The sequence below is a fragment of the Colossoma macropomum genome, unplaced genomic scaffold (assembly GCF_904425465.1).
Source record: "Colossoma macropomum unplaced genomic scaffold, Colossoma_macropomum, whole genome shotgun sequence".
In the NCBI taxonomy this organism is placed as follows: Eukaryota; Metazoa; Chordata; class Actinopteri; order Characiformes; family Serrasalmidae; genus Colossoma; species Colossoma macropomum.
In genome coordinates, this window is record NW_023494800.1 from 27,361,638 (window position 1) to 27,505,816 (window position 144,179).

At 39.3% G+C, this 144,179-nt stretch overlaps 6 protein-coding genes across 9 annotated transcripts in view; 2 read left to right on the plus strand and 4 right to left on the minus strand.

The window, feature by feature from the left end:
* Positions 1-2,676: 2,676 nt before the first annotated feature.
* Positions 2,677-10,011, plus strand: stc2b (stanniocalcin 2b). The gene is made up of 4 exons (XM_036588059.1): positions 2,677-3,016; positions 4,009-4,151; positions 5,878-6,089; positions 8,736-10,011. The coding sequence occupies exons 1-4, from the start codon at positions 2,869-2,871 to the stop codon at positions 9,118-9,120; spliced, it is 888 nt and encodes a 295-aa protein (XP_036443952.1). The 5' UTR covers positions 2,677-2,868; the 3' UTR covers positions 9,121-10,011.
* A 1,405-nt stretch (positions 10,012-11,416) lies between these two features.
* On the minus strand, positions 11,417-24,580 carry bnip1b (BCL2 interacting protein 1b). Of its 2 annotated transcripts, none has more exons than XM_036588290.1 (6): positions 24,475-24,580; positions 24,069-24,161; positions 22,122-22,213; positions 21,917-22,021; positions 14,067-14,185; positions 11,417-13,619 (listed from the first exon to the last, which is right to left on the minus strand). In XM_036588290.1, the coding sequence occupies exons 1-6, from the start codon at positions 24,556-24,558 to the stop codon at positions 13,423-13,425; spliced, it is 690 nt and encodes a 229-aa protein (XP_036444183.1). In that variant the 5' UTR covers positions 24,559-24,580; the 3' UTR covers positions 11,417-13,422. The 2 variants fall into 2 exon arrangements, with proteins under 2 accessions (XP_036444183.1, XP_036444182.1); XM_036588289.1 differs by having other exon boundaries at positions 24,069-24,188; positions 24,475-24,559.
* Positions 24,581-28,306: 3,726 nt separating this feature from the next.
* Positions 28,307-52,807, minus strand: crebrf (creb3 regulatory factor). The gene is made up of 9 exons (XM_036587454.1): positions 52,673-52,807; positions 46,812-47,012; positions 46,485-46,610; positions 45,103-46,324; positions 44,517-44,711; positions 37,786-37,975; positions 37,406-37,479; positions 37,059-37,181; positions 28,307-36,543 (listed from the first exon to the last, which is right to left on the minus strand). Exons 2-9 carry the CDS (start codon positions 46,818-46,820, stop codon positions 36,425-36,427), a joined length of 2,058 nt encoding a protein of 685 aa, XP_036443347.1. The 5' UTR covers positions 46,821-47,012; positions 52,673-52,807; the 3' UTR covers positions 28,307-36,424.
* A 760-nt stretch (positions 52,808-53,567) lies between these two features.
* LOC118820433 (V-type proton ATPase subunit e 1-like) lies at positions 53,568-58,505 on the minus strand. The gene is made up of 3 exons (XM_036588780.1): positions 58,291-58,505; positions 58,032-58,079; positions 53,568-54,455 (listed from the first exon to the last, which is right to left on the minus strand). Exons 1-3 carry the CDS (start codon positions 58,392-58,394, stop codon positions 54,362-54,364), a joined length of 246 nt encoding a protein of 81 aa, XP_036444673.1. The 5' UTR covers positions 58,395-58,505; the 3' UTR covers positions 53,568-54,361.
* Positions 58,506-59,177: 672 nt separating this feature from the next.
* On the minus strand, positions 59,178-67,664 carry LOC118820326 (prenylcysteine oxidase-like). The gene is made up of 6 exons (XM_036588622.1): positions 66,482-67,664; positions 65,732-65,938; positions 64,298-64,472; positions 63,463-63,674; positions 61,941-62,081; positions 59,178-61,079 (listed from the first exon to the last, which is right to left on the minus strand). Exons 1-6 carry the CDS (start codon positions 66,585-66,587, stop codon positions 60,418-60,420), a joined length of 1,503 nt encoding a protein of 500 aa, XP_036444515.1. The 5' UTR covers positions 66,588-67,664; the 3' UTR covers positions 59,178-60,417.
* A 12,642-nt stretch (positions 67,665-80,306) lies between these two features.
* Positions 80,307-144,179, plus strand: part of ppp2r2bb (protein phosphatase 2, regulatory subunit B, beta b) — an 88,916-nt gene continuing 25,043 nt past the window's right edge. Inside the window, exons 1-2 of one of the 3 annotated variants that reach the window (XM_036587617.1) lie at positions 80,307-80,564; positions 143,879-143,976. In XM_036587617.1, coding sequence (XP_036443510.1) covers positions 80,486-80,564; positions 143,879-143,976 — 177 coding nt within the window. In that variant the 5' untranslated portion in view covers positions 80,307-80,485. Of the gene's footprint in view, positions 80,565-116,128; positions 117,059-140,235; positions 140,592-143,878; positions 143,977-144,179 lie in introns of those variants that run through there. The other 2 variants (XM_036587618.1, XM_036587619.1) reach the window with 2 other exon arrangements.

Below are 144,179 nucleotides of genomic sequence, written 5' to 3' on the forward strand. Positions count from 1 at the left end.
TCGCCTTGAGGAACCTCAAGTTTACTTGATTTTCTGATTTATTCATAATCATTATCGTTCTTGCCGTGTTGGGCTAAACAAGGATCATATTTAGTTTGGCTATAGATCACTTTCCGCGCCAGGTAAAATCATCAACTGTTTTATTTCCTGAGCATTTTGAATAGCCTGTTGAATAGCCTTTTAAACATCTGCATGAATTAATTTCTTTTTATAAGGCTTGAAGTGTTCTACTCCTTGGCAAGTTATGTGGAATTTTGAAGTAGTTTCCAAATAATGGAGCAGAATCTGAGTACCTTTATCACTAAGATAGAACACTTCTAGGAAAGCAAAAGAATATTCAAGGCACAAGCTTCAGCTGTGGGCACAGAATAAATGTTAGTGCAGTAAAAAGGCACTGAGCCCAGAACTGTTACCAGAATTAGGTAATTAGGTTACATATCACTAATGATAATACTTACACAGTAATTTGTGTTTATGACTCGATTCTAAAACTTAACTGAGTCATTTAAATGGGTCATTAAAATAACTGTTGATAAATAATCTGTATTACTATTTGGACTATTTCAATGAATACAGCTTTGTGCCAAACTAGGTTAACAATACGTTTGCTGTTCGCTCCTAAAATAGCAAGTCTCAACTGCATTTCCAAAGCTGCTGCATTAACATAATATGGATATAGGCCACTGACAGAGCTAATATAAGTATACCAGGGGATATGTTTAGGGATATGTTTGGTTTGGCCTGGGGCCCTCACGAAAGCATTCGACTACCTCTCACCTCATGTTCCTTCACTACTCGAGCAGACTGAATAAATAGTCCTTGGTAAACATATCATCTGTTATTCCCTCCAAGCAAAACAGTGTGGTGAGTCCCATTAAATCCCACTGTCAAAGAGGAAGATGAGTTTGACCTGCAGTACAAACCTGTATTCACCAGCCCTCTCCAGCTTACTCACAGCCATGCTTCATTCCTGCTGATGTATTGCTCATAGTGTTTCAGTGAGATTTGACCTAAGGATGTTTCTGGTAAACACCAACATGGACCTATTTAACCAAACCTTTATCAGTCAGGCTTCTTTTAGGAAAGCAGCACTGAACATAAAACTCTATTACTTTAAAAATACTTTTACATGAAATCACTGCTGGGAGGTTTTCCTACTGTAAACCATTCTGGTGACAGCAGTCAACAGCAGTCATTCACTGCTATATTCATGTGGTTGCCAGAATTTTGACTGGCTGCAAACTAGTTAATAAAAAAAGTGACAGTGCTTCTGACTGACCTTGCGCCTGCTTAGCCAGCGTTCGTACCGAGCTTCCAGTCTAATTGAGGTCTGAACATGATAATCCCACTGGTTCTGTGTGATACATTTGCCGTGTGTTCTCTTTAAGCATTAGCCACCTGACAGACAAGCGCCTGCATTGCTGCAGTATCATATGACCACCAATATATGCTCTCTCACAGAAAAATCATGAATTTCACATGTATATACATAACATGACACATTTGTAGCAACTTCACGTTATTTTTCACAATTTTCTTTTTATTTTTCATATTTACTTTTCACATAATACCTGAAGTGATCAGATGCAATGTCAAGGTATAACGTTTTGGCATGTATAATCACATATTATTGACATGATGTCATGCGTATTTGTAAACACTTGACATCGCGTATTTTGTAGGCACTTCATAAACACTCACTGGCCACTTTATTAGGTACCTTGTATCTGTGTTCATTGTCCATTGTATCAGGTCTGCTTACCATATAGGTGCACTTTATAGATCTACGATTACAGATTGTAGGGCTGAAACATTAATAGTTTTTACCTCGGAATCACAATATGAGAGCTGCAATTCTAATTATAGCCTACATTATCATCAAGATTGTCTTAACAAGGAGAAATTTAACATGATAACAGAGAGCTCTTGAACTACCTGTAGATAAGTTAGCCCTACCAGAAGTAACCAAACACACATATACTGTGTACACAACATAAACACAACTAACTCTCAGTCTGGGACCGACCAATTTTCGGCCCTAGTAATGTGTTGCACAGAGAGGATCACGCACAGCGGTGTCGCTGAAGTTTTTAAACAACTCTGGGCTGAGAACAGACCACCAACTAAAATATTCAGCCACCAGCACCCTGTGGACAGAAACTGCAACAGAAATGCCGTAGTCTCTAACTTTAGATCTACAATGTGTCTAACAGAGTGGACAATAAGTCTAAACAGTGTTGACAAATTCCTGTAATGCTGCTGTGTCTGATCCACACCCGCTAACATTACCATGTCAGTGTCACTGCAGTGCCAAGAAATGATCCACCACCCAAATAATACCTGCTCTGTGGGGGTCCTGACCAATGATGAACAATCTGTCACTGAAGAACTACAAAGTGCACCTATATGGTAAGTGGACCTAATAAAATGGACAGTGAGTGTAAATACAAGGTGGACAGAGAGTGTGTGATCAAACGTGAAATGTATGTGAGCTTTCTATAAGAGCTTGGACGCAATACTCTGCGTCTCTGCCTACGCCCTTTTTCGTAAACTCTGATGTAAACTTGTTTCTCATGCAGCCCTATATATCGACTTTGGACGGGCGCGCGCTACATCGACCTCGGCCGCGCGCTCTTGGCGCCCTCTGATTGGCGGAACGGGCGCGAGTGACAGCACCTGCTCGCCTCCTTCATCAAAAGTGACACGCGCGGTTTGGGAAATATAACCGAGCAGAGCATCCGTCCTCCCCGGCTCTCCGCCGCCGCTGCTCCTCCGCGGTTATGCTACACGAATCCGGAGGCGAGCAGCTCTCTGGTTTACACTGCGTTATTTGAGCGTGCGGGTGTGTGTGTTTTATCGCGACGAGACATGTGTGTGAAACTGACCATAGGAGTGTTGCTCTTGTTGACCGTAACGCAGCACGGAGACGCAACGGAGTCAACGGGAGACGTTCATGAGACATCGCAGGAGAGGCTGCTTAACGTCCAGAAAAGACGCCTGTCCCTGCAGAACACAGGTAAATGAAAACTCCTGTATTTTAAACTCTTGGCGAGTCTAACAGGTACATTTGTTCGCTGCTTGTATCTCTTAGCGTGTCTAAGAGCCAGCGGGCTTTCACCCCCTATTTATGTATAACTCAATAATTGAGACGTAAACAGGGTCATTCAGAGTGGTTTGGTGTAAAATGTTGCACCGAAGAGAAAGTTATCGACTTATATTTCTTTACAGTGGTGGTGATAGGAAGCCGGACTGTGATGTCTGCAGCGCTAATAGCCATTTTATTTACTATCCGAAGGCGCCAGCGAACACACACGTGTCTTCTGAGTTTTTATAGGCTGTAATGTCATTAATGGTAAAATAGTGGTAAATCTGGAAAAAAAAAAGTGTTTGTGGGTATTGTTTTACCACACCCTGCATATATCTCTCAATCATGAATGGAATTTGAAAAAAAAATCTTTTAGGGCAAAACTCAGTCTCAAAAGCATCATAAAACAATGTCTCTGGCATCAGGCACCGTAACTGTTCATGTTATAGTCTAGCTTTCTGTAAGGTAGCTTTTTAGAGGCATTAAGCTCCTCAGATGTTCCTGTGAACCACCACTGTGAACAATTCTGTAAGTTTCTCTAGAACTGAGCTTTTTACATCCAACCACTATCAGTTTATTTACTCGTTCAGAGAAGCGACATTTATATTTTGCCTGGAAACTTGAATGTTGTTTAGCAGTCCCGCCCTTTGTGTTTCACAGAAACACGTCTCTTAAAATAATTTCGCAAACGTTGAAGTTAATTCTGAACATATTAACCCACGGTTTCTTCGCAATACTGCTTACTAACGCCTCTCTGAGGTGATCTGATAGCCTGTTGGCTAACGCGCGAGGCACAACTTTTAGGCGCTAAGCAGGCCCGGCTGACGGAGAACGACTATCATAATAGTGTTTTTTCTTAATTAGCTGTAAAATGCAGCTCACGCGTTCCGTTTGTGAACCAAAGCCTCCCCCTCTCGTTTCAGCGGAGATCCAGCACTGCCTGGTGAATGCCGGTGATGTGGGCTGCGGGATGTTCGAGTGCTTCAACAACAACTCCTGCGAGATCCGCGGGCTGCACGAGATCTGCATGACGTTCCTGCACCACGCGGGCAAATTCGACTCTCAGGTAACTGTGCGCGCTCATCAGCGCTGTAACTAACAACGGCGGTGATGCGTTTTACAATCAACGTTTGTGTTACACATTATTTACCGTGTCTCATATGCAGTGGCCCCAAAAAGTACATGGACATTTGTGCTGTATTTAAAAATGTAATACGTCCATTGTGTCAGATAAAGCTGCACTATGTAAGATTTTTTGTTAAGATTAATAGAAGTAGCATTAGCGGAAAAGAAAACAAGCTAAAATATGGTGTGCGTTGCTGCATGTCACCTTGTAAAGCCTGAATTAGTTATTTAAAAGTCAGAGTTGTCAGGTTGGAGTTCTTGGTTTTTTTTGACCACGTCGTACATTTTTGTTTATTAACGTAACAGTCGATCTGGTTCAATAATTGGGTTTCAAATGCAAAATCAATGTTGCACCAATGATGACAATATGATGATAGAAGATAATTCACTTACATCTACTTACATGTCATTTACCAAGGTTTGACTGAGTTTGCTTTGCGTACTCTCACAATACACTTGCAATCAGAGAAAGTATCCAAAGCACAAGCCACGTTACAAAATATTCTTCTGCACATTGCATGCTATTACACATATCCACCAGAGAGGTCTCCAAATCCCTGAAAACGTACATAGGGTAGCTTTAACAAAAGTGGTATTTATTTTAAAAGGATTATTCTTTATATTTTCCCTGTCATTTTCTTTTCAGCAGAATATTCTTTAAAATAGTGGCTGTTTTTTTTTAGGTCTTTCTTGTTTGAGCAATTCCTTTGCAGACTCACACAAGTTTGATTCCAAAATGCCTTTGTACACTTCTGAAATCATGATCCCACCAATGAACACAAGCTCACTGACACATTGTGAGAAAAATGGCCCCAAACTTTGAGGTTTGCTCCTCCGTGCTTCACGGTACCATTAATGCAGTCTGGTTGGAATTCCTCTCAGGGCTTTCTCCACACAAAGATTCTGCCATTAGTTTAATAGAAATGTGTTTTTCTCTGAAACAGATTTTATGTAGTAAACTAAAGAACGTCATTAAAGTTTATTGATTGTTAAATGGTTAGTGTCCAGATACTTTTTGGAGCCACTGTACACTTAACTAAAACAAATCTGTCTAGTCTGTACCTATCTGGGTATTTTTAGTTGATGAAGGTGCTACACAAGAAGGCCTATATTTATCTACATTGAATGTATGTTTCCTTTTATAGCTCCATTTTAGTCATTCACATTTAGCTTCTAATTCCTTTTTTGTGTTTAATTACATTCTGTTGTGTTAGTGACAGGATTTGGGCTGCTTTATTGTTGTTCACTTCTCTCACTTTGGAGCTTTAAACCAAAAGGATCCCAAAAGTGATGAATTCCTATGTGCATAGATGCTGAATGTACTGAGAAGTTTCAGTGCCGGTCTACAGAGAACTCACTAGCCTAGCTGAAGAGTTATTTCAACCGGATATTTATCTTTTGTAGTAGTTAGTCGTACTTCTGCGTTTCTGCAGTCATTCCATTAAAGTAACAACACTTTTACCTGAGTATAGTGTAAGCTGCCTTATGCACCTCTAAAAATAAACAGCACAATAAATCACTCTTATCCCACTAGTTAGGAACAGCAGCTCCAGATAATTATGAATCTGGGGTAGACCCACATAACCGTTAGATCAGATGTCCCAGAGTTGCAAATGTCACTGTTTCAGCATGTATGTGGTTGATGAATGACTTATGCAACGCCACAGGGGAAATCATTCATCAAGGACGCGCTGAAGTGCATGGCCCATGGGCTGCGCCACAAGTTCAGCTGTGTGAGCCGCAAGTGCCTGGCCGTGAAGGAGATGGTGTTTCAGCTTCAGCGCGAGTGCTACGTCAAACACAACCTCTGCTCAGCGGTCAGGGAGAATGTGAACGTCATGGTGGAGATGATCCACTTTCAAGACCTGTTCCCCAAAGGGTAGGTAGTCTATTAAACCTAAGTGAAAAAAAAACATGCCACAGTCCTGCAGAATTAAGTACTGTTTGTGCTCTGACTCAGCATGTCTTTTCCTCTCCAAAGCTGGAGTATGACAGCCATGATGCAGGATTCAAAGCTTTCAACCTATTGGGAAGCTCTAAAAGCTTTATTCATGTGTGCTGATATATTAATACTGTGGTTTACCAAGCAACACCCTTTTGCTGTTCTTTATGCAATACAATCCCAATCAAAATCCTGTCCTGTGAACCTGCATAAGTTAGCAGAATTCAAAATAATTAAGACAAGTTCATAAAATCAAAACAAGTTTGATATAGAACAAATTGGGTTAGACCCAATTGATCCAACTCAAAATTCCATCCTTAAGTCATTGTCATTAAGTCATTAACATGTAATTAAACCTTTAAAGCAATACAACTCACAATTACACAAAATACTTATTTGTAGCAACTGATTGCTTGATCATCACCTCACCATTTCTTTCACTGAGGTGGAGCAAGATCAGACAAATATGGGCCGTCCTGATGTGATGTGGTTTTGCAGGTAATGTATAGTGTAGGGAATGGCTAACATTACTAGTTAACTAGTTTTTTTTTCAGAATGTAGATACCATAGCTGGCCCCTTTCTGTTTTTTACTGGATCATGCTTCCAAGGTTTGTAAAATCGCAAGGTTAAAGATCATCTACATGAACTTAACGCAAAACGAAATGAACCGCTACCAGAAGAAAATTCCTTTTTGTGTTCCTTTCCCATTTAAGTGAATTGGCTTTTTCGCTTGGCAAATTTTACTCGCGTTTGGTGTGACCATGGCTTTAAATGCACAGAGTACCACTGACTTAAAAGATATATGCCATGAATGGGCTCACAACTGCTTATTCAAAACAATTAAGCTATATTAACTTCTGTGCTGAAAAATGAATAACGAATAATTGGCTTAAAAATCAGGAGTTTCAGGGGATTCCACTGGTTTTGTGTGTAGTTGTGCCACTCTAATCAAAAGCCAATCATATATTGGCTACAACCAAATGTTTGTCTTCCTATTTGCAGTACAGGTAAACTTGACCAAAAACACCATCATGGTTGAATAAATATATGAATACCATATACTATAACATGTTACAGCTCAAAAATAACTGTTGTTGGAGGTAACTGATAAAATAAGTAAACAGTTTATTAACAGAAACCAACAAACCCGTTAAGAAGGCTTCACCTTGCAGCTGATATAACATCAGACATAATACTGTTCAAACTTATGTCACTCAAGGGAGAGTAAATTCATCAGGGATAGCCCTTTTACTTGGAACTGCAAATAGGGCTCTACTAAATCAAACGTTAGCAGTTTCACATTAAAGAAGAAGTTGTTGAACACACTCCATACCTTTACTTTAGTATAACTGTTGAATATTTTAGGTTTTCTTTAGTGAGTCCAATTAATGAATTGCAACATTGGGCTTCACAGTGCACTAACACTAACATTAAAAGAAAAACAAATAAATAACACACTGCAGTTTGAAGTGTTTCAGTGTGCTGGTTTAACCATTTCCAAAGCTTTCCTTGAGGAAGCTCAGTATTTACAGTTACAACCTAATCTCTGCTTCAGTTTATCAGTCCTTCATTAAATTAAATCAAGTGCTGCTGATGGAATTTAACAAATCCATACAATGGCAGGAGTTTACAGAAAAGCCAGCAAACAAATCTGTTTTTCTAACTATATTTTAAGTAAGATATGAATAACTTCAAACACAATACAAAACATTCTCATTACTTTTTACTTAAATTATTTGTATGTATTATATGTATTAAGGTCTTAAGATTTTTCTGATGATCACTATTTTTGTTATTATTGTAGTATTTGTAACTTTATAAATGTTTTGTAACTATTTAGTTATAAATTGTAACTATATAAATATGTTGTCCTGAAGCACTGTTTGCAGGGAAACTATAGCAGTAGGCTATTCCAGGCTGTTTTTCTAAAACATTGTAACTGTACATGGTTATCAGGATTATTAAAATCTGAAACAATATAAACATCATTGGTTTTATATGACAGTTAGTTCTGATTGGACAATCTGATTTGTTGAGAAGAGTTCTAGCTGTGCTGTTTTTAGTGACAACAGCATGTTTTTTTTTCATCCTGCTGAACACCTGTTGCTAAGTAACGACTGCTGTACAGCTATCTGTTAGTGTGTTTCTTCGTACTTTACAGCATACAGATACAGAAAATTAATACATTAGATGACTAGATAATAAATATTTGGACATGTTGGATGTTTATTTCATAAAAAATCGTGGAATTGCAAATCCAGCAATTTACAACCAACTTTACAGCACTATTTGTAATGGACTGGGATGCTACTTTTTGTGGCGGAAGGAACTGCCAATACTAAATCACATTTTGCTAATATTTGGGGCCTTCATCCTTCGCTTTTTATTTTATTATACATAACTAGCTGTATAAAAGCAATAGAAGCGTAAGGTCCTGTGTTATCACGAATAACATTACAAGCCGAAGGCGAGTGCCGTAGCTCACAGCCGCGATAACACACTCCCTCTCGTGTTCTGTTGCTTATTTATACCACAGTATGTCATTAAATGAAGTAACAGTCCCAATTTCTCTCTGCCACCAGGCCTCATGTGGAGCTGGTGAACATCCTCCTGGGCTGCGGAGAGGAGGTGCGTGCAGCCATTGCCCAACGGATCCGTGATCAGTGCGAGCAGAACTGGGGTGCTCTGTGTGCCAGCCTGAGCCTCTGTCCTCTGGGCCACGCAGAGCGGCAGGGTGTGTCCACCCTTGCCCCCGTCTTCACCACCCCACACGGGGGCAGTGCCAACACCTTGCCCCCTGCTAGCCGACCACGCTCAGAGGCAGATGTGGAGCAGGTTCGGACTCATGGGGATGGAGATAAAGATGAAGGCCACCTTCAACCTTCAGGGCCTCGGTCTCAGGACAACAGCACACAGTCTGAGACCACACCGCTTAGGAAGTCTTTAAACGCCACTCGAAGAAGGTGAAAGGCAGAGGAAACTCACTGGTTCTGAAATTTGTGTGTACAGAAAGTAAGCTTGTCTGCTAGGCTACGTTCACATTACTTTGCTGAAGTGGAACAAATCAGATTTTTTGCCTTAATGTAACATAGATCTGATTTTTTCAGAGCTGTGTGGACACACAAATGTGATCTTTTCACATCAGATCTGAGCCACTTCCATATGTGGTCCTAGATTGGATATATACCTGATTCGTGGCCTTGTGACCCTAATGAGAATGCTCAGAGCAGAATTCATGTGTTCATGCAGCGCCAAACCTAAGGTTAGTGGTAGTAAACTGTACAAAAGCAATGCATCTGATTCCTTTTTCACCTTTAGAAAGATCGGATCTGAGCAAAAAATCGGAATTGGGTAACAAAGACTGTAATGTGGACATAGCCTTAGTTATTACACAACGACTACTTTCCTTGCAGCCTCAAAGACATACAAGTGTGACAAAAGATGCAATGAGCCAAGACCTCCAGCAAATCCAGGTGTACCAGTCTTTTCAAAACTATTAGGGAGTTTTATGGCACAAAAACATCTACGGGGAGTCCTTTCTTTGAGAGTACTGTAGTACCATGGTAAGCACAGGCTGAATTCCTGAGATTGCATAATCTGCATCTCAAAACATTAGCATAATGACAGCCCAGGGCAGTAGGGTTCCTATTGCATTTAAAACAAAATCAGAGCTTTCCATGCTTTCATGAAGACAAAATATCGCAAACCTGCATGAAAATGCACCTCCCTGCCGTCGGTGGCGTACTCTTACGGCCAGATAACACTAGTGACACGCCTTTGATTCACTTCAACGCAGTACACACAGCTAACACAGTTCTCAGTAAGTCATGGTAGTGAATAAAACGTCATGTTGCTGTTTCTCAGGAGCAGTTTGTTCTTGCTCGGTTCCATATTTTGTTTCTAAACAAACCTGTCTCTCTTTCATGCGCTAAATGCTGTTGCAATGTTGTCTATGTCACAGTGTGACTTGGTACATCAATTTAAAGGTGCATTCACAAGTGATTTTATGGAAATAAAGTGGGGACTCCGTATCTGTTTTGTTATAAAAACTGAGGCAAGACATCCAGTGACCTCCTCTTTTGAAGCTCTAATGGGCTTTTTTTTTACACTACCACTGTATACAACTGAATCAGAATTCTTTTGACTGGGCCTCTGAAAATGTTTGTGAGTCATTAAACAGGAAAACATCTATGAATGGATGCATACTGTAAAGTTGGTTGAAACAGAAAGGTTTTAAAATCACTGCGCGGCTTTAAATACAAAGAAGGAGCAAAGTCACCTTACACAAGATTGCTGAAAAGGTATATTCAGAATACCAATGCAAATATCAGGGTTTAAAAATCTATTAAGTGTTTATTTTACTTTTTAAGTAATGTCTTTAAAGGGAATTCCACCCAAATCAGACTTATATTTGTTGTGTCTATCATATATATGTATACTGAAAAACATGTGGACTACTCTATACATAGTTCATGTATCCCTATATAGAATGACCATATCTGGATTGAAAAGAAAAGAAGCTTCATTTTAGGCCAGAAAGACAGTTTAAGGTACAGTATTACTTGGGACCTACCTCATCCATGTGACATGCACCTATATTAACATACTGTATAATATATTGTGTGAAAGGCATGTTAATGTATTTGTCCCTACATTATTACCAAATGTACAGAGGCCTACTGCCCTTTGTTTATGTACCATTTTTTAATTTATTTCTATTTTTTTTATGTTATGCATGATCTTTTTGGATTGTACCTCATGTGTAAAGGTCAGGTACAACACAGTCTATTATTGTGCTATTAAATTTATTTTATATAAATAATTTTTTATTTATACATTTTTTGTATTTTTTTTATCAAATACTTAAGTTTTTTTTTCATTAATTGTGGGTGTCTTCACAGTAATATGCTGTATTCATCTAAAACTGTTTTTTTTTCCACATAATAAATTATATTTTCAAAGACGTACAGGACATTTTGTGAAGGCAAACACGAGGAGGCTGATTTTTCTTTTTACAAATACTACTGAGCATTCAAGTTTCCCTATCATTCTTGCCTTGTTTATTTATTGTTTATATTATTCCAGCCCTGTCCTGATTATTTATTATTGATTTAGATTTGCCAAAGGCAAAGTTTAGCCCTCAAGTAAAAAAACAAAATTCCCACTGAAAACATAATTAAGTTGAAGACTACAATTTATTTGCATCTAGAAAACTGATAATCACCAAGTGATCACTTCATGACATAATACTAAAGCAACTTTTAAAAGTTCTTTCTTTATTTGATAGTCAACAGGAATTCAAAATTACATCACAATGTAAAATAAGGCAGTTCAAAAGGAGTGTACTGGCTGACATCCCTACTGTTAGCCAGTACTAGGCCAATACGAGCGCATTGCAGCTCTGTATCACAGTGAAGCCAATGAATACTATAACCAAACACAAGAAAACAGTCTTTCCCTTAAGGAACACAGGAACAAATAAACATGCTAATAGATATATTTAAAGTGTTAACACAGTTTGGAAAGGTTCTGAACTCAAACAAGACAGTCACAATCACATCTTGAGCAGGCAGTAATTCCTGAGCAAACGCGGCCTTTGCTGACCAGTTGTATTAAGATGCTGTCTGCTGGGTCAAAGAAACAAAAGGGTTAAAAGGAAAAGAAGTGCTACTGCACCACCCAGTGGTATCACCCTGTAGAACATAGAAAGGCTAGCAGCACAGCTAACATTGGCACTGGAGCTGATTTCACACCTAGTATTAAGAGAACTACTGGGTATAGTGCAACCCATTCCCTTTCAAAGTTAGGTACATTACTCAATGAACAAAATGAACACTGTAAACAGTCTAAAGGTCAACAACTGATGTGTCAAGTAAATTTCAAGCAAACTCTTGTACCTTGGTTTCACAAGGCTGTAAGATCTTGTCTTCTGTTTGGAAGAAGAGACAAACATACACAGTTCACACAGAGTTGCTTGTGTGGCGCAAGAGAGAGCACTTAAGTACTGGAGTTCAAAGGCACACAAACAAGAAGCTTTGGGCTTTATCAAGAATTGTATCCAGAGCAGGGGGGTCAGACTGGGTTCCTTCCTGGCAACAGTTCTGTAGAGCTCAGCGTTTTCCCTCTTCAGACATTCAACTCATGAAGGTCTTGCTAATTAGGTCTGTTTAATGAGGACCACTAAATTCTACAGAGCTGTGGCTACAAACAAGCCAAGTTTGACACCCTGATCTAGAAATATCTTCACATTAAACCACATATGGATATCCTGGGATAAGTACACTCACTACTGTTCTTCTGAGGTACCAATCATGATCACAAAAAGTGAAAAAACAGTTTGTACTGGGTTACACAGCAAATTGTCAATGCTTCAATAATGCCCTAATACGAATCAACCCTTCTAAATAGTCTACAACTCATACTAGGGCTGCACAATACTATGATCATTTGTAAATCTTTATGCAAATATAACCCTTGTGCAGGCTGCAGTATGCAAATGTGGAAGGCTACAATACACAAATGAGACCTACAATGAATCACAATGTTATGCATTACGAGTATCTTGACCAAGTCACAGTTGTTCCAGAGTGTTTCTGTGGGTGATCAATCAAGATAGTCATGTAATCCAACAAAAGTCAATATTCTGATGGAAATAATGCAGGAAAATCTTCATTCATGTACCATTATTGATTCACAGATGTGTTTATAATATGTTCAGTTGCATTATGTAGCAATATAATTGCACTCAAGTATTTTCATATTGTCACCATATTATGCAGCCTTACCCCATACTCATCAATTTTCATATTTATAATGTTTATAACGTTTAACATTTAATACCGTTAATGTTTAATGTTATTTATAACATTTATATTTAGAATTAGAAAACTCATGACACCATCCAGCAGAAGTACTAAATATAATTCATGAGTGTCATATTGCCTATTAAATACAAATGACAGCACAACTTACAGCTGACACCATCAATGCAGCACAGGAAATGCTTAAGATGTCAGGCATGAGGTCGACCTCACACTGCTATTGGCTGCTTCTGCAGTTGCAGCTGAAAGCCCATACTAACGGTGTCACTAGCACATGTCCCAGATACATACAAATACTCCTTCCTCCCTGGTTCCGGATTCAGTTTTGGAGTGGGAAAAAAAAAAATCCCAGGTCATGTGAAAGTCCATGCCAACTCTGTCTGCAGAGCTATACAGCCAATTTAGGAAGAATTTGAATGTGGCAGGAAATAGACAGCTCCATTTACCTCTAAATGAAAGGAAAGAGCCTCTTTTTCAGGATGTAGAGGACTGTGGCGAAAAACAGAGCCAGCGCTAGGAAGATCAGCAGTTTGTCTGTCAGTTCACGACGGTTGTATTTCAGGATGAGTTTTCTCCCCAAGTGGACAGTCGACGTCATCGCCTTAAACTCTTCATTTGTTTCCAGTACTGTCCTTGACGAGGTAGCTATAAATAGAGTGAACAAGATGTACTATATTTAATCAGGTTTATATGAGCTAGTCATTTGCCTATGAATAGGTATCAGTGTTTTGCATTTTTCCACTGTATAGCTGTGAGAGTTCTCTTTTGACATCCATTTGAGATTTGATTCCATATGTGACATTAAAGGATTAAATAAATAAAGGTCACAGATCTGGGAGAAACTGCTTAAAAAGATATAAAGTTAGTTCGAGTGGTCTTGGTCAGAAAATCCAAAATAAACAAAACCTGTAGAATTTGTTTTGAAATGTTTCTACTAGCCTCTTAAACCTTAGGCCCCGCTCTCATAACTACATATCCTACATACCAGTATGTTCATTTGAGATCGGAATCTATGTAATTCACTGTAGTTACAGAATAACAAGCTCAAATTTGTGGCTTGAAATCTGTGATTTGAAATGGAATGACTCTTACCCAGAGTGCCAATGGTCTCCTCACTCTGCTTTACCTGTTGGGCCATCATGCGGCTTATGCTCATCAAACTCTCGGTGATTTCACTGGATGTCTGTACTAGGTTCTCCTTGGTGACTTTCCTACAAGCAAGAAACAAAAGCTCAAATTGAACAGTATTTCCTATATAAAGCTAACCCTTGTGTGTGCTCAAATACAGAAAGCATTGCCACATTCTCCACAGTCCACACTGCCCCCTACAGGACTACGGCCCTGTGTGTATAATGACCAGGCAGTCTGGTCTCATTTGTACTATAACTTTACTTCCTTGGTTTTATACCCTGGAAAAATTTTCAGAGCAAGTATTCTGACATTATGGTCAGTCAATGATGACAATAATCCTGAGGACATTCTGCAGCCAAGCAAAGTAAAATGGTGTCTTAAATGTTTAATTATGTACGAAATTTGGAAACCAAGCCTATAGCAATATGTTTCCATACCAGCAGCACTAATAAACTTGCTAGTACTTATTAGTCTCACAGACAAAGGCACAGTTTTAGCACACTGTCTTCCTCAGTGTGCTAATGACATTAATGCCACCAAGCCACGAAACAGTATCACTAATTACATAAACACACCCACTTGTTATGTCACTGATGTGAGTCACAATTACCAATGAGACCAATCAGGAAAAACCAACCATCTACAATATAAATGTCAAAAATATTCAGTCAAACATTTACATAAGATTCTAATAATTTAAAAAGTGAGAAAATAAGCTAAGGACAAATCTTTATTCATGCCATGTGGCGTCACTGTATTGAAAGTAAGAGACTTTTCTCACAATCTCCACCCCTTGGTGTCTGATACACCATTCCCAAGAATTTAATAGGGATAGGCATTTCAGCCAAATTTGCTATCTGAATTTGGCATTATTAGAAAAAAATATGAGAATAATAGCCCAACCCCTCCAAAAAAGGAGCAGAGGACTCTTAAGGACTCTTAACACATCAGGGGGACAACACCAGAGACAGTGACACATTCTACAGTACAGCATTACTGTAGGATATTAAACCCAGACCATAAATCCATAGTAAGGGACATAGAGCTTGAAGTTTACCTTGAGCAAGGTGTCCATCTAAAGTCTTCAGATAAACAAACGCTAATCGTCTTCCTTCACATAACATCATGTTACAAGCCTAGTCACATCATATTTCACCTTGGCTGTCAGTTGACACAAAACACAACAAATTCACTAAAATATGCTGAAAGTTCAATTCCGTGAAATGTTTAGATGATAAAAATGAGCTTGAGCTTGTTGCATTTACACTGCTTCCTACTTGCTATAGCTGCACTTTGTACACTTTGTACCTCTGGCGGTGTGGCGCTGAGCTCCTTGCCCAGTATGTGGTAGCCTTTAGCAGGCTGGAGTAGTTTTTCTATGCTCCCTCTTTACACTAAATAGATAACAAGCTCTAAGACACAGGATCTACACTGCCCTCTAGTGGAGTAAAAGGATCAGATATCTCCTGGTTCTTTCAAAAGACAAGGTAAAACGTTAGAGAGAAGCCGGCAGCCATCCTGCACTGCTCCAAACCCCATGCAAAAAAAATGTTATACTGTAAAGAATTTTACTGCACCACCTTCTCATGTTCCTCCTACCAGACATTTCTAACAGCTTTCCATTCTGGGGACTGCCAGGAGGAGAGTCCTGAATCAACCAGAGAATGAAGAAGCAGAAAAAGTACCAGAGTTTACAGAAAGAATGAAACTTTATGGCTTACACTTTCACTTGTTAAAACCAAAACCAAAAGCAAACCAACCCATAAGCTGCCTACAGCACTATATCATCACACTACTTACCTATATCATTGCTCAAATTTTCAGAAATGCTGCTCTGCCTGATGCACTCATACAGAATTTGACTTGTGGTCTTAGTTCACTATTAATCCTGCCAGAAAATGAGGTGACCTACACTCTATGGTCAAAATTAAGTGGACACCTGACCATCACACCTATATGTGCTTGTTGGACATCCCATTCCAAAATCATGGGCAATAATATGGAGCCGTCAGCCTCCCCCAGCTTTGCAGCTAAGACAGCCTCCACTCTTGTGGAAAGCCCTCCCAGAAGAGTGTGCCTGTGGGAATTTGTGCCCATTCAGTACAAATTTTGTGAGCTCAGGCACTGATTTTGGACAAGAAGGCGTGGCTCTCAAGCAACATTCCAGGGGTGGAGGTCAGGGCTCTGTGCAGGCCACTATAGTTCCTCAACAACAAACATCACGTCTTTTTGTACTTTGCTTTGTGCACAGGGGCACAGTCTTGCTGGAAAAAAGGGCCTTCCCCTGTTGCCACAAAATTGTATGCACATACTCGCCTAAAATACCCTTTTATGCAGTAGCATTAACATTATCCTTCTAACTAAACCCTGAAAAACAGCCGCAGACCATTATCCCTCCTCCACCAAACTTAACTGTTGGGACTATGCATTGGTTCATCCATCAGACTGCCAGATAGTGGATAGGTGATTTTTATGTGTTATGTGCTTCAGCACTTCATGGCCTTGCTTTGTGAATTTGCATAGTCTACGCTTTGCACTAGGGGTGCGGGAAAAACTCAATTCTTAGATGCATCGCGATGCGGACGTGAACGACCGATTCACAAATGTCAAAAATCGTTTTTCTAAATATTTCATTTATAATGTAATGTTGACGGAACTCAAAAGGCGGAACTGGAAGTGCGGAAGTGCAGCGACAGTCTGTGGCGGCACATAACAAAAACACAACTGGATGAGTGAGAAATCCGACCGGCTCCCTCTGCATTAAAGCCAGGTTAGATCAGGAGTCACAGCACAAATGATAAGAAAAGACATTTTGCCTTTCAACAAAGTCAAACCACCTTGGGAGCCACAACATTTAATGTCCAGTATGTGTTAATGTCGTAGTATGGGCTAAAAATGTAAACGACAGCGCAGATTTACTTTGCTCTGCTTTAAGCTTCAGCTATAGCCGCTTTCCTCCCATCTCCGCCAGAAAACTTTTCTTCAAAACTAGAAGAGTTTCTTGTAAAATGTCTCAGCATCCGGCTGTTTTATGAGGCTGAAGTCGCTTCTCATTCGCCAGCTTCTCGTTCTAATTTTCCCGTTTCACCTTAAATTCTGCCTTAGGCGCCAAATGTAACTGCTGCACTATTTAAAGTGGAACGGGAAAATTCGAAAGAGAAGCGACTTCATTTTCGCAACTTTTTTTTAACTCTCGTTGCAGATTTAACCAACCGCGCTGCTTATAAATGCGAATAAGTCCTCCATATGTTCATCTTAATCTCTGTTTTTTGTTCGCTACTGGCGAGGCCAGACCTCGGTGCTAGGTGATCTACTGTCTGTTCTCGGTCGTTGAGAACCAGGGCTGCCGCGCTATGCTGCACACTTTGGAGCCGAGATTCAGCGTCCAGTCTCGAAAATACCGCATAAAATGCATTTACATTATGGATTATTACAAATACTTTGCTTTAAAACTACCAAGTCCTCAGACAGTAGGAAGATAGAAATCCTGTATAGAGAAAAAAGATGCATCGATAATCGTTTTATAATCGCATCGCAGCCCTCTGAATCGTAATCGAATCGAATCGTGAGGTGCCTAGTTATGATTTGGTCACTTGAACATACATGTCAATGTAAGGTCAGTATACATACTACATGTCAGCGTCACTGCTGTGCTGAGAATAGTGCATCACTCAAATAATACCTGATCAGTGGTGGTCCTAAGGTGGTCCCTTTCCATTAATGGACAAGGTATAAAGGGCTGATAAATCATGCAGGCTACAATCTGTAACTGTTTACATATAAAGACCATCTGTACGGCAGTTATATTTTAAATGCTTTTCTTGGTGGATGGAGCTTGAATAATAAGCTTTGGCCATGAATCTCAGCAGCATGCTAAACCAAAAGATAAAATGTACCTCATATCTTCTCTCCTGTCACTGATAAAAGTAATTCCACCGCTTCACTCCTGAGGTAGTTAGAAACCTAATGCTATCTTCTAAATATGGCAGTCTTAGGTGTCAAATTAGAAAAGGACCTTGCCAGTTGGATCTCAGGCTGAATAACGGCATCTGCACTTTGACTTGAGGCTAAAACTTATGTGCTTTAACATGTCATAGATTTTCAGGAAAGGCTTCTTTAAACAGTGGCCATGCTACAACTCTCCATGGTCTCAAAGGTTTCATGGAGCGATTCTTGAGAAAACTGTGAGGTAAACTGTGTGGACGACATTATTGTGTTCATCCTCTCCCAGACAGTATCTGAAAGTGTTTAACATGAGCTTTAATGGAATACTCAAGCATTTCTCCACCTAACCTCTATCTGAGTACAATGGACAATAATTTTGACAAATGTCCCTATTGAAAACCTGTTGAATCTATTTATAATATAATCCAAAGGGTAGTTGCTGAGTTCCATGAATGAAATGACTGAAATGCATGACATAATGTGAATCTGGAAACATGGTACTGTGTAAAAATCAGAGACCAACCATTTGTTTACTTCATTTCCAGTCAAAACAGCCAGTAAGTACAAGTTATTAATTTTTCAGTGTCAGAAAAAAGCAAGAAACATACATTTCTCATATCTTCCTATACTGATTTTGATTGCATCTGTAGTGGGTGAGCTTTTCCTCTTTTGCTAAGTTGTAATCATCAGTTTATTAGCTGCTTCCATGCACTTAATCTGCCTGGTAGGTGTGGTAAATTGGTGTTTAGTTAACATGGCTTGGTTTGGTACGTGGCTTTTCAGCAGCTGTCAACTGTTCTTGGATTTCTGCCTTTGAATTTAGATCAATAAATGCTTAGCTTCAGAGCCCTGACCTCAACCCCTCTGAACACCCAAATAAATTGGAAAGTCAACTGAGAGACACTGTTTGCACTAGTCATTGGAGTACCTAGAGCAATGACAATTCCACTCTGGAAACGAACCACAGCTTTCTTCAGCCTTTATGTAAATAAGCTGTTTATGGATATACTGCTGTTTTGCATCACACACACAGCTAGCGCTTCCGAACCCTTGCTGCATAACTAACAAGTTGTTTGTTAGGCTTATCGATGACCTGATCACTCAGAGAAAATTTGCTCCTGCTGACTGAAACCTGGCAACAGCTGGGAGACTATTTACATTTAAACCTACTGACTGTCCTGGGTACAATTGTCCAAACATTGCATAAAAGGAAAAGGGGGCTGACAGGCTGTTGTTGATCATGATAGTCTGAAAGTGAATGAAACTGTCTTCCACAATATCACGATATCTTTTGAGTACTTGCCGTTAACTGTCTTCTGTTCAACCTCTGTATTCTTGCTGTTAGCAAAACCCACCCAAAGCCACTCAATTTTTTTTTTTGTCTCAGATTTGTCTCTGTGCTCTGCTATAATTTGGTGACTTGGTAACTTGACACAACATGTAAGCATGTTGACACAAGCTGCTCTTTTTCTACTTGAATGCATATCTGTGTTGGATGGTTTCAACCTCACGAAACGTAGATTTTCTATGGATATTGAGGGTCATCCACTGAACTTGTTGTGCTCTACAGGCCTCAAGATTGATACTGTTTCTAGTTCTGTTACTGGTATTTCTGATCACAGACTAATTGAATGTAGCCTCAGTATTCCTATGTCCAAGTCTCTGTGAAAAAAGACTGTCACTTACTATGATACATTCTTTCTCTCTCTCTCTCTCTCTTCACCTCTTTCTGCTTTTTCTATGCTCTCTTGTTCTGATGTCATGGTCTCACAATATAATGATGTTGTTTCTAACATTTTCAACAATTATGCCCTCTTATAAAACTAGGTTAGCTCCAGCAATGCATTCTTCCTTGTGGTACACTCCTAAACTTAAGAGTAATGAAAATCACTGGCTGGCATCTTGAACGCCTACATAGGAAAACACTGTCCATGCACAACTTTATAGTCATCACAAGTTTAAGTATAATGATGCCCTTAATGCTGCTTGTGCTACCTACTGCTCTTCTATTGTTAATAGTAGAAGTTCTAGAACACTATTTTGGACCAAACTCCCCAAAACCCCCTTGGTTATGTATTCCTAGTACTACTGAGCAATAAAAAGCTTTCTTACGTGTTTTTCAGTGAAAAAGTCAGAAACATTTGTAGACATTTTCCCTCTGCTCCTCAATAATCCTCCTCACTAGAATCCTGTCCTGTAACTCCTCTTTGTAAGTACACTAGTTACATCAGCACAGAATCTACTTCTGTCGCTGAACTCATTACTAAGTCTAGATCTTCATCTTGTCAGCTAGTCCCTGCGGCCCTCTAGGCCTTTGTGTATACCATGTCTACTTCAATTGCTCAACTGACATATCTGTCTTTTGTTACTGTTCCCTCTGCCCTCAAAATTGCAACTGTTACAGATATTTTGAAGAAACCTGGCCTTGACCCACCTTCTTTTGCCAGCTATAGATCCATATCTACTGCCTTTTCTCAGCAAAAGTAATAAAAAAAAGTGGCAGACGTGCAACTACTTACTGAAAATAGTCTCTATGAACCTTTTCAATCTGGCTTTTTCTCATATCACATTCCACTGCCATTTCCAGTAATACTTCTACTATCAGTCCCTGGTACAGGTGTTGACAGCATGTCTCAGGCTCTGGATAAATGAGAATTTAGCCCCAAATCTCTAAACTGTTCAGCTGTTGCCATTGATATTGTGACACTTAAACCCACTCAGTTCGTTAGAAACCTTGGCATCCCTCGATTCACATTTTATCCATCACTAAATCTGTTTTCTTTCACCTCCGCAATATTGCCCGTCTTCGCCTTTTTCTGAATATCAGAAATGCTGAAACTCTGGTCCATGCTTTCTATCAGCTCTCATATTGACTACTGTAATTCCCTTTTTATCCATCATCCTGCTAAATATTTAGACATCACTTTAGACTTCAACAGATTCACAATTCTGCTGCTAGAGTACTAACACACACAAAGCGATCTGCACGTTACTTTCATTTCTCTGGCAGTAATCTAACCTGACTTTAGGCTTTCCTCTATGAGTGGCAGGGCAGTGAGTGCTGCTGCACACTGGAATGCATTTCCCCATTCTCTCCGTCACTGTTCTTCTGTTACATCCTATAAATCTCATTTGAAGACCTACTTCTTCACTCAATGCTATTCTAATTTCTTTACTTGATGGTTTCTTTGTGAAGCAACCTTGGGAATGAGAAAGGCACTGTATAAATGAAATCAATCAATCAATAACCCAAAGCTCTACAGTATCTGCAACTTACTTGAAGCCCATAGAGCAGTGGCCTCCAATCTTACCAAGGAAGAGCCTGTGTGGCTGCAGGTTTGCATTCCAATCAAGTGGAAACACACCAAATACTTTTAATCAACTGGTCTCAGTCTTCAAACAACTGATTAGTTACACTGGTTAAAATGGAACTCTGCAGCCACACCAGCCTTTTGACTAAAAACAAATGACCCCAGCCTCTAATTAGAGGCTCCTGAAGCACTTGATTATCTGGATTCATAAAGTTTCTCAAAGCAAAAGTACTAATCTAGAATCAGATTCCTCTCTTATTTATGATGACTTTACTGAAAGGAACAGATCTTAGATCAGTGCTCACACACTGAGAAACATTATGCATGCAAGCCCAGGTGTCTTAGATTAGTGCTGGAATTAAACTTTCCTAAGTGGTAGATCTTCCACAGCCCTTTCCAAGGCACCCCAGCCACCAATAGCATTTCCTTCCTCTGCATTATTGTGTGTTCAGTGAAATTCCTTACTATGGGATTGGTATTTTTCCCGTTCCCTGCAAAACCATGGGAGAATATCTGTTTACTCCAGTTAAGCAATACACAGTGAATGTGACTTACCTTTGCCTTACTGATGAGTCACCGCCATGGAGAAGTTCATCTTTTTCCCTGTTATCAATGGCCAGCTTACAGGCCAAGTTGGCTTTCCTCCATGCCGTCTGGTTACTGGTACAAAAGTATGAAAATAGCTTTTACAGAGTGAAGTTACAAAGACAGCAAATACAGACACATGTACAGAATGAAAAGAACTTTGTGGCCCTCTCACCTCAACATCTGTTTGCGATGGGCCTCTGTTTCAGTTAGAATGTCATTTTTATCAGACTCTTTGTCTTGTTCTTTAGCCATTTGCTCCATATCCTACCAACAAGAACACTTGCTCTTACAAAGGCAGAAAAGGGTACATCTATATCTATTCCTCAGTATGACACTGTGCAATAGTCAGAGACCATCCTTCATTATGTAACTTCCAGTCTAAAGTCATTAAGTACAAGTGAAGAAAGAAGATACACCGATGAGGCATAACATTATGACCACCTCCTTGTTTCTACACTCATTGTCCATTTTATCAGCTCTACTTACTATATAGGTGCACTAGAACTGTAGTTCTACAATTACAGACTGTAGTCCATCTGTTTCTCTGCATACTTTGTTAGCCCCCTTTTACCCTGTTCTTCAGTGGTCAGGACCCCCATGGACCCTCACAGAGCAGGTACTATTCGGGTTGGGGAGTTTTTAAACACTGTGTCCACTCACTGTCCACTCTATTAGACACTCCTGCCTTGTCAGTCCACCTTGTAGATGTGAAGTCGGAGACGATAGCTCATCTGCTGCTGCACAGTTTGTGTTGGTCATCCTCTAGTCTTTCATCAGCGGTCACGGGACACTGCCCACAGGACGCTGTTGGCTGGATATTTTTGGTTGGTGGACAATTCTCAGTCCAGCAGTGACACTGAGGTGTTTAAAAACTCCAGCAGCACTGCTGTATCTGATCCACTCAGACCAGCACAACACACACTAACACACCACCACCACATCAGTGTTATTGCATTGCTGAGAATGATCCACCACCCAAATAGTACCTGCTCTGTGAGGGTCCATGGGGGTCCTGACCACTGAAGAACAGGGTAAAAGGGGGCTAACAAAGTATGCAGAGAAACAGATGGACTACAGTCTGTAATTGTAGAACTACTAAGTGCACCTATATAGTAAGTGGAGCTGATAAAATGGACAATGAGCGTAGAAACAAGGAGGTGGTCATAATGTTATGCCCAATCGGTGTATGTATCCTGATCGAAAGCATAAAAACACTTTGTGTTGCTGTCGATTTGTAGCCTCTTGAAATAACTGACAATATGCATTTGTCATCCCCACTTGATATTTGGGAATGAACCCAGTACTATGATTGGTCGAACTCTTCTTCATTAGTTTTTGGAAGGCAAGATGCTGCTGCCTCTTATTAGATTACTGCTCATGCACAATTGGACTAACAGGCATCACCAGCTTTTTGTGTAATTCAAGTGAACCTTGACATCAAAGGTGTATCTTGATATCAAAATGCTTACCTGCTATGCACAATGCGTACAAGTCGGCAGGTTTGAGAGACTTTTTTCAGTTTTTCAAAGAATTCTGCAGGGATATTTTTCGACATCTCCAAAGTTCAGTCTTAAAAGTTGGTTGTATTTTCTGCTTCTCACGATCCGAGTAAACCAAAACACATTCAACAATGTTGAGGTCTGGACCATTGGGGTGGTCAGTCCATTGCTCTGAGAACACCAGTTTGTCCGTTTTCCTTCCTCAGTAATTGCTTCTTGACAGCTTCACATCCTTTAAGACCCAAAGTGATGAGATGTCCTCTCACAGTGGAAGAATGGACAGAAGCATCTGTAATTTTTTTCAGCTCTCAAGCAAGAGTGGAGCTTGATTTCCTCCTGTCTTTTAAAGATTTAAGTTCTGTTTATCTGATGGTGAGAGTTTTGGTGGTTTACTTGCAAGGATGTTAGGAGTCCGTTTGTATCTTTTAATGTTTTTTCTCCAGTTCTGGAAATTCTTGTTTTTTCGACTTTACCCTTCCTTAATGCAAGTGAATTCAACATACTGTAATATCCGTTTTCACTTGACCTTAAATTAATGAAGGATGGTCTCTTCACATAATATACAATAAGAACTCTATCACTTATTTATTTTTGGATGAAATATTAACTTGCGTTCTCACCTGAATTCTCTGTCTTAACCGACTGAACTTTTCCTTCACTGCAGCGTTCAGCTCCATTAGCACAGTCTGGGGTCCAGAACATTCTCGTATGTCCTTGTATGGAAAATAGTTGATGGGAAACTTAGAAAACATATGAAAAATACAGCCTGCTGTGTAAAACAGAAACAAGTAACACATTTTAACCGCAATTATTCATGGCTAACACTGAGTACTTTTTTACACTAGCTACGTAGCTAGTTAGCGGGCTAATTCAGTAACCAAAGAGCCATAGGAACTGCTGTGAAGCTTAGAGCTAGGCAGCTGGCTAGCTCACAAGTTACTGTTACTGTAGCTAAGCAAAATAATTCCACTGTTTAATTCTGAAGATGATGACGAACACAATATGGACGAGGTCGCTGCAGCTTACCTGAATCACAGCTTTAATTTCCAAATCATATTTGATAATTTCTTGCCCACATATTCGGACGTGGACGTCAGAGGACGACGCCATGTTTGTTGTGGTACGGTGAGCAAACGGTCCAAATGAAAACGCGTTTTTCCAGCGTTTCACACTTCATACAGAATGACTGCGAACAGCACAACACAATGCTGAAATGATTAGGTAAACTATATATATGTGCTTATAATATATATGAGCGGGGTTGGGATATAACGGAATACAAGCGTTGGGAATACGTATTCAGTCCAAGTTACATTTTGTAAAGGCAGTATTCAAAATACAGTTACTTTTTACATCATTAGGAGAATACTTACCCATCAGATAACAAAAAAGCACATATAAAGAAACACCGTCAATACTTGTTTATTATCTATTTTAGAATCAGCGCACATGCCTATGATCGTTAGACGAACTCTAAAGAGCACCTCAATTAACGGCCTCTTTGCCCACTAAAGCCTGAGCAGACTGATACATCAGTGATACATACATACATACATCATCTTAACCGCTTATCCTTCTGGGTTACATCAGTGATAAGCCAGTTATTTCAATCAGTGCATTAACATGCACTTAATAATCCGATAACTGCAGAAAACCAGATTTTGTCAGTAATCCAATCAATGCGTTTACATGCACTTGAATAATCAGATAATGGGAAACTCTGGGTCTACAAAAGTCAGGCAGTAATCAGACTTCTGCTTTGAAGCCAATAAACTCACAGAAGAAGACGTGACGTAAACATGACGTAAACATAACGTAAAACTCAAACTTAATGTCGCAGCTTTTTTTTTTTTTACATCGCGCCACTTTACCTGAAAATATGAACATACATCATCCAGAAGATGAAGAATATTTAAATCCTTCATTTCAAGCATGTATTGGTTTCACTCACTCCAAAAGTGGTTTGCTGCCATCTCGCGGCAACGCTGCTTGCTTATTTCCGGTACCACGGTCTGTTCTCACACATGCGCAGAATGAGAACTGAGAAAGAAATCCGAGTAAGAGTATACATGGACTGAGAAATCCGATTACTGAGCTAAAACCCAGCTTTCTTTATCGGATTTCTTAATGGGATTTGTAGACCTTACTCCGATCTAAGAAATCGGAGTATGCTGTTTACATGACCATTTGAATAATCAGATAACTGAAGAAATCCGATTATGATTGGATTATTGGGCGCATGTAAATACACTCATTGTTACTGAGCTCTTTTGAGGGATCGTCAAACTAATGACTTCCTCAGTAGTGGACATATTTATGAGTGATAGTTTAGCATTGGTGTAGTACTGGGCTTCTGCTTTGGGGATTGTGGGAGCAGCAGTGGATGGAAGCAGTCAGTGAGAGAGAGAAAAAGTTGAGAATTTTCAGAACTTCGTTTAAACAGAACAATTACATGAAGAAAGCTGACAGCCAGATATTCTAAATGTATTCAGAATACGTTACTCTTTTATTTACTGTAACAGAATACATTACTAAGTATATTTGTGTATTCAGTTTTCAGCCGTCATTACTTTTTCAGAGTGTTTTGCCCAACCCTGTATGTACGTTATGTTATATTTGTGAAAGGGGTGATTCAATTGTTGAGATGTAAACAAAGCCATTCAGAGTGGCTTATTGTAGAGAAACTTACTGACCCAAATTTCTTTATCGTAGTGGTTAAGACAGGAACCAGAGGTCACGATGTCCACAGCACAAATATAGCCATTTTACATGTCTTCTGAGTTTTTGTATGTAGTGTTATTGAAAGTAAAATAGTGCCAAATAAAATATTCTTTGAATACTAATTTGCATCACACCGTTAATGTCTCATGCATATGGAAATATATATAATCATTTTGTGTAATAACTTTATGTGAAGTAGCTTTTAAAGGCACTAAACACCTCGGACGTCTGGTTCCTATCACCACCACTGTGAACTGTAACTCTGTATGTTTCTCTGGAACAGAGCATTTCACATCAAACCACTCTAAATGACTTTCTTAACATTTTAAGCAATTAATTATGTAGAAATAAAAAAAAACACATTTAACTGCTTAATCCAGTGATCAGCAGCCTTCCTCCTGAAATTTTGCTTTCCTGAAGAATTTCAACCCAAGTCTCACACACCCTAACCTGCTAATAAAAAGGTCCTATTAATACAGAAACATTTATTATTGACCTAAAATAGGGTTGTTGTACAATTTTTGAAAATATAATTCAATGCTTTTTGATACCTTTTTAGGTTATCATTGCACAAACTCTTTGACATAAATTCTTATGCCTTTTCAGTGTGTTTGACTTTATCTTTTAGCCATTTACAGAGGTCAGTTTCTGACCACAGACACACTGTCAGCTGGGTATTTTTGGGTAGACTATTCTGAATTACCCCGCGACCCAGAAGGATAAGTGGCATAGATAATGTGTGTGTGTGTTCCGAATTAGATCAATGATGATCTATGATGCACTGTTTTCAGCCCAGTACTTAGGCATGATCTTAGAACTGAATACCTCTAACAGAACAAAATAAGACATTTTCAGATGTAACCTTTAAAAAATATAATTTAAGTATATATGGATCATTTCCATGACAATTTCTAAGCTTACCAGGCATGCACAGAAAGCCAAAGTCAATAAGAGACATGATAGTCCCTCAGAGACAGCACTGTGAAGGAGACCCAAGCTCATAACTATTGATTTGTTTTAATAGTGGGACAGGCTGGACTGTAGGTGAAAGTTTGCTGTGTCATGCTGACAATGAAATGCATGACTGCAAACTGAACAGAGACGGAATGAGGAAGAGAGAGGAGAACACTGGAGAATAGGAGGAAGAGAGGGAGGGTAGGGGAAGGCACAATTAGGAAGTCTGACTATAATTTACACAGAAAGTACAGGCCTATTTTCAGCCTTTTTAAAGCATGGCTTCAAGTCCCCAGTCTGTACCATTCTGGCAATAATGTAGGAGAGAGTAGGGCACAATCTAACTAACACTAACACGTTTTGCTAAATAATTTAAAGATAATTTTTTTTGTATGATTTTGTGTATAAGCCAATCAACACTGGGGAATCAGTGCACATTTTGTTGATGTGTAAAACCTCTGTTTAAGCTGTACTTTAGCCTGACTAGCTTTCACTGTGGTACTATGTTACAGCAACCAAGCAGGTGAGTAAAATATTACAGGTGACTATGCAAAGTTTGGGCGCCCTTTATATATTTGTTGCTTTACTAAGTGAAAATAAGTTAACACATCTTTTACAGACAACACACTTCTGCACATTTTAATGTACAATTACTGTTTATTTGCAGAATTTAACATATTGGGGACAAATCTAACAAAATATGGCTTTTGCAAAAGTTCTGGCACATTTGTACTGTTTGTTTTATTTATTCCAATATGTTAAACTCAGCAAATAAATAGAAATTGTGCACTAAAATTTGCAGAGAATACCATATTCAAATGTGTTCTCTGTAGAGGATGTGTGAACTGAATTTCACTTAAACAATAATCAAAACGTAATATGAGCAGGTGTGTTCAAACTTTTGCATATGACTGTACAATGAAATTTAATTAACGAAACACACTTATGATGAAAAAGATCCTTTCATGGTACAAAACATCATGTTTTAGGGTGAATTCTGAGAAATAGATTCTTGTCAAAATTTAGATAACTGTGTTATGGGAACAGGGAATGACCAAAAGGATGTACAACTTGCACAACTACATAAAATATCCGTTACATTTTACCCCCTATTAGGTTGTGCCCTGCTCTCCACTATTAATCCAAGCAACATTTATGACATAAAAAGACCTCACAGACCAAATGCTGCTGTTTCTAATGTTTATTTCCGATATTAAAATCAATAATAGAATTAGACTATCATGGTTACAAGCAAAATTGTGGTACCAACTCCGGGCTGATACGATGCAGTGACATAAGTAAGGATAATACAAAATGAGAAAGAAAGAGAGGCACAATAGCACAAGCAGACACATGTTCAAAAGTCGATCACAACTGAATTTAAGCCTACTTCACATCTGTACATTAACAAGGCTCAATTAACCAAGCTGTTTTCCAACTAATTGTGCCTCTAAAAATAATAAAACAACAAAAATAAGAGAAAGAGAGAAAGTCAAAAGTATAAACCCAGCACAACATTGAAACATAAATAGAACAACTGTCAAGATATTGTATTTGAACAGGCATATATGTGAACTACAAATATAGACATTGCTAATAGGATCAAGTAACTGTTAGTTTCAGTAGGATACACTGCAGAATTTTGCTTAAGAATATCACCAAGAGATCTATAACAGAGCACTTAGCAATGAAATACAGCCTTCCTACTGTGACAAAAAGAGAAATTTTACACTTGGGGAGTACACACACAGTACTAGCTACTTAAAGATCCCATGCTAAATTATCTAGTAGAATACCATACAACATCAGAAGCATTACATCAAGGTCATGGATTGTGTAGCTTTTTTTTTCCTTTTCAAATGGGTTTGAATTCTTTCGGTCGTCGTAAAATTGAACGTTGTATGGATTTTCCAAAACAAACAAAAACAGGTTGTTCCTCATTTTTGAGAACCACACCCAAAAAGTCGAAGGTCAATTATTAGCTCTAACTCAATGGAAATTTGGCAAAAAGTTTGGAAGGAGATGTAAATCATTGCAGTGTAATGGTGTGTGTTTGTGTGTATTTTGTGTGTGGTGCTCGGAAAAGGTACAAGGGCTGTTAGCATCATCGGGAACGCCGTGTTGTGTGGTAGTCGTCTGAACGTGTCCAGTGCACTTCAGTGCGAAGTTGAGAGATCTGGGCCCAACAGTCCAGGTGACCCTACTAGCTCTCCATGTCCTCCTCAAAGTAAAAAAACAAACAAACAAACAAACAAACAAAAAAAGCTATCACCGCTACATTTACACACCCCTTTCCCACCCGACCACAGGTTCAGTCCAAGTCCGACATGGTCGCCCTTAGTTTTTTGAGAGCGCGAGGCCTTGGCACGGCTGTTGCAGCGGCTTGAGTTGATGTCACAGTGGCCACTGTCCAAGCACAGTTCCTTGCAAGATGGGGGGCAAAGTCCATGAGCCTGACAACAGATGCTAAGTCACAGCTCTCATGCCACTGAGGGTGTTCAAGTACGTATTTTGAAATTCAGCACCATGGGCGGTGAGACGGGACTCCTACCCAATGTCCAAGTTTTGATTTAAACTCACTGAAACGAAGAGCTTTCTCCCTCCGGTGAGATGGAGGGAGCCATGCGGCAGCAACTATTGGGAGAAGACTCAATGCTTCTCGACAGAGGTGATTGGATACAAGGAAACACGCTCCCTCCAGCCCGCGCAAACGTCTGCTTTGTTTAATCTGTTGCTGGCTAGTGCAAAAAACATCAGCCCCGAAACCAGCGACAGTCCTCTGCTTCCCGCCCTCCATTGATTGAAACTCGGTCTCGGATAGATCTAGGTCAAACAATGCGCACCTCTCTGTGTGTCGTTTGTGTGTTTTCAGAAAACTTTGATTTTGTTCATTGGAGAACAACTGCTGAAGGCCATCTCTGTTTGTTGGTGAATGAATGATACTGCTCCAAGAAAAGTCATTACCCAGCAATCTGAGGAACAGCAGAACCAGAAAATTTGAGAGGCACAGTAATCTTGAACATTGGTGAGGGGACACAACGCTTACAAGGTTTGACATTGTCTTTGCAAAGCTGATCTACCAGTTCCTTAGAGGGCTCCTATGGAAGTCCCTAATCCACCAGTATGGGTCTGCTAAATGTATTTCAGCAAGGCCTTCTCTTGTATCTTTATTATTATGGAATAATGTATTTTCCACTACAAATCATTGTTGGTGAGCTGAGGACAAATAAATAAAAAAATACAGGAAATGTTATGGCAAGTAAAAGGTGAAGATCTAGAAGTACAAAGGCAGAAACAATTCAAACTTGTGTAAGAATCTACAGATTTGAGCATAAATACAAAAGAAAAAAAAAAAACTAAAAAATAAAACATACGCATATATGACAATATAAACATGTCTAAAATGAGTCTACATCATGACTGCAGCACTCTTTGGATAGTCTCTCAACCAAAATGTTCCACAAATCAAAGTGTATGAACTTAGTTTGAACTGATTCCACTGAAGGAAGACTACATTCATCTTTACATGAAAACTGTACGAGGCAAAGCAGCAACAGTTCTCATCTGCAAAAAGCTCACTGCTCGATGCTGTTCGACAACCAAAAGAAAAGATAAAACAAAATCATGTTTTAGTTCTTGGCATAATGGGCAGAAATCTTGTTTCCATAAAAAATGTCAATAGATCAAGTGGATTTTCATCTGTTTGAATAAGGCACCTGATTTTGCAGGCATCATTTCAAAAATAATGTTGACTCTCTTTTTTGTAAAACCAAGTGCAACGTGGGTCTTTTTCGGCTTGTAGGACTGGAGCACTATGGAGTTTTATCCTCACCAAAGTATGTGTGGCACCTCTTTTCACCCCTTGTGCTCATTGGTTTAGGTCAATGAATCAATCAGTAGGTATATATCCTGCAAATAATGACCTTAACACAGGCTTGTTGGATGGTCAGTTAGATATCTGTGTGTGAAAATATATCAACTGAGTTAGGTCAGCATGCACAGTAGTAATGCCTTATGTATATTCATACTTCGTCATAGTGCTCCATCAACATGTTCAAATATTACCAAAGAGGTACAGCGTAAAGCCTTCTTAACAGGACGTTTACGAGCAAAGAAGCAAAAGTTTGAGGAATGCGTCAGTTCATGCTTCTACAAAACTCTAAACCAATGACAGTCTCTAATCTGTTACTCTTGTACCTACTGAGAACGCTCAACTTTTATGAAAGGTATTACAGAGTAACCCCCACAAAAAAAAAAAGAAGCAAAAAAACAAAACAGAAAATGGCAGAGTGCTTGGTAAAGGTCCATAAGTGACAGCTCCAAACATAGAACAACCAACCAAATGGACAAAACTACAGCATCCAATAGGTTAAATACACTGGAAAGAGCATGTTTATTTTTTTAGCAACAATAAGACAGGCCGCCTCTTGAAATCTCAAATGGTCTAAACACATTTTGAATAGCAAGTTATGGCCACCTAAAAGAACAATGTTTAGACTTTATCCATTTAATCAAGATAAAATTTCTTGGTAAAAAAATAAGCACAAGCCTCTTAATTGGGAAAGCTGAAAACTAAAGCAACATCCCATCTTACTACAGGAAGTAAGACCTGCATAGTGCACCATTGAGAGCAATGTTTCTTACATACACAACACGCACATATTTACATATTTAAAAAAAAAAATATATATAGGCATGCCAAAACGATACAAAACGAAAAGGAAACACATATGAATGCACGTACGTCTCCTCTTGAATGTGTACTGTAGCCATTTTGGAAAATTTTGGAAGAAAATGTTTCAGTAATTTTCCATTGAGATCCAAGTGCGTTAGGTGAACTTGCTGTTTGTACAAATACAGTGGCAAATGCGTAATTTCTTGATGAACAATAAAAAAAATGTTTTTAGCTAGTAGCTCGAGGAGTGGGCACACACATACAAGTCGAATACAACAAGGAATGATTACTGATTTTCTATACAACATGATTAAGCAGCTTTAACCCCAACATTCATTTAATTATCAATATAGTGCAGACAAATAGAAGCAGAATTTGGATTTAATAGCTAGCTTACTCTTTTTAAGAATGTAATCTGGTAAGTTATTGTTTAAAGTGAACGGATAATAGGATAATATGCAAATAAAATAAAGAAAAAGCAAAGAAACAGATAAATCAAACAAATAAAAGGAACTGCCAGTTGGATCAGAAATAAAGCAATGTCATTTCCCTTTTGAAAAAGCAGTATCATTACATGTTGGAGTATGAAGTACAATGATGTTTGAGTACATGCTAAATAAATGTGCACTGTACTAAAAAAATATCAACTGGTATGTTAGATATATTAGAGCTTGAAATAATGTGTGAATTCATATTTTCAAATTATTTCCCCCAAACTGGAAAACTTCAATTTTTCAATTCATTTCAATTAATTTCTCTCAGATTACCCTGATTTGCAGCAGAGGCCCCTTATCAGCTCATATATCCTGAACTGAACTAAATATAAATTCACATGGTGTATAAATTGAATTTATAGCTTAGCTTAGACTTTTTTTTGCCTTTTTAATTTAAAAATAAACAACAGACAAAAAACGTTACTGGCTTTGAATAACAACCACTTCCTTAACTGTTTGAATGCCACAGAGTCTAAAACTCACAACCATAAATGTTGGATACAAGAACCTGAAACAACGCAAGAAACAAAGACAAACTCTCCCTATACAGCAGGCCACCGACAGATAAACGACATGCGTTTCCACCTAAACCCCCCGTGCTTATTGTCACTTGCCATCAAGTGCTTTTTGTTGTTTGTTTTTTTTTTTTTCTTTTTTCTTCTTTATTAAAGAACGGTCATAATTACGTATAGCCAATGCCAGGCTAAGAAGCTTTAGTTGAAAATGGCACAATTAAGGCCGGGATAAGTTGCCACAGCAACAAAGCTTTACAGCCTTGTCGTCTTTTGAGAATGGATGGGTGTTTGGAAAGGCAAAAGGAACGTAGTCCGATCAATTCCCCCATGGCAAACGGATTTGCCTTACAGTACAGCGATATATATATATTTATTTTTTCTTCTGAGTCACTAACAAGAAGTCAAAGCTTCCTTGAACACCTCAGATTTTCCCCATTAAGTACAAGTACAAAAAAAAAAAAATCAATGATAACAATATTCGCCACTGGTAACGTCCAGGGAGAATGCGTCAACACTGTACATCGACCTGAAGAAAAACCCAAAGCAGAATTTGCACTTTTCCATAGGAAATGTCTTCTGAAGGCAAATGAAGATTGTGACGCCGTAGTCATCGTCACACAGGGGGACTCAAAAGTTAGCCCATCCTTTCAAGACCTCACTGTCAACCTTTCCTGGTCAAGATGGTAAAATCAAGTACTCACTGCAGCATTCAAACGAGGCCGGTTTAGCAGCAGATGGAAGGAAAAAAATGCTTTTTTTTTTTTCTTTTTCTTTTTGTGTAGACAAAGTGCTTTCGTTTTTTACATGTAATATAGTACATGTACATAATATATATATTTATAACATTTATAAGATAAGAAGATAAATCTCTTTCCTATTTACAAAAAAACACTGACAATACAGTAGCCTCTAACATGGACGGTATATAGAGAATCTACTATGCTACCAAAACCTAAGAGGAAAATAAAAGATAATTGCTATGATGTACAAAATTCTTAAGCTTAAATATATTCAGGGTTTTCGGAGGAAAAAAATATTCTCCCTTCTTTGATTCAATCAAAAATAAGAGCTCTACAAATTTCACCAAAAACCAAAAGTGACTGTCAACGAGCCTTTTTACAAACAACAAACATCTGCAGAAAAAAACTGCAGTAGCTTTTCAGACTGAACAAGTGGGAAGGTGCAGCAGCTAGCTATCAAAGTGAGACTACAAAGCTCTCTCTCTCTATAATGCATTCTTGCCTAAAAGTCCGAGTTCTCTCTTAGCTTTTGACTGTCTACAGGTTTAAAACATCTGTGAATGTAAGACGCCTTTAAGGTCGGCCATGTCATGAGGAAGTGTCCGTTTCCCCATGTAAGGTGAGCTTTTTCTCCAAAATGTTCTAAAGTCTCCTTTGTAACAACAAACAGAAAACAAGCAAGGCAACCACTACAAAAATATAGAGAATAATTCTTTTCTTCTCTCTTATTTCAAGGATACTTGCTGAATATAAAGATACAGAAATGAGTCATGCTGATTAACATAGCAAGTCAAAAGGTGTCGTTTTAGTAATAGATCTATATAAGTGTGCATGTGCATGAATTCATGACTATACATATTATATATGCAAGATAAAGTACTCAATAGAGAATTGTTGTGTGTGGATTCTCCTCTACAATTTTTAATGATAGCAAGAACGGTAAACCTTTGGGTTGAGTGATAATGTCACATATGCAAAACAGAAGCATTTTCAGCTCTGCAACTCTTTTTTGTAATAGCGTTCAACTGACAAAACTACGATGGTGGGAAACCAAACCGCTGGAAGTGACTGGGTGCAAACGTTTCCAGAGCAACACTTCTACTTGAGAGCTGAAGAACAGTACAAGAGAGCTCTATGAGGATGCGAATGAATGCTTCTTTCTGTAGATAATTGGACCCAAGCGAATTTCACAGTTCATTGAAAATCCCTGACCCTACCTCTTTCCTACATTCAATACGGTGTCAGGTTAGCTGTGCAAAACCTTACTTAAACTGGCTAGTTGCCATTTTACGTTGCATGTGTCTTTGGTACAAAAACAAAACAATCAGAATATAGTGTGCAAATATCTTCTTTTTGTATTTAACATGAATAGTTGTCTTAAAACAACCCCTTCCCCACACGCACACACGCACACACACATGCACACACTCACACACCCATTCTCGCTTAAACGAAGTACCAAAAGAGGAGAAACTAAACACACACAAAAAACAAAGTAAAGTAAATATTTGTCAGAGCCATCTTATGATACATAGCACAGACTCTGTGGCATAAATCTGTATTCTCCATGTTCCTATGTACATTCAGAGTATCTTTGTCAAGCCGAAATACATAACAAACCCACAAGTCTGACCTCTCTCGCACTGGCTGCTGCTCTCCTTCTCGAAAATGGTCCGCTTGTTTGTTTTCTTTTTTTTCGTTTTTTGTTGTTTTCTTTTTTCGAGCAAGTTTCGTTTTCCCCCACCTCCATGTCTACAAGGCACAATGAATCTTACTTTTATTAAAGTACAAATATGAACAAGACCCAGTCTGGGAATCAACTTTTGAGCCCCTTCAGTGCGACTTCGCAAATAAACGTCAAGGGCAATTTGACATGAGGGCACTTTAAACCAAAGTGTGTAAAGGAAATGGTTTCTTGTGGGGTCACCAGTACACAATAATAATGGTTTCTGTCCATTTCAAGAATGGGATTTCAACTTGACCATCTGTCACCGGTCAATCAGTAATCTCTCACGCTCTCTCTTTACCCTGAGACAACCCCAAGACAAAGAAACAAAACATCCAAGCCCAGGCTCCTCTCTAATTGTCACTGTGCATCCCTGTCCTATTTATATACCCCTAGCATCAATTTCTTTTGCAGTACATTTTTCCAATAAGGTATTCCATGCTTCTGTATTTGCATTGACTTTGTTGTAGTTGGCGTATAAATGTGTATCTTGTTTAAGTCTGCAAATGCCTCAATACTAGAGAAGGAAAGCAGAGCTCTGGAAGAGAAGTGTTTTTGTTTGTTGTTCAATGTTTAACATGAATCAGGAAATAAAACTGTGTGCATTATTCAGTAACGTATCCTTCAATCCTCAATTCTATCACTGACCATAACATTAAATAATTTCTTTACAGAGAACACTTCTGCTTTCTGAATCTGGTAAAAGGCATTTGACAGATTTAGCTGGATGCAAGAAAAAAATGGCTACAGCAGGAACTGGTTGCTTTTTTTTCCCCCTCCCTTTAAAAAAAAAAAAAAAGACAAACTATTTCTGGAGGTATCTCGTAGATTGGCTTTTGAATTCGCGAAATGGCGGCCTGCAGATGGAAGTTTGAACCAGCCACATGCACACATGGTAAGAAACAGACTACTGAGTGCAGAGGTTAACTACTAGTTTCATTTCCATAGGTGTGCGTAAAGTGAATATATACATACGGATGCACAGACCGGCAGGTGTTCGTATGCATGTATTCAGGTTAAGCATGAGGATGCGTCTCCGGGTGAAATGGGCATGCAGAGTGTCGGGCCGTTACAGTGTGGGACAGGAATGGCGCGGATGGCTTTGAGTGTGTGCTCCAAAAAGCCCGCCAGGGCACCTCGCTGTACAGCCTCTACACTTTTGATGTGGGCACGCGTAGTCCCACCAAACCTCCAGTAGGATCCCCCTTGCCAGTGTTCTCCAGGATCTGGTTCACAAAGTCTGAAGTCTGGCCGGCCACTGGTGACTGCACTGCATGGGGGAAAATAGAAAAAAAAAAGAATTAGTTAGCTCTTAATCTCTCTTTCTTTTCCATCTCCATTCTGAAGACGCACAGAATTCATTATGAGGCTACTTGCGTCCAGAGGCTATTACTCAGTCAAGAAATACCAGATAAATGGCTTAATGTGTGTCATCCTTCTTGATAAACTTATGCAGAACATTAGCATTTTAAATGTTAAGTGACTAAGCTGAAAAATGATGAAGAGACAAGCTTCAAATATAGCTATCAGTTTGAAAGCAAAGTAGGCTATACAATGTCATGCATTAAACTTAATATAATGACACTTTTGCCATGTTTTACATGTAACACTTCAGATTCCTTACTGCTACATTACCAAATACTTGGTTACCAAAATATCTGGTTAAATCAGGTGTCATTTTCATATAATATTCCCATGGCACGGTACTAACTTTCAAGATTTAAAAGTAAAGAACTGAAAATTTCTACAAGTTTTAGATCAAATGCCTCTGCAACAACAACTTACCAAGTGTTTCCTCTATGAGCTTGTCAAGCTTGTCTGCCATGCTTGTTCCGTTGTTATCCGAGTTATCTTGAACTCTGTTCACAATCTCCTCCTTGATTGTGTTTATCACAAACAGCAATCGATCTGTAGATGAAAATTAAACATAACATTACCAACATTACGTTTCACTATGAAGATGTTCAGTGACAATAACATCACAACAACTAGCTCCATCATCAAACAAAAATGGTACAGCCCACAAACAAAAAGCTCCTGCCAAGAATTTCCCTATCAAATTCCATCACAGAAGTGAAACAATCTCAGGCATTTGCTTTCAGCTGTTTAGTTTCCATTTCAAAATGACGTACCATATTCAGTGCCAAGACCCCATAGCTTGACCTTGTTGGCTTCATACTGAGCTTTCTTTTTCAGTCTGCATGCCCTGGAAGTACAGACAACAATGTGCAGGAACATTAGTTTCTTCTTTTTAAACTGAACATACTGCAATTCTGCTTTAAAAGTACAAACTTTGAACACATGTCCAGTTCTAGCAATGTTTTTGTATAAATGGTCTGCTATATTCACACTTATATAGAAATAACATTATGATTATAAAATTGGAAGTCTTCATGGTACAACATCCTCTTGGACAAAATTTACTTTAGAGGTGAGCTTTTCAGCTTTTCACAGAGAATGAGGAAATGGGCTATACAAAACTGCAGCTCCAGGAAAAAACTGTGCACTCTACCTGGAGGCCAGCTTGTTCTTTTCTTTTCGAGAGCGAGGGCGAGCGGTCAGTGGCAGCTCGCTGACAGGCGTCAGGTCACTGATCACCTTGTTGAGCTTCCGCAGCTCGTTCCCGATCTGCAGCAGCTTCCGCGGGTTAGGAGTGAGATCCTCCACGTCCGTCCGCCGTGACTTCTTTAGCGTGTATTTTCCTGAGAAAGCCAGTCAAAATCTTTAAATATTAGAAGTACCTTATACCCTTCAAAATACGGCGTGATTCAAAAAGATTCATCCGATTTCAAATTGCCATATTTTTACAACCATGAGGCGCCTAGTAACCAATCACATACCAACTGAAAGAGGGGGTCATAGAGTTTCTTACTGTATGGAGGAGGTCATAGTTTCAATTTCAAGTTTATTTGCACATGTCAGGACATTCATTTGCACATGTCAGGACATTCATGCATTGAAATGCTTGTGGTGAGGCTCAGGTAATCACTTTACAGAAAGTAAAACAAAAAAAAAAAATCCAAGAAAATACAAAAACTCAAATATATTAATTATACGCAAAATATACACAAAATATAGAGACAGGAGGGACCTATGTAAGGAGAAAAAAAAGACAAGGGATAATCTGTGAAGAATATATATTGAGCACTTGTAAAATTACATAATACGTTTTATGTTCACAAACCATTTACAATTTACTGCATTGTGCTGTAATGGTTTACAAGTGAAATAAATCATTTTGGAATCGGATAAATCTTTGTGAATCACCCTGTAGATTAAAGTTGGTCCTAATATGCCATTCCTATCAGTCAAAGCTACACAAAAAAATGCAGCAGTCAATAAGTCAAAAACTCAGTGAAAGGAAAATCATGGAAAAATAAACTGTGTCAGCTTTCCAGACATGGATTAAGCTAAAGCCTTGACTAAGCTGGAGTACCAGTGGTGAATCATCATTGGAAATTTTTTTTAGTCTAGGTTTAAGAAATGCTCATCCAGCATTTTTTCTGAAATCAAGAGTGTTAATAGGGAGTCTGTCCTCCCTTTGCTGCAGTAACAGTCTCTACTATTTTGGGAAGGCTTTACACTAGGTGCTTGAACACTGCTGTGAGAATTTGACTGCATTCATCCACAAGATCTTTAGTGACAGGTACTGATGTTTCACTGATACAAGTTTAGAGGTTAAAGACTCAAATCCAAGCAAGTGAAGTTGAGTTGCCGGTGTTAAAATGACAGAAAGACATAATCTTTTATGTCAAAAGGTTTTGTGGTGCGTTGAGCTACGTTATTAGCCTGCTAAGCTAGTCCATTAGGCAGTTGTTGTAGTTGTAGTAGTATGTTTTACATTAATTGGGTGATGAATTGCAAATCTCACTAGTACATTTTCTGATTACTAAAAGATTACTAAGATCAGGGGCTTATTTTTGTTTGCTTGATCTTATCTGCTCAATCTATTCAAATATAGAGGGCTGCATTCCCCATTTACCATAAATAAAACCATAGCATGCAAAGTAGAGGAAGGAAGGAAGGGGTTTAGAAACTGGAAGGCAAGGGGTCATTTACAATTTACATAATCATGTACACTATATTGCCAAAAGTATTCGCTCGTCTGCCTTCATACACATATGAACTTGAGTGACATCCCATTCTTAATCCATAGGGTTTAATAAGATGTCTAACTGTTCCCACAAAGTTGGGAGCATGAAATTGTCCAAAATCTCTTGGTCTGCTGAAGCATTATGAGTTCCTTTCACTGGAACTAAGGGGCCGAGCCCAACTCCTGAAAAACAACCCCACACCATAATCCCCCCTCCAAAAACTTTACACTTTGCACAATGCAGTCAGACAAGTACCGTTCTCCTGGCAACCGCCAAACCCAGACTCGTCTATCGGATTGCCAGACGGAGAAGCGTGATTCCTCACTCCAGAGAACACGTCTCCACGGCTCTAGAGTCCAGTGGCGGCGCTTTACACCACTGCATTCGACGCTTTGCATTGCGCTTGGTGATGTAAGGCTTGGATGCAGCTGCTCGGCCATGGAAACCCACTCCATGAAGCTCTCTACGCTGTATTTGAGCTAATCTGAAGGCCACATGAAGTTTGGAGGTCTGTAGTGATTGACTCTGCAGAAAGTTGGCAACCTCTGCGCACTATGCGCCTCAGCATCCGCTGACCCTGCTCTGTCATTTTACGTGGCCTACCACTTCGTGGCTGAGTTGCTGTCATTCCCAATCGCTTCCACTTTGTTATAATGCCACTGACAGTTGACTGTGGAATATTTAGCAGTGAGGAAATTTCACGACTGAACTTGTTGCACAGGTGGCATCCTATCACGGTACCACGCTGGAATTCACTGAGCTCCTGAGAGCGACCCATTCTTTCACAAATGTTTGTAGAAGCAGACTGCATGCCTAGGTGCTTGGGTTCATACACCTGTGGCCATGGAAGTGAACACCTGAATTCAATTATTTGGATAGGTGAGTGAATACTTTTGGCAATATTCAATATTGGCACGATTCTGATTCTGATATAGTGTATATCACAAAGTTTTCTTAATAACTGTTATGAGTTAGGGATGTTCCTATAGCATTATAATAGCTTCCTGGGCATAAAAATAATACTGTTTAAATGTTTAACAATTTCTTACTTAACACAAAATATAATATTAGGTGTACTTTAAAGCAGCGGAATTCACACATTAAAGCCGATGTCTAGATAATTTTGGACATACAGAGTAACTTTATTTATTTATTATTAAGGATTACCTCCAGGCCTCAAAGGAATGATCACTGTTCCCGCAACTACTGTTGTCAAATACAGCGTAGCAATGCTCATATACTGGTCTGGATGTTTACCATCTTTTACGTTGTATTTTGCTGGCTAATGGTTAGTCACATGACTGAATTGAAAATAACAGAGCCATCCATGCTTCACCCACCGTAGCATCCTTCTGCAGCTACAATATTAAACCTTTTTTACAGGATGTTGGAATAAATTTCACATTCAATCTAAGAAGAAACTATACCACATAATTGCACAATACCAAAATTTAGAGGGATAAACATCTGACTGATAAGCTAAGCAGAACTTAAGATTGTCTGGTTTAAAGGAGGCCAAGTAAACAAACCTTCCCTGCCAGTTCACATATGCATTGCTCGTCACTGTATATTCCATTGGAGAAACTGAGAGATGTGAAGACTCTAGTGTTTTAGCGTATTTTTACAAAAAGGCAGATTCAACAGATTATTAGCATATTTTAAGCTTGCCCATAATTAGAATAACCATACCCAACAACCCAGCCTTCTAATGTGATTTCATAGCAAACACCTTTTCAGATGTAAACAAGAACAAAATGTGCCATCGTGGGATGCCAGGTTTATAGTGAGTAATGAATGTAAGCCCCGGATTAAGTACACCTAAGTTTCTGTATTTCAGTTTGAATGCTAACATGATTTGCCCTCCAGACAAATGTTTGTATCCCTTTTGTGATTGAAGATGTTAGTTCTTGGCTAAGCTCTTGAAAAAATGCAATTTGTACGCTACATGGGTGATATTTCAACTGAGTTTTCTGACCATTATCAAATTAGTGATATAAAACTGATATGTAGGAGGTGTCTAAGATAAGCACACGTTTCTTAGATGTCTCTGGCAGGTATATATTGACAGTTAACACTAAATTCCTAAGTGTTTGCTAAGTCACCAAGACAGCATTGTCAATAAACCACATACACTGTACAGTGTCATGCAGCGTCCAAAAATTCTGCTGCAGTACTTTGCGATTGACTACAAGCACTGCTCAGTTTCTCAGTGCCCCGCTCAGCATTTTGCCATTACTACATTACAATTAAAGCCATATCGAAACCTCTGAAAACCAAACAAGATCACATGGCTTGAAGGCAGGGGAAGGCAGTCAGTGTTTTAGAATAAACAGACATGCTAATGCCCTGTTACCTCCACTAATGTTACTAGCCTCGCACTAGCCTGTTCTGCTAATGTGTCTAGCCTTGTCTTTTTTCACCTCAGAGCTTGAAAACAGCAGATTTGTCAAGAGGTAGTAAACTGATTTTAAGCATGATAAATCATATTGAAAGTGAAATTGAAAACAAGCCTTTCTAGACCGTGCATCATTCTGTATTAGGAACTTCGGGTCTAAGCTCGATTTCTCTATGGCCAGAATAAATGGAGTTTTCAAAAAATCGCCTCTATCGTCCCCTTGCGTTAAATAAAAATATTCAGAACCTGATACGTTTTGTCCTGTGTACATTATTCTCCCAATTATCACTGGATCCTCTGAGTTATGAGGTCGTTAAAGAGCCTTAATACTAATAGTGCTACACGCAAGCTAAAGCTACTGCGCATCAATTTGACGTCACTAAGCTACACGAAAGTAAGGCGGGCTATGGTGATGCTCTTGCGAGCTGTGCTATCGAAATGTTGTACTGTAGCAGACTTTATAGGCATTTTATAGATGCCTGTAAATAAAACCTCTAGGTAGAACATTTTGATAGCCTACAACTCCTTATCAAAAAAATAGTACCAGTGTTAAAACTATGAGGCTTTAATTTCAAGCCTCTTGTTATTCCGTTATTCTGTTTCACCTTAAGGGGTGCAGCAGTTGTGCTTAGCTATCACAAACATTAGCTAAAAGGACAAAACAATAATGATCTTTACATGAAATTCAACTGTCAATGAAGCTGAAGTTTCTGAAGACATTTCCTCAGTATAATTGCCAAATTTTCTCGTTCCACCTTAAGTGGCACAGCAGTTCAAAATGTCTCTGCTGCACCATGTAAGATGGCACGGGAAAATTCGAACAAGGAGCTGACAATTATACTGAGGAAATGTCCTCAGAAAATGTTATCAGCATTAAAATAATAATTGGGATATTTTAATAGGCTGATTTAGGCTATCAGGCAACAGGATTATTCGTATTCTGACCCCGTAATCCAGAGGATCTTGTTATATTTGAGAGAAGAATGTTCATAGGACAAAACGTATCAACTTTGGCACATTTTTTATTGTCGCAGGATGTGACAGAGGCAGTTTTCAAGAACCCCATTCATTCTTCTCATAGAGAAATTCCTTTTAGACCCGAAGTTGCTTAGATGGGCAAAAGAGCATGGTGCCGACTACAGAACGGTGACACGACTACAGTGGTCTCTTCACAGATTAAGAAAATTCTATATTAAAACACACTATACAAAAGCTGAAATAAAGCTTGTTTTCCCCAGTCATCACAGGTGTCTTCCAAAGTGCACAAGGAAATATATTAAACTGAGAAAAAAAAAAAAAAAAGAGTTTAAACTACGTCTTTAAGGTACTTTTTGATATAACATTGTAGCAGCCTACACCACTATCTAGCATAGCAGCTCCTAAGGTAAAAGTCAACCTGAAGTCAAAATGGACCTTTTTTCCTTACTAGTTTTGCTCACTTCTAAAACATCTGATTTTTGAGTACATCACTATCCACCAGTGGACAAAAATAAATGTTTCATTTCCCTCTCCTACCACCTCCAACTATGACTGAGAGAAAACACTCAGCTGGCTCACTGATGTCACATTTCATTCAGAAATACATCAGTACATAAGAAAAAAAATACGTTTCAGATTCACACTGACTTACTGCTGAAATTAGGCAATTTGCCAACAACTTTACTTGCCATGAAAAACAAAATGTGGAAGAACATGTTGCCTTGATACAAGCTACTGAGACAGACAAAGGCTTATTACCCATCAACATTACAACAGGTGAAACTCATGGACTTTCTGCTTAGCCCAGAGGTGCCCAATCCTGGTCCAGGAGATTTACCACCTTGGAGAGTTCAGATCCAACACAAGTGGCTCAAACATTCAGATGTCTCTAGAGGCCTTGATTACCTGGATCAGCTGTGTTAGATTAGGGTTGGAGCTAAACTCTGCATGGTGTTAGATCTCCAGGACCAGGATTGGGCACCCCTGTCTTGGCCCATCATTTGGATGGATTTCTATGACAAGAAAAACACGGCTGATCAATCAATAAAATTGAATATTAAAATCAATAATGCACGATAAATACGGAGGTGTGCGTTACATAAATTTGAAAGGGGCTTTTTTCCACAGCTACCTCCCAACAGTAGCGAAGAAATAACGCATTGTGAGTGGATTGCTACAATGATCCACATCACTTTTGTAGTGTAAAGTTAAAAAGCACTGTGTACTGTTTGTTGAAAACTAAGGTAATTGTTAAGGCATAATGTACTTATATCTCACACCCAAGCCCATTACAAAAATAAATTCTATATAGCAGTTAGCATTGTAATGCAATGACATCACATTTGTGTACAATCAAACAGATGAGGAAAGCCTTTAAAATTAAGGCAACATCACAGTTTCAGCTAATGAGATTACAAACACTTTAAAAAAATTTATCAAGTGGTAGCAGTGTCAGTGGCACATTAAATAAAACTGTCAACATCATACGACTTTACTTGTGATCTAATTTTCATGTCTGGACGAGAGTTTCATTGCTTAAAGGGCAAAAAATTGATAGTTGTTTGGCATTTCAAAATCAAATTATTTCTGAAAGACAGATCTTAGACACCTCTCTAACACCCCTAAGAAATGTAATATGCGTTTCCTCACAAAAATATTGAAAAAAAAAGAAGACAAAAAAAAATAAATTATAAAAGGAGTCCTTTTCCAAACATTCTGCATATGCATGGCACTGTGACAGGAGGTAAATGTGAGTGGAATTTTGTTTAAACTTACCATGATGCAGGCCATTTTTTTGATACATGTTGCTGGGGAGGGTGTCTCTGTCCCACTCTGAAGGTTTCAGCATTCGTTCTTGCTTGGAGGGAGTGAGCTGCTCACTGTATTCCCAAAAGTATCGGCGCTTGCCCCGCTTCCTGGAAATTCCAGCAGTCAGACCTTTAACATCTTCGACCATGTCAGTGTCACATCCTGTTCAAAAGAGAGAAGAATAGTTACAGTTTTGACCACACTGAAATAGTTAAAAAGAAAGAGGGTGAAATAATATGAAAAGAAACAGCACCTTCTCAGAAACCACCAGAGCCTGGCGGACCATACATAGTTTTCAGTGTCTCATCAATAAGAGCTCACACTAGGTCTAACTGACATCCAACAGGACAAACATGACTCTAAACCCACTAGCATGCTGAATAGGAGGCTTAGCATACAACATCCTGAATTATCAAGGACACATACAAACTACAAACACATTTGTGAGTAATTAATCTCATGAGTCTCATCTGGATAATGGTACCTATAATGAAAACCTACTGAATGAACACAGCCAACGTTCATTAGGGTTTACAAAAACATGGGTTCGCACCTGGCTCTGAGAATGCATCACTGATGTCATCATCTTTGTCCCCTTCGTAGTCCTCATCCTCTTCCTCCTCTTCCTCTTCGTTCTCAGAGAGCTCATGCTCACTGCCGAAGCCTTCATCGTGGTCTTCATCATCCAGATCCACCCCTTCTACCTCTTCTTCTTCCTCTTCCTCCTCCTCTCCTTCTTCTTCCTCCTCCTCATCTTCTTCCATGTCAGTTAATGCTTTACCTGCAAGTCTGGCCCTGGTTAGGAACAGTGAGTAGTTGTGCTCCTCCTCTTTTTTCTTCTCAGCAGCAGCAGCGGCAGCAGCAGTGGCAGCGGCATCGGCTCCAAGGGAGCTCACGGTGAGCAAAGTCTCGCTGCCACCAGCCACCGGGAAATGAAGTTTTTGTGGCATTGCTCTCGATGGCCCCACCTCTGGAGGACCAGCGGGTGCTTCTCTTTTAGGAATCTCCACTCTCTTCTCACAAACCATGGGGGTTACAGTGGATGGAGTGCCAATGGTGACTGCTTGGGTATTACTGACCAATGAAGCAGCTGTCTCATGCTCTTGGACAAGTGGAGAGCTGGCAGACATGTTGACTTGCTGAGCACAACTCTCTAGCAAGGGTTTGCGTGGTATGCTGATGCGAACCTTGGCCTTACGTACATAATCTGTGCTGTCTGGCTGTGGAGACACAACCTTGCTAGTTCCTTGCATCTGGGCCTTTGCCACAGTCTCAGTGCTTGAGGGCACCGGCCAGGTGGCCTTCTGGGAACCTTCAGCAAAATCCGGCAAAGGATTGCGGTTGGAAGAGCTGCAAGCGGCAGAGGTGTTGGCCCTGCCCATCTTCTTGCCCCCCGGTTGAGGGGGGAACACAGGCTGTTTTTGACTTAGCAACAAGTCTGGATGGTACAGAGTGTCACACACAGGTTGAGAATCCTCGCTGTTCAGCTGCGCCAAAGTGGGTGTACGGCCTATCACCTCCTCATCCTGATAAGGGCTGGAGAAGTCATCCAGGCCCAGAAAGTCTACTTCCTTGGTGCCCCAGATATCGCAGCTGGTGAGGCGAGTGTACTTGGTCAGGTCCTCCCAATATGTGTCCCACTGTTCAAAGTTGGAGCTGTGAGCTGGGTCATTGTCAACCAGTTCTGGAAGATGTTCCATGCTGTCAAACTCTTTGCAGTCCCCAACTGCAAATATGTCTCCTCTAGGACTCTGGCGACAGGTCATGTCTCTGTCCTGCAGAAATGATACCATAATCAACTTAACTATGCATATGCTACAGGAAATAACAAAATAAAAAAATCTAAGTGGTCCACAAACTATGCAAAATAGTGCACATATAATGGCTGTCGGCCTTTTTATTTTTTCGCCCTCCACAGACATGAAGGTAACTCACCAGTTCATACATGAAGTCTGGATCAGAGCTGGTGGCCAACAGGTCTGTGCTGATCAGTGCCTGGTCAGCAAAAGTGTAGTTTTGAAAGGCATCCCCAAAGGGAGGATCCATTCCACTGATGCTGGGCTGCTCAATAGATCAAAATATATACCACTGAGTTATTGGAAGAAGTACTACAAATACTAGTTTACAGTTAGCTATTTTTAACATTAGGCAGATCTTTGGACAAAACACAAAGGAAAGAAGAAGCATACAGTCTAGAGAATCTTTCACATGCACCATTTTAGAATATGTTTGAGGCATTTCAATAGAGAGAAAAAGCCCTACCTGAGGCATTGCCAAGCACAGATCTCCAGTTCCTTGGCGGAAACTTTTCTGCCACCTCTCCTGCCCCAGTTGCCTTGTTCTTTTGTCAATCTTTGGCAGAAAATTGATTTGACCAATAAAACAAAAGAGCCTTTCTGTAACGTGGAGGCCTTAGCCGCACATTCAAGTATGGCCGCGTTGTCCTCCTCTGTTCACTGTTCTCTGCAGACACAGGGGACAGATGGGAATGAGGAGTTAGCTGGTGGAAATATCAAAATAACACTCATTATCTGCACGAATATCAGTGCTATATGCTTCTCTACGTCAGTGACTCCGCTCGCACAGTCCTGTAATCAAAGCTTCCATAACCAAAACGTCACTTACAAACTGCAATTCAGTGCAGACAATCAAACAGTGGCTGGAAGCAGCTGTCACAAACGGCGGTTTGCTGAAATTAGAACAGGCACTAGCAGCATCAACTGATGGGCCTCTATTCCACAGTGCAGGACGACATAAATGATGGCAGAGATGAGAATTTTTTTTTCTTCCGAGTGGCCCTGCAACAAAGTCTAGCCATGGTCGAAAAAAGTTACGGAGGCCGTCCGTAAAAGGCGATTCAGATCCATGGAGGAAGAGACAGCAGGGCTGAAGCCTGTGTATCAGTTTGGTGGGAGGCGAGAGAGCGAGAGCTCGTTGAGCGCTGGGGCTATTTTTAAAACAACCTCGGCAGCACCCTTTCCCCTCTGCTTACAGACAGAGACAAGCAGAGGGACCCGAACCACTGGACGTCCTTTGCATAATAAAATTGGTAAAAATGTGCTGAAGAGCATTAAGAGCTGTGCTGGCCAGCTGCGACGGCGAGCAAAACAACCCTGCTCTTCTTATGCTGCATGACATCATTTCCTCTTGTTGCAGTGAACAAGTCAAACAACTGTCTTATCACCCCTCAGCTCTCGCACACAGCAGGGTTTGCATGCAGCCCACAGAGAGAAAAAAAAACAAAAAAACATGACAAACACCACTTCCCTTAGCACTCTGCGTACTCCTTTGCAGGGGCTTATTCTCTCATAGCTGACAAACCAGGAATATCTGCATGCAAAACTTTCCATAACAATGGCTGCAAAGCTTCCATCAGGGCTTGTACTCTTGGTGCATTCCTGACTGTGATGGTGGACAGAGGGGAGCAACTGAGTTTGCATTAAATGGCCAACTCCACTGTGCTGACTAGGAGAGTTGTTAAATGTTACAAAAGGGAACGGAGCAGAGACAGGGTTCTCTCTATTTGCAATTAATAAATCCACCCGTTGTTGTGGCTCATGTCCGCACATGAACAGCTAAAGCAAATTCTCTCCTCATTCTATTCTAAAACTCTGATAAAGGTACAGCTATTTGTTTGCTCTTTACTTACTTAAATGATCAGGTTCAAGTTACATGTAAGAAATATTACAGCACACAGTACTGACTGAATGATGTAATAACAATGGATATTTGCTTGATACTGTGCTACATGTGTCCCGGTGAATACTACGCTCTTCCTGATCAGAATTAAAGGGCCTCAAGAGATCCTGGAGCAACTGATCATAAGTGAGAGGCAACCTGAAACCAGTTGTGTTGCAAAAGAATGCGCTGGGTGGAAAAAACTGAACAAAGAGAAAGAAAGATTATTTCACCCATGTACAATATCTTCCAGGTAATGTTAGGTTAGATCCTTAGATCCACATTAAAAGAACACATGCCAGTACTGTGATACTTTGTTTATTTTGGCTAGTCTGCAGGTTACTAATTGGACTCAATCCTGCTGGCAACACAGTAGCCTACTACTTTCTTTGAAAAGACTATTAAAAAAGATAAGACAAAAAGTTATAAGCTTCGGGTGTGCAGTAGCTCCTGAAATTACATAATGATGCTCTTCATGTTGTTTGATACAGTTTTAGATAGCAACATAATAGCTAGTCTCTTGGGGCTAGACGTAATCTTGTAATCTTATAATGAGAATACATGTCTGAGGACAACTTGTTTTAGTGTATGGTACGCCCCCTCTTAAACCCACCCATGCTGTTATAACATCAGGACTACGAGTGATAACCAAAGCAAAACAAGCTAGCTAGCATAGTCCAGTGATATCTTCTGAAGCTAAAGAATAGTCTGGTTTAACAGAATTGTTTTTCCTTGCAAGAAGTGATGTTCATTTTTACCACATGTACTGTGTTCTTTACATGTACAACACACGTCTACATGCTTACGTGGCGTTTTTGGGAGGATTTTTCAGGCATGATAACGTATGTGATATCCATGGGCTAACAGCAGGCTTGTTGTCCTTCAGACAATGTTGACAAGTGCGCCATTGCCCCCACCACCTTCACAAAGTCTGTCTACTCGCAGTTATTTCCGCTTATACAAGACCAAGCACTTATCTCTTTGAATAAGAAGAGACGTACAAATCCCAAAATAGAACCAAAATGAACAAAACATACTTAAAATCATAGGTAAAATAGGTTTTATCATTTGGCTCAACTAATGGAAAAAATGCGTTTTCCTAGCCTGTTCTAATTGCAGCAGATGAGGGGATCTTCACATGAGGGAACCATTTCCTGTTAGAAGCTTAACCAGCAAGCCAACAGGCTCATCTTATTGAAGGGCGGGACTTCCTCCCTAAATACACACCATGTTGAGAGTTACGAGCTTTTCCATTCATCTTCCAACCAGTCTCTTCCTTTATAATATCTCTGGTTTAGAAATTTTACATTCAGTTTGTTCCCACTCTAATATGTCTACGTTCCCACTCACATTTAGCCCAAAACATGGCCCCTCGTTCCTATCACATTTATGACAAATAAAATTGCTTATCAGTGTTCTCCATCACCCATCATCAGCATTCAAATCCCTAAGTAAAACCCACATCAGTGAATTTTAACATGCTAATAACTGGTCTGAAACAGTGCCCCCTAAGTCCATTAATATAAGCAAAACCAAGAAGCTCAAAATCAATCAGCCCTCCATTCTACCATACAGGCATTTCTCTGCAGTGAGCGCTTGGAGGCCACCACTTTGTTATGCATGAGCTGAAGAATCTTAAGCTAGGCGTGGGCGTGCTGTGATCAAATTGGTGGCCTTCGTTCCGAAGCTACAGACACACTGTGGCTAATACAGGAAGTATCAAAAGGCGCAGGAGTTTAGTGATTGTATTTCGTATTTAACGTTAGCTGTGCTGAACAGGTAGGAGCCATCTTATTAGTTCAGTGCCCTCATGCCTGCCAGAGCTGTAACGCTGCAAAGTAAGCGCTGGACTAATTACAGCCAGGCTCGCAATTTGCAGTCCGGGCTTCAAACACAGAAGCTACTCTGCAAATGTCAGAGGTCTCTGCTTGCTGAGACAGCACCACGGCTACCTCCCCGCGATAGCGTCGATGGTCTGTGCACTTGCTTTTAAAAACAACATCTACTGTGTGAAATTCTGTAGTTTTGGAAGGTGAAGAAGTATAACAGAATTGGAATTGTGTCCTCATGTCTGTCTTGCCAGCATACACTGAGCAGGAGGGTCCTCTGTTGTGCATTTCTAAAGCAACTTGCCTAAAGCATTATCCCCACCAGTCAGCTCCCCAGACGCTCCAAACAATAATCTCTTTTGAACCTTTGAATGACCTCCTCATAATGGATGGCCATGTCATTCAATCACAGCCTGTGATTCATTACATAACAGCATTGAAACATGTGTATCTAGCTTGTTCCAAGTAGCCTAAACTGAGCGGTAAGAACACTGAATCTGTATGTTCTAAAGTTTTGATGTAAAATCATAATAACTGCATAAATAATTCATTTACAGTAGTAAACAATAGTAAGTGTTACTCGCATAATACAGAAAAATGCACTGTGCTTTTGGGCTGTTGCTCCAATTATGGCAATTTATAAAATGTGTACTGCCAATATTTAAAGCATATAGAGATTACTCTAGATTTTACGTAGATGTTTCATGGACAGGATCTAAAGTGGGGGGAGATCAGGCATGGTATTCACAAAGCATTTCAGTGCAAGACTGTGAATCCAGGATCAGTTTCTGTAATGAGCTCACCAGCAGTGCTACTCAGAGATGCTTTGTGAAAACGAGCTCCAATGGAAAGATCAGGGCTTTGGATTGGAACAAATGTCTATCTATAATCTATATGATAATCTCACCATACTACCAATATGAATTCCAGACTACACATTCCCTCCCCATCAGAAGCTGCTCTATCGAATCACTTTTTTAATGCAAATGAACAATCTACTTCCAATGTGTTACCACCCACCCAGTGTTTACATGGGCAACAAAATGACCTACAAAAACTTCAGCTTTTAAATATGACCGTATGCAAGATCGTCGATGAAACAAGCCCTAATTAGTGATTTGCTACGATGGCAGGTTTATCATATTAGCAGTTGCAGCTACTTTTAACCGAGGGGAAGGTTCATGTCTGACTCTGACCTACTAACACTCCACAACACTGAACTCAACATGGCCCCTTTCGAAAACAAACACCAACCAAACCCTGCTGCACTGCGCCAACGCCCACGCTTTCTCGTCACCTCATTGGTCAGACACGAGGCTTCGTCCCGCCTCCGCGGAAACGCGAACGGACGAGGTGGGTGTCAATCACGGACAATATAGCCTATATATCCCTCCCCACTCATGATCGGTTGAGACAACGAGCAACAAACAATATTGAAGGCCTCCTCGGGTTACGTAAATAATGAGAATGCATACGATTATATTATCTCTAAAACTTTTACGAAGAGGCGAAAGCCGAGCCGCTTGATGTTTACATTATATATTGTGAATAGGCACCATTTTGCTCAACGTGGAAATGACAGCTGGCTGGCTGACTGAACAGTGAAAACACGAAAAGCAGATAAAACGTACTACCAGTGCAAATAAATCCCCAACGTACATACAAACATCACAACGTAGGCCAAAATGCTGCCAACGTATAAGCACAAAAACGCGAAGAAGAGTAACTTTCGGGTGTCACTACTGGCATTGTGCTCGAGGGGGGCGTGTACCCAGGCTAGTCTGCTTTAGGTGACCCTCAATTTGTTAACGTTATATATGTGTATTTTTTTTCGACATAACGCTTTCACAATAATCTATCAACACACGTTGACAGATCTATTGAAGGCTGCGCTCAATTAGAGCGACAAAAAAACTGGATGTCGGGTTTTTCCTAATGTCATCAACTTTTACATAATAAAACGCCGTAACATTAGCGTTTAGTGAATCTAGTCGGTTTACTGTCTCAAATCTAAACGGTGATCTCTTTGTTGGTTAATGTAGATCGTGTTTTAGCATGTCATGGGTGAGATGACTGAAGCAAAACTATCCACATTGCTTTTATGTCCCCATATGGAAATTCTACAACTTTATCCGAGGATACATACGCTGAAACACGGCTAGGATTAAAGCACAAATGGACTAACCTGCTATCTATTCATCCCACAGTCGACTACATTTATCTGTACGGCACAGCAAACACCTTCTAGAACAATTCAGCTGTTTAGTGAGACTGATGGCCAGCCAGCTAACGCTCCATTCAGCGCTACTCACAAAGTGTCAGCTGCTGGTACGATTTCCAAAAATAGACTTTTTTGACACATGTAAGTACGGTACTGTTCATGGCAATATTGCAGAAAACAGTTCAGCGATTCATGAGGAACTAAAACTTGCTTTGCTGTGCTGCTTGATAACTATGGCCTCCGTCCCTCCCCTTTTTCTCTCTCTCTCAGCAGCAGCTAGCTTGGTACCACAACTTTAGCATACGAGCTAACCGCAGAAGACAACGTTTTTAGTGATTTTAAACGACCAATTCGACGTTGTCCGTGGCCCTATTACAGATGGGCAGTCAACTCACCTTTAACTTTCTCTTACAGTTATCAAAAAAGGCGTTGCTCTCTCTTTTCACTCGTCTTTATGAGAACTTAAATGTCATTTCTCGCCAAATCCACGCCGTCCTCCTCTCTGGTTTGTTTTGTTTATCTTCTTCCTGACGGGGTTCCTGGAAAGCGCGTGACTCTCTCTTCACGTGGTTTTCTCCTCGGCCAATCGCAGGGCCCTTTCAGGGCTGACCCAAAACAAGATATCTCAATTTGAACAATTTTAAAACCCTTAATACGTTCATGTCGAGAGGAGAAATGTGGACCGAACTCCGACAAAGGCTGTCATCATTAGGATTCAGTCTTGGTCAAAGCTTGTGTGATTGGAGAATCACTCTAAAAGGGGGTTTAATGACCGGATTAGACAGCGATGCTGATAACCAATTAAAGGGGAATTCTACTGAGGCTTTAAAATGTCTACATAATGCAGTCGTTAAGATGTAAACATAGACATTCAGAGGGTTTTGTAGCGAAACGGTTCGTTGTAGAGAAACTTACTGACTCAGATTTCTTTACAGTGGTGGGGACTGGAACCAGGGGTCGCGGTCATAGCATGAACACTATGAATAACTTTGTTTACATCTTAATCTTTTAATGATGCAGAAAAATTCCCCCTTTAACAATTTCATATGTTCAGTCTCACACCAAATTCAAAATTTCATTCATATTTTTATAACTTAGTCTAAGACCAGAGGTCTTAGCTAAACGTTTGCACCCTCTGATACCCCGCCACGTATAAATGCAAAGTAAGATAGTGTTTATATATTCATGGCAGATGAATTTGATAGCTTAACCTTTTTTAAATTCACTTTTTTTGATGTGTTCTGTAAAAACAGGGCTTGTACCATCAATTAACAGAAATAACACTTCACATACTGTATGTCATGGCTGTTTAATGATGGGACAAACGTAGTGTCACATTCTCTGTACTTACAAAGGAAAAGGTCACACATATACAATAAAAGTGGAACAAATAACTGATCATATTTATACAGTTTATCACTTATGTTCAAATTGTGAATCGACAGTGTTAGAGCTTCCAGTGACATTCTTTAAGCATCAACCTCATACGTCTACATGTAAACTCAAAAGTCTCCCCTTGCCATCACATTTTGAATGCATGCTCAAGAAAGGGCTGAGGTGTTGAAAGAGGAACAAGCGCAGGATTCCACCGGTGGGCAGGGCCCTTGCCGCCAGTTCAGGGCTGTGTGCAAGGCCTTGGGCGGTCAGCAGCACTCTGCAATGCACCGAGCGCTTGGATCTGCCTGTGGCCCTGGGCTGCACGCCAAGTCCTTCGCTAAATAATAGCATCTATTACTCCCAAGAAGGAAACAAAACTTAAACTTAAAAGCGGCCTGAATGAGGCTTTGTCCTGCTTGAGCTCTCGCAATTACTGTGTAACCTACCAAGTTGGAGGCTTAAGGCACAACATTCCATACAGCACTTATATGGCACTTGCGGAATGTAAATGTTATTCAACCTGAATTGATCTGGATACAGACGGAGGCCATGAGCTTTGAAAATGAAAGGAAAAGTGCAAAAACTTTTTTTTTCCTTTGACATTGCCATGTCAATGTGCTTGTGAATCAGACATCCCAATTAACACTGTTTTACTCAGTAAGGCAAGGTTTGGTCCAGGTCCTTTAAGCTTTGATGAAGCCATTGTCTTAGGGCCAATGGTACTGAAGGTACCATATGGTGTCGTTGCTCAATGCCGGTCCAAACAGGGGGTTCAGCTGGGCTAGGATGGCTATCAACCAGCTGTAAAGAAACAAGAACAATGATGTCAAAGGCACAATAAGCTGTAAGGCTCTTACTCACTTTTCTGCCAAATGCTGCATTCTTCGGGATTCCAGAGAAGTGAATGATCCACTTTTGTCATGGTTACCCGTTTCACACAAACACGCAGATGAAAGGGCCAGCCACACAATGTGTTCAGTATTAGCCTTGACAGCACAAATAATGTGTGCCTTTAGGGGGGTTTATTTGAACAGAAAGAGAAAACAAAAGGAACACTTGTGTATCCTCATCATAAAATCATGCCGGGAATTAAAAGGGCAGGTGTAAAGAGGATAGGGAGGAACAAACTACAATTCCTGTGAGAGACTGTTCTGGCAAATGTTTTCCAATGATGCATGCACTAACCCCAATCTCTCTCTAATAGGCCTGTGTCAGTCCTTAGACACGGCATTATTAAAAATACAAATGCTTGTCAGAGAAATCCATTTTCCCCCTGATGGGCTTACAAAATAGACTGGAAGTTAAGGACCATTAGTCAAACATCAAGCGCGACACCCCATTTAGCCCACTTCTATTTATAAACCCCATTCTCTAAACCATCCTCCAAACAGATTCACTTCTATCTATCACTCACTGTCTGTTCTTTTGCATACTATGAGGCTGTTTTCCAGACATAATGTAAGCCTAGCAATGGGGGCCTGTATCACAGTGCAAGTTCAACTTAGACTAAGTTGCAGCTTCACAAACGGAACCGCGGATAACTTGTTTTCCAAAGGGAACTCCAGTGATTTTCCCAAATTTCACCATGATTCAATTGATGAAATGTACACAAAATCATTCTGAGTGGTTTGATGTGCAATGGTGTATTGTAGAGAAGCGTACAGGCTCAGATTTTCCTTCCAGTGGTGGTGATAGGAACCAGGGATTTTCAATCCACAGCGCAAATACAGCCATTTTATTTACTGTCTAAAACGACCAGCAGAACTACACGTCTGAGTTGTTATAGGGTTGATAATGATAAAATAGTTGTAACTCCAAAAAATATGTTTCCACTGGGGACTATCTGCCTTACAGCTTTCTGCATGTACGTCTCCACCATAAATGGTTTTTAAAAAATGTTTTAGTTTAAAATCTTAAAAAACAAAAATATCATAAAACAACGTCTCAGGCATCAGACAACGTATTTGTAAACATTTTGTGTAATAAAGTTCTGTGATGTAGCGTTAAGAGGTATTAAAATTCTTCAGACGTCTGGTTCCTATCACCACAGTTTCTAAGTTTCTCTAGAATGGAGCATTCTCATGCACATGCACATGAAAGTGTGATGTTTATGATTTCAAAAAAGGTAAAAGAAATATATGTAAATAAAGTAAAGCAGTTATAGCAAAAAAACCCATCATCACTGCCACCGGATTAATAACCGCTTTACATTCTTAATATCTATGTAATATGATTTGCTCACTCTGCTTAAAAGCAAGAACAATGTTAAAATTAGCTGGCTAAGCAAGAAATGCTGCTTTGTGAAACAGACCCCTGGACTGTGACTCTACATCTTTTTGTCCCAGGACCTGTAAACCCTGTACGGCCTTGATTTACTAAGTCCTTGTGTGGCATGCAGCTCTATTCATCCGCTGAGAGGAACAAAATGATAGAGTGACACTCAGATATGGGCTTAAAAATGGACTTGATAGTTATGAATGGGTTGCTATGTAAATAGATTCCACAAACAGTCAGAGGGAACGGAGGCTGCGCTGTTTGTTTCTGCTGTTTCCAGGATTCGCCCGTATAAGACAGACTGTTTGAGCTGGTGGTATATCTGTCTGCATGTGAAGCCTAGTGCTTATCTACTTATAACATGGAAAGAATGTCAGCATATGATAAAACAGATGAATATGAAACATCACATCATGGCACTGTGTCTTTAATTGTATAATATGGTAAAAGTATTTAATACAAAATCATCTGTGCACCTACATCCATAATAACAAAATAAGTAGTTACTACAATACTACTTTACAGACAGTGATCTCTGCAATTGCATGCAAAAGAGCTGGACGTATCCTGTATGCACAAAGGTAGCTTTTGGTGCCATCCCCAGGGTTACAAGAGGAGATTTGGGTCTTTAGCTCACAATGTGGTCATCTGAAAACTGTTGTATCTGGAGGCAAAGGTCTCCATCTTTATCCTCTTGAGAATCACATTGCTTTCTCACAGCACTTCAGCACAAAAGGCTTTTCTGTTTCTCCACAGGCTTTGGCAGCAAAACCAACAAAGGCTAGAAATATCCACATCTGCCATGTATCGCCCTCCTTTGCTTATCTTTGGTACAACAGGCAGAGTTTAGATCATTCTTACCTTCAGCGGTTTGTATTCATGGTCCCAACATTTAGGGGATTTTTCCTTCTGAGGTCCACTTATGATGTTTGTGTGCTTTTATACACCATTCATTTTTATATTACTATTTTCCAACTCTCTTTCTGTTACTGTGCCTTTTAGACATGATATACGTAAATGAGCCCTGAGCACAGACCTGGCTGAAACACTCCTTATAATTTCAGCGTGATTGGGCAGAGGTTCACTGCTACAGACTGAAAAGGCATTAGCCTGCATACAGCTAATGCATACATTAGCCTTTAAAATCACTATTCAAATGCTTGGGATCACTATTTCAATAAAATAAAAATGTTGCAGATAAATGTATGAAATTATTCTATTAAAATGCTCCTACTCCTTACAGATTTCAACAAATTAGTAGGAAGCTGTAAACAATGAAGACATTTTGGATGAGTCCGGAATGATGAACAGAGTTGCAGATGATTAAAATTAACATTTAGAATAGCTCATATTTAGAACACAGTTCTCAGATCTCAGGCTGAAAACTTTTTGGTGTTCCCAAAAAAATGAATATTCAATAAAACATCTTAAAATACTTTCTGCTGTCTAGCTTACAGTATTTCAACCTACACAAGTTAAATTTGAATAAAGTAACAGCATTTATTAATGATAAGTGATTCCAAAACTTTGAATGCTAATGTATGTAAATGCCCTGTCTCATAAAAAAACACATCAAAAACCACATAAAACCGTACTAAATTGTACGTGGTTTGGACGCAGCCACTTAATTCAAAATGGGCTATTTTTGCAGCTTATTTCCATACTTCGCCTGTTTGGACTGGGAAGCGGACTGTACGTTGTCGATTCTTTTACTGACGAAATGTGAGGAAAATTCAATGGGCCGTTTAAATAACTACAGAATTCGTACTTGTGAATTACTGTACTTGCTTCGGAGTACAGTTGTTTGTGGGAAAGTAAATTTCACGTCTTCATGCAGGTTTACTGAGGTGAAAAATTAAATTGCGACAACCTATCCAGTTTAGTGAGGAGGATGAAATTGCCTTCCTATTCTCCAGCTCCTTGGTCGAATTTTCCCGTTCCACCTTAAACGGTGCAGCAGTTCCGGCGGCTAAGGCGTAACTGATATATGTGCGGCACCGTTTAAGGTGGAACGGGACAATTCGATCAAGCAGCTGGCGTATACGAAGGCAATTGCAGCTTCGTAGTTTAGTGACCAGTGAGAGTAAACGCCGAGTTACTTACAACAAGTAGCAGCAAACCGCAGTAAGCACCAGCATGGTCACGATAACACTGGAGGAAGAAGACAGAAGTAACCCAAGTGTTAGAATAAGCTGAGCAGTTGATGACTTTTGCAAACATCGTTTTCCGTTACTACTGAGGCTCAACAAGGCATCCTAAAAAAAGACTAATAAACAAAATAGCAAAACATTCATTGTTATAATATATAATGATACTGAGGTCGAAAATAGCTAGTTTTCGTTAAGAGCACAGTGTGACCTACCCTCGGTTCGGTCCTTTGGGAACGAACAGCGGGATAACTCCGCCAACAAACAGCCAAAACAGCGTTATTACGGCCATCGTTATGGCAAACTTGTGTTCAGCCATTTTCGCCTGGTTTGGGCGGGTCTGATGTTAAAAAAAAGTTTAAAATGTTCACAATATGTATTACAGAAATCGGCGAGTGGTACTCTGAAGTACAGAACAGCAGGAAGTGAAATCACGTGTTCGGTGACGTCATACATCGAAACAACAAGAATTTCTACCTGAAACTTTTCTACCTAAATTATTTTTTTTTCCTGGCAAAAATGAATACAACATTGAAATTCCTAGAAAAAGAAAAAAAACAAATTCTTGAAACATTACGATTGTGTTTATACCCTAAAGTGTGTTTTTTTTCTATATTTATCTCCTAAGAAAAATCTTAAAATTTATTCTAACATATTACTGTTTTTCCGTTTTTATCATTTTTGTTCCATATATGTTTGTTTCTGTGCAACAACCATGTGCATTTTCAATAATACAAATAATAATACATTACATTTAAAAAGGGTATGATTCTGACACTGAGAATGTAAAATGTATCTAATATTTAGTATATAGGTTAGATATTGGCTAGATATTCTTTGTAGTCTATGCTTAGGCTCAATCTGACTTTGGGAAACTGGCTCTTAGTGTTCTGACACAAGTTCATCTCACCTCCAGCGTCGATCTAAAAGGGCTTGGCTACGTAAAAATAACAGCTGAGCAGAACTTCCTGAACAATCACACCACATAATACAGGTACCAAAAATATCATATACATTCATAGTTCATAAACACTCAGTTAGAGTGTTGTATGGGGCCTCGCATCATGACAGAAATGCAAAATGGGACCAGGCACAAAGAAAATGAGCATGACAGATATTCTACTTAGTATCAAAGCATCATCCATCAGTGCTACAACATACTTACACATTCTTTAACACAACCATAACCAGCCTTTATTCAGTAGTAGTCACAAAGCAAACACAAAGAAATTGAGGTTCAATCAAAATTTTCCTATTTTCCCCATAACACTAGTTCTGACAAAGTTGCACAAAAACATTCTTGTTAGATTTAAATTCCTTAAAACACACCATTGAAACCGGTATCAGCCATAAAATGACTGGACTTGTAACAGACTTGTTCAGTGCCATGCTCTGCAAGGCAAAAAATGTCATTCATTTCGATTTGCCCTATTTTTAATGTTTACTAGAAGTATCAAATATGTGATGTCTTCATTATAAATTAAAAATATTATAAATGACTTTAGTTAGGCAATCTAAGGCCTGTCTCACAAAACACGTTCAAATGTGTCCGCAATTGACACATAGTTATGTCATAATGACCAAGTTTTAGACACTCAGGCCACGACGAAAATGTGACATTTATGATGAACAGCCAATCATGTGAAATATGAAGAGTAGCAGAGCTGTTTGGTTTTCAATGAAGGAAAAAGAAATCATAGTAGGTAAATATGTAAAAAGTAAAGCACTTATAAGGGTAAAAAGAAACACTTTCAATGTGTTAGTGCTCATCAGAACTATAACTGTTTATGTTCTTGACATCCATGTGGTACAACTTCATTCCTTCACTGAAAACAATTATTTTCATGCAATTGATGCCACAAATGTCACTAAGAAAACAAAGTGATCCAAAAAAGACCAGAGAGGTCCACCTTAGTCAGAAGGCTATCCCTGGTTAGCCTTCCTTGCAACATAAGTTGCCATGGTGATGAAGCCCAGTAAAAAGTGATCCACTGTAATGAGACAGAAAATCCACAGTTAGATCAAACTAAGCTAAAAGTTAGCAGGGAAAGTAAGAAATCCTACTGTGTAACACAGGCCCCTGTGGCACTGTTGCTACCTGTTGAAAATGTCTGTTGCTTGCTTCAGATATATTGTGGCCAAATGTCTATCCATGAGAATGACTTTTGCCTTTGAATTTTTTCTACTGAGAAAAAAAAGTTAAATAAACAGTCATACAATGCTGTTTGAGATCAGTCTGAGACAGCAAACCATTACAGTTTATAACATAAAAATCTCCAGGTTAGTGCTGACCATAGTTTCTCACTCTTCCTAATGGCAAAAAAAGAAGAGAAGATGCGAGATCACAGTTCTGTTTTGATCTTATGCATGAGGTCCTTCTGGTCAATCATTTCCAGCTGCCTGTTCCAGCGGTGGTAGGCCAGCAGCGCAATATTCTTGGCTGCTACAGAGCTCATCTCCATGGCACTTCCAGCCCATTCAATCCCATTGAGGTAGTAGAGGCTGTCATGAAGTATCACTGGTGGAAGTTCCTGAGTACTTCCATAGTGAGGGTACGCCTGCCAGTCAGTGACCTGGACTGAGTAGTAGGACTTGAATAGGGTCTTCAGCTCGTTCTTCTCCAGAGGTTTAGGGGAGAAAACCTTATAGACTCCTGCCTCCTGGGGCTGCTTGCGGCGGAAGCCTGCAGTGATGTTAACGGGACAGGCGCTGGCAGCACTGTTAAAGAAAAGCCCTGGGGTGTCTGTGGTCAGTACACTCGCAAATGGGAAAAGCTTGGGGTCTGGAAAGCCAAAGTAACTGCAGTTCAGGTAGCCATGAACAATGGAGGCCACGGTCTGATGGTAGAATCCTGCGATGTCTGGCAGCTGTGGTTCAAAGCCTTGGAAGGAGATGCCCGAGTTGACATTTTGCTGGAGAGGGGTAGCTATTACCACTATATCATAGAAATCGGACACCTTGTCAGTCTGAGTAGTGTAACTGAGCTCATACTGGTGGGATTCACCTAGAATGAATAAAAAAAAGTCTTAAAAGGAAGTTCCATAGATTTTTCTGAATATATGTATAATTAAATCATTAAGATGTAAACAAACAAACTCATCAAGTCAGAATTGGTCACAGCACTAGAGAGGGGAACCAGATCTTTTAATGCTTTTAATGACTCCTCAAAATTCTCCCTCATAAAATGTTATCACACATAATGGTTACAAATATATTGTCCGTTGCCTGAGACACTGTTTTATTATAGTTTTGGTCTACAATGTATTTTTAAAATACAGAGAGATACATGCAGGGTATTCTAAGGCAAATTATTATCCAAAGAACTTTTTTCAGATTTACCCCTATTTTACAATTATCAACATATACATATTACCTATAAAAACTAGTGGCACGTGTTCACTGGTTGTTTTTGCTGGCTCATAATATATAGAGATACATCTGACTAGGAGACACTGCAACTACTGGTTCCTATCATCTTCATTATAAAATAAAAAGTTTCTTTGCAGTACACCATTTCATATCCAAACACAATTGATGGAATAACCCTTTAAGTTTTAAATACAATTACTTTGCACATCAACTAGTACTAAAGGATAATATTGTTACATGGAAGAGCAACAGAAACACACAGCCTGAAGAATTTTGAGATGGGTCAATCCCCTGTGATTATCTTTGCAATAACATTTGAAGAAAAAGTGTATAGCTTATTCAACACAAATAATAATCTACTAACAATGAGACAAAGTCAAATTATGATAACCCTGATGTAAATGTTATTCTGGCTTGTGTTCACCATTCGAGATCCATGTGTCCAAAAAAACCAAATTATTATTTACTTAACCAATAAACCAATTACACAAAATACCTTTTAACTGGAGGGAAATGGTAGTAACTTGCGCCTGGATGAAGTTGGCCTTTGCAAGTTTTAGAAGTCCAGAACAAACCAACTTGTTCCCTCCTTCAACTGCCCACAGGTTGGTCTGAGCGCCAGCCAGAGACACAGCTCCTGACAAACAACAACAGAAAAGAAGATAGAAGAATGTTCTATATAAGCCTGAAGTGAACTCCAGTGTCCATTCTGTGAACTGATTAAACAGATGCCAAATATGAGTTGCTTAATTTGTAACTTCACTCTCCTTTTTAACATCTCAGATACAAGCCATGTGTATATATATAAAATGTTTTTATTTTCATCAATTACATTCTTCAGCAGCATATTAACATTTGAATCCTGGCTCCACAACAGAATTCGATTTTTAGATAAAAATAAAATAATCCTTGCGCAGACAACCTCACCTAGCTAGTAGCTAACAAAAAGGCAAACAGAGAGATTTAAGACGAACATTGATAATTTGGAGACAAACTGACTTATTTGTGTTTATAAGCACTCCAGCTGGTTTCCTGATACGTTTAATGTGCAACGATAAACTGTCAAACACTAAAAAGTCGCAAAACTGAAGTCAGCTTCTCTCGTTCCACCTTAAATGGTGCAGCAGTTATATTCTGGCGCCTCAGGCAGCATTTAACGAGAATGGGAAAATTAGAACAAGAAGCTGGCGAATGAGAAGCTGACTTCAGCCTCATAAAAAATCTAACGTTGAAAGATGTTTTACAAGAAACTGTTCTACTTTTAGGCTTAGCTAAAACTTAAAGCAGAGCAAAGTAAGTCTGCATTTTTGTTTATATAATAGGTTTTTAGCCTATACTAGTACATCAGCACATAGCCAAGATGATAAAATGGACACAAAATGTTGTGGCTCCCAAGGTAGTTTGATTTTTATTGAAATGACAAAATGGCTCTTCTTAACATTTGGGTTGCCGACCCCTGAGAGTGTAATATGATGTACCACAAGGCTTTGTTTTAGGGCTCTTTCAGTTCTTCCTTTTATTCACATTCCCTAGGGATACACAATCCATAAAAAACAATGTTGCATTTCACTTTTATGCTGATGATACTCTGTTACATGTGTCCAGCCAGATTCAATGACAGAGTTACACATAATGGAGGATTGTGTTCAAGTCATAAAAGCCTAGATGACCAGGAACTTCCCTTTGCTGTCACTCCAAATAGGCTCCAACAAATTCAGAATGGTATATCATACTGATCTGCTAAAACATTTTAGCCTGTTCCGCCTACTTCGCTTAGCTGAGGCAGGCTTACTGCAAATTCCTAGCATCACTTACAGCTCAGCTGGTGGAAGATAATTTTCTAATACATCTCAATAGCATTCCAGAGAATATCAGGAATGCAAGCTCAATAGCTATGCTTATACTATTCAAAGACTATAAGACAGTTTCAAAGTGGTTGCCGAAAGATTTGCCTTGAGACTGAATAATACACTTGGAGTTCTAGGGATTAACACAAAAAAAACCTTAAATATGCCTACCAACAAATGCTGGGATGCTGATGTTCTGGCCGTAGTTGACCCGCATGATTGGAGCTATGACTTCGTCAATGAAGCGCTGGGATACTCCCAATTCCAATAGAGACTCGGACAGAGAGCGGCGGGTCATGTTGAGAAATCCTGTGCCCCCCAGCGAGTGCAGCAGCTCTTCCACTGAACTAAAGGCATAGCCGTGCGCCTGGTACTTATAGATTCTAGACAGATACACACAACATATTTTACAGACAAGTCAATTCTTTACATAAAAAGAGAAATGAACCAGAACATTAGTGTGGTAAAGTCTGTTCTGTAATTTAAGTCTACATTATCATTGCGTTAAGACCTACATCAGGGGTCACCAATCTTCTGGTATGGTGTGGCTGCAGATTTTCATTCTAGTCAAGCAAGAGCAGACCACATATAACTAATCAACTGTTAGGTGACTGAGACTAATTGATTAAATAAATAGATGCAGGTGTTCTTCTGCTTGACTGGAACGACATCCTGCAGCCACTGTAGCCCTTTGTGGCTAAGATTGATGACATCTGCCCTAGAGGAATGACAGAAACAGACAGACCTACAGAGTGGAATGGTTACATATAAAAAGAATTAATATGGTTTGTATAAATATGTGATAAACACATGGCAGGATTGTTTTTGATTTATTTATTTACGCTACTTTAGTTTTAAGTAGAACGTACATAGCTTTGCCAGTTGAACTTGTGAGAACTATTCAAGCTCCTCAACAAAGCAAAATAACTTGTTTTAGGCTATGTTTTGTGCAACAGGTTTTGTGTGGAGGAGAATGTGTGGCCTTCTCCAAACTCAGTTTAATTACCTCATGAACTTCTCCATGATCTCCTCCACCCACATCTGCAGGCGGATGAAGCTGATGCCATAACGCCACCACAGGCGGAACAGGTCTAGCAGGTACCAGTCGGTCTCTTCCAGAATAAACTCCTTGCCATTAAACACCGCTGTCTTCCCTGCCACGCTCTTACGATATTTCAGCCCTGCAGTTAAGAAGTGCAAAAAGCCCAGTGATGTCATGAGATGTGATTAATGCAATTCCTCATCCAGAGTTTCTTAGGATATCGTGAAACATATCCTGCACATTAGACAGCTCAGCAAGTATTTGGTGACCTCTACCATGCTGCAGGCCATCTAAAACCTTGCATTTTTACAGTCGTTTGGATGTATTTCATGTATGGCTTACTCGAACTGGCCATATTGTCATGTCTGAAGCACTTAACAGCACTGATAAGCATAAACCAGCTTGGCACAGCTTGAAATTCTTACTGGTTGGTTTGTGCTGGATTTTTCAGATTGTTCAAAGGTATTCAGACACTCCTTGTAAATTAATGAATTCAGCTACTTTAAGGCACACTCATTAATGACACAGGTGTTCAACTGCACACACAGCTTGTATAATCTCCATAGAAAAGCAATGACATGGAGCACTGCGATGCAATGGAGCAACCATGCCTATTGTGAAGTGTCATCTGGAGGGGTATAAAGATCCCCAGCACTGAGCTGTGGAAGAGTGGAACTATGTTTACTGGAGGAGTGACTGAGCACCCTGGAATATCACTGGGATGAGTTAGAGTGGCCTTTGTGATCCAGAACTAATCATCCAACATCAGTCCCTGACCTCACTAATGCTCTTGTGGCTGAATGAAATCAAACCCTTACAGGATTGTTCAGACAAACACTAGTGTAAAGCATTCCCAGAAGAGTAGAGTGGGGACAAACTCTCTTAATACCCTTGATTTAAGCGGAAACACTGGATGAGCAGATGTCTACAAACTTGCCATATTACCATACTGTTGTGCCAAAAGCACTTAAAAACGTAACTCCGATAATTATTTAAAAAATTCTGCATAATTAAATTGTTGAAACATAAACTGTCATTTAGAGTTGCTTGGTGTAAAATGGAGCATTGTAGGTAAACTTAACACCTGCAATTCATATAACCAGGGGTCTATAGTGCAAATACAGCCATTTTATTTGCGGTGCCAGTGACCAGTGAACCTGCACATGTCCTGTGAATTTAAAACTGATAATGGTGATGAATCCAAAACAATTTCAGTATATCATGTTTGGGTATAATGTTGCACCGCCTGCATGTATTTAAAATGTGTTTTAGGCTAAAAGTTTATGACAAACCTGCTGTAAAGTAAATTAGATTAATACCAGTCATGGTCTTACTTCCAGAAGAATCCCAAAGATTTGATTTGGGCAAAATGAGTGGGTTAAAAAGGTGAGTAAAGACCTAGCTGTTTAACGAAGTCCTGCATGTGCAGGTTGAGGGAGTGGATGATGGACCCTCCAGACTCGTAGTCCTGCTGGTTGACCGTAACTGTGGCTAGCCGGCCGCCCACCGCCTTCCTCTCAAACACATCGATCCGCACTTCCGGCCCGAAGTGCTGCCGCAGGAAGTGCGCTGTCGTGGTTCCGCCGATTCCAGCGCCTACAACAGCTAAAAAAAAAAAACAACAAACACGGATCAGACAAGAGTTAAAAACGCTTAAACAACGCTTACAGTCTACACGTTTACATGATGGAGCGTCACTCGCACAACAGGCGTGTATAAAACAAGCGCTCAGGCACTTAATTTAGATCTCGCAGCTGCCGTTAACTCCCCATGATTATCGGAACACATTCATAACGCCCACTTCTCAAACTCGAAATGTCACAAAGCAACCAGGACCACAAAATCATACACAAGACAATAAAATATTACAAGATACAGCCCTCGCATATATAAGACGGTAGAATAAAACAAGTAGAAAAGGACAACGTAGATTTATTTTCTAAAGGAGCCGGATAACGGATAAAGAGACCAAAGATAAAGGAAGCTCCTAAGAGAGACTCCTCACTTTTAACTCAAATTATCTTTGGCTTTACTGAGAAATTCTGCTTTGTGAAATAACGTATCCTCCAGAAGAAACCGTACAAAGAGAAAACTGAAAACGGTTAAACAGCACACACAGTGAAAGACAAACGGCAGCACTAACGTTACCTATCTTTGATGGCGGTGCGCCGTCCAGCGGTGCAAATCCTGAATCTCCTCGCGTTCCCCCCAAAAACACTAAACTGAGAAGGTATAAGCTGATACACAGCGGCATGGCGGCAGCAGCTCAGACAACTAAAGCGCAGAGCAAGTCTCCATCAACGAAGACAGAACCTGCCAAGGACCCGCTCTCACAGGCGACATGCCTCCACAGTCGTATCGAAGATGCGGTGCGTATCAGGCTGATCGGCCATCACTGGCGCCAGGAAATAGGCCTTTTTTTTACTACACGAAAAAACAATGAAGGCTGCGCACGCTCCGTTTCTGCAGGAGGATCAAGCACCATCCGGCAACAGGACCGCGTGACTATGCATGCGCTCTCTTGACCAATCAGATTAAAGAAAAGGGATCACTTCTCGACGGCGTTGGTTTGACCAGTAAAGATGTTGGACTGGCCTCTTAGGTCGGTATTGGCATGTCGTGAAAGTAATTTTATTTCAGCAGCGTCTGAGAAGTCTGTGTTGCCTTTTCTCTCCTGGATTGTGTTTCTGTCGTAGGTGTTGTGCCAGAAACTGCACGCTGCGTTATCTGACTTTAGCTATATTTGATCTAAACCATACATAAATACATACACAGTGGACACAGAGTGCCTTAAATATGTCATAGTTCTATGGAATGAAAAGGCTTAAAGGAATAGTCTTAAGTTTTCTTTCTGTTTTCTTGGGCTTTAAACAATTTATGGTGGTTATCTTTTTAAAATTAGTGCTTGTAAAGGAACAGGCTCACACAGGGCATAAAACTGGGTCTAGTCCCAGGTCCAAAATGGCCTTGTGTAAAAACAGTTCAGTGACATCCTTAGTGTTAGTGAGTGAATCAGTGATAACTAGGACCCCCAGTGGGCCCAAGCATAAAAAATAATGCCCCACCCCCCCCCATACAAATTACTTTTAACCAATAAAAAAGAATTTACAAAGTAATTCACTTCATTTACAAAGTAATTCACTTGCTCACTTGCTATTATGTCTCAAACAAGCTGATGCTCTCAAGGCCACATACTAGCATCTGCTGTTAGCCTACATGTTTGTTAGACTACCTGTATAAGATTTTAAAATAGTTCATCTTGAATATACACGAATCAGGCATAACATTATGACCACCTCCTTGTTTCTACACTCATTGTCCATTTTATCAGCTCCACTTACTATATAGCTGCACTTTGTAGTTCTACAATTCTCCAGCAGCCCTGCTGTTTCTGATCCACTCAGACCAGCACAACACACACTAACACACCACCACGTCAGTGTTACTGCAGTGCTAAGAATGATCCACCACCCAAATAGTACCTGCTCTGTGAGGGTCCATGAGGGTCCTGACCACTGAAGAACAGGGTAAAAGGGGGCTGACAAAGTATGCAGAGAAACAGATGGACTACAGTCTGTAATTGTAGAACTACAAAGTGTACCTATATAGTAAGTGGAGCTGATAAAATGGACAATGAGCATAGAAACATAATGTTATGCCTGATCGGTGTATCCTGCTGTAGTTTGTGAAGGATTCATTTGAAAATGGTAACCATTGAGCTGCATTATGAATAAGAAGGAGATAAACACGTCAGGCTGTCTGTGTAGTGTTGACGGAATCTAATTGGTGAGGTATGTTGTTAAGAAATTGAGTATAAATGTGTCAGTGTCTATACAAGGGGCCCAGTAAAAATTTAAGGGGATTGTTGCTGTGTGTCCCCCTATTCCATTGGCTCCAGTGCAACTGCCCCCCTTCCCTCCACAGGAGCTACACCACTGGAGTGAATTATGAATGAGTATTTTACTGTTATGAGCTTGCTGCACTAGCTTGAGTTCCCTGTGCTCTGATGCCTGAGACAGAGAAAAGTGGAAAGTGAAAATGATCAAAATGCATCACTACTCACAGTTTTCAAATAAGATTGGAGCAGTAAAATAGTGACAAGCAGGTCATAAAATCAATACATTTTGTTCTTTATCAGATTATAAGATGTCAACACAACTTCTAGAGAACAAGGCCTGTGAAAGCCAATAGGAAGCAAACTGTACACTGTACCTTACTTGTATTTGAGAACTAGGATGAAAAAATGTTTTTTTGCTGAAAACTTATTCCTTACAAACCAGTGAGTGGTGCTAGTGAGCAACTGCAGTCCACATAACCCAATAATTGCAACATAAATATTGCTGAAGATAATAATAGTCAAAAGCTTACCCTCCCACGCCTGTTTTTTCTCCAGTGATGAACAAAAACTCTATTGGGCAACCTTAGCCGTACACTGTGTTAGCCTTTTAATGTATGTTTGTTTTACTGTGTTTGGGCCTGAGGGATTTGCGTATGCAGGTGCGTGTTAAGTCATCTTTTGTATTATCTTCTTGTTCACATGTTAGGACCCTCAAAGGTCAACATTTATTTATGTACTGTATTCCCGTCATCAAGGGCCTGTGACTTCAGGTCATCTGGAGCCTGACGTGAGAACCTGACTCACTTCCTCTGTCATGTGAGTTCAGGAAAGAGAGCGAGAACATGTGGGTCAGCATGAGGCCACTTGCTGAGTGTTTGTACATGTGTATGCTGTCTGTACACAAATACAAGAACATACATGTGTGCACAGATAGGTCCCGATGGTTGATGTCACAGTGTATATAAAAGTAAATCACTCTCTGGTTTCATGAAGGTGTATTCCAAGATATGCACAGGTATTGTTTTTTTATTAAAGGGTCTATATAATAGAAAACTGCATCTGCTTCACTTTCTTGAAATACTTTGGATTCACTGTTATTGTGATGTCACAAAAACCAACACATTATATCCGCCTATTCAGCCTAGAGAAATTTAGCTCCACCATTTATTCTGCAGTTATAAAGAATGTTTCAGTATGGACTGCTTTTTTAAGGAAGCATAATACAGGTCAGCCAATCAGAACAGAAATACATATATCAGTTAAAAGCACAGTGGATAAAATGGCTTGTTTAATTCTAAGGGATAAAAGAGGTTGGAAAATGGATTATGACAGTGGCACATAAACCCCACACATACATAATAAGACAAAAGACACAAGATAAATGTAGGATATGGGACCTTTAAGCTGCTAAAGTAAAGAAAGGGAGGCCTGCCTGTGTTCAGGAATAATAGCTTTGGGATTCCAAACTTATATGTTCTGAAGAAGGAAAAATAATCATCTCTAGCTTATCTCTATATCTAGAAAAATCTCTAATCTCTTCCTTCATCTCCATGCCATTTTTGCTTTGCTTTGTATACAAAGGTTTCACTGTCCTCGAATAGTCAAAGTTTCGCATGCCAGATCAATTGCTGCATAGTGTGACCTCAATTTAAAGCCAGTGAAATTACCGATTTTAATGAGCTATTCTGTTCAGTTTCACAGTAAAGGAGCACATTTTCCATTTCTCAACCATGGAAGTCCAACACTTAACGGAGAGGACATACCGCTATTTCTGCCAGCAGTATATCAAAACCTTGACTTAGCGTGTCGAAAGAATGTGTAATTTATTCAAAACATTGACTTATTATTTGGAAAAAATGAAAAGTCATTATTTACAGACATTAAGCCAAATTTTTGAGGAAATAAGTAATCATTTAGACATACTAAAACATGTTGTCATAATGCTTCTACATACAGAAAAAAAAGCAACAGGCTATTTTTCTCTGCTGTACCTGGCGAGAATTGGCTTTCGCACTAAACTGATACGCTGAGTGAAAAAAGCTTGTGTTGTTGGAGAGTAGAAGTTTAAAAACAGCTCTAATGACGGTTGGAGAAGGAGCAGAGCGCACGGCTTCAGGATTTCCCCGTCGCAGCCCACGGAGTTTACAGAGCGGAAATGGTGAAGCGAATACTTAACCAACATTTCCTCCTCTTCTAGCGGTTGGGGTTTTCTCAACAGAGTCGGTTGATACCGCGTCGCCTTCTCACCGAGCGATCTCATTAAAGATGGAACATAAAAAAGGTTGTTATTGGAGCGCTGCGTTTCGCTCAGGCTTCGCACAAACACGACTGATTTCAAAAGCGTGTTGTTGTATGACGCGAGTCTCGGCTCTCATTGGGCTCAGCGCGCCTTGTGCAATTTTTACTATCGCGAGAGGATCGCAGGGGACTTTCCCGTACGCAGGGCTGCAGAGCGTGTGTGTGCGTGCGTGCGCGCGCGTGTGTGTGTGTGTGTGATGGAAAAAAGGCCCTATGCAAATGAGAGAAGGGCCCTGCTATATAGGCTAGGCTAGGCTATGTGAGAGGGCCACGGTGCTGCTGAGGACAGTAGGCGGCAGGACAGCTTATCACGGCCGTGTCTCAGTTATGATTCAGCATCCTCACGGAATGAGTCACCCCTCACCGACTGGAAACCGAAGGTAAGCATAACTGGGGAGAGCCAAAGAACTAAATGACACTTTTTTTGTGAACTATCTTTGATCATACTTTGTAGTCTCCAGGAACATCCTTACAGATAGACTCACTCGAGAGCAAAGAGAAACCTTTCACTACCAAGACTGGTGTCTTAACGTTCCAGCATGGCCTTAGAATGTACTAAACAGTAGAGTTAGATCTGTTAGAGCTGTTTACATAATGAATCATAAGGATACTTACTTAGTACTTTTCCTCTGTGTTCTTTTTCTCTTTTGTCTTGCTTGTTTTTTGTTTTTAATGTAGCCTTACTGTACGAAGGAACTTGAGGAATATTAACTGGAACTCATTTTTAAGCTGTTCTCTTACATAAACGTAGTTTAGACTATTTCTTCTAAGATTTTATAACTTAGGCCTACTAGAGAGAGAGAGGGGCGGCAAACAGTGTTTTTCACTTGTACCCTGTACAAGCCCCTAAGACTCGCCACAGTATATCCTTACAATATACAGTACACTAGAGTTGTTTTTCTTATAAATCTTTTTGCTGTAATTATTAATACTGTGTTCTTGTTCCCCCTTGTTCTTTTGTTTTGCGATATAAAGAAACCTTTAACCTTTATTTAAGTGGAAGTAATTTTTTTGCTCTTACGCAAACATAGTTTAGGCTATTTTTCTAACTTTCCCAGGCCTAGCGTAGATGGTGGGGTAGTATAAAGTTTTTTTTAATATATTATGAATTATTCTAATGTATTTTTTACTAAAACATTATACAATAATAAGTCAGCTCATTTTTTTCTTTACCAGCAGCCTTTTCTCACTCACAGCAAAAAGTGTAGACGGTGTTCTTTGTTCTCATATAACATTTATGAATAAGATCTATCAAAAAGAAGTAGTTTTGACATTTTCCCCTCTATAGTCTGGTAACCGTTTTCACACAACTGTTACTCATTGCTGGAAATAAAACATTTAGACTTGCAGGAAGTGTAAGGTAGATTTATGTGCAGTTATAAATGAGGAACAAGGAAATAAAGAGAAATTCCCAAACTCAGATGGGGTAATTACATACCAGACACAAATAGTGACCATTTCACCACACGCCAGTAAGACACAAATAAATAAACATGCGTTTTAATATGACACTTATTTACAGATGTTTTAACACCAGCTATCATTTCCCTTTTTTGTTTTAGGACAAAGGTCCTGTTCTGTCCTGTATGTTTTAAACTGCCATCTACTGAGGTCTTGGCTTTGAGAACTGAATTCCAAGGGTGTTAGGTTCAAATTCAGCCCACGGAGTTCAGTTCTTAAGCTTGGATGCTCCAGACTTCTGCCACACTGATAGAAAATGGCTGCCAAGAAACTGTCAGGGTCATTCAACTGATAACTGAACAGCAGGTATTGATTTGATTGATTCTGTGCTATCCTTGACCTTGTTTCTGTCTGTATAAGAAACAAATGTGTATTAATTATTCCACGTACTGTAGATACTGTAGACTGTAGATACAGTCGTATGCAAAAGTTTGATGACAAATTATAGGTTTTCTTGGTTTTGTAAGTAAAAATAAGTTAACATATCCTCTGCAGAGAACAAACTTATGGCGATTTTTATCAAATTTTGAAGTGCAATTTCTATTTATTTGCTGAATTTAACGTATTGGAAAAATAAAACTTAACATATTAAATGTGCCTACAAAAGATAAAATTGACCAGCGGTGCTCAAACGTTTGCCTATGACTGTATACAATCTAATTTGTTTTTGTTTTTTTGTACGTGGCCTTTGCAGTAGGACTGTGGTGGACCTGCATGTTTTAATAGTTTGTGAATTAGTATTTTATGTGCCCTTACAAATATGTACTAAAGTAGTGAAAAACACAACTAATACATATGCTTTTTCACTATGTCAGACATTTAGGTAATTTACTTTGAGGAACCGCAGGTTATATTCATATTTAGGTTACATTTCAAGGTATTACATAAAACAAAAATAAAATAACAGTTCATTTATTTATTTGCATTAATGCAGACCTATTTTAATGTTGTTACCAAAAAAGGTCAAATAACAATGATATATTCCCAAGGAAGCATTTACCAAGCTGTGCATGGAAATAGTGGCCCAAGCCCACTAAAGCCATGAGTACGCCTTGACATAAACCCATCATAACTGGTATGCAAGTAAATTTTTTATTACTGAATGTGATATTTTTCCATTATACATATTTACTGTTGTACTACTGTTGATACATTTTGTTTTTTTAATGATGCTGGCTAACTTAGCATCTTTACTTGTGTTTTATTTCCATTACAATTATTCCATTACCATATTGGATAATAATGTTGTCAAATACTATTTTTAGCATGTTGTTTAGAGCATGGAGCGCCAAATCTCGGACTTTGGCAAAACTTCATCAGGTGTAATTACCATTTAACCAACAGCAAAAAAAAGTTTTGTGTTTTTTTTTTTTCAGGTATCTTTTTAATTTCTTCATTCTTATTTTATTTGCTGCTCTTGTTTTTGTTAAGTTCATTAAGAGGTTTTACAGAGAAAATATAACATTTATTTCTTTATGGTTACAATTGCAGTAAAATAAATAAAATGCAGATATTTTAGCACAACCCAGCATCAACTAAACATTCTGCTCTTCTGGAGTAAAATATACAGGTCATCAAATATTAGTTTTACATATCAGCTAAATCTAAACATCTGTTCAATTTTTTAAAGCAGTTATCTGCCAACATCGTTATGATTTTGATATCATCATTCTATACCTTTTGTAACTTAAAAATATTTTGCTCAAATTCTAAGACAAACTAATTAGTGGCTCTGTTTGATTGCCCTCAAAAGTGAATGCTTGCATGTTAAATCCTTTAGCATTATGCATTATAATAATATTATAACATTATTTTTTCTATCGAACATGGTAATTGTCCATTATAAACATGTTTGCTGTTACTTCTAAGTCATTTTAGATGCTAACTAACTTCAGCATCTTTGCTGTTTTATTACCTTTTCTAACCTTGCCTATTACTGTTATAAAATACTAACAATAAAACAGCATATGCTAAATATTTCTAGTTCATGTAGTCTTAACTATTTAGTGAATCTGACATAAATAACAAAGAACAAACTGTAAAAGCAATTATGAAAACACTGAATCAATTACGTTGTATATCCAGTCACACTAACCTAAAATACATGCCTAAAACTAGGTTAAAATAGTGTAGTGCAATATCCCAAGTGCAATATTTTGCTGTATCAGAAGGAGGTGTAAAAAGGAGGGAGAGTCAGGTGTTGAGAGTGGTTTGGTGGAGTGGTTTTCTAATATATACGGCCATCTAAACTCATTAGTATTCTTTCTTATTCTATTGGGTATACAGTCGTATGCAAAAGTTTTAACACCCCCGGTCAAATGACATGTTTTGTTGATTTTCTAAGTGAAAAAAGTTAACACATACTCTACTGGGAACAAACTAAAATATGACATTTTTCTGCTAATTGTAGTGTACAGTTTCTATTTTTTGGTGAATTTAGCATAACATAAAACCTTTTGCACAGGCCAGATTTTGTTTTATTTTTCCCCAATATGTTAAATTCAGCAAATAAACAGTAATCGGGCATTAAAATGCACAGAAGTGTGTTTTCTGTAGAGGAGATGTTTTTTCACTTAGAAAATCTACCAAAATGTCATTTGACTGTGTATACGACTATATACAATATAATTTGTGTTTTCTGTTGCCGGTGCTGTAGGGCTGTGGTGGACATGCTTAGTTTTACTAGCTTGTGAATTAGTATTTTGTTATTTATTATTTTTAGAATTATTGCTATTATTATTACAAAATCAACAAAAATATGTAATATGATTGGGACACCCAAACTTTGGTATATGACTGTATATGGTTTGGAATAATAAAAAAAAAGACATTGTGTTATTTGTATATTATCTTGTCATTTGTTACTGTAAGTTTTTTACTGAGCATGTGGCACTGAACTACAGAAATATTCAAACACAAGCAGCTGATGTTGCGTCTTATGTGAAATGTGGTCATCTCTATTCATAACGATATAGCATATTTTGGAAATTGATAACATGGGACACAATATATTTAGATAGCGGTCAGTATACCCGGGGGGGACATGCCCAAGTAGAGCCTATGTGTGAGGAACACTGGAGCCTCATATTTTAAGTGTGTTTAAAGTGGTTTTATTTGTACATTTTGTGTGTACACGAGAACTATTTAATACTTTTAGGGCAACATTTTTCTGAGGTGGGGGTAGGGGGTGAACCTAGATACAATTTTTAATTTAATTTTTTTTTTTTAAGGTCATGGAGGAAGTATTATGACCCACACACATTCTCGCAATACATTTTTACATAGGATACTGCTACTTATTTACACTGTATTTGTGCAGTAGCTAAGGATGTGAATAAATAATTCCATCTATGATACATATGTGTCTGAATATGTAGAGCAGCTAAGGTAAATGGAGTGGGCTCCGAAGACACTCTAAGCACAATATCTGCCCCCAGATGGGTAAGCTATGACCTAGACACAATCACCCACACACACCCACACGCCACAAGCCAATAAATCAATCAGGCTGTAATCACAACACTGTTACTAATACGCTCTGCTTCTGATTATTAACACTGTGCTTTTCAACAGCTCAATCACCCCAACCCCCCCGGATGAGAAAAGATGTAAAAATTATGTAATAAATCCAACTGTGCTGTTCCTCCAATGCGTTGTGTTGGGTGGACTGTAACAGAACATTATAACTAGCAGTATAAATATGCATGTGTGACCGTGATTTCTATGCATCATGTACCATTTCTGTGTCTTAAAGGAATTGTGTGGCTATAAATCCAATTTACTAATTTACAATTTTGCTTATTTAGTTTATAATTGGAGCTACACACTATATTGTGGCTATTGTTGCTAACAAACACCAGAACTCAATAGTCATCAAGGTACCCCAAATAATTTCTGTAAAAATACATCACCAAAATCTCTCTCAACCTGCTCAAACTGCATCCAGGTCTTTAATGCGGTCGCACAGACTTCTCAGAGTGGTTTAGGACGCATTATGAATGACTGTGAACTATAAAAATTAACAAAACTTTGTCATGTAGTTGAAAGCAGTGGGCAGCTGCTTTAGTCAACAAGGTCTGTATTCAAAACCACCTCAGTGGAAAATTGTGCAAATTTGAATTTTTACCAAACTATTCCTTTAAGAATATTTGTCACCACACACATTCAAACCAGACACTCTTTGTGCACATATAAATCAATGTGTGTGTTCAGCTCATTACGTTATGGTGGCATAGAAGAAGAGGATGTCAGGCCATTATGCTGATCTACACCAGAGGCACAGATGGCCGCCTTCACTTAACCAACCAACACCAATGGCACCTGCTATTGATTCTGCAGTGGCAGTCAAAAGCCATAATTACATAAGGGACTTATTACAGCAAAAAGAAACCAAACATGAGGATTCAGTAGCAGATGCAGCTTATTCCTGTTTATCTACATTAGTCCAAGTGCAAATTGACCGTTAATCTGCACAAGAGCTGCGAATCGTATTTTATGCATGACTGCTGCGGTCCCCCCAGACTAGATCTCCTGCTTTATGCTCTGTCATAAAGTGGAAATAAGACAAGCGTGAATCGCTGCCCCTCAGAAATGACCTCATCAAAATGATGCTGACATCATTCTCGTCTGCGAGACAGATAGGATGAATGGTTTTGAATGATAGGCGGTGGAATTGGAAGGCATGTTTATCAACATGTACAGCGCAGTCCGTAAGTAATTAAACAGCTAGAAAATTTCTGTTGTGGCTCTGTACTACAGTACATTGGACGTAAATGAAACATAAACAACAGGGTTAATTTTTTATTCATATTGCTCAGTTCTCAAGGGCCAAATTTTATGTAATCTTAAATAAAAGCGTAGTGTTTAGTTCTTGGTTGCTAATAAGGATGTAACCTTTCCTCTATGGCATCGAAAAATCAGAACAAAACATCATGAAAATGTAAAACTATATTGCTGTTACACTCCTCACCCCTTGGGTGCATCTCATCCAAGTAAAGTAGGTGAGGAGAGGGAGGAGCTTATGCTACACACACCCACAGTCAAATGTTTTTGTTTTTTTTTGTTTATAAATTATAGCAGGGGTTCCCACCTTTTTCAGCTTGTGGCCCACATAACTGACCACAAAAGCTTTCACGGTCCATGAGGAGATTTATCCAACCCAATTGTTTCAAATTCAAGGGAATAACCCAGTAATCAATGTCAAACATCACTTGAGTGTATAATCACGCAATGTAATAAACATAAAAAACCCAAAACTTTTCAAGTAGCCATGTTTTTTTCACAATGGATGAATTCCATACTCCATATGATCAAAAAAAGAGAAATGTTTTACATTGATTTGCACTGAAAATATAAACATAGTCAGCTAGCTATGTCAGTTACATCTATACGCATTTTTTATTATTGGCTTGGTTAAATGTCTAAAAATGATGTGTACTGTATGTCTATTGTATGAATGTCTATCGTAAAGAAGTTTTGCGGTTTAAAGACAAAAGAAGACTATCAATGGTTCTCTCCACAGCAGTCCACAGGTTAAAAACCATTTAATTTTTGGGGGCTAATTTTGTTAAAATGCTAACAAACCAATCAGTGTAGCATATAATTAGAACACTGTAGAATCAACACATAAAATACTGAAAAATCTAATGTCTTTACAGCCAAAATGGATGATGGTTATTTTGTAGGCTGGTTTTTAATAGCCTTTAAAAAGGAACATTATTCTATTAGCCACGGTTGTAACACAAAAAGTGGCAATGTAAATTTATAAACAAAACATCAGTTGGCTGCATGAATCAAATAATGTGCTGCGTTGAGGGTAAAAGGCAGCTGGCTGTTTAGCACCACGAGTCATGCATAATTAGAGTACAACATGTCTATCCAGGTGTAGCAGCAGAATTCAAACACAGTGTGAGTGCACTTACCTGCCGCTTGTTATGTATTTCATAAAAGTAAAACACAGTTCTGCCAAAATAAAAATAATTAAATTTGTATGGAACAAAAACCATTTCCTTGAGTCTTGGCCAAGTCTGATCCCGCATCACAACTGAAAATCAAAAATCTTTACCTCAGAATTGAAAATTGTATCAAACCTAAAAAAACATCTGTATTGTTACTAATTGCTAATCTCTTGCATTTGATGTCAGATTCCATGATGTCACATTCCATGATGCTTTTTGGGCTTTTTTGTTTTTGCTTTCAGTCATGTTTTTAACAAACGAAATGCAGTTTTTAGGTATTTGGTTGGATCTTGGAAATGAATAAGCTTCTGTACTGTTCAGAATTTATCCAGCTACTGCTGTTGGCTGCCACATCATCGATAAAGACAAGTGAGTCACTTCCAGTGGAAGCCATAAGCTGTTTCAGGTGGATCATGACCGGTTCCTTCTGATATTTTATACTGCATCTGGTACAGCTTAGACTTCATCCCATTTGTCAACAAGGCAGTGTACAGCGTACTTATGCAATGTTTATGTTTAAACGATTAACAAACTGTAAGCTAGTCTTTCTTTTTCTAAGGTTTGTCATAGTTTTGTGGTAAGGTCGTGCTGTGTATTCATCTGTTTACTATTGTCTTTGATACAGATACATCCTATAGAGTGTTCTTAATCTTTTTAACAGCTATTCTTCATGGCTGAAATTATTATTTAATCACCCACTACTGTGGTATTTCATGGGCTGCCAGGTTGTGCTTAAAATGCTCAAAAATGTAGCAACAGTAAACTTTGACACATCAAATGCTTTGGCTATGTCTCTGTTTTATTTATTCTTGTTTTTTACTCAAGATGGTGTGCTTTACTGCCAATGTCATGCCTTTAGTACTCAAATACAGACACTACAGAGTGAGCTCCACATGCAAATTTTACATCTAGGATCAAACCTGCAGCTTAGGTCTTCCGTGTATATGCAGTCATATACAGCTGGACAAGAATCAACTAAGAGGGCAACTGTGTAACCACCTCTGGCCACCAAAAATGAGAGCACTGTGGACAAAAAATTCTTACATGATGCACCCAAGCTGACAGTCTGTACCTACCTTTGTGGTCTTTGTTTTATTTTATTTCAAATGCAATAAAGAGCCAAGGCAACAAACAAGTCACTCACAAAAAAGTGTGCCATAAAGCTGTGAGCTTAGCAGGAAATTTCCTTACGAGCTGTACAACATAATAAAAATGCTCACATTTTTAGCCTATTTGAAACTGGCTCTCGTGAGCCATTAAAAAAAATGTAGGCCCATTCTTATCAAGGTGCTTCTCTGAGACTTGTTTGAGACCTGTTCGTTTTAAATACACATTAGACAGAAATCCTGCTGTGCTATGCCCCAGTTACCCACAGGCCTGGTTTGGGTAGGCCTAAACGAAATTTAATTTAAATTATTCAGACTGTAGAGGTCTCCGTGCCCTCATAACCTACATATCAGCTGTATGTAATTTTAATGTGTCAGCATGGCCGATGTCTTCACTTAGTAGGTGTACAGTTGTCAATGACCTCAAACCTCTCACACAAACACCTAAAGCTGCTAATTTGATGTAGCAGGAGTTAAGAGTCCTCTTGAAATGGCTCCATTCGCCCTTCCCACCATTGCCAACGGGCCTCCCTCGTGCTCCCACTGGTGATGATTTTAAGGCCAATTTGTTGGCTTAAGACTTGATAAACGCCTGTGAAATTCTAATAATGTATTTTAACAATGTAACATCGTAAGATTACAATACTTACGATTAAATATCGCACTCTAACATTAGGAACAACTTCGAATTCACTTACATTTTCTCGCAACTCGACTGTAGTGAGCTCTTCTGTTGTCACACTTCGTGCATTCTGAGTATCCATTAATCAGTATCAGGCTCACTCGCTGAACTGAACTCACAGTATTTTAAAGAGATGGGAATAAAGTTGATAAATCAGTACATTATTTAATCAGACGTAAGATCAATTAAAACGGACTATCGGAAAGAACCGGTTCAGTGAACGGAACCAAACTTCCTATTTCTAAAAGCAAGGAGTTCGAAGGTATCGGTTCGCAAACTGATTCAAACCTCCCATAATTGAATGGAAGGAGATCGAAAGTGTCGGTTCACAAACTGAATGAAACTTCCCATCACTAAAAGGAACAAGTTCGAAAGAATCGGTTCGGGAGACTGAATCAATCTTATCAGTAAATGGGCGAGTTCGAAAGAATCGGTTCGGCAAACTGAATAGAACTTCCCATCACTGTTTCCCGCCCTTTCCCCCTTTCGCTTCCCGCCCTTCCCCCTCGACCCTAAGCCCCTCCCACCAGACTTCTGCAACACGACCACATCTTCGTCCTGCTGCTGGCGGCGGCGGAGGGGAGACAGCATGGTGAACCACACCGACGTGACGCGACCGTTGCCCGTGTCCCCCGGTCGAGAAAGCCCCGAGCGGAGGGTGCACGTTTCTGGCGTGAGCCGAGCCTGAGAGGGGATGCTGCCGTGCTAACGGACCACTAGACCCCGCCGCCGTTCACTTCTGCTTACACACGGCTCCGTCCGGAGAGTGCTACCGCGGACCTCAGAGTGATGCGCAGACGGTGAAGAAAGATGAAATGCTTCTCCCGGTACCTGCCTTACCTCTTCAGACCTCCGAGTACCATCCTCTCCTCGAGTTGTCACACGGAAGGTAAGCACTTAACGACTTGGCAGCTCCGTGTTTATGTGCGTAGCTAGGTGTGTTTCTGTGAGAGAAGTAGCGGACTGTTGACAGAAAAACAACACACTTTGGTGTGACAGTGACACCTCTGCGTTTCCCTTAAAGACTAACTGAGCCGCGTCTTTACTGGCACTAAAATCGCTACTCTGACATTTGAAACTCCAGCATCATGTCGGGGGCACAGATGTTTTTTTCGCCTTCTCATTACATTATTAAAGGGCCCATATTGGACACGTTTCTTGTATTTAATTTTTTTTTACAATGTTTGTGTGGTTTTATCTACCAAAAAACAACCATAAGTCATTTTGCATGACCATTTTCCACCTCTCTTTATCCTTTAGAATAAAATAGGCTTGTTTTTGTCACTGTGCTTTCAAGAGTGACATGTGTAAATGACCTCTGATCTGATTGGCTGCTCTGTACTGCTTGATTCAAAAAGCACTCAGAGGTGAAACACTCTTTATAACTTCAGCGTGAATGGGCGGGGCTAAACTGCCGTAGGCGGGATAGAAGGATATATGTCGGATATTGGGATCATATTGGTTTTGTGAGATGTTTGCTCATAAAAATGTCAACATTGAACAGATATTTAGATTTGGTATTTCAAGGCCATATTTGATGGCATACTCCGTAAAGAATGTTTATTAGACGCTGGGCAATTGACAGATGATAATGGCTATCAGCAATCTCCTGCAGTTCCCATAGTGGTGCAGCCCTGTGTATGACATTACAAGAGCAGTGAATTCAAGTGGATTTAAAATGGACTGTTTTTGCTGCTTTGTTTCTCTATGTGGGACTGTATGGTTAACTACTATATCAAATTCTCATTTCAAAAAAGCAAAATCGTTTTTCCTTGGTATAGGCCCTTTAATATTCCATCATCTGGTGCTGAACAGCATAAGAAGTCCTGCTCCTATACAGTGACTGCTGTTTTACACCGAAAGCACAAGCTTGTAAGCTGCTCACGTGGTCTAAATTTTATATTTTAGTTCTAAAAGGCTTGAAACATTATAAAAAATTGATTACACCCATTCTAACAGTCACTGCCATTTGAACTGCTCACATGTAGTTGTTTCTGCTGTGGAAAATAAACTGTTGTCACTCACCCTTTAGAGTAGAAAACTGAAGCGGAATCAGTTTGGTATCAGTTTTAATTCCTTGCATGTTGATCCAAGGCAGAAAGATTGCTGAACTGGGTTGAAAGAATGGCAAGGCCTGTGCCATAAATTTCAGCGACACCTAGGGTACTGTTTAATGTCTAGGGCTACGTTAGGTGCCTCTAGAACGAAAATGACCCCTGGCTTAACTTAAAACCTTTAAATGAAGTCTTACCATATGTATGAATTATGCAGTGGGCAGGATTGTGTGCATTATGGATGGAGAACTGGGAACTCTATGTGCAATTGATTTATGGTTACATAACTTAGACAGACAAAAAAAGAGCAAGACAGTGTTTTGAAAAGCTGTTGTGTTAAGTGTCTGCTAGTGACAAACTGACAGTAGCAAGGACTTGACAGACTGGCAAGGACTTAGATTCAAATTTGATTGATGTGTTCCCTCACGCATTCTCTTGCTTTATTCCCTTCTCTCTGTCTCTCAGCTTGGATGCACCTGTAAAGCCAAATGTGCTGCAAACATGTCATTATGGTGTATTCAAAGCAATGTTGACAAGCTCAGTGATTTTGTATAAGCTCATGTATAAAGTAGATCCTCAGTCATCCCACTTGTTCACAAAAGAATAATAAATAAACTTGACTGCTATTGGTAATAGTAATGTTTTGAGCTTGTTTATCAGTTTGGTTTAAATGAACTTGAATAAATTGCGTTGTTAAATACTTTTGCAGCAGGCCTTTGATTAACATACCGATTTGCATATTTTAATGAAATTCTAACAGCTGTAATTTACTGTAATTACTCTGTAATTGCATCCGAAAGGTTTTGGTTGGCGGATGCATCAGCTGTGAGTCCGTGGCCTGTCCTTGTCTACCATGGTGACCTGTGTGTGTCTAAGCTCAGATGTTGGCCAGAAAACACTGCAAATGTCAATGGCAAAAGGATTTGTTGTGCTCCCCCTAGTGTATCGGGGAGTGAGTAAATGCTATTACAGTAAAAGGCTAGAGGACGGGCCGCTTTGCCCAGAGTGGAATGCCACTATGTCTCTCTTGAGCATGGTTGATGTGAGTTTTTGCATTGTGTTCATGGGTCACTAGTTTATAAATGCAGCTGTGCACAGTGCACAGTGCACAGTGTGTGTGTGCATACATGTGGATGTAACACTGGTGGGGAGGGTTCTCACTGGACATGTTTTTTGATGACTGAGGTTTTTCCAGTTTTTTTAAATGGGACAGATGTGTTTGTGGTGGACTGCTCCAATTGCCGAGCACTGGTGTTCGGTGACAGGACTGGTGTTGCACAAAAACTATAGCGACATGCTAAAGAATACACTGGAAAATATGTTTGAATGGTTGAATAGCTGAGGCTGCCTCTTCAGACAAGCTAATGAACTATCATGTAACATTGGATGCTGATGAGGACTGTGTGTCTTCTATACAGTGTATTTTCTTCGCAGTGGACAATGTGCAATGTCCTTTGGATAGACAGTGTTATTTGTTAGAGAAATATGTTTTGATTGTTTCTGGACCTAGCTAACATCAGCTAGAGTAGTTAACCTAGTTAGCAATAAAGCTGCACTACATGTGCCTTGGGATGCGTTTGGGTCTAGCTGTTCTGATCCTAAGGTTGTTGAGCATGCATTGTGATTGGATCTATGTGTGCATGTAAACACGATACGCTCAGCTTGGCTACATTTGTCGTGTAATGTTACGTGCGCTTCATCCACAACTTTTAATATTGCCTCTCTTGTTAAACAAGGCATTTGCATGTACATTCAAAGGCCAGCTTATGTTCACAAAAGTTGAAAAGCCATTTGCTGCTTGTGAAGGACAGTACGCAATTCTCTCACCGCTCCTGGTTGTGATTTTATCCCATGTTTTCCTTTCAACTGTGCTCGAATTGGAGCTGCTAATGTACATAACTTGCTATCTTTTCTTTCTTTTTAGCTTAAAAGGCCTGTGCTGTGATTGCAAAATGTTTAATAAAGCATTATAATGCATTAAACACCACATTGCATTTATAGGCTCTGCCTACTCTGCTCAGGCGCCACACCAGACTGATTCAAAATTGTAAATATTGCATGAGATCCAGTCAGTATCTGGCTGCGGAAGCTATGTATGAAAAGGCCAAATGTAAACATGCTGTGTCTTGATTGGATGATGATCCGTTCACCATAACCAGATCACAGTGATCCTTTTATCCGTGCCAACCATACTTGTGCCCAACAAAACTGCCTTGAAACAAACTGCACACAATAATCAAATATGGCTAGTATCCTGAACTGTTTAGTCTAATATTTCTGTTGAAATGAGTTTGCGACAAATGTGTGGGTGGTCTTGATTGCAGTATTTAGTTTTTAAAGCGATCATGCGGAATAAAAAGGTTTCTTTGATACACAGGCCTTGATAAACCTACTAACAAAGATAATAACACTGTATGTACACTAACGGATTAGTTTAACCTCTAAAATGCTCAGGAGCCACCGCTGAGTCCAGGCTTTCTTTCCTCACTCCTGTAGCTTAAGAATAACTCAGCCAATTTACATTGTTTTCCATTACTGAATAATGATCCTTAGGGTGTAATAAGGGGATAACAGTAGAGTCATGGATACCATAACGCTCCTTCATAAAAAAGGGGTATATTGCATCTATTCCACTGTCCCTCACGCACAGCTGGAATACAGTGTTTACATGGCGCATAGCTTAGTCAGACTGTTATTTTCTGACTCTAATCAAATATTAATAGTACACACTGATTTTAGAGTAGCAAACTATTGTCACATGAATGGAAAGCCTGGAGAATGTCTTTACATGTTTGATAGAGCTAGATAAATTGCTTCCAGTAACTTGTACAAACATTGAAATGGTTTGTTTACACTGCTGTTTTTGATAGTGAAGAGGATAAGATACTCTGAGCAATCTAGAAGCAATTGTCATTTAGTACATGTTAATTTGATGTTGATGTAGGACCGGGCAATATGACAATATATGTCATTATCATGATAAATTATGTCACACTACAATACAATATACTTTTCTGAACATATTGTGGATATCATTACTACTAGTAGAACACTGACCAACTGCGTTTTTCATTTTAAAGAGAGCAAAATTATTATTTTTGATAGGATTAAAAAAAATGTAGCAGTACTGGTTCTTTTTTCTTTGTTCCAACTGATCAGGTGTCTGAAAAAATAAATATTGTGCCATATTGTGTATTGGGAAAATTTCTTGAAGTATCATGATATCGCCCACCTCTCTGTTGATGTAAAGACGGTTTTAAGTTGGCCTTTAAAAGGGAAACATTAGTATGGCTGGATGATTATAAAATCAAGTGCCAACTTGTATTAAAAATTGCAATCCCTTAAGGTAGGGCTGGGGTGAGTTTGTCAGGCACAGCTTTCCTTATGACTTAATTATATAAAATCCAATGGAATCTCTTTCATTTGTTATAAATTCTACACTTTTGTCACAACATTAGGTAGGAAACATAGCTACCCTCCATTTTTTCTCGTCCGACCTGGTTGAGTGCTAAGGATAATGATGGGCACAGATACTCCTGTAGGTCCTCGCATCAATAAGATCTGCATCTTTGCCAAGAGAAGGAGAAGGCCTCTGCCGGCCAGCCAGCTCCAATTTCCAACCCCACCCCCACTCTCACGTGGCCAACGTATTAAAGTAGTAATGCAATTAAACGCTCCCAGCTAAATGTTTTTTTCTTGCTCTCTTCCTCACTCTCTAATTCTCTGCTACATCTGATCTATTTGTTTTTTGTTTTTGTTTTTTTCAAAAGAGGCAGAAATAGCCAAGCACTTGTTCCATGGTCTGAATCCCTCCCCCCGGGCACTATGAACAATTTGGGGGTTGTTTCTCAGTGCCAACTATTTTGGATGCTTGTTTTCCTGAGCTCCTTTGGTGCTGTTGCTTTCTCCGCCTCTGTCTGCTGCTCAGGCATGATTGATCAGCTCTTAAAAGGTTTGGGTTACCCTCCTTGCCTTACTTTTGTTTTTACGCCAGATTGGTGTCTGGGAGCCTGCCTTCATGAGCAGCTGAGCCTGGGGAGAACAGGGTGTGCCGGCTTTCCCCAAGCACTAAGAGAGCACAGGAGTGGCTGCAGGAACATAATAGAAATATGAAAGCAGTGCAATCAGACTAGTGTCAGGCATTGATCTCTCTGCCAGAAGGATATTATGGGGGAAGAGAGAGAGAGAGAGCAAGAAAGAAGGACCGAGAGAGAAGGACAGGCGAGTAGACTAGTGCTTGCTTTTTGATGGGTTCAGGTGGATAAGCTTGTATAGGGTGGCATGATAAAAGAAGCAAGCTGTCCATCATAGAATCCCATGAGTACAGATGGGGAGAGAGAGAGAGAGGGAGAGATAGAGAGAGAATGAAGAAGAAGGTCGGGGTTACGAATGATATCGATACACTGCATTTTCAGAAATTTCCAGAAAATGAAGGTACAACTAAAACATTCACTGTTATTAATACTTAAGATTATTCTGAACAGGGGCATAGATGCTTTTCAGAGATACATAAAAATAATGAAATGATATTTACAATATTGTACATAGCGAATCAATTGTGGGTGAGTAGGAGTATATATGATTACGGATATATTCAGATGTCCAAACTAATCTTAAAATAAAATACATTTATTGTGTATTTTCTTACCATTTTTAAACATATTTTTACTGAGTATATCAGAAAATGTCAGGACATAAGCAAATGATATTGCGTATCATGTTTAATGAAAAATTACAAATTTGTAAGGTGTAATGCTAAGGCCTTTCACAGTTATTACATAATCACCTGATCACAATTATTTGAGCTGACCACAATTATTTCCCACAGTTTTAGCTTTCCCAATCATACACAAACAAACAGAATGTGATTAATAAGGTGCATTTTCATCTGTCATGTTGAGGCAAATGGGTGTAAATAAAGGACAGCAGGAAAAATGACAAAATAAATCATTGGTCTGACAGAAACAACAGAAGATCTGGCTTCTGATTGGCACCTTCAGAGGGCAGTGGTGAGTTATCTTTGTTTATTTGAACTGGAGGTGTATTTGTTGTCACATTTTTTTAACTTGGATTCCTGTAAGCCTTCATGCCAATTTATCTGTTTGTGACTTGGAAAAGTGTGCGTTCGCAGCAAGCTAGTACTTGTTTGGCTTCTGCATTGTGTATAAAACTCTTTACATGTGAATTAAAGTGTTGTTTGGTTAAATGTGTCCTTTATTTTAAAAGTGGATGTGAGCTATGGCAATTCATCATGACTATTGCACCAAAAAATTACATAAAAGCAGTTTGATAGAAGATCTAACACAGAAGGATATAAACTTACAATTCCAAGTATTCCTCCATATTTAGCTGTGCCACACCGAAATAGCTTATGATAAACAAAAAAGTCAATAGTTTAAAAAGATTAAAGGACGCTATAAATGGACTTCACTGAAAAGCAACTTGGAGAACTAGAAGCTCTTGAAAAACTCAGACGTTCAAATAGATTTTTCCTTCTTGAGGGTACGAAATTTCCCAGTTCCTGCTTGGTCATAAACACAGCATAAGATATGCAAGTCCAGGTTATTTATTCAGCTAAGGGCGTTAAATTGCATATACCTAAAACGTAAAGATAAATCAATCAGTGGTCAAATGATCAGGTACACATCACCTCTTATGCTAGCTACACTCAAAAAAACCAATGTTAAACCATCCATGTCTATGTTTTTTTATTTATAACAACTGTTGGGGTATTCAAATTACAAATACAATTCATTTAAAAATGTGGATGTTTAAATACCAAAAAGAGTTAAAAACAATGACGATCTCTTGTAGAGAGGTTACTGTAGAACTCTGCAGTTGGATACAAGCAGAGAGCTGTTATGTGAGGCTTAACTCTTTCATGGTCGCTCTTGAAGGTCATGTTAGTGCGTGTAGTGTGTTAATGGGATGGGAGTGCAGCGAGGTGAGGGGGATTGGGTTAATGAAAAAGGATAGGGCAGGTCATTCTTCCCGCCGGATGCACTCGAGCTGTGTCAGCAACAGTGAGAACTTGGGGCTAAGAATGGATCAAGCAGCCAAAAGGTTAGAGAGAGAGATACAAAGAGTTAAGGTATAAGATAGCAAAAGAAAAAAACAAACATGGAGGCTGGGATCAGTAGTGCAATGTACACACTAATCAAGTACACACTGAAAAGTGGTGGTTCTTTAAGGGATCTTTAACAAAAAAAATTCAATATAGAACCATGAACACACAAAGAACCCTTTGTATGATTAAAGGGTTCCTTGTATTGTGAAAGGGTTCGTCAGGTTGATTGGGAATGTGCTGTAGATGGTAGAACCTTTTTGAAAAGGGTTCCATTTTTCCATCTTCTGACATCGTAACAATAGAAGAACACAATGTCATTACAATGTCAACTTTGACACAGTAGAAGAACTCTTTTTGGTGCTATATAGAACCCTTTTCAAAAAGGTCCTATGTAGAACCATCTACAGCACATTCTCCATCAACCAGACGAGCCCTTTCACAATGCAAAGACCCCTTTAATCATGCAAAGTGTTCTTTGTGTGTTCATGGTTTTATATAAAACCATTTTCTTTGCTAAAGAACCCTTGAAGAACCATATTTTTTAAGAGTGATAGTGGAAAATTGTGATTAGCTGACCTGATTACGCTTAGCCAGACTAGATTAGCTAGCAGATAGCAACTTAAATGCTTAGCCAGTTCAATAAATATCTTAATAATAAATATTTAATTAACATTACATTTTTGGTAATTTTACCAGATATATTTCATTCAGAGTGACAATTTAGAAAGTATATTCTGTCCTGTATTTGTTACTGTTCACTTTGGGTCAAATTTAGTTCTGCCAGGCTAGTTAAAACAGGGACCAAACATACACATACATGTGCCTCACCTGGAGATTTCATTCTTGATTATCCCCTTGCTGCAGTAGAATGGGAATAGTGCTTCTTGCCCAATTTTGAGATTATAAAGGGTTGCCAACCTATTTCTGCTCTAGACAACCAGCCTGGCAACGGCGATCGTTTTAATGTTTGTGGGTGTTTTGTTTTTAATTTGTTATCCACCTTAAGGCAGGTGAGGTTAGAGTTTTATTTGCATGCCTATACACTACTGGATGATTGGATACTTTGGAACGGTGAAAATAAGAAAAATGAGAGAGAAGAGAGGCCTGAGAACCAAAGAAAAAAACAAGTCAGGTTATTGTTTTGAAAAACTAGAAACATTGCCATTAACCAGATCTCTTTTATTTTTCAGTTTCAGCCTAATCAGTCAAACTCAGGATGTACCAATACTGATACTAACTCTAAACCAATATAGCTTACATTATATTCAGGTAAAATCACCAAAAAACATGCCCAGCTTGACTGAAATCCATCTGTTGCTCTGCATACTTTGTTAGCCCTTTTTTACCCTATTGTTCAATGGTCAGGACCACCACAGCGCTGCCTTGACACTGACGTGGTGGTGGTGTGTTAAGTTTGTGTTATGCTGGTACAACTGGATCATACACAGCAGTGCTGCAGGAGATTTAAATGCTGTGTCCACTCACTGTTTTAGTTTTTTAGTTTAGTTTATTTTGCACAATTTGAGCATGAGCATGAGCAAGCCAGTGGCGACAGTGGCTTGGAAAAACTCCATAAGAGCAAGAGGAAGAAACCTTAAGAGGAACCAAGACTCAAAAGGGAAACCCAACACCGGAGAGCAAAACAAAAACACAAGAGGTATATGAATGGAGAATAAGGTTTTAACAATAGTATAAAATATTAAAATACAGAAAAGGAAAAGCAGCTGAAATAATGGCTATGATTGAATAGTTTGAGTATGTGCAGCAGCAGCATCATCAGGAGGTTCAGTTCATGCAGGTGAAGTTTGTACAGTGTTGTACAGCAGGAAGCTCCATGGTGGTCAGACTGGTCCAGGAGACAAGTGAGCAGTGTGCACCCGATCAAGGCAGATGAAGCAACAGCATCAGACCGCACAGGATGGGCAGTTGTTCAGCTTGGCAAACAAAACACACAGAGAGTTAGTTTTGTTTAGACACTCCTACCTTTTTGGCCCACTCTGTAGATGTTAAGTCAGAGGCAATAGCTCATCTGTTACTGCACAGTTTGTGTTAGTCATTGTCTAGTCCTTCTTCAGTGGTCACAGGATACTGTTGGCTGAATATTTTTCTCAGTTCAGCAGTGACACTGCTGTGTCTGATCTGGTCATACCACAAACTCGTTTAGTCGGCTGCTATGCCAAAGGTTAAAACAAACCTAAAGGCTATCATTACTCCAGGAGACCATCAATGTCTCTCTGATGTTCGCCCCCTCAATAACAACCTGGACTAACATTCTAACAACTCAGACTGTAACTGACTACACAGCAGGAGATGAGTGATTACTGAAAGAAGCTCAGCCATTCAGGTAAGTGGCTGCTGTTAGTCTGTTTTCCACTGTTTGAACATTGTTAACTGGATTATTTTTGGAGAACTGGAATACTTTAGAAAGAATTCAAGCTTGTATGTCCCCCACTACCACTGCCTTCCCAGAAAATACTTGTGCTACAAGTTTTGACATGAGCATTTTTTACTGCCTCTTGTCAACCTACACCGCCATTGTGTTCTTAAGTTCTGTCTACTGGCGCACATGCACACGTCACTCAACAGTGCATGTGCCTGTCGGAAATAGCTTCATTGTATCAGTCATAGGAAGCAGTATTCCCATCGCTAATACCAGTACTAGGTGTTAGTTTCGGCGCCAATACGTTATCGTTATCAGTGCAACACTAAGTCAAACACAGCAAACATTTGTTCTTCTTGACATCTCATTTCATTTCTTCTCCAAGCATCTTCCATTGCCTTGAGTGCTCAAGTTATTTTTGCAGAGCATTCCGGAGCATTAGAGGCAATAAACACAGATGCTCTCCCTGTGTATAAGAGGGATTTCTTGGTCTGCGTCGTGTGTATGTGTGTTGATCAGAGAACCTCTCTGGCTGAGCTATTGTTTGACAGCCTCTCCTCGGCTCGCTGTGCCGAGGCGGAGAAGTCTCGACTGGGGAACTTTAGCAGACATGGAAGTGCTGTTGGAGATGGCTTACGGCACACACTTGTTGTCAGTCAAATCCCTCAGCTCTTGTGTTATTAACTCACAGTTCCAAAGAAGAAGCTTTGTGAGTTGCTTTGTGTTATACGAGACCCTTACTATCCTGTTCATAAAACCATCCTAAGACCCAGTACTGCTGTGCTCGATGATATAAAAATAGCCTAATCACATCAGTTGCTTAATGTAATGACCTTACATTACATTATGTTGACATGGCCATGGGCTTTGATCAGATGAAGGTCAATAGTGATTTGATTGGATCATGACCGCTGGTTTGCAAACAACAGATGAAACCATAGTTTAATTTTAAATGAAATGCAGTAATGTGTCATGTTTCATTTTAAATAAAAGGTGATACATTATTGCAAGTGGAAGGTGGAGGCATAGTAACCAACCCCATTTGGTGCAATGCTTGCATGTCCTCAGGGCCACTATTGAGGTCAGTCACTTCACACTGTTGAGATCAATACCATAGCATCATAGTCAGATGCTAGTGTTTTCACTGAAGGATTGACTGGTTTTTGTGTTGTCTATTATATATGTTATAATCACAACTGATTATATGCTGAGTCTGAGTTCATTAAAAATAGAAGCACTATACAGATGTGAAGTTGACTCAACAAACCTACTGCCCAGAATGCCACATCTAGCTTTTGCCTAGAAAGCACCAAATTATCATAATTGTCTCACGCTGTAATCACAGTATGGTCCAGTTTGTTTGATTAGGCCCGTGGTCATCATGTACATTTGTCTGTCTTGTCTGAAGGATGCTCTTGGTCATTCGAGAATACTTGTCTTAGACTGAAATAGACTGGTTGTATATGGAAGGTCTCAGGGGACCAGTTCTAGGAAATAGCCAGGGCTGGCATCTGTGGACCACAGTCCTCTGGGACTACTGGCTGGCCAATCAGGGACCACTGTCTTTTCTGTACACTCCTCCCCTTCAGCTGAGCCCACTGACTCTTAACCCTTATTGGCTCTGATATGATTAAGCTTGCAAGGAGCCATATATGCAGTTATGTAAATGTATTGGGGTTGCTCTGTTGCTGATCTAGAGAAAGAACACAAGGGACCCTGGTGTGAAATCCCTGTCGGTTCAATGGGCTTCTTTGTGTCTGAGAAATTCATAAATTCTGTTCATAAATGATCTGCTGGCGAGACAGATTAAAGTGTTACGAACCTAGTTTGTTTGCTAAAGTCAAATTGTCAGTTTTAAATTCTGTGACATTTTGATGTGCTTTGGTTCATTATGCATTGTAATAGTCAAAGCACATCAAATTACAAACGAGTGTTCATAGATATTATATATTTGACAGGTATACATGCACTCAGTTATGTTCACATTTACCTCCATTAGAGCTAAAAGACAGATCAAAATGAATTGAATTTAACCAGTCAGGCTGCCAATGCCTAGCACTGCCAAACAAAAATACATTCAGCGGTCTTTGTGTCAAAATGTATTCTCAAATACATTGCCTTGCCATTCTTGTATTGGTTGTCTATCATTATTAGCAGCAGCTTGTGCTGGAAGAATAATATGAGTGTCAAGAGTCAAGTGATAAAATGTGCTGCTGTTAGCTGACTGCTAGAAGACGAAAGCATGTTGTATTCCCTCGTTTGGTGTGGGGGTATTTTAAGAATAAGTTTATTTGGTTTATTTTATTTGGCTTGTTTGGAAGCAGATCTGCAATGATTGTTCAGTTGTCTAATGCACATCGGAGTACGGCTGGAGTATTCACACCTGTCAAAATGAACTGAACCAAAAAAAAGGTTGATTTGTCTGCGCCAAACATTACCCTAAAAAATTAAAGACCTTATTTATACCAGGCCTGTAACATTTATATTACAGAATACACAGTAAAGCACGTATTTCAATGTGCCTGTATGATCACAACAAAAAATGACTGTGCTTTAGTGTGAATACTTGTGATCTAAATACAAACCAAGCACTTAGTGATCAGAACAGTATGAACTGCAATTACCAGGTCTCCAGAAAGTCCTCACTGTTAATGAAGGTCTGTGGTAAGCACGACCTTAGACTCCAGCAGAAAAGGGTTAGCTAAGCTGTTTAATAAAGAATGACATTTCCCTCAGGTGATGGAGCAGACACATTTAGGTTCCCCATGCATGGCGCCCCTTTTATTTTTTTCATAAAGCCGCTTGTGTCTGTTGTGACTTTGATGGAATGGAAAACAGAGGCAGTTACTTGTGCTTTGTACTCAGCCAGCAATGTGATGCAATTATTCATGGGGGCTGGGGGGAAGAGACTTAAAAAATATGATTTATAAGTAAAAGATATGTATGTTTATTTTTGTTCTCCCTGTTGCTGCAAGATTTAGTCATAACAAACAAAAGGGTGGCAGAGAGAGAGTGAGAGACAGAGAGATGGAGTGAAAGAAAGAGAGAGAGAGTGAGTAAGTTTGCTAGTTTTTGACTCACTGCTGTACCAGTATTTGTTTGGCAGCTGGAGATTACAGGCATCCTAGTGATTAGCAGGAAGCTCTCATTTTCTTTCTTAGTGGGAGTTCTCTACCCAAGAACTGTCTCAGAGAATAGACCCGTCATAGCAATGATAAACAAAACAATCACCAACACTTACAGAATGAAAATGACCAATGCAAAAGTTAGCCACTGTTAGTATTCAGTTTATGGGGCCTTGTGGTGATAAAGCACTAGTTCCTAAGAAAGGTTCACCAAGTCTTCAAGGCTAAATATGTGAAAAAAATGTTGCTTGATAAAAAGTTTTAAAACCGCCGAGCTAAAGTATGAAGTGTTTGAATGCTTGATAGGTTGCCGTAGCAGCAGGGGCATGGTTGGGCATAGGCTGGAGGTGGCAGAATTGAGTCTTTTTTTATTATGTTGTAAAAAAAAAATGGAGGTGAGAAGCCAAGCAGAGGAAGCACCTCCCCAAAGTCTGACAAAGGGGAGATGTATCCTTACCTTGGCTTTTCCATTTCATCATTATTGATAGAGGTGCCTTTTCTGGCTAGCCTTTCAACAAGTCCCATCCATAACTTTACATATATGCTGATAAAGAAAAAAGGTTTAAGGACTTAACCCATGAGTTTTGGTTTTGGTTGTTTGTTTTCTCCACAAGTACATCATACTGTTCACTTAAGCCAGGCGAACAACGTCTCCGCAAGACGTATGCTAAGGCCTTAAACCTGATTTGTACTCCACGCATCATGAAAGTCACAAGAGGCAGCGTGACTAAAATGACGTCACACACCCAGACACGCCCCTGTGTGAAAGCTCCGCACGTCTGTTGATCGCCAGGTCATGCCCACAAAAAAATTTCTAACTCCACGGCGCTGCCGACGCGGACACCCAAAACAGAAATGGGGAGACTTTTCAAAAGGGATACCTAGTGGATAGGAGATTATCATCGCGCCTCTGATACATGATGCTCTCATTGATCTGATTTTTATACAGTCTTTGTTGTGTCAAAAGTCAAAAGTCACTGACATTGACGAGACTGAAAATCACTGAGAAACTTCGGTAGCCTAAAAATACATTACTTCCCCACACCATGTAAAATCTAATCCCTCCCAAACTGAACCTTAGTTAGATAACTGAATATGTCTAGATAAATATGTCTTTGTTAGTGTTAAATCATTTGATTTCGAGCTAAACGTAATGACATGGAGATTTGAATGTTAAATTAATGTTTAGAAAATGTAGGTCTTTTTTCCTCTGGGAACAGCTGTCTAAATGTTAGCATTGGGAGGTTACTGATAAAATTCAGTATCATGGTATTTTCAAACATATCACAGCCTACCAGGTGATGTTAAAGTTTAACATTAATAGAGCTAATGAATTCATGCTTCATGAGTTTCCTTATTTCTACGGATTTTAAGCAAATGGTTTAAATATAAACCGTCAAGGATTGCATGCCATGAGTAAAGTGCACAAAATTAAATGGCCTTTATCTGTCAAATATATCACTAAAAATATCAGTAAAACAGGAAATGGTATGTGAATATCACAGTATACTGCTATAGATTATATATCACCCATCACTGTGCTAAATGTATGGCATGGAAATTTAATTTGATGTCATGGAAAAGTCATGGAATATCATGGAATCCCACTGTTTAAAAAGTGTACAAACCCTGAACTCTGTAAAGATATTTATGCAAAAAATTGCAGTAAAATCCTTAGTTGCAGTCAATCTTGCCTTGTTCAATAATTTACTAGTTTTCAGCCAGGTACACTCTTGAAAAAAATGTTTTTTCAAGGATTCTGTAGTAAAAGGAGTGGTTATGTTCAGAGCTGTGAGTTCTGTATAGAATTATTTCATGCTTAAAAGGCTTGCATGATGAAAAGGTTTTTCAGATTGATTGAGAATGTGTTGTATATGGTTCAGTATAAAGCCTTTTTGAAAAAGGCTCTATATAACATACAAGCTTGACATTGTGAAAATAAAAGGAACTGTTTTTGGTGCTATATAGAATCGTTTTCAAAAAGATTCGCTATAGAACCATAAGGCGAGTCAAAGGCTGGCTGTCAAACTATCATTCTTAGCTAGGCTAATGTACCAAAGGCCTTCCTGCACCCCAGGCCCTATTTAAGTTTCAGCTCCAGCTGTGGGCTTGATGTATTGTGTAATCGGCCCAGCAGTCCGGTCTGAGATGCCCTGTGAGTCCGTCAGCAGCCGAGGGCAGAGCATCCTTCCCCCACCAGCCATGCATAGAGAGTCTATTTATTTCTGTGTGGGAGAGCAAAGGAAAGCAGCAGGAGAGGAGAAGGAGAAAGAGTAGATAACAGAAAATGTAAAAACACCAAAACAGGTGCTGATATGTGATTTCTCTGTGTGCCTAAAGCTCAGGGTTTCTACTGCTAAGTCTCAGCTAAAATGTATATGCTTGTCCACTGATATGCCTGTTGGGGTGATTGTTTTAGCTTACTGTCCAAAGTAGCTGCTTTGATAACAATGAAGGGATCCACTAGCCAATTAAGACATGTGTTTGGTCATGTAGATTTATAATGTAGAAAATAAGGAAATGATATTTCAACACTCATATCTTTGTATCTGGATGGTCTCCTGTAAATACATAATGGAGAAAATAAGAAAATTATACTGTAACACTACTATCTTTGCATCTGGATGGTCTCCTGTCATTGTTAATTTTGCCATGCCCATACTGCAAGGTAGGATCTTAGTGTTGGCTTGCATAATGAAAGAAGGGGAAGGTCAAATAAGTGAAAAAGAGTTTTCAAAACTTGGGTTACATTTATTTTATTTTTTTTTTAATATAGAGAAAATGGGACTCCTAACAATTGTGCAAGTCCTAGCAGACCACCAAAACTGTCACTCTCAGATAAACAGTACTTAAAGCTTTTATCTTTGAGAGACTGGAGAAAATCAAGCTCCACTATTGCTTAAAATCTGAAAAAATCGGATTTTACAGATATCATAATCACTGGATGTGTTTGGAATAATCTGTATCATGAGAAGCAGAAAATGCAGACTTCTAAGACTGAACTTTGGAGGAAAATATCCCTGCAGAGATCTTCAAAAAGCTGAAAACAAGTCTCCCAAAAGGAATGGAGGCTGCAATAAAGACAAAGGCAGTACTGTTGTATTGGACAGCATTGAAATTACCACTTAAATAACATGCAAAAAAACTTGGACTTCTCTTGGATAATTGTTTTAAGAATGAATGTTAAAGAAACATGGTGCACTCTGGTGCCTTATACTCTGGATTATCCACAATGCAGGTGCTCCAACCATGGCAAAAGGATGTGTTTGTCTTCACCATCCTTTTCTAAAATTCTTATGGATTTTGAATTTGAACCAGTTATGTGGCGTCTGGAACAGTGCTGAAGTCCAGCATTCTCAGCAATCTAATTCACTAACCTTTGGCAACTTTTACAGGGGTCAGTGCTTGAGTAGACAGTCTGATTAAAACCTGGGTGAAGTAAATCCTTAAGCACATATATTGACTGTGTGGCACTTTTCAGCATGGTTAAGTTGCTTCTCTACATAGTCCTGTTTTCCTGCTTCTGCTGTTTTGTGTGTGTTTGTCTGTCTCAGGCTCTTCAGGCTTTCTCTGTGCCAGCTACCCTTTCAATGTCCTGATCTTACTGCTTGTTATACAAGCCTGTTAAGCAGTGAGTCATAGCTAAGAGTGAGAAGGGAAGTGCCCAGGCTGTCCATGCACACGCACACACACACACAGCATGCACACCCAGATCAACATCGATCACATATATTGCTCAAACACATCCCCACTCAACAGCACAAACGTCATCTCATCATTAGCAACTCAGTGACCTGGAAGCCTTTGAAAACAAATAATTAAATACCCAAGGGAAATTGTTTGAGCAAACATTTGTCGTTTATCAGTGATAAATCAGCACTCTTACCCGGTGAAGAGAGCGTAAGACAGGTTAAAACTGATGAACCATTGATTATTTTTACGTAGGCATGACAAATCAGACATTTTTTAGCACCTAAGACACTTTTACATAGAGAGATTCTTTAGAGCCTGAGAATCTTATTTAATCATTCTTATTGTGGCAGTCTCTTTTTGGTAAATTAATAGTGTACTTAACTAGAGAGGGATACATTTTTTAATTTATTAGCAAATAAGATATTAGATGCTGACATATCACACACTCCCATTTATTATGCTAGAATTTCTCCCAGATTTTTCCACAATTTGTGCTAACAAGCATTGCTTAAACAAAAATCCACTCAGTCTCATCGGTCATTGACAAGGTTGACACCTATATCCTTTTTTGCTGTCATTGCTGTAGACCTTTATCACTTTATTACTGTAACCTTTATTACTGTAACCGCAGCAAATCTGTGGTAACTAAAAGCTTCCACTTTGCACACTAGTCTCCACTGTAATACTTCCTCTTCTCTTTTCCATGCATTTCTTTCTTCCTCTGTTAGGATTAAGGATGGATGGATTAGTCTTGCATGGCTGGACGTGAGTCTCAGGGGTCAGGCGTCTGTGAGCATGTAGGACAAACTGGCCCAGCCCACCATTACATTGCGGTTTCTGTAAAGATTGTTTTGAATAGAAGCAGTGTAACTTAAAATGATTAGAAGACCCAGGAACCCAGCAAAAGGTGGATAAGACCATGTCATCGTGGTGATGGGAATAGGTATAGGTATATACTATTGCTTTTGTTAGTTTGCTGCCTGTTTATTTATACATAGGTGTGCTGTGAGCACCATTCAGTAGAAGTCATTGCTTTAAAGGTCAGTTAGAAGTTGTATTGAACGAGAGGGCTATAATCTTGGATCGCATCCTATTATAGCGACATACTGCACTGCTATGGATGGTTTGAAGAAGTCAAACTTATAAAATGCATTAACACTGTCTCTCATGCCCGTTTCTAAAATGTCTTCTGATTTTTGGCTATGACAGCATGTGTATGCCGCTGAAAAAAATGAACCAGTAATATCATTATTTACCTCTACCTGTCATCGAGAGTAAAATCCTAACCAGCTCATAGCCCTTCTGATACCGTTTTTCGCTGAGAAATACGTCATAGCATGGAGGAAAGATGTGTTTTGATTTCTGATTCACACTGAATTTGAAGTGTTAACTTTGAGAGCCCTTGTTCTTGCATATAAATAATACATTTCAACAGTTCAAATGATCACAGTGCTTTCATTTAGTTATAGTCAGTTTAATGAGATGTCTATGTTGTATTCATGAGTTTTTGAAGGATTTATTGGTGTATCTGCAGACAGCAGAGGCCACAAGCTATGCGGAAGCAGACAGTGTTGACAAGATCATTGTTTCTTGCTTAGTTTAGAGCTGTCTCTCCTCTGACCTGTGGCTCTTTGAAGAGCGGCTCTCATTTCTGTTTCCTTTTTTGATACTGAGAACTTCAGCACATCCTATGGACCTGGACTGCATCCAGGTATACCAGAAGCAGCAGTGTTGGCAGAATGGGGTTGTTCAGGTATCAAGTGGCTTGGCTCTGCCTGGAAAAGATGTTCTCTGTGAGACTCAGGATCCTTTACTTAAACTGTGTGAGTTTGTTGTGACAATAAAAGCTAGGACAGTCTAGACAGCCTCTTGGGCCCTAAATTCCACCGCTTATGCCAAGCTGATGCTTCATAATTTTCAGAGTGGCTTACCTGGTTCAAGCTCCACCTCAGTTCAGACTCCTTGTTATGTTCTTAAAAAGAGGACACCTTTAGGGAGATGTTCAGGAAAAAAAAAGATCTGCTTCTACTCACAGCCGTTGGACAACAGTAAGGTTAGGACTGGGTGCAATGGGGATGTAACTGGATATTAGCGACAAGTGAGAAGTAAGCCAATGACAATGCTTCAAAAGCCGGTAACCACTGTGTGGAGAAAGAGAACTGACAGAAGGCTAGAGAGAATTAATTTAAATTGAACTTTCATAATAACTGATGAAGTAGCTTGTATACAAACTAATTTACAAAAAAGTTGGGCCAGTATATGAACACTACAAACACTACAAAAACAAAATATGTAATGTTTTACTTTATCAACTTCATCTTTTTTTCTTTTTTTTTGTAAAGTTTTGTATATTCAGAAACTAATGCATATTATTTTTAGTCTAAAAATATTACTCATATATCTCTATTCAAAATGATAAGCCAATAACTACTATAAAATCTTATGATAATAGTGCTCTGTAAGTTCAGGAAATAGGTAATTATATGAAAATAGAATCACTGTTGTCAACAGCATCTGGCTCTCTGTATACTTACTGATACAGGCTAGCATTTACTTGGTAAAACTAGACTGTAAATAACCTTTCACATTTCACTATATACTTTCACACATTTATTTTCTTTGACTTTTATACAGGTAACATTTTAAGGTTCACTGTTATGTGACACATTAGTTTGGGAACTGCATCTTCTATTAATTCAAAGTCCTTGTGATGATTTATGCTCTGAGCTTTGTTAGTTATGGTATTACTCAATATTACTGGCCTGATGGATAGCTGAGCACTGTGATCTTCCCTCGTGTCAACAATTAAGTAATTCCCTTATCCATCACATTGTAGCTCGGAGGGTTTAGATGTGCCTGAGTCATATTTGCACATCAGCCAAACAGCAATCACAGCACCCACGGCTGACCTGCTTCTCCTGTCTCTTCTGTGCCATCTCATCAATTCCGGCCCATTTCCAGAACACTCAGCAGCATGTTCAGTACCCGCTGGCTCCACCATGGATGCTTTATGTAAGGGCCATGTATATCATCAGTGGGGCAGAACTAACTCTGGATGAAGAAACAAGATTACAGAAGAGGTGAAAATGTGAGTGAGGAGGAGTGGAATGGGAATCGTTAGATTTGAGGTGCATGCAGATGTACATCTGGAGCCTGTTGAGGACCCATTGGGAAATATTGATGAGCTGACAGAAGTGCTGAAAAGATGGCATGGTTTTATTCAAGCTCTCTGTGAATCCGGTCTTTTGATGCGGAAGATGGGGGGCTCACCATTTGGTGGACTGTTATAGCAGCCCAATGAAAGGTCCTGGTGCCAAAGTGAGCAGTTTTGTCACACACAGGGCTTTTCAGCAAGGCCTGGCGAGCTTTCAGAATTTGCTTTCAGAGTGCACTAAACAGTGTTTGCAAGCTAGTTAGAGCCTCTTGAAATTCACGTGCAGTGTTGAGGCATTATGGTTAATGATGTGCCTCAATGAATGTCAGTGCACCACAGTGTGAAATAGAGTGTTCATTTCAACTGTGACACATCATACATTTATTCCAACAGCTAGCAGCTTCTCTCTGCTTGAGAACAACAGTTGCAAATGTTGTTTCGTGTCAATTTCTAATTTGTCTCATACATGCATCCGACAAACTTGCACATCTACAAGCGTCAAACATGACTGGACTTTAGTAAATATTGCAGTTATTTATGGTGTCCATGCCAGCTTTTTCTCTCTAATGTTCATTCTCTCGATAACAGTGTAGATTAACACTACTTCATACTGTAACTGACTACACAGCGGTAAATGAAAAGATGAAACTGAAACTGAACTGAAAGATCAGTCATTCAGGAAAAGGGTTACCATTTGGAAGTATTCACTGTTTGTATATTACCTTATCTGTGTTCATTTGTGGCTAATAATTTGGGTAGAATTTCGGGCTGTATATTGCCCACTACTAGTGCCTCAAAATACTGACATTATAGAATTTGCAACGAACATTTTGAATAATGAAACAATTTTTGTCTCAAACATGAACTAATTCAACGCTGATGAAGTGTTACTTGCTTCAGTCAAGCTCCATCTACTGGGGCACAAGTACACATCACTCAATAGCATGCAGAAATTGCTTCATAATTTCGGTACTGTCTATTGCTGGTGCTGATGCTGATGCTGTATTCAAGTGTCAGTATTGCAGCAATGCGGATGTAGTATTGGTGCAACACTATCGCCCACTACTACGAATACAGTGCTTTGCTTGAATTCTGAGAGGTTACAATGTAGAAACTAAGATTACTGTAAAACACAGCATAATCTTTTTGTCCAAATGTTTGTTAAACAACAAATAAGAGCCAGTGCACATAATAATAAATAATAAAACATTATTTTGTAGTTCTGTGTATTGAGTTGAGTTGTATTGCCATCTGTGTCTTCCAGTACTGAACTCAAATGAAAAGAGCACTTCTTCTTTAATGGCGTAGCCATATATTCTGTCTTTGGTGTGACCAGTATCACATTGCAGAGAACGCCAATACCAGAGCCTAGCAGTCCCTCATACTGCACAGGAAGCAGTGGTCAGTGTGTCTAAGTATAGAGCCACTGTGCACGACTGCAGTTTCTCATGATTAATATCTATCTCTATGTCCCCAGGAAATATCGTGGGCAGCTGGAAACCAGTGCTCATCACTGTTTAATGCCCAGTTACAGTGTTCACTGTTATGGAAAACCCTCTTGCCTACTGATTCAAGAACGTTTTCTTCTCCAGCTGCTCCCTTTGGATCACGTTTAGTTAAGCAGTAAAGCTGCTACTAGATCAGGCAGCATCTTTCCATAACCCAACTGTATGTAGCCTCACAAGGCACATTTTATATGCTCATTTGAGGCCCAGCATGATGGCTACCAGTATGCAGCAGCAAATTGTGTTAATAGTATCTGTAGCACATTAACTGTAAATGTCTTTTTATGATTTTTTGAGCTTGCAGATGAAAGATACGTCCTTAATGTTAGAGGAAAATAAACAGGCACTTCCGTTGACTGTTGTGCGATCTTTGTACTGATTTCTTTGTTGTTGTGTTATGTCTAGGAAAGTGAACTTTAATTTTGTGTGGAAAGAGTGGCCTGTACCAAACAAAAAGCTTATGCTTGGCACAAGAACGTCTTTTTAATCAGTATTATTTGATGAAACCACTGCTAACACAAGTGTTTATTCTTGTTCCCCTTCACCTTACCATAAAAGCTAAACTGCTGTTTTCAATGAATGTAGCCAGTGCCCACAGAAAATAAAACGCACATCTCAGATTTAGTGAGGCCATAAAACAGCATGGATAATACATAAAACACACACCACAATCACCAAGCTTTACAACTAAGGTTCAAAGAAATATTACACTGTTCTCTGTGGTTTGACATCTAATCCCCAAAGCAAATGCTAGACATTAAATTATCAAATAAATGTAATGCACCTTTTGTGTATCAGGAGTGCTGTTTTCACCTCCTCAAATGTGTCCTATTCACACTGAATAGAAATCATGGGTGAATGGTTTAATGCCTAAAGTTAACCAGCAGGGGGCACTGCATGGTAAGAGTTGTAATAGTAGAAGTAGACACTGAGGGCTGAGGCCAGTGCAAAGCTGAAGTGACAGACAGCTGTGGATGAAGCCAGGTGGTCTTATTTCCACCTCACTGCCTCTGCTTCGCTTTGCCATTACTCTGGGCTTGAACTGAGCTGGAGACTGCCAGATCTGTGCTACTCTGTATGTGTATGTGTGTAGCTGTTGTCTGTTTGTGTGTGAACTTTAAAGGGTCTCCATCTTCTGTATCTCAGAGTCTATTGTTGTTCATGAAGCTGCCAATGGATGATAAAAAAAACTAGAGAAAGACCCCTTCACAAAACTGAATTAGATACATCACTATCTGTTGAAATGAAAACAATACTGTCATCTAAACTGCTCTCAATGTACAATAGAGACCCTTTCAATTTGTGTGGAGAGACTGACTGAATGAGTTTATCTCACTCATAGGTGGGTTTCTTGGGTTTTGATGTCATCCAAACCTGGCCAAGAAGTAAGCCTGTATGACTTGTACAGAAAGCCATTTTGCAGTTACATTGCTGCGTACTGAAATTGTAAATGCTTTACAATAGGGGTGGGCAATATGACAATATGTTAAGTGTGTTTTATTTACTATGAAATGTTGAATAAAATTATTATGCTCATAGTTTTTTGGTAATATTAGTAAATGTGGCACTGCTGGTGCATTCTGTGTATAACTTATAAAAGCTCAATATTGGAGCTGTCTTGGTTGATTGAAATATAAGCAGAAACTAAGATGCTCATTTAAAAGCTTTTATAAGGGCTTATCTTCAATATTGCAGTCTTCCATGATAGCAGTATTGAAAAAGCCAGAATTGTGATAGCTATCCATCAAACAATATATTGTGCAGCCTTACCCTGAAAGTTCTTTTAGTGTTGGCTCTGTTTGTAAAGATGTTTCAATACTAAGATGTTTCAATACTATAATAAATAAGTCAGTAGGTTATTTACTGAAATATGGGAAAACCTCCAGTTTCCACAACCATAACCAAGCAAATGTTGGTCTCTATGATTAGAATGATGCACATTGAAGATGTTGAACAGCACCCGATTTTGGAACTGAGCAAGATGTGTGTCACCATCACCGTGGCAACGGTGGCTCACACTCAGCAGGACTGGCGGGGATGCGGAAGCTCCTGCTACGAGCCGTCTGCCTGATCCCCGGAAAGCCCCCCTCAGTGGCTTGCCAGGAAACGATGCGCCGTTTTCTCCCCTCCCCCTATCGCTAATATTAGGTGGAACAACAGGTCCCCATTTAGGAGCAATGGGTCTACCGAGAGATTGGCCATATGGTACTGATGGTTGAGCAGGCCCTCTGATGGAGGTGGGCCTAGTGGTGGTGAAACTGTTTCTCATTCATAACACTGCCCTGTTTGTGATGTACATTAAAGGGTAGACAGAGTGCCTTAGAAAGTGCCAGTATGAAAAAATAAACATACACACTTTTTGTTGATCCACATTCCATTTACACTAGGCCACATAAATGTGTCTCTGTTAGATAGAAATCCGATTGGCTTCTTTTGCTATATTACATGCAAATCTGAGGGATTCTTTTGGGATCCCCTGATATGATGCCATACCCGAAGTGTACTTTTCTACAGATATGCAGAGAGAAATTGAGAGATCTGCTCCAGTTTTTATGATGCTTACATTGTAAAAGGCATCAGGGCTATTGTGTGCAGCTTTTGTTTTGTCATTCAAGATTAATTTCACTGGACAAAAGACCCTACATAATACTGGCATAATTCTGTTTGGAAGTATTAAATAGGGACGCATGATGATGTTGCCATCATATTGGTATCAGCAGAAAATGGTAAAAAAAAAAAACGTATCAGCATTGGACAGATATTTGGATTTGACCAGTAGTTTAAACTGATGTTTGATGACGGATTTATTGTATTTCAGAGCAGTAGAACATTTAGGCAATGCTGGGCAACTGTGCTAAAATATCTAGATTTTATTCATTTTACTGCATGTTTAACCCTGCAATACCCTGAAATAGTAGATTTAGTCCCAATTTTATAAATGTACATTTCATAAATCTTTGTTTATCAGCATCGGCAGATGTGCACATGAAAAACATTAGATATCGGCATCGACCCACAATTCCCATATCCCTAGTTATAAAGATTTTGTGTTGTCTTAATCTTCTGAAGTGTCTGTGTTTGCATGGCAGCCCATATCCAGTGTGTCTTGGTTGCATTTATGCTTGGCTTTTTTACGATTGCATGGCTATTTGATCAGGCCTGGACACACAAAGCAGCTAAGAGTAAATTAGACATGCTAAATGTCATGATTTTGATTGTTGTCTGATATGTTCTGCCAAACACATCAACCTCTTTCTACATGACAGTGTAATTGTACCTGAATCATGATATTATTGGTTAATATTATTTTTTCGGCCCACTGGAGCTCAGTGATGTAACCAAAAGTCCAAAGATGTTTTAGAGGCGGACAAATGTCACTATGTTATGAATAGGGATGTGCAGGGGTACTTGAGTACTCAAAAACATGAGTGCCTGTGTTGTTAAAGACGTGACAGAAAAGGCAGAGATAGTGTGGCTTTTATTGCTAATAAGGCCCTCATGTTAGATGCAGAAATGGTTAAAATATATTCCCTGTAGAAAACACCTGTAAAACACCTGTAGAAGATGACAAGTCTCCATCATAATCTAGTGTTTTAACATACCTACAGTAGTACCACATTGTATATTGTATATTGTAAATATTGCATATTGTGTATACGTTATTAGCATACTAACATTTTGTCATGATAGGCTTCTAACACCAGTCATTGGTGTATATGGATTTAACTCTCGTTGATATGCCTGTGATATACTTCTAACAGTAGTCATACCTTTTCATAGATTTATTCTCATTATTACTGGGTTATGCTTCTTACAGTAGTAATCGGTTATCATTGGTTAATCCAAATGCTTCAGTCCAATGACAGGCTCATTTTGTTTCCTGTATTGACAAATATATATAATAGTCAAATCTTATTCTTTATTCATATTCTTCTTGTTGGATTATTGTTTTGCCATCTGGTATCGACGAGCGGAGGATGGGTTCTCCTTTTGAGTTTTGGTTCTGCTCAAGGTTTATTCCTCTTGCTCTTATGGAGTTTTTCCTTGCCACTGTCATCCTTGTCTTGCTGGGCTTGGACCTGGATTTTCTGTAAAGCTGCTTTGTGACGGTGTCTCTTACAAAAAGCACTAAATAAATAAATCTTGAACTGAATACTGATTAGCTGTGGGTTTTTCTCATTAGCTCTTTTGAGTAAGTCTCTGTCATGTTATTCATCCAATACCGACAATCTCTCTTGGCTAGTTTTGAAAAATTAAGATTACAGGATATAGGAATTTTGTCTTTTAAAGGAAGTGTTATGATGAGTTGTGCTTAATATGACCAGGGAAATTAGTTAACAAGGTAAAAAAGGTTAGCTTTGAGGTTGGCATGTAATTATGCTTGCAGCGTTATTTCTCAGATGGAACTATCCATGGTGCTGAAACATGTAGCACTTGTTTTGTACTTTCATCTAACATCCAACCCTTTTCCCATGAGATTTCAACTCTGCTAGCTGTACTCATTTTGATATAAATACCTTAAAGTAATGTTATATGTTATATTATCATTAGAATTTCAGTACTGATTAAGAATGCATTGATACCGATTATTGGCCCGTAAACACTCTAATTTACTCATATTCTACCTAATAAAAATGCACCAACACCAACGGCCAATGCCAGCTAATACCATGTCATATATGCCTAATGTATGCTACCATGCTAATGAATAAACAGCTTAAGCTGGCAGTGAGTGAGGGTCTGCTCTCACAGAGAAGTGTTGCTGAACCATGGCAGTTAGACACAAAGGTCACTTTAAACAATTTGCCTTGGCGTATATTCACCAGACATACACTGTGCAATTTTAGCCCATTTTTAAACACAAACAAACAAAATCACAACCACTTCCCCTGTACAAGTGGAGATGCGAAGGCTAAAATAGAGGGCAAAAAAGTTGACATTTGTGTCACTAAAGTCTGTACATGCCAGCTGTACTTTGTTTGACTGAACAGAATTACAAGGTATAAAAATTAATACACTGATATTTTCAGATTGTCTTTCTAAAATAGGTTGTATAGAGACCATATTGTCATACCATGTAAATTTCCCCCTGCTTTTAGTTTCAGTGCACTGTGTTAGCAAAGCTGCTGTTTCTCAGCTTTTTTGCTCAGTACTCAGAGGCACAGCATGTTATTTTGAATGAAAATAACTTCATAGATTGTTCATGGAGAGAGCTGTGTGTAGCAGCTTGTTTCGTGTAGCATAGACAAAGTGATTCCACGGTGTGAGTATTTAAATCGTAGGCTTTGTCCATACATGGCGGTTTATTCAAACATACAGTGTGAGTCACCAAAGAACAAGAATTCTAAAATTTCGCAGTGTATTCCTTGCTTTAGAGGACCTTCAACTACAGCTCAACCAGCCAATTAAGACAGTTCCACAAGTGAGCTCCTCAGATACATTAGCCTCGGATGTGATTCCTGCTGTCACTGTGCTAAAGAGACTGTTGTTGAAAGTGACAGGTGAGGATACTTTACTTACAGCCGTACAGAAGTGCTTTTGTGATGTGGAACAAAACCCACTCTTCTCTGCTACAGCGCTACTCTATTCGGGGTAACTGACGTAACATAGCTAGCTAATGTAAGTCATTTAAAATCAGTTAGATTTTAATGATTTAACTCTTAAGGTCATTGCACTCACAGTAACAAGTACTTGATTCTAAGTAGGTTATTAAGTATGGTATTGTAATCAGTAGCGGTGAATACTTGTCTGAAAAAAATGGCATTGAGGCATCCCCCCCTGGTATTGTTGTATTTCCAGAGTTCCCTGTCCCATGTCCCATACTGTCACCTTGTAAATATTTTTGAGACAGGATATATACAAAACACAGAATTTTCTTTTGAATTACAAACGTTTGCAATAAAAGAAAGACAAGTCCAGTTGAGCATATAAAATACCAATTAATATTCATATAGAATAATTCGATTTTTACTATGATCATATTAAGATTCACCATGTTTCCTTGACAGCACAAGTCAACATTACTATTCATTAAAAATAAAACTAATAAACATCTTTTTTTTACCCAAGGACATAGCAGGAATGAGTATTATTATTATTTGGTTATTTTGAAACTTGCTATTTACAGTGCTTTGCTGGCGTGTGAGAGAAAATTGCAGCGGTCATCATGATTTTAAAAGGCCTATTAGATTATGTGAAAGCCGGCTGCTTTTAATCCGCTGCCTCAAAGCCGTACATTTATCTTGTTAGCTCTCTCCCTCACACACCCACGTGCACCTACCCAACTGCACACAGTCCTCATTCACACCATCAATCTTCCACATCCTTGGCTATTGTGCTTACACTTTTGATCTCTTTTTCCCTTTTTTCAACATTTCAGTTTCCTCACGTGCCCGGTTTATTCTTGTCTGGTATGACTGCACAGCATTCATTATGTTCATTTACACCTTTGTGTATGCCTCTAGTCTGCATCCTGTGTTTTTCATGGATGGCACTCTTTGCCCCCCCCCCCTTCCTTCCACCCTTGTCGAAAATAGATGAGTTGGCTCACTTCCTAATAAGACTTTGTGAAGCATGGAGAGGTGTCTGAGAAGTGTGTGTGTGTGTGTGTGTGTGTGTGTGTGTGTGTATTGAGGGGTTGTTGCTCAAGTTGTTATGGGAGGGGTTGTGTGCTCAATCTATTATTATAAGCTAGAGATATATTTGGCTTGTTTGCCTACACTTGATATATTGCTCTGCCTTTGCCATTGTGTTCTATGTGCCATATTTATCATAATTTAATTTTATGTACTAGAGGGTCTAATGATACACAAATTCCTGAATACAATATGCAGGAAAGATATTTTTCTTACTTTGGTGGTTGTCTCTTTCAGGAGTGTTTTAATAGAACACTGGATACCATTCCAAAGTATGCAATATGCCTGATGTAAGGATATGCATATGTACACATGTACTCAGTTAAACAATCAAGGAGCAAGTGTCCAAATACTGAACTATTTGGTTATTTGTTACATTTCATTATGGGAAGATGGGGGGAAAAAACATTTAATAACAAAAAAAATTGACCAACAATTCAACTAAACAGCTATTTTAACTGTTCTACTCATATTTGTGAGTTAGAATTATAAAATTTTTCTACCACAAAACACCAGCGCCTTAATGTGAGCATGATGGCAAGGACACCCTGTTAAGGATGCAGCTGAGATGTAGTGTGGCTGCCTCTGGAGCAGTTAGCTAGGCCCAGACTCAATAAAAAAGGTATTTCTCTTACAAAGTAATATGTTGGCAGTTCATCTACTGAGGAAACCCCCCCCCTCATTTGTGTTTTTCCTTTCCTGCAGTTAAATTCTGTTCAATGCTCATACAGACACTCAAACATCAACACTTGCTTAGTCTGACATTACATGTATTTTTTGAGCATAACATATAACTGTATTCACTATATTCGATGTGTAAATGTTCAGTCTTGATTCATTTGCAAGGCTTGCTGAATTTGTGTGAAATAGGCAAGGGGTTATTTTCCAACCTTTGTTGTTAAGACATTATTAAGAAGAGTTGTTGACTAATCATAGTTCTTATTCTCAGGATCATGCATTTTCTCAGCTTCCATGGACTTCATGTCCACACACCACATAATGGCAGTTGGCCAGTTTATGCTCACACAGTCCTGTTTGCTTTAAATAAAATGAGGCCATCTGATGTACCTGTGTAACTTGAACATAATCTACTGTTTTTTTAACCAAATCTGTTTGGGTGCAGCACTTGCATCCATTGATCCATGAGAGAAAGGGTGCGATTCTTTGTCAAACATTCTAAAAAGGTCATGAAAGGTGTCCTAAGGACACTGATGAGTCATAGTGTGTTTGTTTATTGCTGTAAAAGAAATTAAATGCATGAATGAAAGTAAATGTATTTTTCTTCTCCTGTAAAGGAAAAATTTTAGAGATGCAAGGCTTGTTACTACAGTGACAATATGTTTATGTTATAAAAGATGCATTAGAAAGTGAACGCACTTAGAGAGTGCTAGAAGACATAGGGAAAGAAGTAAAGAAGCTGCAGTAATGTTTGACTCATATCTAGTAGCTCAGCATGATGACATCCTGCCGAAGCTCACTAGCTCCTGCTGTTTGAGGGCATGACCCTGTCTGATCACCTGCTGCTTCACTGTCCTTCGCCCACCTGATGCCCATGAACCCTCCTAACATTAAGCCAGTGCCCTACAAGCCTTTGCTGCTGATGTTGAAGGTTTTGTCTTGCACCGTTTGCACAGTTTCATATTTATTTTCCCAGGCCGTATATAAAAAAGGCTGCTTACAGCCTTTGCATACCTGTCTCACATGATAAGCTGAAGACATCATTTGTGTGTTATCACTTACAGTCATATGCAAATATTTGAGCACCCCTGGTCAGATAATGTTTTTGTTGATTTTTTTTTCTGAAAATAAGTACATACCGTCTACAGAGAACACACTTCTGCAAGCACAATTACTATTTATTTCACATTTTGGAGAAAAAAATAAAACATTAAATGTGGCCTGTATAAAAGCTATGGCACGTTTTTTATTTTATGTTTCATTTTTTCCCAATATGTTAAACGCAGCAAAAAAGAAAATGCATTAAAATGTGCAGAAGTGTGTTCTCTATAGAGGATTTTCTGCAAAATTTGCAAGAAAATTAACAAAACGTCACAGACTTCAGGCAGTTACTGACTGCGAAGGGTTTTCAACCCTGCATTAAACGTTTTACGTTTATAGAAGATTATATGTCACGCCTCGGGCGGATTCAGACTACGTTTCCCAGAATGCCATGGGAAATCACGTGGATGAGCAACTTTTCTCGGACTCAGAGTCCAGAGCGGACTTCATTGCCCACAATCCCTCAGGAGATTATATGAGTTATATGAGTTTGTTCAGTTTCGTTTGGTCCCCTGACATGGGGGCAGTATGTATAAAAAGGGCTATGAATTCTATACAGTTCACCCAGTGTGGGTGCAAAAAGTACTGAATTAAACTGACATTTTGCACATTGAGCTCATAGTCATCATTTCGTATCCAGAATTTTGGAGTGTAGAGTCAGAACAATAGAAATTGAAAATGGATAGTTCTGGTCCTAAATTCTGAGCTACACTGTAGATACTCATTATAAAATGGACAGTTCTGGTCCTAAAATCTTATTGCCTGAGCCACATTCGAAGCTAAAATCCACGATATACGCACACCTATGACCGCTCACAGCAACTGATTTCTGTATTACAGTGGCAAAAAACCCGTGTGCTGTTAATGGAATAATCTTTGATTCTCATGCTGCTCGCATGGAGCACCAAGTACACTGACAAGGTTAGAAGCTGTTATTGTTTAAACTGAGGGGCTGGCAACTTATTTTCTTAGCTAGAACCAGGAGAATCTGAAAGGCGAATTTGAACTGGATAAAGAGACTATTGTCTTTGGACTTTGTATGGATCTCTCATTTTCTCTCACTCGCTTACACACACACACACACACACACACACACACACTCACAAACATACCCCTAACTCACTCCCTGAAGCTGGCAGGTCTACTGCTGCTCTGGCTGTGTGTCCGGTATGGAGGAGTGTTAATTAAAGCAGGCACACTATTGATCTCAGCCCAGGCCTCCTCTGAGCTCTCCCTGCTTGCTCCCATTACCCTGAAAATGCTCACTCTCTGGGGCACCAGCCCGCAGCTCTGTGTGTGTGTGTGTGTGTGAGAAAGAGAGAGAGAGAGAAAGAAAGAGAGATAGAGAGAGATAGAGAAAGGCAATTAAGTGTGCAGGGGTGTTTGTTAGCTCATTAGTTTACTGTTGGTCTCTGTAGATCAGAGTACCATTTCTTTTAAATGCAACACAAAATCTTAAACCTTTAGCTCTTTGCGGTGTATTACACAGCACAAACTGAAAGACACAGTAGTAGTCTAGCACCTTACTCTTTACTTATCATGATAACATTACATCACGCTGGATGTTGTTAGTACTTAAAGAACACTGGCCAACTGCATTTTTTCATTATAAATTTTTTTGATAAGAAGCTTCCAGGTGGCATAGCTATGAAAGGTTTTTCCTTTGAAAAAATTAGCCCTGTTTGACTGGATGTGCAATATGTGAAATTAGGAGTGGGTGATATGGCAAAAATATAACATCACAATACTTTAACCCTCTGGGGTGGACAAACATGCCTGCACGTCAAATCCAATTTTTCTATGTTTCTCTATCTTTGCAATAATACAGTGCAGAAATGCAGTTCAAGCTTTTTCTGAATCTGTAGGCTCGCCCTTTCGATTCCACTTTATCACAAGATCGTACGTGACTCACATCCAGAGCTAAGAGGCTATGAAGAGGGGTTGAGATGCACGTCATCTGCCTCTCACAGTGTATAATTGGTGGAATTGCTTGTCCTGTCCACATTTTGTGTGAGACTGACCAATGAACACAAAGGAAAATCACTAAGGACTTACACATCGTGTCGGAAACCCTTCATTATTCATTCAGTTGACATTGGAGACACATGAAATGGCGTGCAGAGTTTACAGCCACTGAAGTAGCTGCAACAGTTTTAAAAAGTAGCGACAAAGTTAACGGAGCATTTTATTTTGAAACATATGGGTAACATGTTATATGCAGCGCCTATAAAACAAACAAAAAATCGAGAAAATTATTAAAATTACCATCAAACTCTATGAACTTTGTTACTCAACATTTCAAATAGTGCATCTATTTAGCCAGAAATTTGAATGAAACATTACAATGCCTGGTTAAATAGATGGCATTGTTTGCAGGTGAGGTTTTGAGGTCCACTATATTACCTTGCACATTTACTTCCAATTCAGAACATTTTTCATAGGCTCTTGGCAGCTTTCTTCTGCTAGATGGTGTTTCAGACAGCAGAAAATGAAAACAAATCACTGCTGAGCTTGCAGTAAAAAAACAGTGTTGAAACTCAAAACAATATTTTTTGCTTTGAAGTATGTTTTCTGTTGTATGTATGCTAGCAGTTTTGTCTGAAGTATACTGTTACTGATTTAACTCACCACTACTATAGAAAGAACAAAATTGCTAATTTTTTGGTGCTGAAGTGCTGATGATTTTGACATAAAAATTCATTATTCATATCATTATATCATGCATTTTGAAAATGTCCCCAGGGGTTGTGCTGTTTTTTCCGTATCGCTCATCAATACTCCATTCTCAAATTAGAAAGAAGAAACTGACAATTAATGTGGAAAATATGGTGCGAAATCTGTACTTGTTTTTCTCAATCCTTTCCATCTCATTTAAATATGTAATACTAGTTTAAAACCTTCATTTAGTGTGCCAGAAGAATCTTTTGTAATTCTATCGGAATCGGTATCAAGATTATTCGGGGAGGTTTGGCGGGGCGGACTATCTCCTAATTAAAGGGATTTGAGCTAGAGAGGATTTCATTCTCCACAGAGCGAAGGCAATAGGATTTGGAGATGTGGGAAGCTGGTGCTGGACAAAGGTAAAGCAGGAACCGTGCTCCATGCTCCAGTGGCCTGCATTATGGTGGGCCAGAGATAATGCCTTTGATTTATTCCATGTGCAGTTCGTGAGCAGTGTTGTGTTAAATGACCTGTGCGCTGCAAGAACATTTCTACATGTGGAGACAAGAGTGGGGGGTCACATTAGCGGTAGTTACAGTGAAGTGCCATAGTTGGGGATATGAAAGGAGACCTATTTAACTCTATTTAACTATTTTCTGGGTGGCGATTTTGTATGCTAATGTCCAATTGCTCTCATTAGCCGTCTCATTGAAGGGGACAGAGTGTGCGTGTGGCCATAGTGTGGTGGTGGAGAGCTTAACAGTGGCTGCAGCATATGACAAAAACTATAATGTTTGCCTTTTTTAAGCGTGTTTGCTCTGAGAGCCTATACAGCTTTGGTTTGCTTTATAAATAGTTTGTTTGTTTGCCCATCTTGCCACTGTTAAGATAATGCTAACTAGCTCGCTGTTGGGGTTTTCAGTGATAGCACCAAGCTAACAGTCGTGTACATTTATACTTTGTTGCAGTTCTCTCAAACGTTCTATCAAAAGTTCTCTCTGCCTGCACACTTCTTAAACGTGAACCCTAGTTTCCCAACTTCCCCGTTTTCAGAAAATTTTAGCATGCTTATTCTGGATTATCTGTTCTGCCGCAGATATTTTCTGGGTATATTTCCACAGTGACTCTTATTGTGAAGTATTCTTTCATTGCTTAGTTCAGGAAGAGGAGTGCCAGTTTTATCGCTGGTACCCAAGCAAGTTAGAGTTAGTGAGGCTGAGAGCGAAGGAAAAACCATTCCATGTATAAGGCAAGGCTGAAGCCAAATACAGCCTTAGATAAAGCTTAACAGTTTGTGTGGAAACCGATGTAAAAGAAGATCTTCTTTTATAGCGTAAAACGCTACAATTACAAGCTGTTTAACGGTAAATTAGTCCCCTCTACTTCTCTGTCTGTTCTTTTCCCAAAACACTGATTATCACCTTTTACACATCGCCATCAGGTTACTTATCCATCATCGTAGATATCTGATTATATTGCCCTATTGCCCAGGCCTAGTGAGGACAGAATATGGTCCAAATAGCCCACAGAAAGCCTGTTAACATCACAGAGTCTGCCAAATCAGTCAACACATTGAATGTTTGCTATATGAAATATTACATCACTGTTTTGCACTGTCTTGTCGATCTGAGATTTTCATATGTAAAAAAGCAGCTGTAACAGCGAAAGTATGAAGGCTGGGTGAGTGGGCGTGGTTATTGGATAGGGGCAGAAATCTGCCCACCATCAAGCAGCAAGTCCTAACAGCTTGTAGAACCACGTGCCTTCGGTAAAAGGGAAATGTCAATATGGCTGAGACCTCATATTTCAGTTTTTGGACGGTAGATACATTTACATGTAATGTATACAGTACTGTGCAAGACTGCCCTAACTTATGTAAATGTCAGTCAAAACAGCCATGAAGTAACTTTTAAGTATAAAGAAGAGCAGAAAACACATGTTTACCAAAAAAATACACAACAAAAAGTATAGACCAAATAAATAATAACATTTTAAAATATTTTCTTCAGTGTTTAGCATGTCCACCTTTACCTTTAAAACTGCTTCCATTCTTTTCTGTAGACTTCCTTTCAGCTTTTTCTGATACCTGCAGTGATATTTCTCCTTCAATTAGTTGCATTCACTGCTTCTCACAATCCAAGTAATCCCAAACACATTCAGTGATGTTGAGGTCTGGACTCTGGGGTGGACAGTCTGTTGTTCTGAGAACACCAGCAGCTTCTTTGTTTAGTTTGCAAATTTTCTTCTTTTTTCTATTTCCTTTTCTCAGCAACCTAGTTGTTCTTGACTGCTACACATCCTTTCAGACCCATAGCACTGCGTCTTCTCACAGTGCAAAGAAGGACAAAAACATGATTTTTTGTTTTCGATTTTTATCAGATCTGAAGCAAGAGTTCTCCTGTTTTTTAAAGATGAAAGCACAGTTCTTCTGATAATCTGAAACTCATTTTTTCCACTGAGTTTCCTTCAACTTCCCCCTTCCTTGTGAAAGTGGATTAACTAATACATGCTGTAATTTCCTCAGAAATATCTCCTAAAAAATGAATATTTTATACTTCATGGCTGTTTTGACTGGAAATGAAATAAATGAAGGGTGGTCTCTGACTTTTGCAGAGCACTGTATATGAACTTGTAAGGAATGTTTACTGTATGTGGGAATACTGAGAGAAGAGGAGCAGTCATGCTCAAACAAATATACACCCAGCTCCATTCAGAAGAACACATCATCAAACAAGGAGTACTGAATGAGTCATTCTTTTGTAGACTCTTTCTTGCCTTGCTCTGTCTCGCTCTCTCTCGCTCGCTCTCTCTCTCTGTCTCTGTGTGTTTGTGTGTAACTGACACACAAAACCCAGCCAAATGACCCAAACTCTTTTATTGCCTAAAGACAGACTTTGTTTTTCTTTATGTGAGTTTGTAACTGACACACACCCACTAAATTAAACAGAACTCTGTTATTGCCTGCAGACACACTGTGTATGTGTGTGTGTCACATGTGCACACACCCACATTAAATGGACTGAACTCTCGTAGTTGCCCACAGGCCCGCTGTGCACATTTCGTTCTCTCTCATCTCTCACACACCATTAAGACGGACTCTGCTACAGTTGCAGTTGTATCAATAAAAAAGGTTCTGAACCCCCGCACTTTGACGCAGACTCGTGTGGGCGGGGTTTGTACGAGGGCAGAGCTGCTGTCGCAGTGACTTCATGAAAAGGGTGGGGCTTCAGTCGCATTGGCTCTCTGGGAGGGGACAGAGGCTCTATGACAGTGAGGCTGTGAGAGGGGGCGGAGCCTCTAGTCAGGGCCATTTCTTGCTGTGTCTTGTTGACAGTACGGGCCCTGCAATGATGTAGTGAATATATTATTTATTTGTTTATTTAGGCCTAATTTTTTTTTTATTCTAATCAGTACATTATATTTCTTTTTAGGCCTTTGCTGTTTATTGTTTGTCTTCATGTACTCAATCAATCAACCTTTATTTAAATGTTAACATTTATTGAACTTTTCATCTTGGAAGTGTTCAGTCTTTTTCATATTTGCATATAAAATAATGATGAGAGTAGGTGTGGGATCCCCATGTAGGATGTTGAGTAGTATACCGAGATGTTCACAACACAGTCCTCCCATAGAAGTGAGTCTGTGGGAAGAGGCGGAGCATCTATGGGAGGGGCGGAGCCTCTAGCTCTGTGACTTTGAGGAGAGGGCGGGGCGTCTATCGCGTTGATTCTTTCGGAGGGGGCGGGGCGTCTATCGCAGTGAGCCCGGGCGCTGCAGGCTGCGCCACTCCATCGCACGCAGAACGACAGCAAGAAGACCGAGCCACAGCTGCTGAGGCGAAACACACCGCTCACCATTTCAGAGTCTCTAAACTCGGAGGACTGTACGTGACAGCTCTTCTCCCGCCATGCTTTGTCCTCGCGCTGCTGCTCGCCTCTCCCATCGCTGTTTGTCCATGTCCTCCGTCCATTAAACCGAGTGATTAGACCCGGTTCTGTATCGGCTCCGCGCCTCACTGACACGCCCAGGTTTTGGACACTGCCGACCCGGTGAGCCCTCCCCCCCGCTTCTCCTTCACCTTTTCCTTTTTGGCTCGGACTTTGTGCTCACATTAGCAGCGGCTGCTCATCTCTCTCCTCCGTGTTGCGTCTTCTTCGCCGGTTCTGAGGGACGATGTCCGCGCGCATCTAAACGGACGGCGGCGGATCATGGATCCCGGTTCTTCCACTTTCCGCTCCCCAACGTAAAACCGCCTTCTCAATGGACGAGGACATAGACACCCGCAAGATCAACAACAGCTTCCTCCGCGACCACAACTATGCAACTGAAGGTATGTCTCGATGAGCGCGGTCATTTCCGAGCCTTTGAGCCTCTAGCTGCCTCGTGCGTTGCTATGTCTGTTTTCAGACGCCGTGAAGGTGTTACACAGTCCGGTAAAACTGCATGACAGAAGCGTAATAACTCGTATCTAAGTGCAGCTTTCAGTTGACCAGTGAGCATTCTCGAGTTTCTCCATTTACACTCTCAGGTGGTCTGTCCGAAATGCCCAGAATGTTTTCTCGCAGCAGAGTTGGCCAAATACAAAGGCAGTCTGACTAACAGCTTAAGAAGCTTTATGAGCTGCTGTGCTTGTTTCATCACCCCTGTCGCATCAGCTTCTGTGTTGTTTGGAACCATTTAGTAGGTAATTTCGTTAAAATGTTATGTATATGTGTATTTCTCTGTTGTTGGCTAGTGTTGTTTTCCAAGACATCAGACATCAGAACTTATGTAAGCTCGATACTGTATAGACTGTGGATAAATCATTGTTTAGCAATGCCAATAGACACTGATGAGTGTCACAAAGCTTCTTATGTAAATGATCTTCAGGAGTGGAGCCTAGCATCAATAACTGTGTGGAGAGGGGATTGGCGCTAGTAAGAGCTGGAGAGAGCGTGAAATAAAAGAGATTAAAGCTGGAGAGGAAGGCAGACAGATGTGATGGGATTCCAGCTGCTAAAATCCAGCACACTCCAGCTCCTAATGGCTCATGCCTGCCCTCTCCAAAAATCCATTTGCCTTGCTCCAAGCCACTCACAGCATATTTCTGCCATGCTTTCTGTGGGTGTTAATGGATCAGGTGCTGTTTAGTAATGCTATTTAACTTGTCTATCTCAGAATACTGTTGTGTCAGTGAAATATTGTCAGATTGATACACATAAATTAATTGAGAGGGGTAGAAAATGGCTTTCTTCTTATTATATTTTGGGTCACTGTATTTGCTTTGAGTTTAGGGGCCTGGACTCATGTGCTAAGAACCTAAACAGGGGAAATGTAGATATTGATGTTTTAGTACATTTGTTGTTAACATTTTAACAAAAATGCCAAAATTGCAAAATGGTTACTCCAGAGTGACTTTGAGCTCACAAATTAAAATGGACTGAGGTAGTGCATATTCAAACATATATTTAAATGTGTTGTAATTTATTTTAAAGTTCATTTTATGCAATTTTTAGATTTCAGAAGGCATTAGAAGACATAATGTTGCAGTATTGGACAATTTGATTGAATTGATGCTGTGTGAATTGGTTTGTAACTGTATTGAAAACTTTAAGAAACACCTTAGAAATAAAAAGAAGTGTCAGTTGTGTCATTGCACATGCAAGTTTCACAGCTGCCATCAGGTGACATGCCACCTAGTGCACAAAGATGCTAGACCCTAGCTAGTAAGTGCTTAAGTGCTGTTCTCACAAAAGCACATGCCCAACCCCCACCCCACAATACTGCACGTCCTAAACACTCACGTAGCCAGCTCTCCAGGGGGCTAAACTGTTAAAGGGTAAGTCAGAATTACACTGCATCCAGCCACATCCTTCGCAGAAGGTTAAAAATGTTACTTGTCAATTGAACGACCCTGCTTCACCCACTGACCCAGAGACAGGCCCAGCCCACCTGGGGATTAAAATCCCACTGTAAGCTAAGTCTTCTTCTTGGCTCCTATCCTCCCCCAAAGCCCTGTTCACTTCTCCCTGCAGACCACACTTGGTGAATTATGCAAGTGCTATCCACCCTCGTCCATCACTGTTGAAGCTACCCCATGACTGTAAAACAGGCAAATTTTCACTTGGGTGAAAAAGAGAGATAAGTTAAATGAAGCACCTTTATAATATGGTATTAACATTGGGAACTGTGACAGAAGCTTTCAGATTGATTGTGCTATGAATATTTGAAAGAGAAAGAGAGAGACAGAGAGAGAGAGACGAGAGAAAGGGGCAAGCAGGTGGTAGTCGATTAACTAGTTGGTTTGTTGACTGCTTTCTTGGTAGTCTTTGATTTTGCTAGAGGTTTTTCAATGACAAAAACGTGAAATCTTTAGAGGTCGAGCCCTGTAATTTTGACAGATTATAATACAATGGGCCAACGCAAATTTCAGAGACATTTATTTTCCAGTTCTTTTTACTTTTTTGAAGCAAAACCTGCCCAGTTATGAAAATCACAAGTGATCACGGCTATGAGAAGGTTTAGCTTGAATACCTAACCATTAATGCACTGATGCCACTGCGTTTTTGACAATCAGATGAATAAATGATGACTTATGCATTTTTAAAGCAGTTTTAATGCGTCAGTGTTTTCCACTGGTACACTCTGGTTCAATAGTCACTGTCAGCATCTTTGTGAAAGGGAGCCAGCAGTGATCCCAATTTAAACCATGAAATGAAAACCACAACACAGAGGCACAGATGAAACATAAGCATCTGTAGAAATGTTGACAAAAGCTCACTATTGAAAACCTTTGTGACCTCAGTGCTATGAAAACCCTACATGCAAATCAAAGGTAATGATATTTAAATACTAGCTTAGTAGACGTTAGTGAAGGCAGAGTCTGAACACAAAGACAATTGTTGGCCTTTTGAAATGTTTACAATATTTACAAAAGATATCAAAGAAATCATCAAGGAAACAAAGGAGAAGCTTTTTCGTTTCATTTGCATTCACTATTAATGTAATAGCATCCTCCTACAGTTTATTTGGGTGGAAAGGAGAAGCTCCACATAAGAACCACATGGAGCTGGATGTTTGTGAGCTTTTTATTTTGGAGTTAGTCCTGGGCGAATGGAAGAGGCACGGTCACGCACTTGGAACGCTTCATCTCTAAGCTGATCTGAGCGCCTTAACGGGCTCATCCCCTCCTCTCCAGACGCTTCCTGAAAGTTCACTGGTAAATGGAGCAGGTTCACAGATTCTTGCAGAACATAGAGTAGCACAGACATGTTGCTCAGAAAATGGAAAGAATAATACTTAAGTATTTGAATTCTACTGAGTGTAGGAGGAACACCAAATCCCCAAATGAACTGAGGCAGAAGTTGTATGCATGCAATTGTTGAGATTTGAGTGTTTTTTCTGAGTGTCAGCTTTACACATAATATGAGCGCACAAATTATTACGTATTTTCTGGTCCAGTAAGGAGCATAATATTTAAAGGGAGACCCTATAAACATACTACATCTGAATTCGGACTTCCTTTTACTGACAGATTTTTATTTATTCCTTAGGAGGATTGGTCATAGACGCTCAACCGACAATAAGAATGCATCGGAAATGTTAAGAATCACAAATGAGACATATGCATTAGAAAAGTTTTTAAACTCAGTGCATAAGGGAAACTGGTCTCAGCTGTAGGCTTCTGGGACTTGGCATGTGAAATTTTACTCTACTCATCATTGGACTCCACAAACAAACCATAACTTCCAGTATCTTTCTAAAATGTTGAAACGATGCACTAAACTGCACGTCTACATTGAAGGCTGGGGTCGTGTAAGTACAGTATTGGGTATCTTGAGAGATGCTCCCCCCATCTCCAACTTCAGCAAAAGACTAAAATAAGACTGTCTTTTGGGATGGCGCAGAAGTTCAAAGGGAAGAAAAAGATGTTTGAAAAACAGACAGAGGGGGATGCTGGAGAGATAAATAAAGTATGCTGAAATATGTTATTAACCAGGGATCTGGCTGACCTAAAAACATTGTGCTTTTTTTGTGCAGGGACATGTCTCAGAGAGAAACACTCTTAAAATCCTTACTTTGTGAAGAAGAACCACTCTCAAAAGGAGCAAAAGCAGCTTACTACAAATAAAAGGGTGTACATGTGGGTGTGCCATGTGTTGGATCACCTAGGATTAAGTTAGCATATGTATGTTGGACTTTGATTGGCATCAGCTCTTCATAATTGTGGGGTGAATATTTATGTGCTGGGCTCACACTGTACATGTTTACTTTCAGCCTCAGACATACGCTTTGGTGGGAATCCCTTTGTCTGTCTCTGCATGGGTTAAATCCCGGTAGAATTTGCCTGTGTTTACAAGAAGCAGCAGGCATGCATCTGCATAATTATTGCATTAACAAGGTCAGGCAGATGCGTCAAGGTGTGTGGATGTTTGCGTATGTATGCGTTTTTCACCAAGAACCATTGTCATCCATGACTCTCTTCAAATGTTCCATCTGTCTAATGGCACTGTCCAATAGCATGATGACTTTTTTAGACTAATTGAGCTCATCCTGTAATCTTATTGGCTCCAGCTGCTGTCCACTCTGCATTAGGCCCTTGCGATCAGGTGGAACGTTTCACTAAGGAGTCTCCAAAGCTACAGCCTATTCACATTGCAGGCTTGGTGAACAGATTTTAATTTTGTGGTTCAAAACCGCTTCTCCTTATTTATTTATTTATTTTTTCAGATTTAATTGTAGCTTTGTATTGCATTCTTTCCCTTAGAACTGCTGCAGTTTGTCTGACTGGTAGCCAAGTCCCACGCTTCATATCCGTTACCCTGAAAGACATTGTTTATCTGTATGACCATTATGTAAAGATCCACATCTGTTATAATGGTGATTTTGGATAATGGTCTGAGAAATAGTACTCGCTTTGAGAAAGTAACATGTAAACAATACGTAAACAATAGAAATCAGGATGAGAGTCATTGGCAAATTGCGGAAAAGTTGCTCTTGGTTTATGGAGGTGCCCTTTGGAAGGTCCCGGAACAGCTTATGTGCCCTCCACCTCTCTTTGTCCCAAGGTGGAGGAGGTGATTGAAGAGTGTTAATTGTTTTAGCATATGTACAGCAGTGGCTGGCTCGGTTAATACCTTTGCCAACTTGTGTTCTGTAAGACTTAAAATAATACTGTAAGACAGCATCCGTTTAATGCTTTTACCCAACATTATCAATTGGGATTTACCCATGACCTATTTGTTTCAGTGCTAAGTTGTGTAGTCATAAGGGCTGTCAAAAATAAAATTTGACACTTCCAGTGACAAAATGCACATTCAAAGGCAGAAAATGTCCATTTAAATATTTATAACTACCTCTGCTGAAGCTCCAAGCATATTCCAGTCCAGTTAGTAACATTAGCACACATGACCACTAACAAACTGAAAGAAGAACATGCCATTGTTGTCCATTAACAAATAACACAGCATTGATATATTATGGCTTCAGTTAGTGTTTTAAATTGTATGCTGGACATTTGCAAGCATCCAACAGCTTTTAGTAGCTCAGTCATTCTGAAAGAAGTGATATGTCTATTGTATAATGCTAATAGGCAGAAAAATGTTCTCGTGTGAGGTAACCGTATGATCTGCTTCAGATGGCAGGCTTTTGCTGGCTAGCCAACACTCCAAATCTGGACACTCACTCTTTTGAAGATTTAGGAGACATAACATTGACTTAGAAATCTGGCCTTAAGTGCATTTACATATCCTGCCTATTTTCTTTGTTTATTTATTATTTTTGTATTTATTTGAATAATCAGTGAATTGAATATATTTAAATATTTGACAAACAAACAAGGGGCTATTCAAATTTGATTTCTGTTCCCATCTGACAGACCTTCTAGGCATTGAGTAGATTTCACTATTAGATGCTGTACTATCTATGGCTTGCTATAAAATGTTCAAAAAATGTTGCTCATTTGTCACTGATTTCAGATAAAGATGAAATTGCCTAACATTAGAAGATACTATATACTAGAAGATACCAAAGCTCCCAGTGCCCAGCATGGCCAGACACAGTTTAAAAAATTCAAGTGTGGGCTGTCTTGCAGACTTAAGAGATTATTCATTACCCCAGCACTTGATTATAGATGCCAAGATACACTGTCTCTCCCCAGATGTGTTGCCATCTTCATGCTTTAAGCATTCCAAATGAGGCTGACTAAGCTTCTTCAGCCTTTGGAAATCTTACACTTAATCACTAATAAAAGGAAGCTGAAGGTCCACAAGATTGTCTGATAACCTTTACTTATTAAGAAACCTACAGTGTGTCAGCTTTGTCAACATAAAAACAAATGTTTTTGGGAAGAAGAGGGTCGCTAGGGGAAGGTGACCCAAAAGTAATATCATAACCCTTTAGAGCTGTCAGGATTATTTGATTGAACTTGCTTATTTGATTAAAAAGCATCAAATCAGTTATTTTTCCAGTTATTTATTTAAGAATCTTCAAAATGCGTGTTGCATGGTTTCTTATAGTTCATAAGTGCGTTTTTACTGTTTGGTCTTTTTAAACTCGGATTACTCAATCAAAAGAATGATCAGTAGATTACTAAATTACTGATATAATCCACAGTAACAGCCCTAATGCCTTTCTGTGACACAAGCAAGATCATCATTCATGGCAAAGAAGTTCCCTCTTGTTTGCTGCGTTCTACAGAAATGGGAAATCCTCACTGGTAATCTGATAGTGATACAGTGACCCATTACCATAGAGCTGTAGTTAAGCCAATCTCCCCTCTCAGTGGACCCTCTTGTAATGGCCATCCTCCCTTGATAAACTAGTGTAGAAAAGCTCTCATTTCCCATGTTGGGGGATATGCTCTTGGAGCACGGGCTGTTTGTTACCTTACTGGCACAGATGAGAGGCACACCCTTCAGACCCCTTGACCCTGAGTTAGTGTTACAGTAGCGCGTCTTTGCTGGAGACTGGGAACTGAGGGGGAGGGCCAATGGGGAGGCTGTACTATAAGCAGATTGTGGCCCTCTCATGCAGGCTCATTAATTCGGACTGCTGATTGCTCTTTCTGACTACCCTTTCTCACTCGCTTCCCCAGTGCCCTATGGCACTATAAGACTAGCTCTGAATTTTCTCATGGCTTTCAGTGTATATGTGCATGTAGGGCTGGGCAATATGGCAAAAATATAGCTTAATCCTTCAAGACATTTTCACAATACCCGATTTCCAGAGCAATATTTAGTTTTTCTGAGATTTATTAATCTGAACAGACAAAATAGAACCTGTTGTGCCACATGTAAAACACACCTACAACTACAATGATTTCCACTGTTTCACAAACTGCACTGAACTAAATTTAAACAGGCTTAAGTATGCTCACTTTGTAATAAAACATATAGTCAATCAGTGTTCTTTAAATATTGACGATAACCACGATGCACTCAGAAAAGTATATTGTGACATAATTAAGCATAATAACGATAAAACATCGTCATATTGCCTAGAGCTGGGTGGTATGATAAAAATATAATATTGCAATACATCAAGAAATGTTCATGATATATATATCACAATATTTATTTTTTCAGACGTCTAATCAGTTGGGACAAAGAAAACAGAACCAGTAGTGCTACATTTTAAAAACACTATGTACAATAATACAATAATTAATATTAAATGTATGGCATACTGTGTTGCACCTAATCTAGTTACCCGGGACTAACTTTGCTCTCTTTGTAATGATATGTGCAGCTGATTAGTGTTCTTCAAGTACCAATGATATGCATAATATGTTCAGAAAATCATATGGAATTGTATTGTGACATAATTTATCATTAAAACGAAACATATTGTCATATTGCCTGGCCCTACATGTATCATTTCATGCTACTAGCACCCTGATGTTTGTCGTCTATACAGGAGCCTGTCTCAGTTATCAGTTAAAGCAATAATATGTTCCTAAAAGCTGCAAAAATTACACCATTTGGCTCCGATTGTTAAATTAAGTACTGAAAATACTGTAACAAACCATGATTCACTACTAATTTAAACCTTGTAAATGGAGGGAATAGAATTTTCATGTTTAGAAAGTATTAAAAGCTTATCATTACAATTAGTTTGGAATTACATGATTGAAACTGATGTTTCATATCTTATCAGAAGTCCCCTTACCTTAACAGATTCGTTAAAATCTCATGAAAATGTAATAACCGAACAGCAAGCCCAATATTGCACTTTGTGAAAGGTGCCTTTCACCTTTCACCTTTAAAGACCTTGAGTTTTACTTCTTCGCTGTGAGCGCATTAATATGGTTGTCCTGATCTCTGTTAGTGCAGTTCTTCCACACATGACACTGGTCAGCTAGGAAACATTTTGCCTGTTATTCTTGAGGAGAAGCCTCTAGATGACACCCCCGACACAATGCGCTTTGCTTGCAAGGGAAGCCTCAACACACAGCAGATATGGGACACGATTACCGCGGTTATATATAGCCAGCCTAATCCCCCTCTACATCTAACTCATCGGCTGTGAAGGCACATTCAGTCTAACCCTTAACCCAAACCCACAGGGATTGCCCATAGAGCTAGGGCTTGCCCTATTTGTGTGCTAAGCTCCTTCAGCCTAGGGCTTACTTGTTCACTTCAAAGATCAAACATGTACAATAAAATGTTTATGCTGTGTCGATCGTGCAGGCCTAGATATAGCATCGTATGATGTAGTAACAAATGCTCAAGGTGTTTGGGCTCTACTTTAGGAAATATTCTGAAAGACTGCATCTGACTTCAGGAGCCATGTGCTTTCTGTTGGAGCTCTTTACTCATCTATTGTCTCTCTGGGTTGTTATTATAAGCTCATTAATACAAGTGCTTTTCATGCCTTGATGGAGAGTGGTGCTGAAGGAGCAGGTTCTGAACCATTAAAGCAAAAGAAATTTGTTTTAATGACTCCATTATCCGCTATATGTGCCCTCAAAAGACTCAGTTGACTAGTAAAGAGCTCATCATTTATGATCTGAGCAGGGTATTTAGGCCTTCTCAGGACCTGGAGCAATATCTACCAAGAAATGTGCATGGTATATCACAATCATTGAAATAGGCATTTCCCATTACTTCTGCTAATATGTTCAAAATCTAGTTCAGTTTATAATTAAAAAGATATACATGCATGTTTGGCTGCCTTTTTTTAATTACATGATGACATTTCTGTTCTGCTGGCCACTGTTGCAGTGCTTGCTCCCCATGCAGCCTGTGTTACCTTTTTCAATTTCCGATGCTAATGCACTGTCTGCAGCTTCCACACTGGAGACTGAAAAATTAAAATAGGGAAGAACTCAGGCTAAATAAGGCCCTGCTGATTTCAGTCTCTCCTCTGCGCATACCCACTCAAACTCATTATACATTTGGCAGCTGCCATGAGAGTCTGGATTGCAGTGGTCAAAGAGACCCAACCCATCCAAATGATGACACAAACACGCAGGTTCCAACAGTGCAAACCGGATAATAGGGAGCTAGCATCAGCTGGCCTGGCCATAGCTTTTGAATTAGTGGAATCTGACATGGCAGAGTCTGGGAAACACCTGTGTTTTGTGCATGCATGTCAGCCCAGCACCAGACACCCTTTTTACCTCTAGCGTATGGATGCAATAAAGGCACATTAGAGACACAAGCAGCTGCAGATGTTGGGGTAATTGAGAAGAATTGTGCCAGTGCACAGGCTGCTGTAGAGAGGATGTGGATGCTGGCTGGGTTATGGGCAAGTCCTGGAGAGTTTACATCAAGTCTCATTAATGTGCACCAGATGTCACATTTATTCTCTCTCTCTCTCTCTCTCTCTCTCTCTCTCTCTCACCATTTCAGCTTATTAATTACAACTGGCATGGAATATCATGCAGCGTGAACCAAAAGCATCACCATGATGTGTAATGTGTAGGAACATTACAAAAGATCATAAAAGACATATTGTAACTGAGATTTTTCTTGCAATCAGACAGATTCTTTTTAAGCATTACATTACATTTGTACAGCCACAGTCATTACTACACATTAGGACTGTATGATATGAAACAAAAAATCATATTTCAATTATATTGCTATAGATTCTGATCGAGTATACAAAATTTTGGCACATTGTTTAATCGATAACCATCATTAGTAGATGATTAACCATTAACTGATAAGACTAAAATCAAGGACACAACCCATCAAAATATCAATTATGAAACAGATTGTTGCAGCCATGTTCAAAGTCATTGTGAAGTACTTGATATGCATTTACATGTGGCAAATGTTCTTATCCAGAGCGACTTTAATTTTATAGCAGTTTTTAAAATGGTATTAAAAAGTGCTCCTTGTATGGAACATGGATCATAGTACTGATGGGTAGAACCAGGCATCAGCATGTCTGAAGTTAAGATCTGACAGGTCAAGATAATATTTTTCACAATTTCATATTAAAGAAGGAAATCTTATCTTAATCTTAACCTACTCAGTTGAAGTCAACAATGAACTGTCATGTCTGTTACCTAGCAACCAACCCTAGGCACAGCTGAAATGTATCAAAATAATCAAGATAGTTAGCCAGATAGCTGCTAGCTACCGTTACTGATGTAAAAAAGGTCAAACAAAACTAAAGACAGATAAACCTGAAGTTAAGAATATTGTGACAGTGCCTCGTGAGCATTATCAGTGTGTTGCCACTCTCCAGTTTTAGTTTCCTAACAACAACACGTTCAGCTCTGTCTTCTCATTATTCACCACCATCACTGTAATACTTTATCTGACGAGTTTTCATCAACATCAACAAACAAAGGTAATGAAAGGATGGGGGAGATTGTGTCTGCAGTGTCTGGGAGTTTTAAAACGCTAATAGAAAAAACTTAATAAGTCAAAGCACCATTATCGGTTTAGATAAATGTAGCGTCATTATGCTAGCTATAGTCAATTATGCTGTCTGTCACTGCATAAAACAATAGAAACAGATGGTTAAAACAGAAGTTAAGACACCTCTGGAGTTTTCTTAAAGTTAGGACAGAAGTTTATTAAATTTTGTCCAGTTATGATTTTTTCTGTTGTACTGTTTTCTTATTTGGAGTTAGGATAAGATTATGAACTTAAGAACTGTTATTCTGTAGTAGCTTAGTTCCTAAATTCAGTCCTAAATGAAGTTGTCATCGTGACTAAACAAATGAGATTTTGAGTTAATAAGTCTCTGTAATACAGCCCCTGGTTTTGTTTAAACCAAGGGATTGACAACGCTAATGTATTCATGATTATATTACCAAAAATTAAAAAGCTAATAAAATGACTGGAATATACAATGATAGGCTACTGAAAAGTCTGTATTTCAAAGTTCTAAAGTTAGATTTTCCACTCATTACTAGACCAAGTTAAAATGAACAGAAATGCCACGGCCGGAGCTAGCTTTGGCTACATTTACCTCAGTAGCTCTTAAAAAGCTGTTGTCACCTTCATGTCCTTCTATGATTTGTCACACCCCTGTGTGACTTTCTTACTCTGCTATGCCATACACTTTTCTCCAAAAACATGGATGAAATAGTTCTTGCTTGCAGATGTATGTCATTGTAGTGTTATTACGTTCTTGAAAAGTAGTCAAAACTGCACTTTTTAACTGCACTCTTCATTTTTGTAGTTGGCCTCCAGCGTAACTAATTGCCAAGTTGTGCCCTTGTGCATAGAATCCAGAAAAGTTCTTCCACTTGAATCATAAACCTGCCTACTCCACTAACAACTGTTGTTTATTGTAAATTAAATTAAATTGCTTTTTTAACTGATGGCATTTGTCAAACAATTGATTAATTTTCAGTTTTTGGTTAATCTGTTATCTTTTTAGTTTTAACATACTAAAAACTAGAGATGGCACTGCCCCAATACCAGGAATCGTTATTGGCCTGAAATTAGCAGAAAATGCTGGGTCGGTTATCAGGAAAAAAGAATAAATCTGATCCAAAAGTATTGGTATGGGCTGATAATTTTCATTGTCCAATCTTTATTAAAAACACTTCTTTTTAGCTTACCTACTAAACCTACATACATATACATAAAGATGCTATTGTAATATATAATATATACACTGGTTAGGCATAACGTTATGACCACCTCCTTGTTTCTACGCTCATTGTCCATTTTATCAGCTCCACTTACTATATAGGTGCACTTTGTAGTTCTACAATTACAGACTGTAGTCCATCTGTTTCTCTGCATACTTTGTTAGCCCCCTTTTACCCTGTTCTTCAGTGGTCAGTGGTCAGGACCCCCATGGACCCTCACAGAGCTGGTACTATTTGGGTGGTGGATCATAAGTGGAGCTGATAAAATGGACAATGAGCGTAGAAACAAGGAGGTGGTCATAATTTTATGCCTGATCGGTGTAAATATAAGTTATATAACATTTTCATTCTTTGGTGTTGGTACTTGGTCCACATGATGTAAAGAGGGAGCAGTGTTTACCAACAGCAGGCATTCAATCAATGCCGATCACTGCAAAACACAATTAAGTTAAGCGCTTTTCTAATAATATGGTACCCATAGTTTATGTGTGCTTAGCGTAAGCCGTCTATAAGTGAACTTTATATGCGTCTGGTTTGCACTGCGCTGTTGTAAACCAGGATCGATCCGGCTGCTCTTTTCCTATCAATGCGGAAGGTTATTTATGTCAAGCGAATCTGACTGGGGCTATCTCCACTGCTGCAGTGGAACGTGGAGTGCGGCTACAGTCCCTGAGCTCAGCAAAACCCCCCCTTTATATTCACTGCAATTCCCCCAGTCAGCATCCAGCCTCCCCCTTACCCCATACCCACCAGAATAAAGCTTCTGACAAGCCTCTGGCAGGGAACAATGGGGGGCCAGTGCCACAGAGTATGTGCCTGCAGTGAGGAAACTGAAATATGGGGAACCAGGGAATAGCAGTCAGAATGTGTTTAACCTGATGGCATGGTTTTGATAGCGGTTCTCTGAGGGTCAAATTGCAGTTGGGAAAGCTGCAATGCAGTGCAAGTTTGTAAACATACAAGCAATAGAGCTTGTCTGCAGATATAGCTGAGCCAACAGATTTGCCATGTATATGGAAAAAGAGAATGAAAATATGTGTACGCTTGAATCAGTGACACTCAGAACAGAAAGCTGGAGCTCAGCAAGGGGTCTCATGTTTCCGTTTGTGGCAGTGAAGCCAATTACGTCTTCCTCCGCTGTGACTTGGGGAAGGAGACGTCACCTGTTATACCAGTGAACATTTCAAATAGGATTTGGAGATCAATTAAAGATTTATTATCTTGAAAATTTTCTCCTTCATGCAGTCTCATTATCATTTTTCTTTGATCAGTTCATTTTACTCGATAGAAAAAGTGGGGGTTACTAAAAGATAAAATTTCAGGCTTGCTTTTTCATTCCAGCCTATCTATAATGAATGGTTAGTTAGTTAAATACAATCAAAAGATCTCAGTTCATGTTAGTTGCAGTATAAAATGATATCACCTACATATAATTAATGAACATTCATCATTTTAGAAGCCAAATGCACTTTGTAATTTAATAAAGTTGTCGATGCATTTCAAGCCTTTCCATTCATACTGACTCGGACCTCGGTTTAACTCATATCTCTATTTTTGGTAGCTCGACTCAGACCTTGCAGTGCTTGCTTTAGGCTTGTGGCCCTTCTGACAGCGAGACAGTGGGCGGGCAAAGAACTCTGACCAAACTGTCTGCTGCTCTAGCGCCCTCCTAGCAGACATGTAATCTCTCTGGATCATTAGACGGGAAAGCCGGGCCTGGTTGTTATTGACTGGGCCTCGGTAGGCGCTGCTGCCAAGCCAAACACCCCCTGGCCACTCCATCAGATTTATTCATGAAAAGAAATATTTTAGCTTCAGCCCCAGGGGGCACGTTCATTATTCCCAAAGAAAATCCTCCTCCGCATGATGTGCTCAGCATAGTGAGCGAGTGGTGTTTTTTGGAAGGTGTGGGGGGGTATCACCAAAACACAGTTATACATTTAAATATTTGCCGCTTGCTATATTTTATTGTCTGCATTAACATTCAGCACGGCTTTGCTCAAACACAACAGTATTCTAGTTTTTCACAAATTTCACGCAAGGTTTTAGGTTAAAGTTTTAGTAGTATGTTTTATAGAGTGTTGCATTTCTCTGTGGATTTATCTTCCTTTTTTGGAATGTTAGATATTTAAATTGTGGATGTTGGATATAGTTTTGTATGCACATCTGGGAATTGTGGGCATATGCCCATATCCAGTGTTTTTTGTGTATGTTTCTGCTGACGCTAATACCAGTGCTTTATTAACAAAAATGTATAAATTGGAACTACATCCACCTGTATTAGCATTGGAGGGAGTTAAAGTTTTCTGTAGACGTATAAGTGCAGTAGAATATATTAAATACTGACATTTTAGCACAGAATCGTCAAAACATTGTGCTCTCTGGAGTACAATAAATACATCACCAAAACAAATGCCGATATGCTAATATATACTAATATGATTCCGATATCATTGTGCATTGTGCATTGTGTTTTGGTATGCTCTTGGTTTCAAGACATAGGCAGTCTCAAGAGAGATAAAAATAGACCTCTCATAGGTTTTAATGTCGTGCATCGTGTTCTGTTACACAGATGCGGAAAATCAGATCACAAGATTGACCTTCGCCTCAGGAGCTGAGATCCATATCCAAAACATTGTAATATTCCTCTTTAACTAGAGGCATGTGTTTATCTACTGTTGGTATTCTAAATGATCCATTAGCAGTGAAATGCTCATTTTAAGTTCACATTTAATGTGTCCAAGAAGGAAATACAGTTTAATGCTGTAGTATATGAGCTTCAACTGCTTTGAGCGAAACAATGAATTAGCACATGTATTGACTGCCCTGTGCTGATATGCTGTCTCGCCTTGATAATTGAATACCATTTTAAACCAAACAATGGATTTGTCTGAAGTCATGCCTGTGGTGGTGTGCTACATTGCTGCAGGCTAAAAGGGATTGGTTATTTATAACCACAGGAGGGAATTATGGGTGTTGTGGTTGTCGGTCACCGAATGCAAGATTAGCAAGGCTGTCTAAGCCACTTAATGCACCAGGTCAATACGGCCCAGAACAGGTAGCGGTGGGAAACCTCTGTGACACTGTACGCATCGTGCTTTAGCCATTACTGGCATTGACCATCAGTGGATGGTATTGGCCTCAACCCATCAGTAGCGGTCAAGTGGGTTGGTTTCAGAAGCAGAACCATATATGTTTGCCATTTTTCATAATGTAAAAATTATGTGAAAAAGACCAGCAACCTACTATACAACTTTGCCCTTTACATTGTATCTAAAATTTTCATGATGAATGGACCAATATAAACTGTCCAAAATGAATTAATGAAATTTGTAGGGATATTTTCCACACCTTCAAAGTTCAGCCTTAGAAGTTGGTTGCATTTTCTGATCCAAGTAATCCCAAACACATTCAATGATGGTGAGGTCTGGGGTGGCCAGCCCATTGTTCTGAGAACACCAGCAGCTTCTTAATGTGATTTGCAAATGTTCTTCTTTTTTTGTGTATTTCTTTTTCTCAGTAACGTCTTCTTGATTGCTATACATAATTTCAGACATACAGCATTGAGTTGTCTTTCCACAGTGGATGGATGGACAGAAACACCTGTGGATTTCTGATTTCTTTAGATCTGAAGCAAGAGTGGAGCTTCATTTTCTCCTGCCTGTCAAACATGAAAGCTTTATGTGCTGTTTATCTGATGATGACAGTTTTGGTGGTCTACCGGGTCTTGCATGTTTGTTAGAAGCCCCATTTCTCTATCTAATCTCTATATCTATTATTTTTTTCTTTTGACTTTCCCCTCCCTTATGCAAGTGGATTACCTTATATCTAATGTTCGTAGAACCATCTCCTGAAAAATGAACGTCTTGTCAGTGTATCACTGCTGTTGGAACACAACCTAGTGTCTCCATTTTTGACTTCAAGTTTTTGAAATAATTTGAAAATGCCTGTAGTCCTTTATATTGTATGTACATTTCATGATGAATGGACCCAAAGGAATGGCCAGAATGACTTGGCAAAAAGTCTGGTTCCATTGATTTACATTAAAGGTAAAGTATGTTTTTTCCTGATCCTGTAAAGTTACCATTTTGGAGATAAGGTTTTGTTCAGCAGCGATATGTAATCTCTGAGCAACATAATTCCAGATATGCATAGGGCCTAAAGAGAGCATACCAAATATACATAATATACAAAATTCCATTAACCAACCTTGTCAAAAAATTTTTTTCTGTTTTGAAGGCATTTTTTGTTATGAAGGAAAACATAGCTCAGTCTGGACTGAGTAGACAATGACATGGTTTAGAGTGTGTTTTTGTATCTGCCAAGCAGGGACAGGATGTGATTGGTGCGATTATCCTGGAGTCAATCCGTTTGACGCACGTAATTTAGCAACCTTGCACAGTAATCTCTTAAACATGCAGGTGCTTAGCAATGCATGAAACCCTAGTTTCATGTCATCCTCGTTTAGTATTCTACCTGCTGAACTTATGCAACAGTCAGCGGCCTCCCAACTATGGCATATTTTTGATATTTGATCCATTGCAGTTACATTAACCACAAGATTCTACAGCAAATATTACCCAGAGTGTGGTCATGGATAAATAGCTTCAGAATAAGGTTTATAATGGTTATGACTAAGGACTAATAAAAAACAAAATCAAATATGCCTACAAAGAAGTGCTAATTAATTAATAATTAAAAATGCTGTTTTTTTCCTCTTTTCACTCTTTTGTGCTTACATGGTTTGTGCAGCAGCAGATAAGCAGTGAAATTGTCAGCCATGTGGAACCATTTCACAGTTTCTAAGAGATACATTAGACAAGTATTTTGAAGTCATTGTTCATGCCGAATATCAAGAGAGGTACAACGTCCAAGGACTTCTCCACTGCATGCTTGACACCACTTGAGAACACAACATTCCACTTGATATGCAGAATATAGCAAACCTACCAGAAAGGAAGTGACTAGCAAGGCACGCCATCTATAGAAATGCAAGTACAAAACAAATAATGGAATTCATTGCCTAAAATGAACCAACACTTCTCTTTTGTCAGCGACACTGGTTCATTGGAAATGTGGCACATACCACAATCTACATACTGTAATATGTTTTAATTATTTATTTGTTTTTTGATATTCAGTCCATCATGTCCTGAATTTCGGTTTTGTTTAAGACTTTTCAGTTCAGTGCATCACTACGTGAAACATTCTTTCTCAAATTTGTTGATTTTTGCCAGTATTTTGTTGTCGGCAAACCACTTCATTGTGGTCGGCAATGCACATCTGCTTTTTTTTAGTATAATGTCAGATTTGCTACTCGCCCCACACCCCCATCTCTTCTCTTGTGGTCAGCCAGTTGTGGCAGATAGCCTTTTTTTCAATTTCCTTGGATGTTTTTATGCATGCAGTAGAACTATGTCAGGGAAAAATATCAGAGCTGTTTCCCAGGATCCTTAATACATTTTATTAAAAAATAAAATTATTTCCTGACAGATTCCTAGTGCCTTTCAAATGGGCAAAAATGAAACCATGAAAACACATTGTCTCTCATTTTAATAATGAAATGGCCTTCTTCTTTTATACTTGTGCCCCTGCTACCCTCTCCACATCAATTTCAGGCCATCCTGGAATCCAGTGGTATCTGCATCCGCTTCATTCTAATTTTAGACTTTCATCTCCTGCTGATGCTGTGTATACAGAAGACACAGAGGGATCCAATCTTCTCAGCAATCAGCCAGTTGAAGATGGCTGGCAGGGCGCACTGGATCTGCAATCTCTCTTGCACATTTGTAATAATACGAGAGCAAGTAGTGCTTGGGCTCTATGATGAACTTGCTCCTTTTTTTCCTCGCCCATGTTATTATTTGAAATAGATTTCTGTTATTGGGGATGCTCCACTCTCATGCAGCATGGCGACCTCTAACCTCACAGCATTTGTGAGCTCTGCTGGCTTTGTGATTTATTGTCTCGCTCCAACTCAAGGTCTGCCAAACTGTCCATTCAAGTGTCAAAGGCAATACAGGGTTGTTCAAAGCCTGGCAGGTTTGCGGTCCCCTTTGAAAGCCAAATTGAAATCTTGCATGGCAACATATGTCAGAAGGACGTGAGAGAAGAGGAGCTTACAAAAAATGTAAGCAAACAAAAACATACATTGAGAAAGACAGATCTCTGATACCATAACAATGTCATATAAACTGAATGCAAGGGAACATTTCCTCCTCTATGAGAGGGAATACTCTTTGTAGATTCTTGGTGCAGTCTAGGGTCCAGTGTATGCAATATTCAGCCGATATTGAGGTTCCAAAGATTTATCTGTGGTGACAAAATTCTGCTAATAAAGGACAGATTTGGCTTCAAAGTTGCTTGTTTTACACTATAATGAATCTGCCCCTCTAATGTGATTAACCTTGCTCATAAAATTATATTGACTGGTATTATCAGTAGGCCTATCACAGTTATTACATGATGGCCTGATTTCAGTTATTTAAGATGATTTATATAATTTATGAATTATGTATGCTGACCGCAGTGAAGATTTTGATTTCACCGTCATATTGTGACACAGTAATGTCAGTTGAGTGTATTTTCATCAGTTGGATTGAACCAAATGAATAATAAGAATAAAATAAAGCAGGAAATCCATTTATTGGAACAAATCATAGGTGTTATATCAACAACATTTTTTTAACTGGGTGCTATGTTTAGAATAAAGTTTTTTTTTTTTTTATTGGTTAGCTAGGTAGTGCTATGTTAGCATGTATTTTAACGTGTAAGTGTTTTTCTCTCACACTCTCAAGAGAAACGTTGCTTTTCTTGACTGTGCTTGACGGTTACACATGATTCTGTGTAGACATGATTCTGTGTAGTAGGCATTTATTGTTTGCACACAGCAGTGCAGTGTCATTTTTTAATGTCAGTGCAAACTAGTTGTAGCTACAAAGTAAAGGAAGGAAACTGGGAAGCAGGATAGCTACCCAGCTAGTTTATAGGCTTGTACTTTAATAGGTGCATACAATAGAAAAATGACAAATCGGATACAGCAGTTCTTAATATGACATATGACACGTTCTCTGTATGAAATATTACAGGCCTAATTATCTTAATTTGTAGCTCCTTAAAATTAGTATCTGTAATTTTTAAATTGGTTGGCTTGTAGTTTGAACATTTAAACAGGGATTGTTTAAGTCTGAAGAACTGTGCCAGTCAGCTGTAGCTGTAATAAGAAGAGATCCAGAATGATATCGGAGTCACATCAGTATTTGTAACCGTGCAACCGTGTATGTATCAAATATGGAAAACACCTGATATCCGCTTTGGCCCAGAATTCCCATATCAGTGTCCTCTTAATAGAGAGAAAAAAGAAGAAATGTCAATGGCCTTTCATTTCTAGTGTTTGGTTCCTTCCACCGTGTTTATACATGACTTTCTCAAATAAGGTTGGTGACAGAAGTTTCCATTTTCTACATTTATTTATTTATTTTACTTTTTAGTCTTTATGAAAGATTCATGCCTGACAGCAAAAAGTTTTCATATATAGCACAACCCCAAATGGTTCTTTTAAAAGCTTAGTTCTCCAATGCAGCATTTTGATAGAAAAGGCAAAAAGAAAACATTGTATGCTTCAGGAGCAGACAGGAATGAGCCTCTTTGTTTTCACAATGATCCTACTCAGAGTGTGCGTGTCGGAGTGTGTGTATGTGTGTATATGTGTGAACGTGTGTGCCAGACTGGGCATGATCACAGGACAAAGCCTCGGTAGCACTTCACTCATCAGACAGACTCCATTAATTAGCTTTTCCCTTTCAGTTCCTCAAATGCTTAATGTGTTAATAATGACAGGGGAATCCCACATCCTAATAACACTTTGGCGGTCGAGTATATAAGCCTCCTTTTCATGCCAGACTGAAGCTTCACTCCATTAACCCTTTCACCATTTTATATAGGCTACAGAGTGATCAAAGTGGGGTATATGCGACGCAAGCCCACATACAGCTCATAAAACGGCTTCACGCGTTTTTTTCCTCACGATAACAAGGTAGCCTCCCATCCACCCTGAAGCATCTTCATATCGCCTTGAATGTTTAATTGTGTTCTGTTTTTCATCCCCCCTCACCCTGCTCCCTGCTGATGATAACGATGAAAAATGCTCCAAAAAGAAGTCAGAAAATTGGATTCTCCTGGGGCCTAATTAGGTCAGCATGTTTCGTGTCTCTGAGAACTCATTTGGAATTCAGCTTCCGTGAGGAATCAGAATATGATTTAGATGTAATTATTTCTGCCCCCAGTCCACCTTGACTATGTGCTACACCCTGTGATGCTTTGTATTCTGTAATATGGTTGTTTGACACGTCATTACACTAGTACATCGGGTGAAGTAATCCTGATCTGCGATGCTTGTATGTGTGTGTACACGTGTGAGCAAGGTACGAGGCCTTCTGTGAACAATCCGCTGGGAGAACACATCTGTGGCGAAGTGGGTCATAGAAAGTCCTCTGTTCTACTCCAGCTCTGGAGAAAACTCCAGCTCTATCTCAGGGTGTGATGTGTAATGCCTTTTCATGAGAAAAAGAACAAGCGTGAACGTAAATGAGCGAAATAGCTTATCACTGCTGGGTTCATATGTGTGTGGAAGAAAGATAGAGAGCAAGATAGAAAGTAGACACATCAGGGGGTCCATAAGAAGTCATTGAGTATCTGTACAAGAGCACCAAGAACTCTTACATAAATGTTCTTTGACAGTCTGAAAGAACACCCTTTAACCCAGCACACAATAGCTCCCCTTTTGTTACCATGGGCCTGCTTTCGCTAAGCTGTACCATTGTTAGTGTAACACCAGTGTAAAATTTGCAGCTCAAACGAGTTGTCCTATTTTAGGATCACTCTGCAGCCACTACGGCTGCATATTAAAAATTAATTATCGCAATTTTATTATTCACATTGATGTGTTAATATATTGTTATATAGGTCAATGACAAATAAGGTTTTCAAACAATTTTTATATATGCTATATGTATTTGGATTTATATCTATGTGCATTTTATATCTTAAATATAGTTAGTGTTATCAAAACTTGTAATTGCCTGTTTTAGTTATTAAAACTGTGCTGGTCTGGTTGCACTGTTTGACCTATCTGGTTGTGCCACCTGACTTTTCAGACTAATCTCAAATTAAATAAACATCTGCTTAGACACCCTTAGAAACCTTTGTCCTTGAACTTGAGTTTATACTTACATTGTTTCAAATAAATAAATATAATTATAATAATTACACATTTCATGGTTTTCCTGAGGTCATACCACCTTACTTGGTAAAACATTCTAACCACGACTCAATAATGACAGTTTTTAAAAAAAGGTGAAAGGGCTACTGGCCTTCACATTGTACAATAAGGGTCACTTGGGGTCTTCTTTATGTTGCAATACCCTGGCCCCTCTTTCGTAAAAGCTTATCAAAATAATAGTCATTTGGTTTTGGTTGTCCTGCTTGACATTTGAGAAAGTAAGAACTTGTTGACAGATGCTTTTCAGTGTGTTGAGTATTTTTAAAATTACCTTATTTTGCAACATAGTTTGTATTTTACATACATATATACATCATCTAAACCGCTTATCCTTCTGGGTCGCGGTTAGTTTGTATTTTAAAGTAATTAATTATAAAATCATGAAAAATTATTTGATTTAAAATTTTATGTAACTCTGTTACCTTTTTGATAGTTTATTTAATCAATGTACATGTTTGGACTGTTGCACCACCCAACATTTGTAGATTTTGGAGTCAAAAAGAAACTAAAATGAATTTTATATGGATGCAGGTATTGTTAAATAATTTGATCTATATCATGTATTTATTAAGTAATTTTGGGGGAAATAATGGACTTGGAAACAAAAAAATGCACATCATGTCAGTGACCCATATACATTCGAACCATAAGATTACCTAAATGCCTAGAATTTTCCTTGGACAGTATGTCATGATATGGAAAACATTTAGCAGAGATAAAGGGAAGTATACCTATTATTGTCCTATAACAACCATTGTTTTGACAGTTGTCAACATCAGTAACAGTAAGAAATAAATAAATAAAACATTGCACATAAATATTGTGATACTGTTCCTGTCACTTGTGTTAGTTATCTAGTAACCATGAAATAGAGCATTTAAAAAAGGTAACAAACCAGTAAAATGGACTAAACTGAACAATAACAAGCCATGTGTAAATCAAAGTCTCCAAATTGGAAAAAAATAAACAAGTAAGCTTTTAAAAAGGCTGTTGTTTGGCTGTAGTTTTGACTTTTGAGCAACAACTTTGCTATCGATATAAACAGATAAACTGACTATGAAAAAACATAGCTAAGGACGTCAAGGGCGTCTGTATCATCACTGCTATCTAGGTAAGCAGAAATGCAGTTAGACTCATCTTTTTCCACGTCTGACACATTACAGCACATCTCTTTGGGATATCCCTCGTGAAAAGGGATGTATAAATGTGTAAAACTGTGGTACAAATCAAAAACTGGAGTATTTTAATTAAAAAAATCAATTTAAACCAAACAAACGTACTTAAAATTAGCTAATTTTGAAATGTTTTTAAAGATAGTATTAAGAACAAGTATTGGGGTACTCGTTCAGAAGCACTGAAGAGCATTCAAAGCCTATGAAATGCGGTTTGGCCAGCCCTAGAGTAGTCATGACAGCCATAATTATTTGGCAACCTGTTAAATTAAATTCGGCTAAAATCTAGTTGTCTGTGAATTCTCTTTTCCAGCATAGATATTATCACCTGTCAAGAATTGGTGTTGGGTTACTGTCAGTCATTGCCGATATTTGATTACGTCGCTGTGTCCTAATAGCCCTTACATTATGATTGTGCTAAGATGGGGTACGGTGCAGGCTGGCTGCTAAGCACTTTGGCGATCTCTTCTGGCTAAGCCTGTTGGATCTAACACAATTAATGAGAGCGCTTACATGAGGTCTGTGGACAAATACAAAGACTGTCGAAAGCATAGTCTGGGCAATAGCTTTTTTTTTTCCAAGCTTATGAATCGTAAAAGCATAAGCACTTCTGCCACTGCTTGTGGAGTATAGTGCTAGATGTTGGCTCAGTAGTCTGCACCAGTCATGAAATTCTCCCGTAATGGAGTTATGTGCCAACTGAGTTGGGTGTTAATGCTCTAAATTATTTTGGTGTTCTGCCAGCTCAAACCTCAAGAACAAAATCTGCGCATAAAGCTTGTTTTTTTTTTTTCTTTGGTCCGGAAAGGGTTGTCATGGAAATCCTGCACTTAAATTCTCCACAGAGACCATATAAAAGCCCATGGAAATGTGTCGGGGGGCTGAAAAACAACAATCTAACGCTTTCTCTCTCTCCGATTCTCTTTCGCTCTCTCTCTTCACACCCCCCCTCCACACTCACTCTTCACTCTCTCTGTTTATGACGAGCTCCTGAAGGAACAAAGGGATTATTTAGAAGCCTCATCATGTTTGTTTGCCTCGGATTCATGCAAATGATGGCCGGCAGACTGCTTTTGGAAGCGTTTGGTGCGTTGTGAAAATGTGAGGAGAGAGCTGATCAAATGTGAGGTGATACAGTACGATTACAAATATAGCTACCTGTGATAGCAAGACGGGAGAGGAGAGCGTGATAGAAAGAGAGGGTGAGGGAGAGAGAGAGAGGGAGAAAGAGAGAGAGAGAGAGAATTGCAGCTAGCGCAGCAGAGACAGTGCCTTTTCTCTCTCGGAAGGATTGCATAGCAACAGTGCATTCCAAAGCAAGAGAAACAGATGCATCTCCTTGAAGAGGACCAAGGAAGATGTGTCAAAGGTAGGAAACAGTTGCATCCCACACAGTTCAGGGAGTTATAACCAAGGTTTTCTAGTGAAAAAAACATTTGTGGGTCTATAGAAGTCATCATCAGTTCTCTTTTGTTGCCCTTGTGTATCCATGTGTGTGATTATATGGTGTCTGATACAGCTAAAGGGAATACGATCATGTACTAGCTAAGTCAGCGTTCTTTTTGGAATGGTGATGTATATCAGGAACGCTTTGGGTAAGCTGAGCATATCGTGGGGAGGAGGCTGATTTTCACAAGGTGAAATTTTTTTTTTGATTAATAAATTTTTGTGAAGCTAATAATTATCCTTAAGGTACCAGCGGCCCATGTCTGGTTAACCAGCAAGAACATCAAGGAACCGAATGAGTAAAAAAAAGGTCTTCTATTGGCATAATAAATCAATCAGCAATCAGGAAAAAACATCGATCTATGTACAGACATGGACGCAGACGTGTTTGGTGACAGTTGAACAGACAGGACCACAGACCACTGTAAGAAAGCTTCCTAAGCCGCTGTTCTTTGGGGTTCTTCGGCATTTGAGGGGCTGCCTTAATTAACTATCCCACTCTGGCCTACTTTTCCCCTCTGGTGGGCAAGAGATTAGACACAGTAACTTCTCACAATGGAATACATCTAGCAGTGAGGCTCTCTGAAGCAGCTTCGGCCATTTGTGGGCTTGGATGTGGGTCGCTCACAGTGGTGTTCATGTTCGTTATTTAGAGCAAGCTGTTCCCAAATACAGGTGAGGCAGCAGCAGAAAAGAGGGCCAGTTGGGAGAAGGCTTGCAGCATAAACTGCAACGGAAACATCTACGTGAGAAGAAGGCTTTTTGGAAAGTTGCAGTAGTGTTCTCAAACTGAATTATAAATTATACCAAAATATAGTCATTCAGTATTTAGTCTGCGCATTAATGCTCAACACATATTACATATATTGTGTACTTCATGCGTCTACCGTGTTCACTGGGTTGTATTCACAAACAAGATATTCTGATGAACATTCAGTCCAGCATGTGAAGGCGGTGACTTTATCGCCGTTCTTCTTAAAATACTAGAAGAAGTATCATATACCAGTATTTCCAGTACAAGTATATCTGAATATATTTTGGCCGGATTCTATTTGCACTCTTCACTAAAATGCGTCCCCAATGTGACCAGATGAGATCCAATTTCACTTTCCCTTTTGAAAAGACATATAAATCCTTTCCGTCTTACTTGGAATTGCTTTTTACCCATTGCGAAACAGCTTGACAAGTATAGTTTGGATGCTTTCTTTGGTCCAGAGTTCAAGAAGGCACTTCTTCTTTGGGAAGATGTTTTGGAATAGGTTTTATTTCAACATAACTCCAGCCTTTTGTATTCTCTTGCATTTTCTTGTTGATCCTCTCACCTGCTAGTGCTCAGTACTCAGCAGACCATTTTCACATATGTAATTGTATGTGGATACAGAAAACGCTTTCTTGTTATGCTTGTGTTGAACATCATCAAGATTGGATGTGGGGTGGTCTTATGCATGATAGTAGCTCAGCAACGGCTACACACACCACAGAACACGATCAGTTTCGACTTTTATCCATGCAGCTGACTTAACACTATCACATATCTTCTAAACAGGTGTCATTTTAGCATCAGTTGGCTGGGACCAAGCCTGTGTTGTGTCACACATTCGGCCTGCTAACTAAAACTCTATGGTCCCAAACACCACAGAATAAGCTTTATTTCAGCTTTCTGTCACTCATTCGACTTTTGCTCTGTCAGATATTAGTTTTTATCATCTAAAATTGTGTCAGCAGAGCACCAGTTAGTCAGAATCAAACCTGTACTGTAATATGTGGCACTGTTTGGCTCTGTAGCCAGCTTGCTAAGCTAACCTTAAGTTAGCTGATCTAGCTACAGATAAAAGACCAAAAACAGGTTTAATTTCACCTTTATGTCCCTATAAAACCAGCTGCTCGACTTCACTCCCTCAGAATTAAGTCATGTTGTATTGTGAGCAGAGATGTTATCATGTTAGCTAAGCTAATTATTAATGCTAACAAGCGCCACTATCCTAGTTTGTAGCTGTTTAGCATTTATAAATCATTAGATAAATGATTTGATATTGAATGGTGCATTCAAAATCATGCACTGTATTCGCCTATTTGGTGATCATGTAAGCAAACTAAACCCTCCCCCACATCCCGGTCGGATACGGTTTAGGTCCGAAAAAGAGCACATGTCCACCATGTAAGAGCCCCAGATTGTCACATGATCTCAGTACCAACATTTCCAGAATGGAGCATGACTTTTTTGTCCCTGATATCTGATGTTTTCATTTACAGTTGAACATAGCTATGCACATAGCCTTCCTGCATTCAAAACAAAGCACTGTTTACTACTGTATGACAGATCTCTGCATACTTAATTCTGTCATAGACTTTGTTTTGTCACGTAGCTTAGTCATCTTTTCTAGTGTGCACCACAACAAACTGCCTGGCTCAGGTAGCGTGTACATCCTAAAAATAGGCATTTTCCTGTAATCAGTGTGTGTGTGAACAGAAAATGTTTGAAAAACAGTGTAAAAATGCTAAGGGTACAACTTCTTGATGCTGTTTTCTCACATGAATCCACACCACTGTGGGCAAGGCATTAGTGTTTTCCCTGCCTCTAACAGGTCTGATGCAGATAACTATCTAATTAACAAGCTCTTCTTGAGTTAAGAGTGGGTCTGTTAGAAAAGGGAAAACACCAAAATTTACAGGATCCAGTTAGGGAACCCTTGTCATATACCATATGTACATTGTTAAATAAAAATACCCTGGTTACATCTGTGTGTTCACCCAGTGCTATCTGTAGTACATGTCAGTCTTGTGCCTATTAAGATGACCTTTGTCTCAGCATTATCTAGACTGGAATTATACTAGTAGGTCTTATTTGGAGAAATAATTTGCATATCAATAGAACAGTGAAGCGGTAGTGAAGAGGTTTTTGGGGGGTAGGTTGAAGATAGAACTGGTCGGTCTCGACATCATCTTGAAGGTGCCTTTCATCATGTGTGACATGAGATGGCTGCCTTGGCGACCCAAGTGAATTCATACGCTGAGGCTGGTTAATCAGGTGGTGCAAGTTCCTTCTTGACATACTGTTAACGTATGCAGCACAAAAATGTTTGAAATGCAGGCAGCTCAGACAGGCAGACACACTTTTTTTCCCCCTCATTTCAGGATATTTTGACTGTAGACGGTGCAGAACTCAGCATTCATAACACTGATGTTTTGTCTTTTATGCTCTTTCCCCAGCTGACATCATATCCACGGTCGAGTTCAACTCCACTGGAGAGCTCCTGGCCACGGGGGACAAAGGAGGTCGAGTGGTGGTGTTCCAGAGAGAGCAGGAGGTAAGTACATATCCTATACGCTAATCCGAGCAGACCCCCATTTAACTCTTTGTCACCATGGAAAACATTGTTATATATCTGTTTCAAGTTCTACCGGTCGTTTATGCAAGACTTACTCCATAGCGAGCAGTGCATTTTTCGGTTTTGAAATATTTAACTTCAAGGAAACATTTTTTTTCTTACTTAATAACTTTAATTATTTA

Coding starts and splice junctions, on each gene's coding strand:
- LOC118820433 (XM_036588780.1), bottom strand. CDS start 58,394: ATGGCTGAACACAAGTTTGCCATAACGATGGCCGTAATAACGCTGTTT. Junction 58,080..58,290: donor CCCAAAGGACCGAACCGAGG/GTAGGTCACACT, acceptor TTCTTCCTCCAG/TGTTATCGTGACCATGCTGG. Junction 54,456..58,031: donor GCGGTTTGCTGCTACTTGTT/GTAAGTAACTCG, acceptor GTTTCTTTACAG/CTGGTTGATAGCCATCCTAG.
- stc2b (XM_036588059.1), top strand. CDS start 2,869: ATGTGTGTGAAACTGACCATAGGAGTGTTGCTCTTGTTGACCGTAACG. Junction 3,017..4,008: donor CCTGTCCCTGCAGAACACAG/GTAAATGAAAAC, acceptor CTCTCGTTTCAG/CGGAGATCCAGCACTGCCTG. Junction 4,152..5,877: donor CGGGCAAATTCGACTCTCAG/GTAACTGTGCGC, acceptor GCAACGCCACAG/GGGAAATCATTCATCAAGGA.
- bnip1b (XM_036588289.1), bottom strand. CDS start 24,558: ATGGCGTCGTCCTCTGACGTCCACGTCCGAATATGTGGGCAAGAAATT. Junction 14,186..21,916: donor GACTCATCAGTAAGGCAAAG/GTAAGTCACATT, acceptor TCTTGCTTGTAG/GAAAGTCACCAAGGAGAACC. Junction 13,620..14,066: donor GGAGACCATTGGCACTCTGG/GTAAGAGTCATT, acceptor CTCTATTTATAG/CTACCTCGTCAAGGACAGTA.
- LOC118820326 (XM_036588622.1), bottom strand. CDS start 66,587: ATGCCGCTGTGTATCAGCTTATACCTTCTCAGTTTAGTGTTTTTGGGG. Junction 64,473..65,731: donor GGACTTCGTTAAACAGCTAG/GTCTTTACTCAC, acceptor TCTTAACTGCAG/GGCTGAAATATCGTAAGAGC. Junction 61,080..61,940: donor CATTTCCCTCCAGTTAAAAG/GTATTTTGTGTA, acceptor TATTCATTCTAG/GTGAATCCCACCAGTATGAG.
- crebrf (XM_036587454.1), bottom strand. Junction 44,712..45,102: donor TGATGCATTCTCAGAGCCAG/GTGCGAACCCAT, acceptor TCTTTTGAACAG/GATGTGACACTGACATGGTC. Junction 37,182..37,405: donor GGGTCTTGGCACTGAATATG/GTACGTCATTTT, acceptor TTTCATCTACAG/ATCGATTGCTGTTTGTGATA.